Source organism: Microtus oregoni, unplaced genomic scaffold (genome assembly GCF_018167655.1).
Source record: "Microtus oregoni isolate MIOR12 unplaced genomic scaffold, Mior012 000092F_ref0000046, whole genome shotgun sequence".
Lineage (NCBI taxonomy): Eukaryota > Metazoa > Chordata > Mammalia > Rodentia > Cricetidae > Microtus > Microtus oregoni.
In genome coordinates this window covers 519,571-641,466 of record NW_024544604.1, presented here as the reverse complement: position 1 = coordinate 641,466, position 121,896 = coordinate 519,571, and the positions used below count along the sequence as shown (strand labels likewise).

The window sequence follows — 121,896 nt, the reverse complement described above, 5'->3', positions numbered from 1 at the left end:
GCTCTTAAACGCTAAAAGTGTATTCTTGCACCATCTACTTCACTCTAGCCTGTTCTGTATTTCTGAATGTCTAGAACATTACATTAGAACAAAAGCTAGTGTGACCAAACTAAATGCTTGCCTAGCTCCCTTATCACTTTGTAAAGAAAGCATTTTTTCTTGGTCATTAAGAAAAAGATAATTGTTGCACAAGTTCTAATTGGTCTTAATAAAGACCTTGAGCCAGATATCAGGGCAGATGTTGAAACATCTGAAAGAGAAAGGAGCAAGCTACAGACAGTTCTTACCTTGCCAACGCCATCAGAAAACAGGCCTGAACCCTGTCTCCTCCTGCCTGGTATTCCTCTCTCTGACAAGTCATGTCACTTCCTGTCTGTCTGTACTGACCTCCAGACCTCTATGGTTACCTCGTGGCTAGCTCTGCCCTCTGATAATCAGGCAAGCTTTGTTAGAGCACAAACAAAATAACACCACAGGTCATTTTCTTCCTTTTTAATTTTTGTATTTTAAAGTCTTTGTAAACTGTGTTTGATACTATTGTGACACTTAATTTTAGGTTCACAACAAAATTAATTCACAATTGCAGAAATGTCTGATATAGTCCCTGCCCCTTCACTGACATGAATGCTATATTGGCTATATAATTGATGGGCCTATTGAGGCATCTGTCTTTTGGGGATATATGTTTTGAAGTTGAGAGAAATGTATAATGACAATTTTCTTCCATTAACTTTTTATACATAGTATTTTCATTGCCCCCAGAATTCTCAGAACTACACTGAGAATTCTCTCTGCTTCTTTATCTGTTACAACAGCTGGCACTCAATGACCTTACTATTTATTGTCTCCTAGCTTTTCCTTCTTAGACCTGAGATAGTATGACATACAGTCTTTTCACGTCAGCTTCTTTACCTTGATAGTAAACAGTTAACATTTCTTCTGTGTGTTTTGATGGTTAATAGCTCCTTCCCTTTTCTATGCTAAGCTTACATTGTCTGTAGGACAATTTATCTGTTCATCAACCAGAAACATTATGATTACTTTGAAATAAGGGTAGTTTGTGAATAATACACTCACATATCTGTAATATTTTTATGTTAACTCCTTTGGATAATTGCAGAAGTGTGTGGTTGTTGTATCATGTATGCCATGTTTACTTTTGTAAGAAACTGTCAAAATGTCTTCAAAGGAGGTTTGTTATTTTTGTTTGCAGTGCAATGGAGCATTCCTCCTTCCGATGCATTGCATCCGCAGCACATCATGTTGTGGTTTGTCTTTCCAACAGCCATGGGATGCTTTCTCCTTGTCTTCAGTTGCATGTTCTTTGTGACATGTGATGTGAAGCTTAAATGCGATCTTTCTTATTGTCAGTGATACCTTCTAAGGCTTTTACTTTCTGAATAGAATTTTATTCTTATTCAGTTCTAATAGTTTTGTGTTTGGAATTAGAATTCTTTTTTAGCTATCTCACTTAAATATTTTCTCCCAATCTATGCATTTGTTCTCAACTCTCAGATATTTCTTTATTCTTTAGGGCTGCATAACAATTTTAAGTTCATTGCAGCCACCTCATTGGCTCTTTTTCTCATGGACCTCTCCTTTGGGTTATTGCTGAAAAGGATCATCCTTTTTTTTTTTTCCTTTTACCCTTTGATATTTTTCTTAGTTTTGTATATTACATTTAGTTATAAGCCATTTTGGATAATTTTGTGGCATGCATATATGCTGCTCATTTTTAACAATTTTTATAATTTATCTAATCTTCATATATTAAATATATTTTTAAGTTCATGGATTTGTATTATAATTTTTTTTTGTTTTTATATGCCAACTGCAGTTTCCCCTTCATCCTCTCCTCCCAGCCTTCCCTCCCCCATACACTTTTCCTCCCCTGTTTCTCTTCAGAAAAGGGTAGCCCTCCCATGGATATCTTCCAGCCATGGTTTATCAAGTGTTGGGACACTAGGTTTCTCTTCTACTCAGCCCAGACAAGGCAACCCAGGAGGTGTAAAGGTTGCCCAAAGCAGATAGCAGACTCAGAAGCAGCACCATTTCCCCAGAGGGCTAGATCACAGGGGGTAGCTGTTCTTCAACAGCACTCCAAATCAGCAGCAGCACAAAGGCCTTACAACAATAAGTTGAAATGTACTTGCCAAGAAAGCCACCGACCTACAAAGAAAACCTTATCGCTGATCTTGCAGTGCACACCAGCCTCCCCTTTGCAAGAGCTGAGATCAAAAGATAAAGAAGCTATCAAAAAGCCATCTGCCCACTTAAAATAATATCTCAAGTCACGTTGGGAACCACAAGCATGGGGCCAGCTACCAAAACAATTGTCTAAATGAACTACTTCAATTTCTCCTTAAAACCACCCATGTATTTTAAAAGAAAAACACCCTCTCCACCCACCTTGGCCTAGCAAGGTTTTGATTTGTCTGTTCCCTTCCTTTCACACTCTTGAAAATGACCAAACTTCAATACCCCAACTGTCGTATCTTACAGACAGGGCTCCCATAACTGCCAACTGGGATGAGAAGTGATTGAAATGAGGGCAATTCTGGGGGCACTGGAACTGCTCAGTCTCTCAATCTGGGCGGTGGTGATAGAAGTGCGAACATACGCGTAAATCTTCTGAGCCATGCACTCAAGACCAGTACCATCCATGTGGGTATACCTCAATAAAACATCAAGCACACAAAACAGGTACAGGGGAAAAGATGAAGACCTAAGAACACCACCCATGAAATCCAGAATTTGCTTTTAAACTAACGGCCTCAACATTTCCTCCCTGCGCTCACCATTTACTAGCAGAGTGGCTTTAAGGAAGCTGGATCATCTCCCTGAGCTCCCCAGCTCCCTGTCAACTAGGACTCAGTATAGCACCTACAACAAACAGCACATTCAGCTGGCCTTCAGAGGACAATGTACCTACCACTTACCAGCGACCAGTAAATGCTGACCACCATTCCTTTCACAGCTACAGTTATGCCTCAGTTACCTTGCCCATCCAAGTTCAACCACACAGTGTCAATACCATCCCTCTCTGAGAAGTGAAGAACTGAGAAGAGACTATACAACAATGCTGAGTTCAGGAAGGGAATCCATAGAATGTGAGTATCTAAATATCAATGCTAATTAACACCGCTCTGGCACGACTTGGAACTAGGCTAGACCCTGAATGCTTTTACTCACCCTGTGCAGTACGTGCCGTAATTACATATTTTACAAATGAGGACATACTTAGTTACCTCCACACAATGCAGTTAAGAATTGGCTAAGGTCACAACACTAGAAAGGGGCAGGCCTAGGTTTTGAACCCAGGTAACCTTATGGCAGAATTCAAGTTCTCAACCCTTCAAGGTCCATCAGCTAAGAGCTAAACCTTTCAGAACCATTCACAACAAGCCCCTGACCACAACCAGTCGATCCCACAACACATCATGCAGTTTCCAGTGGCCAAAAGAGCAACTTCCCATTCCCATATCCATTTTCGGTCCTCAGAGAAGGAAAACGCATACATTTCTCGGAGAACTAACTGACCCAAGGAGTCACCTCACCTACATGACCACAGAGAATCAGGCCTAGCTGCTGTCCTTGAAAAACTTAGAGCCCTGGTTAAGAAGACCTAGAGAAGCATTTTATCAGTCTCCTGGGTTAGAAATGGTCCTTTCTCCCAGCCCCTGAAGCTTATGGGAGGTATGCAAAAAAAAGACATGAGCTTCAAGTCCACTTCTCATTAGCTTCTGTCTCTGCCAAAGCTAATGCTTCCATTTGAGATTATGGCCTCAGCCCCTCACCTCCACAGGAGGCCTCAGACTACCAGAGGAACAGTTTAAAAAAAAAAGAAGCTTGCATAGACTTCAAGGCCAGAAATGGTTGAAACTAAAAAGCCAAGTACCACCACTTCCTCAACCAGTTTCCCCACCTCTGTAACTGACTTCCTGCCATGTCAGATAGGAATCAGATTCCACACCCCACACTGGGAGACCCTTAGTCCGCACCATCAAACCGCATGCTCTCTCCACTCCAGCACACCGGCTGTCATTCATACCAAACTCATAACCACCTCAGGACGGTTGAACTTGCTGTTCCCACTGCCTACGTCTTCCTTCCATGTATGTCACTGCTCCATGCCACTCAGGGCTCCATGCCACCTCCTCGGTAAAGTCCTACCTGTTCCACTCTCTATGAATTCTCTCTTCCATAACTCTTCTTTATCACCGTCTGGGACTGAGCACAAGAACTCACTCAACGCGTCTACAGCAGCCACTCCCTCTCCAGAGCCTTAACTCTACTTTTTTCTTCTCAGCACTAACCTTAGCCCTATTTATCTTATCTACTTGTTTGCTTTTTCATACTGTTTCCCACAGGAGCCTAGCACGATGGTTGAGGGCAGGGAAGGTGTCTGTCTTGTTCAGGGCTTTACAGTGGAACTCAATAAGGGATGATACCCCGGTACTTAAAACAGTGCCTAGCACATGTTTGGCCTCCCCTACTCTTTGATCAAATGCACCCTCCTCCCTGTCCTGAAGAGCAGGCCTGGGGGGGACCTCCTGGAATGGGATGCTTGTCCTCCATTCTACATCCAGCCCTGTGTTGGCGGAGGTGGCGCTGGCAGACATTACCTGAGCCTCACCGGCTTCATGCAGCTCTTCAGCTGCCTGGCCTCAGCCTCCACAGGACCCTGGGACTCAGGCTGTGGCTCCAGCTGCTGCAGCTGCTGCTGCTGGGGCAGCCCTTCGGCATCAGTGGGTGTGGGAGCGGGTGCAATCCGAAGCAGGACAGTGTAGTTGCGGCCATGGTTGTTGGCCCAGAAAGTGCCCTCGGGGGTCTCATAGCGCACCACGAAGTCGAGGCGCGCCCCATCACCCGCGCCCTCAGCAAAGGGCAGCTGGAAGGCAAAACGGTCAGTGCGGCCACCGTCGTCGGGCGAGGAGGCAGACATCTGGCCAGGGCCCAGGCCTAGACCCGGATCCAGGAGGGGATCTCCTGCTCCTGTTCCTCCCACTCCTGCCCCAGGCGGGCTGCGTGGGACATAGCGTGCTGGGTGGTCGCAGAAGTTAGCCCAGCCGTCGTGCGAAGCCCGCACGTGCACCGCCTTCTCGAAGGAGCGGTTCAGCACGCGCACCAACCCGCGCACCACCGGCGGGCGCCCCCCAGGCACCCACACCCCGGAACCCCCGGGAACCGCTCCAGGAGGCGGCAGTAGCGCCTCCAGCTCCACCATCACACGCCCCAACCGCTCCAGACGGCCCAGCGCGGGCGGCAACGAAAATGTGGGCACCAGGTAAAACCCCCCGCCAGCGGGAACGGGGCACAGCGGCGAGGGATCGGGGCAAGCCTCCTCTTCCTCCTCCCCTTCATCCCCATCCTCGCCATCATCGTCCTCATCAGCCCCGCCGCTGCCGCCATCTTGCCCGCCCCGGGCCCGCCCCACGGCCGGTAGCGGCGTAGCTGCGCCAGAGGCAGCCCCAGGGCCTCGTCAGCGAACAGCACCCTCCGCGGGGCCACCACCGCCTCAACCGAGGCGCGGGGCTCTCCCGCAGCCGGCGACGGGGGCGCGGGATGCCGCAGCGGTGGCTCCAAAGGGGCCGTGAGCGCCATATCGGTGGTGGGACCGGCGGGGGCAGGGCCTGAAAAGGCGGGCAGCCAATGGGAAGGCCAGGGCGAGGGGGTGGGGCTCCAGCGGAGCATAGGCGGTGAGATGAAGACAGGTACAGCCAACAGCCAATGGACAGCCATGAAGGGGTGACGTAGGCAGTGACTGCTGAGCAGGAGAAGCTAGCGGCCAATGAGGACGCCCGAGCGTGGGCGGTGTGGGAGGCGGGATGTCGCCGAATCAATGGAAAGGCCGGAGTCGGGTTAATGCGGGACCGAAACGTAGCTGGCAGAAGTGTGGCACTTAGTGGGGAAAGCCTAAGCACGAGCGGCGTGGTGGGCAGCGGAAAGATGGAATGGATACAGGCGATGGGGGCAGTGGAAAGCGAACCCACAGGTCCAAAAAGTGGGAGATCTGCAGGTTGCGTAGGCGGTAAAACGTAAGAAAGATAAAAAGAACAGCCAATGGAGAACTGCACGCGAATGATGTAGAGGCAGGATGACGATAATGATAGCATTGAGCCAATGGAGAGTCTTGTGAGAGTGCACTGTGGCTTCAAGGGGCGGTAACAGGGTGAATCTAGCCAATACAGAGATCAAAAGGAGGCTGGAAGATATTGTGTGTCTTATTCTTTAAAAAAATATCCCTTGGGGTCCCCCTGCCCCGCAGCAAACTCCGGCGGGTGCGCAAGCGACTACAGTCGGTGGCGGTGGGTCAGACATATAAACACAGGAAATAGCCATAAATGTTTATTAAAAAGGGGAAGGGAGAGAGAGAGAGAAGGAGAGAGGGAGAGAGAGAGAGAGGAGAAGAGAGAGAGAAAAGAAAGGAGAGAGAGGAGAGAGAGAGGCAAAAGCCCCGTGTGAGAGGAAAAGCAGGAAGAGAGCGGGCAAGGCGGAGGTCAGGAGTTAAAAGGAGTGGGCGTGGCTAGGGCAGGGACCAAAAGAACAACAGTGTGGGCAAACACGGAGGCGGGACTGTAAAGGGGAAGAGCCCTTGGGCATGTAAAGAGTGAAGGTGGGAGCAAGAAAGAGATGGAGAGCCAGGGTGGAGGCTGTGAGTCTCCCGGCAGTGCCTGTATGGGATTAACCAATGCCTAAACGGGAGAATGTAGCCGGATGGAGACTCTAGAGGCAAAATGGGAAAACAAAGCCAAGGAAGGTAGTGTTGGTGATGTAAAGGAAAGTGTAAGTGGCCAAATACGTAGGTTAGAGTGAAAGAAGGTGCATGGACAGCCTGAGCTACTGAGGGGTTGAGCATAGAATCAGAATTCAGGCAGCCAATAAAATGACTAGGCCTCTGGGAATGGATTTCCTTTCTCCCTATCCTTCCACGACTCCCTAAGACCCCGCGAATTTCCAGAGCCCCTAAAAGCCTACATTGCACGGTAGTGTGAGACCAAAGCAAAACAGTTCTGCCATCAGTCCCTGGATGTGTCCCGCACCCCCCCCCCACACACACACACAAAACAGCTCTGCCATCAGTCCCTGGATGTGTCCTTCACCCCCCCCCCACACACACACACACAAAACAGCTCTGCCATCAGTCCCTGGATGTGTCCTTCACCCCCCCCACACACACACACACACAAAACAGCTCTGCCATCAGTCCCTGGATGTGTCCTTCACCCCCCCACACACACACAAAACAGCTCTGCCATCAGTCCCTGGATGTGTCCCGCACTCCCCACCCCACACACACACACAAATACCTCCCAGCCTTTTTGTGAGCAGGGCAACTAGCCCAAACTGCTCTTGATTGTTCCTTAAAGTTCCCAACTTGGAACCATTGGAAAAAAATCAATCACAACATAGGAAATAGAAGTCTTTGAAGGATTAGCGTTTTCTAACTTGCACTCAGTAGACATTGGCCCTGACAGTATGCGACCAGTGGATAGAGTCAGGCTAATGCTGCCCTTCTTGCTCATTTTGACACTTTACACCCCACAGTGGCTTCCTCTCCCCACTTTTTACCCCATCTCTGCGGAGACCATCTCCTCTGCCCAGAGTGCTGTCTCATCTAGTTCTTTCATTCTCCCTTTGACATCTCATTCCTATGGGGATGGAATAGATTCTGCTAGCATGTTCATTCACACGTCATCCTTTCCATCTTGCTTATTAGGACTTACTGTCTGCCTTGTGCCGGCTTCAGGGAATGCTTTTCTCTAGCCTTCACAATAACCGTAACAGGAAGGCCATCCCTCGGCCCCTTGTAGTCTCTCTGCTCCTCCAGTCTGTGTCCAGAGTCATGAAAGGAATATGTTCAGCTACAAGTAGCAGAAGGATAATGAAATGATGAAGGTTTAAACAAGGTAGAGCTTTTTTTTCCCACCTGAAAGTTGAAGGTGACAAATAATCTGAGGACTCCATCCTAGCTGCCCATTTTTTAGGCATCAGCTGTGTGTGCCCTGGTCTTGCTTTTGAGTCTCATTATTTAGCAAATCCTTTTGGTTATCTATCCAAAGCATTTCCCAAGCAGTATATGGTGATGCATACTTGTAATTTCAACACTCAGGAGGCTGAGGCAGGAGGATCTCTGAATTCAAGGCCAGCCTAGGCTACAAGTGTGACCTTGTCTTTTAAAGAATGGTTAGGTGCAGCTCAGTGATAAATCACTTCCTGGCAAATGTATGGGCCCCCATCTCTAGCACCATTTTTTAAAATGCCAAATCTGTCTTTTCACTACCAGTCTACCAATAGAACCAACACCAGTGCCAGTCACCTGGGCTACTGTAGTAGCCTCCTCCTTCTTGCTCTATGCCCCATGTGCCTACACCCTTATTCCACACTCGGAAATCTAAGGTATCCTCTTAAATACTGACAGTGATGTCCCTCCTCTGCTCCCAACACTCCCACGGCTTCCTCCCGACTTAGAGAAAAAGCTAAACCTTCACCATGTTGTAAAAGGCATAACCTTTGACCTTACCTCCTGCTCCTCTTGCTTTCGCTCACTTCAACCACACCAGACTCCTTCCTGACGCTGCCCAAATCCAGTACACTCACCTCAGGTCGTGCAATCCACATTGGCCCTTCCCTCCATTTCTGCGGGTCTCTCCATGGCTCTCTTCCTCACCTGTGCGGGGTCTGTATCAAAGATCCCTTTCCCTGGGGACTTTCCCTGACCTGTTCAGTTCTACTCATTCATCTTCAACCCTCAGCCCTCCAGATTCTCTTCCCCAGCATCCTACATGGGCAGATACAGTTAAGGTGGAGAGGAGATTCTGCCCTCTGATAACCTGACCCCCAACCCTTTTTCTGCAAAGATCCTGGCTTTCAGCTTCAATAACCTCAACCCTCCCGCAGCCAAGGCCCACTCATGTAGCCTCCTGGGAATCTGTGTCACTACTAATCCTCATTCACTTCTCCTGCAACCTCTCTGTCCAGTCTTTCTCACGGAGTAGCAGTAAGGGGGAGATGGTCACAGGGATATAAAGGAGGATGCAGACCACACCATGAACCCTGAGAAAGCAAGCACCTGTTCCAGAAAGAGACAGGTGCTAGGGTGGGGAACTGGAACTGTCTCAGTCATATAGAAGATACAGGGACTATTCGGGTTCAAGTACACAAGGAGTAGGGATCATTAACCTTGGGGTACACCTACAGTCAGCTGCCTAGGACTCCCTGTTAGGTATGTGCTTCACCCCTCCCCTGCCCCCTCCCCCACACAGCCACATCTGTTAAGCTCCTAGGATCTCTGCAGACCTCCAAAGTAAGAAAGAGGACCTCATCCCACCTCCGTACCTCCCTCTCACCTTGGTACCTCCCTCGGCTTCCAACCACCACACAGGCCATGTTTGGTCTTAGATATGTCCCACCAACCTAGAAGCCCCAACCAGTGAAAGTTTTGCTTTGAGATAATGGTAGGGAGGGTTGAGGGTTTTTTTTTTCAATAGTTGTTGTTGTTGTTGGCTGATATTTTTAGGTCTTCTTTTTTTTCTATTCGCTTTTTTCCCCTTTTGTCTTTACAAAGCCAGGCCATCAGTTCCACGCTTGTCTTTTCTAAAAAGGTGAGGTAGGTTGAGAAAAGTCACTCTCTTTGTGTGTGTGGGGGGGTGGACCTTAGAAGATAGGGGATAAGGAAAAAGGGGGCAAAGAAAGAAACCGGTAAAGGGAGTGGGTATTGGCCACTAGATTAAGTATGTGAATAAAAAACATATTTCTACTTTCTCTTCCTCAGGCCTGAAGTCAGTCTTGCAAAGAGGTCGCGGTGGGCATGCAGCTGGACAGCTGGAACTCTGAGCTCTGCAGGGTGCCGGGCATCAAAAGCTGGAATTCTTGACCTTGACTGTGCCTTGTCAGGAGAAATCTGTAGAGACTGATCTGTGTCAAGCGGTGGTTGGAAGGAGCAGATCTGTGCCAAAGTGAGGAAATGCAGCTGCCAAAACCTTGTAGAAAAACCTTAAGTGCTCCCAAGCATCGAGCTCCAGAAATCTCCAAATCCCAGAACTTCCCTGCCACCGAATCCTAGAAATTAAACCCGACACTGTTGGCTTCAGGAAAACTGGGCACTTCAGAATTCAGTGATAAGGATCCCTATTTTCCATCTTTGTGATCCTGGGCAAGTTGCACCTCCATTTTCCTTCTCGGTATAATAGCAATACAGTAATGATGAAATGGACCCCAAAGGGAGCGTATTGTTTAGGGAAATGTTCAGCTCTGTGGCTGGAATGTGGAAAATTCTACATAAATGTTGGCTACCAAAAGTATGACAGTTACTTAGAATCCTTAAATCTTTGCAAACTGTAGCTTTGCTTTCCTTTTGTTGTTTAGGTTTTGAGACAGAATATGGCTTTATAGCCCCAGGCAGCCTTAAACTCTTGATCCTTCTGCCTCAGCCTCCTGGATACTGGGATTACTGGCGTGTGTTACTAAACTGGGTGAAACTGGAGCTTTTCAAAGTAGAATGTCACCGAGGCTTGGGGGCGGGGGGTTCAGAATCATCAGGCTATGGCTATATTGTTCCTGACAGGACGGGAACCTTGGGCTACCTGTGTATTGTTCTTAATTGTTCTTAATCTCGTTTTTGTGATACTGAGGATGGAACCAGATGCCTTGTTCAAGTTAAGCAAAGTGACTTTCTTCCCCTAGCCCTTTGTTGTGAAGTTGGATGCATTAGTATGGGGCCTTTGGGGCTGTTTCCAGGTGGGTGGCTGGTGGGTCAGAGCGCTCACACATAAACATCAATGTGGAGATCCTTTCCTCCTCACGGGGAGACTCTCAGCAGATTCTAGGAGCCAGTGATTCTGAGACTTGTTGATTCTGTGAATTTGTGGTAGTACACCCCACTTTCTTTCTCCATGAACTGCATTGCACACCTCTTGTCTTCTATGGAAAGAAAGGCTACAAAAGTGTCCAGATCTCCCAACCTTTGGTGACATGAATGATGGGGACCATTCTACCTGAGGAAAAACGGAGGCCTGAGGCAGGACAAAGCCTGTGGAAACCAAGCACTGGGTCCATCTCTTTCTTTGGTGTTTCCCATCCAAATGCTGGGCTTCAGATCCCGTCTTCTTTTCAACCCAGTGGTCCTCAAGCATCCTCCCGTGCACAGAATGGTGTCTCTACCTATCTCGGGATGCCTTTGGGTTTTGAGTTATTTTCCTTTTTTTTCTGACTCTACACACTTTTGTTTAAGAAATTGTGGTTTCTCATGAGCCCTGTTATCTCATTGATACCTTTTACCTCTGTCGTGAGGGGAAGAAATCATATTTTCAGATGACTTGTAAAGGGCAAAGAAAAAACCCAAAATTTCAAAATTTCCGTTTAAGTCTCATAAGAAAAGAATAAACAAAGCGAGAGAGAGAGAAAAAAAAACTATGAGAACCCCCCCCTGTGATTATCAGCACACACACTCATCAAAAAAAATTGGATTATTAGAAGAGAGAGGTCTGCGGCTTCCACGCCGTGGTTTTTCTTCTCGGTATAAAAGCAAAGTTGTTTTTGATAATGTGGCAGTTTCCCACAAGCCAGGCTGATCCTTCTCTGTCAGTCCATTGCACCAAGGTGAGTGTCCCTGCTCTCCCCCACCAGACACAGCTCTGCTGGAGAAAGTAGCAGGGAGAGAGCAGCTGCGGGTCAGGAGCCCTCGAGTCCAGCTGGGAACACCCAGCCACTGTGAACTCCAGGTAAGGACTTTTGAAACTAATGCTATTTATCGGAAGTGCCAGAGAGGTGGCGCAGTCAGTCCTTAGCTGGGGGCATAAAGAAGAAAACTGATTGTTTGATACACAGATGGACAGGATTTTTTTAAAGATGCTAATCAACCGCCGGTCTCTATGAATGCCAAAGCTTCGGGAACTTGAAGTGTTGTCCAGCTGGAACTAGAAACTTGAACTGCATCTCGTTTCTTTGCTCTTAATGCCCCACTTCTTTTCCTGTCTCACTCTGTTTCCTTGTCTGTCCCTTTCTTTCTCCCTTGAATGCCCACTCTCTGTCCATGTCTTTCCAAGGCTCTGCCTATATTCCCTGTCCCTTCCATCCTGAGTAGCTGTATCCCACCTCTCTCTCTCTCTCTCTCTCTCTCTCTCTCTCTCTCTCTCTCTCCTCACCTACTTCACCTGCTTTTCCACCCAGCACAGAGGTGTGCACCACTGGCACTTACTAATAATTGCTCGAGGGCTCCATTTCCCAAAAGGAGGATTTTGAGCAGGCAGGTCGGTCTTAGCATGTGATTGCTCTTTTGCTTGTGTCACACAAGAGGACATCCTCGACAAAGGCACTTCACAGCACGGTCAACCATGGTTTAGCAAAGGACTGTGTGACTGTGACCAGAATGCATGTCCGTGGAGGACAGACAGTTCAGGACTAGGGTGAGCTCGTGTCTCCAGGCTTAGTCGTGTGGCCCTGTGAGTGACTGGTATATGGTAAGTTCTCACTGTGAACTGTTCGTATTTTTAAACAAATTAGAATCATGCTGTATGTGGGGTTTGTTCCTGCTTTATTCAATCAATACCATTTTTGTAGCATACTTTAAAAAATGAACACGTGATCTTTTATGTCTGCCCTGACTGTCCTCACACCACACTCTGAATTGCCTGAACTGAGTGCTGATGGTTGGACATTCAGGTTTCATCTAATTACGAAGACGCACAACAGACCCCTTGGACCCTGAAGATGGAGTAGCTGGGGAAGAAGGCTGTGCATTTTTAAGACTTTTTGTTGTTGTTCTCTCCGCAAATTGCATTTCCAAAGTGCTGCCTTGTTTTCTATTGTTTCTATGCAAGCTAACCTTAGGTGGCTGTTACCATTTCTAATCCCTTACCATCATAAGTAAAAATTGCTATATTGTCAAATTTTACATTCTTTGGTGACTTTTAATGATGATTGGCCATTTGTGCTTTGTAGAGCATGTTCCCACTCCTAATAGAGTAACAAGATTTTTTTCCTACAGATCTTAATTTGGAAAGGACAATAACTTTCTATTGGCTATACGTCATAGCAAACATTTGCTCCAAATTCATCATTTGTGGATATATGTATTTTCATTTTATTTATTTTATGGGTATGCCTGTATTGCCTGCATGTGCACCATATGCATGCCTGGTGCCCACAGAGGCCAGAATAGGGTGTGGGACCCCATGGGACTAGAGTTAACAGATAGTTGTGAGTTGCCACATGGATGCTGGGGATTGAAGCCACCTCTGGAAGAACATTCAGTGCTCTTAACCACTGGGCCATCTCTCCAGCTCCATTTGTGTACTTTTGTGTTTTTGTTTTGAAAGAGGGTCCCACTCTATAGCCCTGGCTGGCCTAGAACTCACTGTGTAGACCAGGCTGACCTCACTCAGAGATCATCCATCTGCCTCTGCCTCCCGAGTGCTGCGATTAAAGGCACAGGCCACCATACCCTATCATTTGCTTTTTTCTATTTATTGTGCTTTGTAATGCACGTGCTTTATGTATTCAGATTACTCTTTTCTCATGTGGCTTCTATGGCTTTGTGTTTAAAAGTCTTTTGTCACTTGAAAATGAAATAACTGTTCACCCCATACTGGCTTCCAGTCTCCTTTATGGCTTCATTTTTTCCATTTTCACAAGTGTGGGTACTGGAGCCAGACTGTCTGGAACAATGTAGCCTCACCTCAAGTCATCTGTGTGAATGTGAACCAGCACTTAACCTCTCTGTCCCTCCATTTCCTTGTATGCACTGTGGGGGGTATAATAATACCTACCTCAGAGGAGCTTTCTGAGGATTGCGGAATACACAATGACAGACATTAAAACAGTTGTCTTCAGTGGGTCTGGAAATTATTCTAGAGCAGGTGATAATGGTGGCATTTCAAGTGGGCAGAGGTACTGGTGGGAAAGTAGTCTGATCATTCAACCCAGTCACTTGATCTTCTCCTGATTGTCTCAGAAGCATTTAGTAATCTCGCCTGCACTATTCCTCATGTTGAAATGTTACATTCATTGCAAATCCCATCGTCTCTATGCAGACCTATGCCAACGCTTTTAACTCTGCTCTGATCCTTACTATCTGTTGTACAAGGGCAATATTTTTCTGATGTTGCTTTGCAAAACAATTCAATACCAGCCATGGATGTCTCTGGCACCTAGGGGCATTAGTCCTCCAGCCAGAGGCCAGTGATCAGTCTGGCCAAGTCGGGGTTGTGACAACAGGGCCCAGATGTAGACCCCGATAGGAAAACATATTCTATGTCCCAGAAACAACCTCCATGCAGCTTCTGAGAAACAGTCAAAAAGGGACGCCCCAACAGACAGTGCAGGAAGCTGGCTGGCCAGCCCAGCCCTCCAGGTCCCTACTACCACTAGACAGACCATATCCAATTTAAGTGCCCTTTCTGAGAATGTGCTGATGCTCCCCAGAGTCATACCAGTTCCAGAAATGTTTAGGGAGGAAATTTCTTATAAGTTCTGGCCAAATATCCATACTGCTTCGAAAGTGACCATGGTCCACCCATGAGGGCTAAGCCACTATGGTGGAAAATTCTACTCACGGAACTTAATACACATTTGCTTGGACTGCTGTGAAGAAGTATCACAAACTGGGTGACTTATACAGCATAGTTTATCATGGCAGTTTTGAGGCTAGAAGGCCAAAGTCAAGATGTCAGCAGGGTTGACTCCTTCTGTCATCTCTTCCTGCCCTTCTCCCAGTTTCTGGTTGTTTTCTTTGCTGCTCTTTTTCTTGGAGAAGCATCACCTCATGGCTGCCTTCCTTCGGTCTTTCAGCTCCTCTTCTCCTCACTGTTCTATGAAGCCTGTGTTCTCAGCCTCCACAGACTCCTGGTTCTTATACTACTATTTTAATCCATGAGACACTACAATTTTAATACCTCCATACTAAACTCAAACCAATCTCTTCCAGGACCACAGTTCTGACGATCCCCATAACATGATAGCAAAGAAGCAATTGCCTTCCAGAACACTTCTGTGCTCCCCTGGCTGTTTTCAGAAGCTGTATACCCATGTAGTACAGTAGACAAGAGGATGGCATACACACATGCGCAGATAGATAGAGCTGGGAGTCTATGAACTGTAGACATGGATACATACTTTCTAGAGAAAGATGTGGAGACATCAGCCTGGATGGTGACTTGTAATTCCAGTAATTAGAAAACAAAGGCAAACAGTTCAAGGACAATCTGGCTATATAGTGAGTTCCAGGTCAGTCCAGTCTACATGAGACCCTGTCCAGAAAGAAAAAGAGGTCCAAAGCTATGGAGAGACTAAGAATTATGAACCTCGGGATCCCTTTAATTAAAAGGGGGTAGAATTATATAGTCATTTGAAGATCCGGTTGCCTCTCTGACTAGAACTGTAAGATCCCGAAAAACAAAAGCCAGGCCCCTCAGGGGCTGTAAGTTACTGGAGCTCACCAGCGGGGCCTGGGTCACCATGTAGGGTTTGAAGAGAACACAGAAGACTGAGGTATGGCTAAGGGAAAAAGCGATGGTGTATGAATTCCAAGCTTGAAGAGCAGAGATTGGGGCACGTAGGGATGTGGCTAATTTGGGGAGCTCCCAAGGGCCCTGGATCAAGAAATCCTGTCCCTTCTTTTTTTTTTTTGGCACCTGCCATGCTAACTCCATGCAGGACAAAAGCCCAGAGAAGACTAACTAAGCCCCGCTGTGGCCCTGAGCTCTGCAGTCTTGAATTCAGTTACCTACCTGCATGTTTGCCCATGCATCAAATGCTTACCTTTGCGTCTAGCCACATCTGACTAACATCACTGCAAGCCCTGCTCCTCCATCCTCCATCTCTCGTAATGCCAAACCCTAGACGTCATCTTGATGCTTTCTCTCATCTCCGACATCCAAGCTTCCAGCAACTTTTCCTGGCTGTCTTCAAAAGAGACTGAGTATCCAGCCACTTCCTACCAGCTCCTCTGCTACTATCCAGGCTGACAGCAGCAGTAGACTTCTCACTAGTACCGCTAGCTCCCTGGAACCTTCCCTCTCGTGGCATCCAGCTGAATCTTTTGAGCTCATGCCCAAGTCACTGGAATAAAATAATGAGAATCTAAGATGAGCCCCAGCAGAATCGGCAGAGACTGTGGCCTGTGCAGACACAAACCGACTCCCCATAGCCCCACATTCACAACAGGGTTGTGTGGTGTATGCTGGACATGTACATGTGGGGGCTATATACATATATCTATGTTTTATACACATACATATATCAGGGTAGACTGTATGTGTGTAATGGCTTGGGGTATAGTTATGGGGCCCTTTGTGACATACCCTGGCCAACACCTGCTCAGATCAGAGGCTACCTGTATGGTTCAAGTGGATGAATATCTTACACCGTCCCTGGAATGCACGTGACTCCATTCCACTGTTGTCCCTGCAGCCTGCCTCTGAAAAGAACCCAATGCCCAACCCCAGGCCAGCCAAGCCCGTGGCCCCTTCCTTGGCCCTTGGTCCATCCCCAGGAGTCTTGCCAAGCTGGAAGACTGCACCCAAGGGCTCAGAACTCCTAGGGACCAGGGGTCCTGGGGGAACCTTCCAAGGCCGGGACCTGAGAGGTGGGGCCCACGCTTCTTCCTTGAACCCTCTGCCACCATCACAGCTGCAGGTGAGGCCCGGGGCCCAGAATGGGGCAAGCAGGGTGGGGTACCTGGGCCTATAGGTGCCGACCTTTACTGTGGCATGTGGCAGGAGGGGCGCTGGCTGGGGCACAGGAAGTGGTTTATGGGTCCCAGGCAAGTCTGACTTATGCAGATGTTATAGGGCCAAGAAAAATCCCCATTCCCCAGGCCTCAGAGATCTAGGCTTCCCCCACCCTCCCAATCCTTGTCCCAAAAGGAGACCTTGTTATGATCCCATGGGCATAGCCCTGTGTCCTCATTTTGCTGTGACAAGAGGAGATGGCTGAAGCCCAGAAAGGTAAGATAAGGTGACAGTGTTGGGGCCAGCTCTATCACTTTAAACTGTTTGACATTGGTGAATAATGTCTCCATGAGCCTCCGATCCCACATTATGAACTGGATATGTTAACAGTCCCTACCACGTGGAACTTCAGTGAAGAGCTGATGAATGGGACACAGAACTGTGAAAATGGGCGGGGCTAGCATCTTACGGCATCTGTCTTCTCCTTCCAGCTGCCTACAGTACCCCTCGTCATGGTGGCGCCCTCTGGGGCCCGACTGGGCCCCTCACCCCACTTGCAGGCACTTCTCCAGGACAGACCACACTTCATGCATCAGGTATGGAACCTGAGCAGGCTGGGAAGAGGGAATAAACAGGAAAACTGTGAAGCAAAGCCCAAGCCAGGCTGAGCCATGGTCCATATGTTCGTCAGCTCTCCACTGTGGATGCGCATGCTCAGACCCCTGTACTACAAGTGCGCCCACTGGACAACCCAGCCATGATCAGCCTCCCACCACCTTCTGCTGCCACTGGAGTCTTTTCCCTCAAGGCCCGGCCTGGCCTGCCACCTGGTAAACATCTCAGCTTTCTCCCTATGGCTTCACAGAATCTTTGAACATACATAACATAAACTTTTCTGAATTACAGTCCTATGGAGGTCTAGGGGGTGGTCTTTTTTTTCTTTTGGTTTCTTGAGACAGGGTATCTTTTTGTTTGGTTGGTTTTTTGTTTTTCGGGACAGGGTTTCATCTGTAGCTTTGGAGCCTGTCCTGGAACTAGCTCTTGTAGACCAGGCTGGCCTCAAACTCACAGAGATCTGCCTGCCTCTGCCTCCCGAGTGCTGGAATTAAAGGTGCACCACCACTGCCCGGTGAGACAGGGTATCTTTATATAACAGTCCTGGCTGTTCTGGAACTCACTTTGTAGACCAGGCTGGCCTTAAACTCACTGAGATCCACCTGCCTTTGCCTCCCAAGTGCTAGGATTAAAGGCATGCACCAACACTGCCTGGCCATTATTTTTTTTTATTTTATTGGTGTTTTGCCTGTATGTCTCTGTGAGTGTGTTGGATCCTGGAGTTACAGACAGTTGTGAGCTGTCATTTGGATGCTGGGAATTGAACCTGGTTTCCCCAGAAGAGCAGTCAGTGCTCTTAACCACTGAGCCATCTCTCCAGCCTAGAGGGGTCTTAAGAGTCATGAAAACTTCAACCTCCAAAAACTGTCAGGCTTAGAACCTTGAAGACGTAGAATGCTAACAACCACAAATGGCTGCCATTAGTAAATATGTCATTACTTACCAATGGCCATCTTTAGGCTGCTCTGTCAGAAGTTCTGCTCTGTGGGAACAGCAGAGTCCTGTGAGTCAGTGTTCAAAGGTCCAGGAAGGTAGAGGCCTTCTGGGACCAGCTACAGAACCTAGCCTGCTGCCCCAAAAGTACCCCATCTCTACCCACAGGGATCAATGTAGCCAGTCTGGAATGGGTGTCCAGGGAGCCAGCTCTACTCTGCACCTTCCCACGCTCGGGTACACCCAGGAAAGATAAGTAAGTTGCCAGTGCTGGGAAGAACCCCGCTCTCTCTGCCCACCCCTCTGCTGATATCCTGTACTCCCCCATCCCCAGCAACCCCTTGGCTGCACCGCAAGGATCCTATCCACTGCTGGCCAACGGAGTCTGCAAGTGGCCTGGTTGTGAGAAGGTCTTTGAGGAGCCAGAAGAGTTTCTCAAGTGAGTAGGCTGACTAACCATGGGCTTCTGGTATCTGAACCGAGGTCTTCCGTGCATGTCAACTCAGAATCCTCCTGATGGATGCAAAGTAGTAAAGGTTGAGACTTTATCCCTCCGGTTCTGTGATCTTGGGCTTCTCTAGGCCCAGGTTACCTCACTTGAATGAGACATAATACTAAAGGTATATGCTGAAAGTTATCTCCATTTCATACACCAAGGTACTAAGGCCAACCAGAATTGTCAATTAAGCTAACAAAGGTCCTGTGTGATGAATGTTGGATATGAACCCAGGCGGCCAGGCTCCAGAACCCGCACACCAAACTGCTTTGTCTTGTTTTCCCTCATGCAACACACATGACTGAGTCTCAAATTTCTGCTCTTCCCGACAGCTGTAGCTGTTTCCCCTCAGCTTTCTATCTGTCCTCTTCTCCTTCTGTCTTTCACTAATCATACCTAGCTCTTGGCAATGATGTACTTCCTGTACGGCCAGGCCTTTGCGTAGGCTGTGCCCACCACCTGAAATGCCATCCTACTTCTCGGTGCCTTTCTGAGCTCAGGCTGGAAAGCCAGTAGTTGCCGAAGAGTGGATGTTTAAAGTAGTCTGTGTGGTAGAAAGAGATGAACAGGGGTGTGGTTGAGTGCAGGGAAACTGAGACTCTAAAGAGAAATCTCCCAAAGGGTCTAGTTGGTACAGCAAGCCAGGAGGCCTCCCCCATGGTCATGGAACCTTCTCCTTGCTCAGGCACTGCCAAGCAGATCACCTCCTGGATGAGAAGGGCAAGGCGCAGTGCCTCCTCCAGAGGGAAGTGGTGCAGTCCCTGGAGCAGCAGGTAAAGCCTGCAGGGTGTGGTTAAGGGGAAGGAAGGCTTGAGGGAGGGAGGGGGTGACAAGGGGGTGACTAAGAAAGACCAGGTAGAGGCCTCACTTTGGTGTACATCCCCACAGCTGGAGCTGGAAAAGGAGAAGCTGGGTGCTATGCAGGCCCACCTGGCTGGGAAGATGGCACTGTCAAAGGCTCCAGCTATGGTGAGTACCCCAAGTCCAGAGGCAGAAGACCTCAACTGTTGGGGGCCCTTAAGGACCAAATGACCTCTTCTCATATGCAAGCCCCGGCCTGTACAGGCCATTGCCACCTCCTCAATATGCTTACAAACCCTCTGACCTTGTGACCCCAAAACATCATGTTCTGCCTTTTCCCAGCAATGATAAATAGGCACACAGAGAAGGCAGACAGTAACCCCAATGCACCAGTGGCAAAACTCAGAGGGAGCACTGCGAAAAGAAAACGGAGGGCCCTACACTCCAATTTAAAGATAATAACCTCAGAACACTGGATACTGTAGGTCCCGTGTGAGCACACACATCACACGCCCAGTCCCAGGCACTTGGCCGATGTGAACTTTTTCCATTCCCATACTACAATGCAGGGAGCCACCACAGTCATCCTAACGAAATAAAGACACTGAGGTCAAGAAGACATAGTGGACTTTTCCAAATTCACAGTTGGATACTAGGGGATCCCAATTCAGACCCTGCTCACCCCCAGCCCCAGAATCTATGGCTTCATAGCATGCACACTACTATACTCTAAACAAAATGCCCACTGCCCCTTTATGGAGGTCCACCACAGCCTGCAAGTGACAAGAGGGTGGTGGCCTTCTTGAAAACACTGACCTCACTAGACACACCGTATGCATCTGTAGTTCTAGCTACTTGAAGGAGAATCACTTGAAGCCTTGAACTCAAAACCAGCCTGACTAACATAGAGACCTCATCTCTAAAAGATGCTGGGTTGCCACATTTATGATATGAGGGCTTTGTGCCCAGTCTTACTGTATCAGAAACAGAGGAGGAGTTGATCTGGGGGAGAGGGGATGTGGAGGAAGGGACTGGGAGGAGTGGAGGGGGGCGAAACTGAGGGCATGATATATGAGAGAAGAATAAAAGTTTTTTTTTAAAAAAAAAATACAAATAGCCAGATGGTGGTGATGCACACCTTTAATCCCAGCACTAGGGGGGTGGCAGGTGGATCTTTGTGAGTTCAAGGCCAGCCTGGTCTACAGAGTGAGTTCCAGGACAGCCAGGGCTACACAAAGAAACCTTGTCTTGAAAAACAAAACAAAACAAAACAAAAAACCCCAAATAAACAGAGTTGGGGAGAATGTTCAATGGGAAAAGTGCTTGCCGTATAAGTAAAAGGCTCTGAGGTTGAACCCTAGCACCCACACCGGATGCAGAGTAGTTCAAGTCTGCAATCCCCTTGCACTTAGGTGGAAACAGAATTACCTAAAATGCTGTGCATGGTAGCACAGGCCTTTAAATCCAGCACCCGGCACCGAGGAGACAGAGGCAGTCAGAGCTCTATAAATTCAGGTCAGACCCGTCTACATAGTGAAACCCTGTCTAAAAAACAAGAGAATCCTGCAATTCAAAGCTCACAGGCTGGCTAGCCTGGCATAAGTAGAGGCATACAAAAGACCCTATCTCAAACAAGGACTAACACCTTAGGACTAAACCTTAGGACTAACACCCAAGCTTGCTCTGTGATCTCTACACATGCACCAGCACTTACACACATCCAAACATGTAGATGTACATACATCATACATAGAGACAAGCAAGATATAAATAGAACCAAATGAGTAAATGCAAATTTTAAAATAAAGTGGGGTTGGAGGACTGGAGAGATGGATCAGGGATTAAGAGAACTTGCTGCTCTTCCAGGAGCAGTTCACAACTCTCTCTAACTCCAGTTCCACTGGGATCCAGTGCACATTTCTGGCTTCCACAGGCACCAGGCACACATGTGGTGCAGACATGCATGCAGACAAAATGCCCATACACATAAAGTATTTTTGTTCATTTAAAATAAAAGTAGAATGGAAGCAGGATATAATGACTCACACCGATAGTCCCAGCACTCCAGAGGTGGAGGCAAAGGATCAGAAGTTCAAGTTCTGTATCCTATGATACAGAATAAGCTAGAGGTCAGCATGGGTGACATGAGGCCCTGCCTCAGAAAAACAATTTTTTAAATAAAAATAAAATGGAAACTAAGTAGTGGCTTAGGTAGTAATCTCAGCACTTGGGAGGTTGATATGGCAAGTGTGTCCCAAGTTTGAGGTCATCCTGTGCAACATAGTAAATTGCAGACTAGCCTGCACTATACAACATGAGACCCTGCATAGGTAGAGAGATTAGATAGATATGTAGATAAATACATAGATAGATAGATACAGAGATAGATAGATACAGAGATAGGTAGGTACATAGGTAAGTAGAAAAATAGATACAGAGACAGATGGATGGATGGATGGATGGATGGATGGATGGATGGACGGACAGATGGATGGACAGGTGGGCAGGCAGACAAACAGATGGGTGGACAAACAAACACAACCAAGCAAACATTTTTAAAAGTAAAATGGAAAGCCAGTGTGGTAGCACATGTCTTCAAGCCCAGAACTTGGGAAGCAAAGGCAAGTGGATTTTTGTGAATTTGAGGGCAGCCTGGTCTACATAGTGAGCTCCAGGACAGCCAGGACTACACAGAGAGACCCTGTTTCAAAAAACCAAAATATAAAATAAAATAGCAGCCACTTTGTAGTGACACCCACTTATAATCCCAGAACACCAGAGGTAGAGAGAAGAGGATGGAAGGTACAAGGCCAGCCAGAAATATATAGTGAGACTATCTCAGAAAAAATAATTTAGTAAGACACAAATAAAATGAATAGACAAGGCATGGGGGTACACTCAGGAGGCAGAGGCAAGTAAGTTTCTGTAAGTTCTGGGCCAACTAGGGCTACATAGTAAGACCCCCATCTCTAAGAATTAATAATAATCATTTCTGAACAAAATAAATAGACATGAATAGGGGCAAGATTTGTGGGGAGGAAACGGGAAGCAACAGGGGGAGGAAGCAGGGTGAAAGTGCTCTGTATGTATTACAGACATGTGCAAAATTGTCCAAAAATAAGTTTAATAATAAAAATACAAAAGAATTTTGAAAAGGAGAAAATGAAATTTAAAGCTTAAGCCTCTCAATCACTATTCTCTCCCAAATCCACCCAGGCCTCAATGGACAAGAGTTCTTGCTGCATTGTAGCCACCAGTGCGCAGGGCAGTGTTCTCCCAGCCTGGTCCGGACCCCGGGAGGCTTCTGACAGCCTGTTTGCAGTGCGGAGGCACCTCTGGGGAAGCCATGGAAACAGCACCTTTCCAGGTCAGTGTACTCTGCACCCTGTCCGATGACCCCATTGGTGTCAGGGGAGCACAAAGGAGCTCCCCATTCCCCTCACACCCCCACCAGCATCTGGGAGGAAAATGCACCTGATAAATTAGGCCGAGAATCCTCCAATGGTTACAAATGCATAGCTCCAGCCCTGTGTCTTTTGGGGACTGGAGCCATGCCTCACCTTGGCATTTAGTCATCATGAGGGAGGGATCTAGTTAATTCCAAAGAACCCTCCCTTCTTCCTCGCCTCAAGGGGAAGCAAGTAGATTCATCCAACCAATCCATTCCCACCTGCCAGGCCTGGGCTGTGGACTTACCAGGGACAATAACTCTTTGGTGTCATGTTGGCTGTGCCACTTGAACTGATGCGCAAGCTACCTGACTTCTTTTTAATCTGGGGAGAGCTGTTTGGGCAAGAGTGGTGCCAAGAGTCAGCTCCGGGCAGGCACTCCGCAAACAGTACCTGTGTGTGATCACAGACACCCCGTCCACCCTTGGTGCTAATGGCAGGGTTTCAGGCCTTGGACTCAGTGTGGAGACAAAGGTAGGGCAAGGTGTGAGGAGCTCACGGGGCCTGATCTATTCCAAACCCTCGACAGAGTTCTTCCACAACATGGACTATTTCAAGTTCCATAACATGAGGCCCCCTTTCACCTACGCCACCCTCATCCGATGGGTAAGCAGGGCAGCCTAGACCTCACAGCTGGGGGTGGGGGTACTTGTCTCCTATGCTGCTGCATCTCTCTGCACCGAGAGTGGAATCCTGCATTAACAAACTTCAGCTCTGAGAAGCCCAAAGATGTGATCCTTCTTGATAGCTTCACCCCAGATCTATCCCTGAACCAAAAAACTACCACAATCCAGGCCAGTACAAGCCAAATTGTGACACTAGAGACTATTCTTTCCTTTGTCCACCCCATTACTAACTTCACCCTTGCCCCCACGCCTCATCCCATTCCCTCTCCCTCCCCTCCCTTGACCCACAACTACACACCTATCCCAGGCAGAGAGCTTAGAGTAGGCTCCCCCCCACCTCAGGCACAGTTCTGAGGAAACCTGCTCATTCCACCTGACTCCAACTTCCAGGCCATCCTGGAAGCTCCAGAGAAGCAGAGAACACTCAATGAAATCTACCACTGGTTCACACGCATGTTTGCCTACTTCCGAAACCACCCGGCCACCTGGAAGGTGAGCACCTCCCTACAGTGGGGGCTGGGACAGCTCCAAGGGTGGGTGACCTTGGGCGACACACGCGGAAAGGGACAGGTCAGTGCTGAGGTCTGCTGAACTCACTGCCTGACTGTCCACCCCATCCCTGCCCGGGGTTCTGACCCCCCTTTCCACAGAACGCCATCCGCCACAACCTGAGCTTGCACAAGTGCTTTGTGCGCGTGGAAAGTGAGAAGGGAGCGGTGTGGACCGTAGATGAGTTTGAGTTTCGCAAGAAGAGGAGCCAATGCCCAGCAAGTGCTCCAATCCTTGTCCTTGACCTCAAAACCAAGAAAAGGAAGATGGACAGGGGCCAAAACATAAACCGGAGGCTGTGGAGGCAAGGAGGCAAGTCCTGGACATATCTACAGAGACCAGGCAATGATGTTTCTGCCGTCTTGCCTGCCAGGGCCTCTGCTCCCTATCTAGCTACCCTCCTGGATTATATCTTCCGCCTTAAGGCTGAGGGACACCAATCCCAGCCCAGCCCCTACCCCAACCTAGCCCCAAGACAGGCTTTCCAGCCAAAAAGCCCTCAGACCCAGCTATACATACAGCCTGCCTTGTCCACTCCCAAGTGGAAAAATGACAGACACATAGTCATAAGCCTGGACTCAACCCAACCCTAAAACACAAAGAGCCTGCCTTGGTACATTCGCCTGCCCTCAAAGTTGCATAGTCCTGCAGTCTCACGTGACTGCAGCCCTACTGACTCATACAGCCACATCGGGAACCATGGGCACTAACTGTCACACATATGCAGACCCTTGCACAACAGCAGCACCGGAACCTTCAGGATTGTATCCCAGAAAACCACACAGGCATAACTAGTAATACACAGTCTCATGCCATGCCCCAAAATATCAAGTCACAGCTTGTCAGAACTCACACATGTACACACATGCAGCCCCCTCCACTGTATCTCCTGAGTTCCATGAATACACACTGACTCATCAAAATCTACCCCATGTCTCACTTGCCACTGACCCCAGTCCTCTACCCCAAGCCCCAATCCATGCCTCAGCGTGGACCACAGAAGAACTTCTCTTTTATTTGGGATAGAAGGCCCCTCTAATAAACTGTGGTCAAGCTAGACAATCACCCTGATCAAAGATGGGACCCGATAAGCAGGCATCTGGGTTTAAAATCCCAGCAGGAGAACGCGAAGGCCGAACGGAAGGAAGTGCTAGAACCAGTGCTTGGGCACTGCCTCCAGCACCCCCAAATTCCTGCCTGTGGCGAGGAGACCTCCATCAGGCCTCTAGGCCTCCCGGACCCGGGCCAAGAGGCCAGCATTCTCCTGGCGAAGGGCTCGGTAGTCCTCACAGATCTTCTCCAGGTTGCTCAGAGTCTTCTTGCCCATCTCTGTCTCGATCTAAGACAACACAATGCACACATCTTCAGTATGCAGGGCCCATTTCCCAGCCCCTGCTGGCTACCCCTCTACTGCATTACTCTCTGCTCCCCCCATCCCTGTAACAGTAGCCAGTCCCTTCCCATCATCAGACCTCTGTGGATGTCCTTCCCATCACCTAAAGTCACAGTTTCTACCATGGGTTCTAGGAGCTAGGCATGAGGAACCTCAAGTTAGAAGCCAGGGCTCAGAGTAGACGACTGGCTAGCTCCAGGTCCCAGACACAACAGGCCCCATGGCTGAGCCTCTAGTTCTCAGTTGTCTGGTTTCGCAGACTCTCAGTGTAAAGCAAGGAACTATCATCGCCTGGTCTGCCTCCATTCCCCTTCCTACTCCCAGATCTCACCTGCTCCTCAAGGTCTCGAACTTCCCTCATGATGGTGCCTGTGTCCTCAATGGTCTGGATGAGCTGGCTGCAATTCTAGAGACAATAAGAATGCAAGGCTTGCTTGTGCCTGTGCTAGCCCTCCACAGCCAGTCCACCAGGCACATGGCTCCCCTCACCTCATGCAGGGCAGCTAGATATTTGTAAGCCTTCCGGACAGCGTCATCCTTCTTAGCGTCCTGAAAAGACAGAAGGGACCGCAAACGTGTCAGCAAACTGTTCCCACTTGTCCATGACGCCAGCCCCATCTAGACCCACTCTTTCCTACCACTTTGCCTTCACCCCTCCTGAGAGAAAAGCTAGGCCCAAGCAATAGGCAACAGCCCAGTCCCGCCCTCCCCCTCCCCACCCGCTCCATACCTTGAACACAAGCTCATCAGTCACTGCAAATGTCCGGTCCAGCTTCCCAGAGAGAGAGTTGATTTCCTTCTGAAGTTCCTTTGTGTCCGACAAGATCTGGCAGAAATCAGGGCAGCCATCAGTCCATGTCTGGGGCACGGTGGCTGGCTAGCGATGGTACTCATGCACCTGCACTTACATCCAGTAGGGCCTGCGTCACTGTGTTGGGGTGTCTGGGGTATACTGTATGTGCCTCTTATGTACTGGAGTGTACCTGAGCAGCTCTGCCTACCAGAGACCATAAAGTCCCTGTGTAACTACCCTACACCTGTCTGCCCACGTGATCTGTGATCCACCCATCAGAGCCATAGTGGCACACCTTAGTGATTTCTTCTTTCTGCTTCCGGATGTTGCCCACAATCTCCAGGATGCGCTGGGTATAGGCCAGCCGGGACACATCTTTTGGTAAAGTCTCCAGCTCTGACACCTAGACAGGAACATGGCAGGCATGAGCCCAAGCCCCACACTCCACCCCCAGTTACAGCCCAGGGCCCTAAAATCGGCCGGCCTTACCAGCTGCTTATAGACCTCCTCCTTCCTGCGAGCCTCTTCTGCAGCTGCGCGAACACTCTGGTGTAGCTCCTGAATTTCTGCCAACCTTCGAGATGATTCCAGCTACCAGGAACCCATAGACAGAAGGCAGTGAGCAGAGCTCAGAAACAGCCCCCAGTGGAGGCAGTACATCTCCGTCCAGAGCCCAGGACTCCACCACCTACCTCCCTACAATCCTGGAGTTTTCGGAGGTGCCGGTACTCAGCAAGAAGCGGGACCCTATGTTTTTCCCACTGACTCGCTAGATGAATGACCCGCTGGGCACTACTCTCCACCACAAGCTGGCAGGAGTCAGGGAAATATGTCAAAACAGGCTAGATCCATCCACCCCACCGCTCTCGGCCCAACCCCAATCCCAGCCCACCTGCAGCTTGGCAAGGTTGGCAGCCCCATCAGGCAGCAATTCCACCGCCCGACTCTTCAAGCGTAGGGCCTGCTCCTGTTCAGCCACGCTGAGTTCGCTTTGTCGACACTCGGTCTCCACCTGGTATACTCACAGCCAAGCTCCCAGTCATATATACAGATCATAATCCTAGTGAGCCCATTATGGCCCTGGCCCAGCTCAAGGCCTCAAAGATCACTCCATGGCCTCTATCTACTACAGGCCTCAGGATCTTCAGCTCCATACTGACAGCCAGAAGCCCTGAGAAGCCCTGCAAGCCCCTGCTCATAAAGACCCATCTTACTCCACTGATGCCCATAGCTGCTATGCCCCCCTGCAAAGCCTGACTGGTGCCCAAATGTGCCTCTAACCCCTATAGGTCCACCAAGCCATTAATTAAACATATTTCTTGGCCCCACAAATTCTCCTAGACCTTCAAGAATATTAGAGATTCTTAATATCCTCCATTAATAAGCCTGGCATCTACAGACCTTTTCAGATCAGCTCTCAAGGCCCTAGTTCTGACCTGATCCAGCCCAGGTCACTCTCCCAGCCCCTTACCTGCATAAGGTTGATTCCCAGGGTCTTCATGTCAGCTTCGACCTCCTCAATGTTGTGGTTCACACTCGCCAGCTGCTCCCGAAGGGACTCTAACTCCTGCTCTTGAGCTGCCCGTGTGTCCTGGGAAGCATAGGCCAGTCTAGGTAGAGCTACCAAGTCCAGAAGACAGGCAATAGCCTGGCTGACCCCTCTCTCTCTCTTTTTCTCTCTCTCTCCCCTTACCTGTTCAGGCCTCTGGGAGGTAGCTGGTACATCTGGTACCTGGGGGGCCTGGACCTGGGGCTCCTATGGGTAGAAGTAGCAGCCTGGTTATTAGTCACACAAGGTCCCAGCCTTCACAGCTCCGCCTCAAACCCCAAAGCACCCCCAAACACTGTACCCATGTCTGCTCAACCAGTGACAGTTTTCAGACTGTGACTACAGGAGAATAAAACACCATTTTTAACTGCAGATTAGAGTGGCTGACCACAAGGAAACCTTCCTGAGGCTAACCCTGACCACCCCAACCCTGTAACCAGCCCAACCTGTAACCACCCCGACCCTGTAACCACCCCGACCCTGTAACCACCCGACCCTGTAACCACCCCAACCCTATAACCACCCCAACCCTATAATCACCCCGACCCTATAACTACCCCCAACTCCGTAACCACCCCGACCCTGTAACCACCCTGACCGAAATGTCCATGAGAAAAGCAGGCATTCCTCTGAGTGGGTGTCCAAGGAAAAAGAGATGTTCCCAAAGGAAATACGTTTACCAAAGGAAAGATGAGATCTGTGCTGGGAGCACTGCACACCCCCTTACAAGTCCCACCACCTATCTGCCCTTTCTCCACTCAAGTCCCAAGAAGCTAGGGGAGCCCTCTGGGCACTGTCTCCCAGTTGGAAGGCCTACTCAGTGGGCACGGGGAAGCTGTATGGAATACAGTGGTGTTAATACGGAAAGCAATACTCAAGGCAGCCATCAGCACACTCCCTGTCCACTCTGGCCTACCTACCAGATGAAAGGTAAACTTCTCGGAATGGGTGAAGCGGGAGCCTTTGGGGGTGCTAGTCGTAGTCCTAGCATCCCAGGCCTGTAGCATCTCTCCTAGGTCTCGGACTTGTGTCGAGGCTCCAACTGGGCCCCAGCTCTGACGCAGATGTTCAGCCAGCTGTTTGTGCAGTCGCTGCTGTGCAGCCCGGGAATCCTCCTGGAAAGAACAGACAGGGGAAGAGGAAGGCATAGGGGCCTGCTGCTCCCTAGGACCCTGCCTTCTCACCAAGGCAGCTCCCTGCCCTACTGGCCTAGGAGCTCCCCAAGAACAGAGGGGTGCCTTTCTCCACAGTGGGTAGCATTTCTCTACCCACTCACTCCTCACACTGCAGAATGTGAGAAGAGAGAAAAGTGAACCTGGGGCTTTCAGATCAGAAGGAGACGGAAAGGATGGTGGGCAGCAAAGACACAGAATGTAGAGTACCAGGTCAAAAAGGGTCAGAGTTCAAGACAGAGAGAGATAAGCAACGGAGAGAAGAACAGAAACCATTTCAGTGCTGAAGGGCATGAAGAAATCATTAATTTCATTCAGCATAAAAATGGCACAAGGGTTACATAAAAATGTTCTTGTGAGTAATGACTCATCATCTTGAGTACTTAGGAGTGGAAATTGTGTGGCAGTTTGGGTTAGCTAGGATTTGATCCTGAACATGGAACCCAGGGCCCTGTGAATGTCTGGAGAGTGTTCTACCATGGAGCTACATTCCAAGCTCTGAGATTTGCTTTAAAATACAGGGGGAAAGTTAAAAGGAAATAGAAGAAAGACTAGAAGACAAGAATCATTAGAACAATCTGTCTATATTTATGCTTCAAAATTCCTGTGAATTTAAAGAAGAAACAGTATGGTGGTACATGCTTGTAGTCCTAACACTCAGGAGACAGACAAGGAGACTGTAAATTGTGATGCCAGCTTAGGTTATATCGTGACACCCTGTCTCAAATCTCCCCTAAAAAACCAGAAGATGGGGCAGGGAGAGAGAAAGTACAAGCAAACATGGTAACCAGGGTGGCAGGGATAGATAGATAGATAGATAGATAGATAGATAGATAGATAGACAGACAGACAGATACAAAAGCAAAAATGGACAGGGAGGGTGGGGAGAGGAGACAGGTGGAGAGCAGATATGGGGGAAGAGGGGACAGATTAAGTAGACAGAGGTGGCGAGAGAAGATGAATTGGTAGGAGGGCAAGAGGGGACAGACAAAAGTGAACAGAGAGAAAGATGCAGTACACAGCCCGGCGGTGGTGGTGCACGCCTTTAATCCCAGCACTCAGGAGGCAGAGGCAGGCGGATCTCTGTGAGTTCAAGGCCAACCTGGTCTACAGAGCTAGTTCCAAGACAGGCAGACAGGCACCAAAGCTACAGAGAAACCCTGTCTCGAAGAACAAAAAAAAAAAAAAAAAAAAAAACCAATGCAGCATACAAATGGGTACAGAAAAGATGAGAGAGGGGCAGGAAAACCACAGAACAAGAAAGACAGTAAGAGGAGATGGTGCAGACAACCAGAGCCAGAAACCATGAGGATCAGGGACAAATGCAGAGGCAGAGACAGCCCAGGGACACGCCCCAGTACCCACAGTACCCACAGGGGATACTTCCAACAGTCCCAGGTAAAACTCATGCGAGCTCACTACCCCACTAGCCCATTTTTTTTTCAGAACAGGAAAGCAAGCAAAGGGGAAGGCCTTGCTGCAGGTTCCGTCCTTATTCATTCTTTCAGGCAGGTGCACACAGAGGAGAAGCAAAGAAGAGAGGGCCAGAATGGGGACAATGAGATGTGGAGAACTAAGAGGAGCCACGGGAAGCAGAAGCTTTGGGAGGAGAGCTGAACAATGATGGTACCTGGGATGGGAGGCGGTGTGTCCGGCACACTCGGTCTTCATCCCCTGGGCAATCCCTGCTCACATGCTGGCAAAGCTGGATGGCGTGATGCTCTAGGAGGGAGGCTGCCCTCCCCACAAGTGGGGGCACCTGTGTGGGGGCTGGTAGCAGCAGGGGACTCGCCTGGAACTCCCGTGGCTCTGAAGGCAGAAACAGTGCCAGTCAGCTTCCCCCTTCACCGCCCTACACCAATGCTCACACACTCCTCTCCCTTCCTCACTTAGATCCATACAGCTGCAGCCTCACCTCCTCTGGAACTCAGCTCAGGCAGAACCAACGTGCTGGAGTGGAATGACTGCCGGAGGGCTGAGCCCTGTAGAGAGAGCAGAGTCGGCCTCTAGGTTGAGGTACTAGTGAAGGGGGGGGGGCAACAACCTGAGCAAGCGCATGAGGGCAAAGAAGGCAAGGAGGGAGCAAGTCCAGATGGACAGGAGGTGGGGATCCCACCTGGAGGCTTGGGAGTTCGAAGGAGAGGTGGGACCCAGGGCAGGGCCAGCTGGTCCCGGATTTGGCTCCCAATGGCCCGAAGGAAAATAGCCGAGTCACCTATGGGGTGAGGGGTGGAGGTCGGGGGGGGGGGGATAGGGAAGGAGTGACATGCCATAAATCTGAAAGTACTGGGAAGCCAGCCTGGGAAGCCAGCTGCAGCACCTGATCCCTCGCCTCCTAGTGCAGGTAGAGTCAATTAACATTCTCGCTCATCCAACAGTTACTGAGCTTAAAGTAGGTAGCTACCAGTTACGTCAAACACTGCTTCAGGAGACAAAAGTGATAAGGTCCCCATCTTCATAGCGTCAGCAGGATAACAGAAAAGAAACTTCATGAATAGGACCATTAGGACCATCTATTCTAAGCAGGAGAGAGAAGGATTGCTAAAAGGGGCTGGAATGTTCTAAAGAGCAGCCAGAGAAAGGCCTCGCTGAAGTAACAGAGCAGAAGGCACAAGAGTTGAGGGCGTATTTAATCTTTTGACATCCTGACATCATATTATCATCTACAAAGATAAAGCACGCTCAAGAACAGAGCGGTTCAGTCACACCAAACAATCTCCTAACGTTTGAAGCGGGTTTAGTTTTGTGGTGCCTGACGTTCACAGCTATTTTCAGCAGCGCATGCCCCGTGGGTGGGACTCACTTAGTAGGGAGTTGACCATGAAGAGATCTGAGGGAAGAATAATCCAGGGACCCAACACCCTGAGGCTAGACCTGGCCTGGCACATTTGGGAACACTAAGAACACCCATATGATGAGAACGGAGTGAGGAGCAGAGGTACAGGAGGGAAGCTGGGCAACTCATTTCCTACCTCATGCTACCTGCCTTGAATCCATCCGCTCTCTGACCTTGGATCTACCCATTCTCCCGAGAATACATCCACCCCCTACCCTTCCTGTCACTTCTCTTAGCCCCTATCACCCTGGGAACACAGTCCATTCAGGACCCCATACCTGCAGGCTGGTCTGCATCCTCAGAGGCATCGGTGGGGAGCCGCTCAGCCAAGAAGAGAAGCAGGTCTCGAAGGTCAGGCTCGCTGGGATAGAGGAAGTTCTGATAGCCAAGCTCCAAGGGATAGCCCAGGTCCTGGGGGTTAGCAAGTATAGCCAGATGATGATACTGAGGGTAAAAAGCCAGGCCCTCATTTGCCAATCAAAGAGGAGCCTCCTGATCTGGGGGCCCTGGGACTACCACACCTGCTCTGACTCTTTCACTTGCCATCACCCTCCCACTCCCCCCCCCACCCACATCACCAAGGCATTCTGGCCACAAAGTCATCATACTCAGTATTATAAGATCAATAAAAGAGATTAAAGCTCAGCAGGCTTGCTGACAGTGGCAGCGCACGCCTTTAATCCCAGCACTTAGAAGGCAGAGGCAACAGGATCTGTGAGCTGGAGGCTAGCGTGGTCTACAGAGCAAGTTCCAGGACAGCCAGGGCTACACAGAGAAACCCTGTCTCCAAAAACAAAAACAAAGTTCAGCCTTGTTAACTATGACTCAAAATCCAAAGGCCATAAAAGAACACAGGATTTCTGCCCATGTGGAAAAAAAAAGAAATGACTTTAAAAAAATATAACTAACAAAGTCAAAAGAGCAATGACAGCTTAGGAAAACAATATCCATCGCCTTTGAGAAGAAGTCATGAACCTATCTCTTATATAAGTAGTGCCTAAAAATAAACAGAACTGGGGATGTGGCTCAGAGTGCTTGCCTATGTGAGCAAGGCCCTAGGTTCCACCCCCAGTACCAACAAAATAATTCCCACAACCATCATGATCAATGACAACAGGCAAAAGATCAGCAAACACACAGCTCAGGAAGAAAGGACTCTCAAGAGTTCCAGAGAGGCTGGGCGGTGGTGGTGAACGCCTTTAATCCCAGCACTCTAGAGGCAGAAGCAGGCGGATCAAGGCCAGCCTGGTCTACAAAGCAAGTTCCAGGACAAGCTCCAAAGCTACAGAGAAACCCTGTCTCGGAGGGAAAAAAAAAGAGTTCCAGAAAGGTTCAAAGACAAAGCAAACTTCCTGGGCTCAAACCCAAGTTCTGCTTCTTACCAACTGTGTGATCATGAGTCAATACTTCTCTGTACTTCACTTTTGTTAAAAGAAAAAAATTATACCAAGGGCTAAAGAGATGGCTCAGTGGTTAGGAACACTAGCTGCTCTTCTGAAGGACCTGGGTTCTAGTCCCAGCATCCACATGGTGGCTCATGACCCTCTGTAACTCCAGTTCCAGGGGGAGGCTGGAGAACTGGCTCAGTGGTTAAGAACACTGGCTGCTCATCCAGAGGCCCTGGGTTAGATTCCCAGCACCCACATGGCAGCTCACAGCTGTCCTTAACCCCAGTTCAAGATGTTCTAAGGCCCTTTCTGTCCTCCATGGCAAGTACATGATGTACAGACACATGCAGGCAAAACACCCATGCACATAAAAATAGATGAGTGCATTTTAGCCAGGCAGAGGTGGTGGTGCACGCCTTTATTCCCAGCAGTTGGGAGGCAGAGGCAGGTGGATCTCTGTGAGTTCGAGGCCAACCTGGTCTACAAGAGCTAGTTCAAGGACTGGCTCCAAAGCTACAGAGAAACCCTGTCTCGAAAAAAAAAAAAAAACCTCCAGTTCCAGTGGAAGGCAATAACTCCTTCTGACATCCACCAGTACCAGGCACACAAATGATGCATATATACACACATACATGTAGGCAAAGCACTCATATGCACAGAATGAAAAATCTAAAATCTAAATAAATAAAAAAATTTCAATATCTTTTTTTAAATGTATTTATTATGTATGTAGTATTCTGTCTGCATATATGCCTGCTGGCCAGAAGAGGGCACCAGATCTCATTAAAGATAGTTGTGAGTCTTCATGTGATTGCTGGGAATTGAACTCAGGACCTCTAGAAGAGCAGCCAGTGAGTGCTCTTAACCACTGAGCCATCTCTCAAATCCTAAACATTCTTTAAAAAAATATTAAAAGGCCGGGCGGCGGTGGCGCACACCTTTAATCCCAGCACTCGGGAGGCAGAGGCAGGCGGATCTCTGGGAGTTCGAGGCCAGCCTGGTCTACAAGAGCTAGTTCTGGGACAGGCTCAAAGCTACAGAGAAACACTGTCTTGAAAAACAAAAAAAAATATTAAAAGTACTCATCTGGGACAACTGTCAGGAGGCTTAAATGAGTTCTCATCATGCTATCATAGTGCCTGGTGCAGAATATTGACTCAAAAACCACCATTATGCCGGGCGGTGGTGGCGCACGCCTTTAATCCCAGCACTCGGGAGGCAGAGGCAGGCAGATCTCTGTGAGTTCGAGGCCAGCCTGGTCTACAAGTGCTAGTTCCAGGACAGGCTCCAAAACCACAGAGAAACCCTGTCTCGAAAAACCAAAAAACAAACAAACAAACAAACCACCATTATGATATGTATTCATGTATTCTGTCACAACAGAAGCTGTATTAGAGGATCATGGTCACACAAGAATAAAAAAAAAAAAAACTGGGGTCTATGCTACATAATTTAAAGCTTATAAAATCTGACATCTATGATCTAAGAGTTGTGACGGATAAGGAAACTCATTCCAGGAGTGAGGTGCTGTGGTGGTTTGAAAGAGAATAGCCCCATAGGCTCACAGATTTGAATGCTTGGTCTCCAGGGAGCAGTGCTATTTAAAGGATTAGGTGTGGCCTTGTTAGAGGAAGTGTGTCACTAGAGGCGGGCTTTGAGGTTCCAGAAGCCTGTGCCAATCAAGCCCAGAGTTCTCTTCCTGCTGCCTTGGGATCCAGATGTAGAACTCTCAGCTACATCTGTCTGTGTGCCTCCATGCTCCCCACCATGAGAATAATGGACTAAACCTCTGAAACTGTAAGCCAGCCCCAATTAAATGCTTTTTTAATAAGAGTTGCCATGGTCATGGTGTCTCTTCACAGCAATAGAGCGCTGACGAAGTAGCCTTATACAGTGACAAATGCCCAAAACACAGAGGTGTTTCAGGTATAGAAATGGATACCAAAAGCAAGGGACACAGAGAGGAAGACACCAAACACACAATGCTGAATTGGAGACCCTTTTTGATTGCTGCTGGCAAGCCATGGCTGCTGAACCAGACAATCACAGGTATCCCTTGACCAGCAGGTTCCCCATACTGAAATTAACATGAGCCACAACATCCAGAGGCAGACAGCACTGAGAAGGGAACATCAGAGAAAGTCTCATACCATCCACCACCTTGGTACTTCCCACTGAGCATACTATGTGCCCAGCAGAAGACATAGCTTCTCTCTTAAAAGGCCATCTTCCAGAGGCTGAGAGATGGCTCAGGGGTTAAGAGCACTGGCTGCTCTTCCAGAGGTCCTGAGTCTAATTCCCAGCAACCACATGGTGGCTCACAACCATCTGTAGTGAGATCTGGTACCCTCTTCTGGCATGCAGGGATACATGTAGACAGATGCTGTATATATAATTAATAAATAAACCTTTTAAAAAAAAAGCCATCTTCCAGAATGTGGCCCTGAACAGGGGCAAACTGATCACTTCATGAGGCAAAGAGCCCTAGACAGAAGAATATGGGAACAGTTTGGCAAATCTGAGAGTGCTGACCTAGCCAGGAAGAGCCAACAGGGGTACTGCTCAGACCAAAACTGCATAAGCACTTTATTTGATCTAACAGAGCAGTGGTTTTGTAACTACAAGAGGCACAATACAATGTAACAGATGATGTTTTCCTAAAACAGAACACCTCTCTATGGGTAACCATCCCTTCCCCAGTTCTATGCCATGAAACAGCAGCTAATCAGCCCTATAGGAGGTTCATGTGATCTGGGCACAACTAATCAGAGCTTGGTTTGGAAGTATATAACGCAATCAAAGTCTTTCTTCAGCCCTGATATATAGGTAAATGGATACAATGTAACACTGGGGTGAAATCTTGACGGCAAGCTTAAAAGGTGGGGGCTACAGCTAGTCCAGGGGTAAACTGGATCAGCTCATTTACCCCACACAACCTTTTAGCACCTCCATTTCAGAGATAAGGAAATAAGCCACGGCAGGGTTAGGGTCATACAGCCAGGATGCGTAGAGCTATGTAGAGTCAGAACTAATTGCACGGTTTGGCTACACATGTGGCAGCTTTAAACCATTAATGAATGGCAAGCCACAAAGAGGGACAGAGAGGAAGGCAAGAGTGTCAAAGAACTTGGTGACTGTGAAAAGGGAATGAAGGTGGTGTGCATACTGGGAGGAGGGCACTCACCATGCAGGCCTGAGCCAGGCTCATGGCCAGGCGAAACCGGGCAGACATCGCTGGTGGCAGCAAGTGACTGAGGCCAGAGCCCACGTCAGGACTGATCACTCGAAGGCATCGGACCACGGCCTCTACTACCAGCTCAGTGGTGAAAGCTAGCAGAGTCTGCACTTCTGGAGGAACTGCCCTAAAGAGGAAAGCAGCAGGCTTGAGGAGGGGTTAGGGGGGAAAAACAGCCTTCTAGAGAAGGAAGCGCTAGTACCCAGGGGCAGGGAAGAGCCTAGGTTTCAACAGACACTGGGTGTCTGTGACTAGGACTTCTACTTGGTCCAGTCTCAGGGACTCTAGAGACGCTGAGTGCCAGTCCTGGATTGTAAGTTTCCTGGATCTCAGAGTGCAGGTGTCTTACACCCTCTACATATCAGGGTCCCAGCATATTAGTGTCCAAATCACACATTTCAGGTCTCAGTTCCCACGGTTCGAGTCTTATAAGGTGCCTGAGTCCTCTGGGCTTACCAAATGTCCAGGTCAAACGTTTGGGAGATCCGTGATGTTAAGGTGTAGGTGGGCTTAGGATCCTGTAAGTTGGGGCCCTTGGTTGCCAAGGTCTCGATTTTAAGGTTCCCGGGTAATGGGGGTACTAGGTTTTGGAGTCCCGGATGTGAGCAATTGGAGGCAGTGGGGCTGCGTACTTACGTGCCCGCCTGGCGCAAAGAATGGATGAGGATTCGATCGGCCTCTTCCATGCTGGAGTCAGTTCTAACTCTGCTGGGGCTGGGTCCGGGACCGGATCAGAGAAAGTGGAGCAACGCTGTAGCAACTGCTCTCCGCACCCACGGAGGACAGAGCATCACGTGCCGCGCAAGGAACATTGGGAAGTGTAGTTCTGCGAGTGAGCGCTGCGCAAGCGGGATGCCTGGAGGCGTGATATATTGCACACACTCAGAGCTGAGTACGCAATGGCTGCTGGAAGCTGTAGTTCTCCCATCTGAAGTTCTGCAGCCTCGTCCAAAGGAAAAAGGAATTGTGCTAGCAGCTGAGGGACAGGACAGAGAAATGCTTCATTTAAGGAAGCTTCATCTTCCAAATTATAAAAGCCTACAAGTGTACAAAATGACTGTTCCCCTCTGTGCTGCTTTCCTCATCTGTAAAATGAGAATTTTGATAATACCTACGTTCTACGGTCAAGATATAATTACTACTCCTAGGAAGGCAGCTCAAGATAAGGGCTCCTGCTACCAAATCTAACAGGCTGAATTCTGTCCCCGAGATCCACATGGTAGAAGGCGAGAAATGACTCCATAGAGTCTGAACTCCACACGTACGCTGTGACACATGTATGCTTGAGCGTGCACACAAACATGTAATAAATACATTTTAAATAAATAAACAAACCTAATTACTGGGCCATTAAGATGGTTCATCACGTAAAGCCTCTTGCCACCAACCCTGGCAAACTGAGTGAGATACCTAGGACCCACATGGCAGAGAAAGAATAGACGCCTACAAATTGTCCTCTGACATCCACACATGTGCAGTGGTACCACTGTCAGGCACGCACAATAGATGAAAGAAAAAACAAAGTTACTAAACCAGGTGCAGTGGAAAACACCTGTAATCCCAGGACCTGATTGAAGCAAAGGTTGGGCTACGCCGGGAGACTCCCTCAAAAAAGGAAGAGAGTGGTGGGGAGGGAGAGAAAAAGCTGTCAGTCATGCAATCAATAAATGAATCGTTTTAATATACTAATACACACACGTTCAATCAAAAGAGTATTAACACAACAATATCTATGCAACCATTACTTATTGAACAGCCTATTTTGTCTCCCCTGCTCAATAGTCCTAATTTTTGTTATAAATCACACACATATACACACACATCACGTACATGACTCAGTTTCTGAACAATACTTTGTTTTTTATTGTTGTGCTGTTTTGTCTTGGTTTGGTTGACAAAGTCTTGCAATGTAGTCCAGGCTGACCTCAAAACTGTAATGGTAGTACTCCTCTTTCTCCCAAGTTCTTGCATTAAAAGCTTGTACCACCACACATGACTGTATTCTATTTTTAATTACTGTAGATTTATAATGAATCTTGATAACAGATATGGCAAGCCTTCCCATCTTGTTCTTTTAAAAAAAAAAGTGTTGGCATTTCTTGGTTCTTTGTATCTCAAAAATGTCAATTCCAAAGAAAATTATGCTGGGATTTTGTTTGGTATAGCCAAAGCAAAATGCCAAACGGATCACTTTGGGAAAAATTTACATCACCACTAAATGTTATATATTTCTCCATTTTACATCCCTTTGATATTTACTATTTGACTCTTTTTTTCATAGAGATAATAATGCTCATGTTAATTTTGTCCAATGTACTTAAAATTTTGTTATTGGAAAATTGCATCATTTTTTTCTTATTTCAGCTTCTGTCTACTTAGTGCAGGTATCTATTTGGTAAATAGTTAACCGGAGCCTTTTCACTTGCCAGTCTCTGGCTTACAAATATCTCCCCTGTTCACCCTCCCAACTGACACTATCCCCATTTGCTCCCCTGTTCACCCTCCCAACTGACACTATCATTCCCCGCCCTGTGACCTTAATCTCTCTAAGGCTGGAGGAGAAGAGGGGGATGGTGTCCAGATGGCCCTTACATCTCCAGAGGAGGATGTCAGAATCTGAAGGCGGGAAAGGTGAGAGCAGCCATCCACCCCTGAACACCCTTGGAGTCACCCCGGGCTCTGGTCCACCCTCACCCTCTCACCTCCCCACTGCTCACCTGGATCCTTCTCCTGGAGAGTCTCTGAGGAAATAGAGTATCATCACTCTTTTCCTGTCCTAGCTACCCCTTAGAGCTTCTTTGTCACCTGCCATATAGGCACCACAACCTAGCCCATGTCCCCAGTACCCTCCCCAACCTCATTCATAGCCTCGGTTCCCAAATGAAAGCCTGACTCCATCCTGACACTAGTACTCAGTCCACTTCTAACTCCAATCCAGTAGCACTCGAAACCTTCATCTAAACCATCCTAACCAGAAGACAATGCCCTACCTCCAGCACAGGGGACCTTAGACTGCAAACCTCACAATGGGTACAGACTTTATCATGAACTTGAAGGTCATCTAACCTCTAGATACCGGTACTGCTACTGACCGATTTTCCCTGGCTGCCCAGAAACAGCACAGATCCTTTTTCAAATTGTTATTAATTTATTTTTATAAGTGTATGTATGTCCCTGAGTTTATGTATGAGTGCCATGTGTGTGCAGTGCCAACCGAGGTGAGAAAGGGGCAACAGATCCCCTGCAACTGGGGTGACAGGAGACTGTGAGCTGCCAGGTGGGTGCTGGGAGCCAAACTTCCATCCGCTGGAAGAGCAATGCTGTGCTCCTAACCACAGAGCCACCTCTTCAGGTTAAACAGACACAAAACCAATACAGAGCAAGAGCATGCAGTTGCTGCTATTGTAAACTGGGAAGGTCAGATTGTCAGAATGCTTGATTTGACCACTTCAGCAAATTACTAACGCTTGCATCTCAGGTTCCTCATTTTCAAAATAGTGATAATACTACATACTAGGCATTCTTATGAACAGGGAGCTCAATTTACTCCTCACAGCGCCCTTATAATGTAGTCAACCGTTATTATCTTCCTCAGTATACAGATAAGAAAACTGAGGTTCAAGGGTAATTCCATAATTTACTCAAGGCAATACACAACTTCTAAATAGGAGTCAGAATTTGAAACTAGACAGCTGGGGATCTTAACCAGGCCTCCTACCCCTTTCAGAAACCGAAACAAAGCCACAGAATCTTGAAACTGAGTGATGAAAACCCTAATGAAAAACGCAAATCCTACTCAAAATTTATTCCTCACTTTGATCCGAACGAAGTCCAAGCCCAACTCATTTGAATACCCAGCTTCAACCCTAAATAAAATCTCAACCAAACTCCATCCTTGCCTTTATCAGTAAGGTTAAGCCCACTTTGACCCAAAATCCAGCACTCCAGTTTGACCTTAAGTTGAAATGCACAGCACAGTGACCATCCAGCCAAGTCCTGCCCCGCTTGAAAACAGTCTTAGCTTCATCCCTCAACAAAACTCTCTCCATCCTAAACTTAACTCCAACACTGATTCTTAACCCTCAACCCATAACCCAAGCAGGCTCCACTCATCCATAGTTTTGCATATTCTTCTCCCTTCAAACAGAGGGATAGAATTGAACAAGAAGTTGCTATGATTGTGGTATGCCATCCCTTCCCTGACTCTGTTTCTCCTCACAGACACCACTACAGAGCCCAGTCCAGCCAATGGGACAGGCCCTGGTCCTGAATGGGGGCTGAGTCCTGGGCCTCCAGTTGTGGGGCCTGATACCAATGGGGCATCAGGCCTGGGGACCCCAAGAAGAAGGACCCAGCACAACAAACACAAGACTGTAGCAGTTGCCAGTGCCCAGCGGTCACCTCGAGCACTCTTCTGCCTCACCTTAACCAATCCCCTTCGTCGGTCCTGCATCAGCATTGTGGAATGGAAGTATCCTAGGCGACTCAGGGGTAAGAATGACCAGGTTATAAAGAGTCAAGGATTAGATCAGGCCTAGAATGAAGGAGGACTGCAATTACCGGAGACCACGGATCAAATGTTGGGGCAGGGTAGACTGATTCCTGGGGTGGGCACAGAGCTCAGTGGTAGAGTATTTATTTAGTGTATTAGATACCCTGAGGGCAATCCCAACGCAGAGAAAAAGAGAGAGGGGTCAAGAACTGGAATAGAAAGGGTGTCCAGAGAAATGGCAGTCACCGGGATCAAGATCACTAAGCTGGCTATGCTTGCATATGCCTATAACTCCATAACTCGGGGAGCTGAGGCAGAACTAAAAATCCAAAGGCAGACTAGGCTACATAGCATGATCCTGCCCAGAGTCAGCACTGGGTGGAGAAGGCACCAAAGGAATATACGGGTTTCAACGTCACTCTTCCTGGGTCCTTAACTGTGTTCACCTGAGACCTTTTGACATTCTCATCCTCCTGACCATCTTTGCCAACTGCGTGGCCCTGGGTGTGTACATCCCCTTCCCTGAGGACGATTCCAACACTGCTAACCACAACTTGGTGAGGCCTACCCCATCCCCAACCTGACTGAAGTTTCCTTTAGAACCACAGCTTAAGCCACCCAGCCAGGCCCCACCCTCCTGGACCCACCTCACTCCACTCTTGGTTCTGGCAAAAGCAACCTTGTTAACCTTAACCTGCGCCCACACCCACCGGATCTGACTCTGGCCCCAAATAAGTCCTGACCTTCACGTCCCGTCCCCGGCTCCGCCCTCAGGAACAGGTAGAATACGTGTTCCTGGTGATTTTCACCGTGGAGACAGTGCTCAAGATCGTGGCCTATGGGCTGGTGCTCCATCCCAGCGCCTACATTCGCAATGGTTGGAACCTACTCGACTTCATCATCGTCGTGGTCGGGTGCGCGTCTGCAGGGGGAGGAGCACCCCACCCTAGTTCGCAATCCACTGAATTCTGGGGCTCAGGGAAGCGACTGCTTCGGACAGTCCCTGTTGTGCAGCTAAAATCAGGCATATTAACATATGTAAAACCATTTGCGTTTCCAGTTACAGGGACTTGTATTTTTCTAAACGGAAAGGAGGGAAGGGGCGGGAGCTAAAGGCTTGACTCTCCCCCTCCCGGTTTCATGCTCCGCCATCAGGCTGTTCAGCGTGTTGCTGGAGCAAGGACCCGGACGGCCAGGTGATGCCCCACATACTGGAGGAAAGCCGGGAGGCTTCGATGTAAAGGCACTGCGGGCATTTAGGGTGCTGCGGCCACTGAGGCTGGTGTCTGGGGTACCGAGTAAGTGTATACGCCCCCTGAGCTGGAGGTGGGGCTCCCAGCTGAAGGTGAAAGCGCTAAGCCCGCCCCTCCCCATCACAGGCCTGCACATAGTGCTCAATTCCATCATGAAGGCGCTTGTGCCGCTGCTGCATATTGCCCTGCTGGTGCTATTCGTCATTATTATTTACGCCATCATCGGACTCGAGCTGTTCCTCGGACGCATGCACAAGACGTGCTACTTCCTAGGATCCGGTCAGCCACCCCCCCCCCTTTCACAGGACAGGACATGCCCCCTGCCCTCTCTTGCTTTTAGAAAGCCCACTCTGTTTCGCAAGGCTTGGTCTCTAAGCTCAGGTATAGCCAAACACCACCCTTGTATTGAAAACTCCTCCGTAAACCCCAGAATACAGCCCCTCTCTCCATAATGGCTGTGCAGGTATCACAAGACCCCACCCACAGGACCAGTCTGCCTAGCGGCAGGCATTTAAGACTTCAAACCCCACAACCTGCCTTTAGGCATTTGTGGAGACCCCTGTCCAAGCATTTTCTCTGCCTTCTTTTCAAGACTCTCACAGTCACAAGACTCTGCCCCCTGTTATTTAAAATTCTTTTTTTTTCTTTTTTCACCACTATACTAACGAGGATATTTAAGATTCTATACAGGATTTACACTTCACAATTCCCAGATCCATATTGGAAGGGTTCAGCATCCCAGTGGTTCAAATTGATACCTCCAGGGCTTTGATTCTAGCACAGGAGCCAAGAGTTACTTTTGCCTTAAAAACCCCTCAAGCAGCCAAACAAACTTCCTGTGAAGACGGGGCTGCAGAGTGGCAGGAACTAGTGTGTGACTTTGCCTCATAGCTCCGGCTTCAATTTTCCTACAGATATGGAGGCAGAGGAGGACCCATCACCTTGTGTGTCTTCTGGCTCTGGGCGTTCATGCACACTGAACCAGACTGAGTGCCGCGGGCCCTGGCCAGGGCCCAATGGTGGCATCACGAACTTTGACAATTTTTTCTTTGCCATGCTAACTGTATTCCAGTGTATTACCATGGAAGGATGGACAGACGTCCTCTACTGGGTGAGGCGAACAAGCCCTCAACACAGCTTAGAGGCTGCACCTGCCCTTCTTTGCCAGCTCAGGTTGTCGTGTCTGCATGCTAAGAGGGGAATGTGCTCTCTCTCCAGATGCAGGATGCCATGGGGTATGAGCTACCCTGGGTGTACTTTGTGAGCCTCGTCATCTTCGGATCCTTCTTTGTTCTCAACCTCGTGCTTGGCGTCCTAAGTGGGTGAGAAGCCTGGATGTTCTCCCCTACAAACCCCCTGACGTTTTGTGCTGTCAAATTCCTAAGCATCTTTCAAAAACTCACATCTAAGCTGAGCTTGGTAGCACAAGCCTGTAATCGCTGCTATTTGGAAGGCTAAGACAGAAGTATCTCAAATTTCAGACCAGCCTGGACAATTTAGTGAGACCCTGCCTCAAATTTTTGAAGTTAAAAAAATTAAAGTCTGAGCATTTGTCCGGCATGTCCATGGCTCAGGCCTCAATCCCTAGCACTACCAAAGAGAATCTGATGTGTTCCTTCAGTCTTTCCATCTTAAACACCTACTGTGTGCCAGGTACTACTAGAGAAATGGAACAGGAAACGTGAAACCCCCTGGTTTCTTGGATATTGCATTTTTTGTAGGAAGATACAGATAATAGAAGTGTATGATAAGTAAATGTCTGTAAATTACGCACAATGTGTACCATGGAAAGAAACAAAAGATAAAGAGGAACAGGGAGATGTTACAATTAGAAATAGCAACATCAGGGAATGGAAAGATGACTCGGTAAAGAATCCTTGCCTGAGCTGGGTGTGGTGGCACACACCTTTAATCCTAGCACTTGGGAGGAAGAAGCTGGTGGATCTCTGTGAGTTCGAGGCCAGCCTGATCTTATGTAGTGAGTTTCAGGACAGCCATGGCTATGTGAAGAGATCTTGTCTCCAAAAAGGGGGATTGCTAGCAGACGATCTAAGTTCAGTTTCCAGCACCCACATGACAGGTTACAACCTCCTGTAACTTGTAGTGCTGGGGTAGCTGATTCCCTCTTTTGGCCTCCAAGGGCTCCTGAATGCAAATGGGGCACATATAGTCAGGCAGGCTCGCACGCATGCGCAAAAATACTAAATACTTTTAAAAAGGAAATAAATGGGAACCTCAGAGCTAAGCATATCAGTGCACACCTGTACCCAACACCCAGAGGCAGGAAACGTTGCAAGTTTGGGGAGGACCTGAGCTAGTAACAAGACACTATCTCAAAAATATAATCAAACCAGGCATGGGATATGCATCTGTCATTTCCGAATTTAGGAGGCAGAAGCAGGAGAATCACACACACACACACACACACACACACACACACACACATATAATCCGAGTCCAACAACATGGCTATGTGGGTAAAGACGTTTGTTGCCAAGTCTGTTGACCTAAGTGCAATACCCAAGACCCACATGGTAGGAGAGAACCATCTCTCTTGGATTGTTCTCTGGTCCACAGGTCATGATATCTACTTGCCACCCACACCCACCCAGCCCCCCCACACACAATAATTAAATAAATGTACTACTATTAAAAATCAGGAAAGACCTCTTGAGAAGGCGTTGATATTTTAAACCACAGGAACAGCCAACGCAAATGCTTGGCGGCTAGAATGCCTTTGGCATATCCAAAGAACAATGAGAAAGCTACTGTGGGTGGGGTGGTACAGACAAGATTACTGGTGTGCCTGCCCCATGTAGTAATCTTCTCCCCTCCTCCTCCAGGGAGTTCTCTAAAGAAAGAGAAAAGGCAAAAGCACGAGGAGACTTCCAGAAGCTTCGGGAGAAGCAGCAGATGGAGGAGGACCTTCGGGGCTACCTGGACTGGATCACACAGGCTGAAGAGTTAGACCTCCATGACTCCTCTATAGATGGCAACTTGGCTTCTCTTGCTGAAGAGGGACGGGCCAGCCATAGTAGGCAGTTCATTTCTGACCCAGCTTCATTCCTACCCCAGATGTGATTTGTCCTCCCGAGACCCAGACCAAGCCTGCAGCCACCCTAGGCTTTGTCCCAGATCTGACTCAGGACACAGAATCTCATCCCAGACTCAGACCCAGACCCCAACTAGTCCCTTGTCCCCCTAGATTTGACTCTAATTCTGCCTTGGGGTCATCCTTCCCAGTCTTATCTATCCCCACAGGGCCACAGCTGTCAGAACTGACCAATAGGAGGCGTGGACGACTACGATGGTTCAGCCACTCTACCCGCTCCACACACTCCACCAGCAGCCATGGTGAGAACCAACCAGGCAAGGGGCAGGGTAGAGCTGGGATGAGTAGACAGAAGGAAAAGCCGGACGTGGGACCTAGGCCTTTGGGTCCTGACTTCTGTCCTCACTTTGCCCATAGCCAGCCTCCCAGCCAGTGATACTGGCTCCATGGCAGACACCCCAGGAGATGAGGATGAAGAAGAGGGGTCTCTGGCCAGCTGTACACACTGCCTGTAAGGGATCTCAGCTTTTGGACCCTAAGTAGCCCAGATCTCCATCCTTACTTTAGCTTCAAATCATGTCCTCAGCCCTGACCTCTACCCACAATGCTGATTCCCTCTCAGCCCCTTATAACACCCCATCCCTTTCCCATCCTTTCTAGAAACAAGATCATGAAAACCAAACTCTGGTAAGTTGTGAAAGTGTGCAACCTTTTGACCCCATGACTTTAAGACTAGTCCACCTCCAAGGATCCGAGCTCCCCGACCTGAACCCCGGGTTGACCTAAGCCATCTCAGTGATATAATGATGGGCTCTCCTCTGCCCAGTCGCCACTTCCGCCGAGCCAATCGGAGCCTCCGTGCACACTGCCGCCGGGCTGTCAAGTCCAATGCCTGCTACTGGGCTGTTCTGCTACTCGTCTTCCTCAACACGTTGACCATCGCCTCGGAGCACCATGGGCAGCCTGTGTGGCTCACCCAGACCCAGGGTGTGCCTCAGCCTGCCAGCTCTCTTCTTCACCCCTTGCTTCCTCCACTCCAGGCGTTCAAATGCAGGCTCTCTAGGGAATCTTAGACCCCCAGATCTTCCAATCCAGATGAGTACAGAAATCTTAACCTGTCCTATTTCACCCTGCAAACCACACTTATGTGGTACTTGCTGTGTGCATAAAGCTCCAATCTCAGTGTTTCACATGTCCAAACTCAAACTGTGTTCTGCTAGAACCTTACTTAGTACTTATGTACTAAGGATGGCCAAGGGTCCTGCTCACCATGGCACTGAAGTTAAGTAACTAACCCCAGGACTCAGCCCCCAAGGGACAGACTAGGATTCTAACCTGGCCTCTTAACACCAGGCTAAATGGACAACTCCTCTGTATCTCAGCTTTCCCACGCACAAGATGGAGCTACTTTGAACTACCCACGGCCCAGAGTGGTTGGGGCGACTAACGGAACTCAGCTTAGCTATTGCTTGGCCCAAATTGTGTCACCTGTTGTCATTATTCTGTACAATCTCAACCCCAGTTTCACCACTGATCCTGCTCCTAACCCCACCCCAAACCCGTTCAGTCCTAAAGAAACCCCAGGCTTGGAGCTGGTAGAGTAACTGTGTGAGCCCCTGGGTACGGAACCCAGAACCAAAACCATAAGACATAAATAGAAAAAACAATTTAAAAATAATAACTCCTACATACTGACTGTACCATTGAATTTGGAGTTGTCTTGGACTCACAAAGGCTGACTCTGGTACCCATCTCAACTCTATCCTCTACCCCAGCTCCAAACCTACAAATTCACCTCAGTCCCTAACCCCAATTAAACGCTAGCCCATACCTGGCCTGTTCCCTGCTACCCTAAGATCACGCCAAAGCTCCTGGCATCCTACATGTTACCATAGCCAGCTCAGTCACCCTCCCCGCTCTCCCTGCAGAGTATGCCAACAAAGTGCTGCTCTGTCTCTTCACGGTGGAGATGCTTCTCAAACTGTATGGTCTGGGCCCCTCTGTCTATGTGGCCTCCTTTTTCAACCGCTTTGACTGCTTCGTGGTCTGTGGAGGCATCCTAGAAACCACGTTGGTGGAGGTGGGAGCCATGCAGCCTCTTGGGATCTCAGTGCTCCGATGTGTGCGCCTCCTCAGGATTTTCAAGGTCACCAGGTATGTATGCATGGGGCCCCAAAATGCAGACCCAATTCCACACCCCAGCTCCGAAGACAATCTCATCAGTCTCGTCATTCATTTAGCAAACACTCATCGAGTACCTACTGTTGTGTGCTGACCTTCTAGGTCCTAGGGAAACACCAGAAAGCAAAGCATGCACAAGTTCCCATCCCTGTGGAGAGGAGAGCCACCTGGGAATAGTGCCTCCTCCATCTCCATCCCATTGGCCAACACGAGTTTACCCCCAAGCCCATCTCCATGTTCATCACCAGTCCCAGCCATACTGTCCTCTCTAAGTCCAACCCCAACTACATGCCCTGCACAGGTCCACTATCTAATCCCAAACCCAACCCAACCTCCACCTCAGCCCTACTTCCCAGCCCCAGTCCTCTCACTGAGCACCAACCACAGTGCCATTCTTAGTTCGCTGATGCATCCCTACTCCTGGCCAGCAGCCTTTCTCCAATTGTAATCCCATGTTCTGCTCTCCCCAGCCTCAGGCTCCTCTTTATTCCCTCCCTTATACCAACCTTCAACCACAACCTTATTCCAACTCCTCCAACCCCAAATCACCCTAACCCCATGCCCAATTCATCCCAGTCCTGACATGAAACCCAGCTGTATCTATACCTCGTCCCTAGTTTTACCTCCCGCCACACCCTGGATGCCAACTCTAACTCCAAACTTAAAGGTTCCCTCCTTTCTTACTCTTATCATGCTTTAATTCCAAAAGTCACCTCCAACCTTGGCACCACAACCTATTTTAACCCCATGTGCGCCAGTGTATCCCAAGTTGGAGGCCTGCCTGGACTCTGAAGGGGACGAAACGTCAACCTTGCCCTTTTCGGTCTCTGCTGCAGACACTGGGCGTCTCTGAGAAATCTGGTGGCATCCCTGCTCAATTCCATGAAGTCCATCGCATCCTTGTTGCTTCTCCTCTTTCTCTTTATCATCATCTTCTCCCTGCTTGGCATGCAGCTATTTGGGGGCAAGTTCAACTTCGATCAAACCCACACCAAGAGAAGCACCTTTGACACCTTCCCCCAAGCCCTCCTCACTGTCTTTCAGGTATGGCTTGGAGACTCTGAGCCCCCCCCCCTCTCTCTCTCTCTCTCTCTCTCTCTCTCTCTCTCTCTGTGTGTGTGTGTGTATGTGTGTGTGTGTGTGTGTGTGTTGGTATTGGCCTGGAGTTATAGGTGGGTCCCCAAAACTTTTTGATGACTTCCTTCCCCAGATTCTGACAGGTGAAGATTGGAACGTCGTCATGTATGATGGCATCATGGCCTACGGTGGCCCCTTCTTCCCAGGGATGCTGGTGTGTGTTTATTTCATCATCCTCTTCATCTGTGGCAACTGTATCCTCAGAACTTTGGGAGACAGGATAGAGCAGGGTGAGAGGTGGAGGGGTTGCTGGGCAGTCCACAGGCAGGCTGCTTCTCCATCTTTGCAGCCTGAACTCACTCCAGACATCCTGTTGAATGTATTTCTTGCCATTGCTGTGGATAACCTCGCCAGTGGAGATGCAGGCACTGCCAAAGACAAGGGCAGGTAAGCTATTGGCTCCATCTCCAAGACATCCTTTCCCTAAGATTTCTGACTTGGATCTCTCTCTCTCTCTCTCTCTCTCTCTCTCTCTCTCTCTCTCTCTCACACACACACACACACACACACACACACACACACACAGAGAGAGAGAGAGAGAGAGAGAGAGAGAGAGAGAGAGAGAGAGACACAGACACACACATTCCACAGGACTTCAATTGTGCTGGAAGCACCCACCTCCAGCTACAGGCCTCATTCATTCATTCTTTCAACATGAATTTATGGAGCATACACACAATAATTTTGTGTTAGGCTCTGATGCAAATGCTAGGGAGACAGCATGGGTTGAGGCACACAGAGTCCTTGCTGTTTGTAGTTGAGGAAGGCAAGCAAACTACAAGAATATAGGTATACAATCTTAAGAATATGTTAGTAAGCCGGGTATGGTAGCACATCCCTTTAATTCCAGCTCTCAGAGGCAGAAGGTATCTCTCCATATCAGAGACCATTCTGGTATACATAGTGAGTTCCAGTCCAGTTGTGAGTTGTCTTTAAAAAAAAGGAAGTTAATTATAAATAGTAGTGAAGGAACAGAAAACAAAGCAAAGCAATAGTAAAAAATTAAACCAAGCCTAGAAAGCCATACCTATATTACCTGCACTTGAACAGCTGAGTCAGGAGGATAAGAAGTTCAAGGCCAACCTGGGCTCCACATTGAGACTGCAGAGGATATAAGGTTCAATAAGATTGCTTTTTTGCCTAGTGGTGGTGGTGCACACCTTTAATCTACCACTCAGGAGGCAGAGACAGGCGAATCTCCATGAGTTTGAGGTCAACCTGGTCTACAGAGTGAATTCCAGGACAGCCAGAACTGTTACACAGAGAAACTCTGACTCAAAAAAAAAAAGATTGCTCCTTTGAAGTTGTGGTGTTGTTAGCGCATTGACAACAGAACACTAGAGCTCAGGACCTAGCTCAGAGGAAGAAAATGTAGCTGCTTGAAGTTCTGGTTTCCATCCCAGTGCCATCCACAAGCAGATATAAACCTCCAGTGATGTAGGAATGCAGCACAGGGGGCGGGGAGAGACAGCAATAGGAGATGTGGCTAGATGTGGGGAGGAATAACAAGACCAGCCTGGGGATATCCAAGGGCGAGATGAGAGTTTTGACTTTTGCTCTTGGTAGAACTAGGCATGGGAGCATAAAGATTTCACAGGTTCCTTCTGCGCGCTGTGAGAATAGACTCTAGGCACTGGGAACAAAAGCGGGCAGTCCCAAGAATAAATATCCTGATAGCAGTGTCCACCCCAGCCTTAGCCATCTTTTACCACCTGCTGCCATCAGTTCTTATTTTCTTTGACAGAGAGAAGAGCAGTGAAGGACACACCCCACAGGAGAGCAGAGTGTTGGTGAGTTAGAAGCCTGGCTCTGGTGATGCATGCCTTTGATCCCAGCACTAGGGAAGCAGAAGCAGGGAGTCTCTATGATTTTTAAATTAGTCTGGTCAACATAGCGAGATCCAGGCCACCAGGGCTACATAGTGAGACCCTTTTTAAAAAAAAAAAAGGATGGGAGAGCTTCAGAGATGGATCCACAGTTAAGAGTGCTTGCTGATCCTCTAAAGGACCTGAGTTTGGTTCCCAGATCCATGCCAAGCAGACCACAACTACCTGTAACTCCAGGTCCAGGAGTTCTAAGGCCTCTGGCCTCCAAGGTCACCTGAATTCGCATGCACACACCCACACACAGACACACATCATCAAAAAACAACAATAAAAAAAATCTTAAAGCTGGGCAGTGGTAATACACACCTTTAATCCCAACACTAAGGAGGCAAAGGCAGGTGGATCTCTGTGAGTTCGAGGCCGGCCTGGTCTACAGAGTGAGTTCCAGGACAACCAGGGCTACACAGAGGAACCCTGTCTCAAAAAAAAAGCAAAATAAACAAATCAATCTTAAGGAAAAGAAGCCTGGGTGTTAGATATACCTCCTCCTAACACCCATACCTATCGCCGTGTACATGGTTTTAACCCCATCCTTTGCGGATGCATTTCCATATTATCCTGTCTCTTCCATAATCGATGACTCCAGTCTTCCTGTCTCCAGGTGCCTGGCGGAGAGAATGAGGAAGGAGAGGGTGCAAAGAGTGCAGGAGCAGGCAAGTAGTCAGGTCTGCTTCCGGTGGAAGAGGTGTGGAGTCTTGGAAAGAGGACTCAGGCAGAGAACTCCTGGCCATCAGACTCTTCCAAGGTCATCCTGAAGGCAGTAGGCATAGTAGCACATATCTGCAGTCCCAAATCTTGCAAAAGGTGACAAATTCAAGAACACCTTGTGCTAAACAGTGAGTTCCAGGTCAGCCTGGACTATATTAGAGACACTAGACACTATCTCAGAAAAAATAATAAACACACCAATAAGGACTAGGGATATACCTCAATGGTAGAGTGCCAGGCCCTAAGTACAATCTTGATGACTGTAAAAGTAATTACTCTGTGATGAATGAATAAGCTTGGTCCCTAGCCGGCAACATTTGGGAAAACGAGGTAAAACAAGAGGAATGGACATTTAATTTTACCATGGGCCTTCTCAGAGCCTTTGTTATCAAATTGTGTGTATATAGCACACTCACTAAACACACTCACCAGGCTCTCAGTGCGTCCCAGAAACTGTTGGAAAAGCTAGGCATGGATTTAAGACCTCTTCCCTGAGAAGCTGAGATTCTGGGCAGGAAATGAGAAGAATTCATCCTGTGTCAAGCACAGTTCCAGGAGCTTTCCATAGATTCTCTCAGCCAATTTCCCTTTTTGCTCTTTTTAAGAACCATGCATAGAGGAAGAGGAGGAAGAGGAGGAGGAGGAGGAAGGTGGTGAAGGGCATGTGGAACTCTTGCAGGAAGTTGTACCCAAGGAGAAGGTGGTACCCATTCCTGAAGGCAGTGCCTTCTTCTGCCTCAGCCAAACCAACCCGTGAGTGCTAGAAGGGGCAGTAGGGTAGAACCACAGGGACTGACCAGGAGGAGAGCCCCAGAACTACCCAGGAGGCAATGGGCACAGATGTATCCCTTGGGGTCTCCCAGTAAACACTGATCCTGGTTTCTAATCCTTGACTTACCCCACTCCCCAGACTTCGGAAGGCCTGCCACACTCTCATACATCACCACGTCTTCACCAGTCTCATCCTGGTGTTCATCATCCTCAGCAGTGTGTCCCTGGCCGCTGAGGACCCCATCCGAGCCCACTCCTTCCGCAACCATGTAAGCCCATGGCTGAAGGCTAGGAGGAACTCACAGGGGCATTCTCCTTGGCACAAGTTCAAGCCAGAGTAGAAACAAGGAGACGACTCCTCACTGGGCTAGAGGACAGGGCCTGTAATGGTGGAGAATACCGTGCCAGCACTCATTTCCATACTCCAAGAAGTGTGGGCAGGGTAGCAGGATTTGACTGGGGATGGGGGAGAGAGAACTCAGAGAGGTTAAACAGGCCAAGGGCACTCAGTGTAGCTGGGTAGAGACAAAGGAATCTAAATCTGAGTCCTCATCTCAAATAGACAAACTTTGGTACGTATAAAAGTCTTTCCTAATGCTAAGAGGGAAGGATGAGGGCGAGCAAGGCTTATACAGAGTGGTGCACACACAAGCTGGCACGGTGGTACCTGACTGGATTTCTAGCACTTAGGAGACTGAATCAGGACTATTACTGCAACTCAGAGGCCACCCTGGGCTGCAGAGTAAGGCTTGTCTCGGATAGGTGGATAGATAGATAGATAGATAGATAGATAGATAGATAGATAGATAGATAGATAGATAGATAAGAAAAGGAGGCACACACATACCTATCAATCTCCTTTAGTAATGACACTGTACCTCATCTTTCTCATTTCCTCAGATTCTGGGATACTTTGATTATGCCTTTACCTCCATTTTCACTGTGGAGATTCTACTAAAGGTGATTATTGAACCCCCAATACATTCTCTGCCACCCTCTCCCATCCTATCCACCAGTTCTCCTCAGGTCTGAGGCCTAATCCAGTGTCATCTAATCCCCAGATGACAGTGTTTGGGGCCTTCCTGCACCGTGGCTCTTTCTGCCGTAGTTGGTTCAATATGTTGGATCTGCTTGTGGTCAGCGTGTCCCTCATCTCCTTTGGCATCCAGTGAGTAGCACATTCCCCTGCCCACCCCACTCCTCCCAGAACCAGGACCAAGACCTAATTAGGACCTGAAAACCTCCCACCCCCAGCTCCAGTGCCATCTCAGTTGTGAAGATTCTCCGAGTACTCCGAGTCCTGCGACCCCTCAGAGCCATCAACAGGGCCAAGGGACTCAAGGTAAGCCCAACTCACCCAAAGCCACAGGACCCAAGCCCTGGGTCAGGATCACAGACCCAACCGACCATTTGCACAAAGACGTTACTGTGCAGCCTGAATCCAACACGTGACCATGGATTCTTCACTACTGGCCATGTGGTCTGCTCCGTGTTCCTTACAAGTGACTATACTAGTGACTCATGTCCTTGACATGTGACTACTTGTCCTTACCTAGAAAACACTTATTCTTTGTTAATAGCCATACATGCTAGCCCACAATACTAATGTTCCTCACTTGCAACCACCTACCCCTGGCCCAAGTCCTTAAGCGATATTCATCACCCAAGCTCCCACTGCATGCTATGGCCTGCAGTGCCCACTAGTCACGTGTGTGCGTGTCTGCAGCACGTGGTGCAGTGCGTATTCGTGGCCATCCGGACCATCGGAAACATCATGATCGTCACCACCCTCCTGCAGTTCATGTTCGCCTGCATTGGTGTGCAGCTCTTCAAGGTGGGGCGAATCCAGAGAGAGGCCCCTGTCAAGGTAGGGGTGAAAGGTGAACCTGTCTAACAGATGTCTTCCATACAGGGGAAATTCTACAGCTGCACGGATGAGGCCAAACACACCCTGAAGGAATGCAAGTGAGTGAGATGCCACCCTCTATGGAATGCAGAACCCCTTCCAAATCACATAGAGAACTACAGACCGCTCTGTCTCTAAGGTTCCTAGAGCCACTGACAGCCTCTTACCAAGGACTCTAGACATGTCTGGTTTCCTAAAATTCCCTAAGACCCTCGAAATTCCCTAAAGGCCCTAAGACATACCCCCAAAACTCTCCCAATAATTATAACGGCCTTCATATTACAGCAAGCGCTCAAAGCCCCCCAGAACCCTGTTCCACATTCTTCATCATTCCGTACATTCCACGCCAGAAGCCTTTGCAATTCCTGCCCCTCCTCTGAATTCCAGCTTCCCTCTAGAGATGTTTGTAGAGGGAGGTGGTTTCAAGCAAAAGCCATGAGGCCAGGAATCCCTGGCTCAAACCCACTTCACAAGGCTTGAAGGCGTCTATTCACTTTGCTGAGTCCCAGCTAGCTCAACTGACAAAAGGGGATAAAAAGAGTTCCTGTTTCACAGGGCTTATGAGGAGTAGAGAGGCGTGGAGTAGACATACACGGTAAATACCTGCATGGCAAGCCAGCACCATCCCTGGCATAGAGTCAGTGCTAAGAAACTTTGGCTGTTTGAAGAACTACTTTCCCCTGGATGGCAAAAATGTTCATGACAGTGGTGATGATAAACCAACTGTGTTCCAGAAATTAGTCTTGTTTGTTGGTGGTTTTTTTTACAATCTTGTATTTATTCATATGGTGAGTACACCTGCTACTGCACATGTGGGGATCAGAGGCCAACTTGAGGGAGTTGGTTCTTTCCTTCCATCATGCTGGCTCTGAGGACCAAACTCAGATCATCAAGTTGGCAGCAAGTACCTTTACCCACTTAGCCATATTGCTGGCCCTTGCTTGTTTTTTTTTTTTTTGGTTGTTGTTGTTGGTTTTGATTTTTTTATGGTTTTGGTGGGTTATTTTTTTTTAATTTTTTAAAAGGTTTATTTATTTATTATGCATACAATGTTCTGTTAACATATATACACCAGAAGACGGCACCAGATCTCATTACAGATGGTTGTAAGCCACCATGTGGTTGCTGGGAATTGAACTCAGGACCTCTGGAAGAGCAGCCAGTGCTCTTAACCTCTGAGCCCTCTCTCCAGTCCCTTGGTGGGTTTTTTAAACCTTAAGTTCTCAAGCTAGCCTTAAATGCACAAGTTTCCTGTCTTCTGCCACCTGAATTGCGGGGATTATAAGCATATGCCACTATGCCTGACTTTATTTATTTGTTCGTCTGTTTATTGTGAGACAGTCTCAGTATGTAGCCCTGGCAGACCTGGAAATCATGTAGACCAGGCTGGCCTCAAGCTTGCTAAAAATCTTCTTGCCTCTGCCTCACAGGTAATGAATGGAATTATAAATGTGCACCACCATGATTAACTGTCATTTATTTAATTTATTAATCTTGGTAAGATATGAGAAATGGATTCTGTTAGTACCCTCATTTTTCAGATAGCTCGTGAAAACAAAAAGTGCATAGACGAGTCAGGCAGTGGTGGCGCACGCCTTTGATCCCAGCACTTGAGAGGTGGAGGCAGGCAGAGCTCTGTGAGTTCAAGGCCAGCCTGGTCTACAACAGCTGGTTTCAGGACAGCTAAGACTGTTACACAAAGAAACCCTGTCTTGGAAAAAACAAAAAAGAAGTGCATAGACAGAGATTGAATGTCTACAATAACCCAGCCAGGAAACCAAAGGACAGGATGTGACCCCGAACTATCTAGGTACACCACGATGCCCTGTTACATCCATAATAAAGACCCTAGAGCCTTTGCCATGGCTCCCCACTCCTCCTCACTCACCTAGCCTGTCTACAACATCCACAGGGGCTCCTTCCTCATCTACCCTGATGGAGATGTGTCACGGCCCTTGGTCCGAGGGCGGCTCTGGGTCAACAGCGATTTCAACTTTGACAACGTCCTTTCAGCCATGATGGCCCTGTTCACTGTCTCTACTTTCGAAGTCTGGCCTGCGTGAGGGGCAGGGCCTTGGGGACCCAGGGGACGGGACAGATTATTCTAGATAGTTGCCTGGGATCAACTGGGAATGGGTGGGAGTGTATCTTAAGGGTGTACAGAGAGTCTCGTAAGCCTGGATAAGGTTTCCTTTCTTTCCTTTTTACTCTTCTATGCTTGAGAATGGAACCCAGGTTTTGTATATACTAGAAAAATAGTATAACATTAAGCTGCATCCCTACCCCTTATTTTCTTGAGTCGGGGTCCTACCATTTAGCCCACTTTGACCTCAAACTGGTGATCCTCCTTCCTGATCCTCCTGAGTGCTGGGATTCAGGTTTGTGCTACCACATCCATTTGGGGGTAGCTTTCTAGAGACTCGTATATTGAAAGACTGGGTGGGGATTGCCCGGAACCCCACTGAGGACTATTGGGACTTCAGAAAAGGGTCTCTAGAAATTGGGAAAAGGTCTCCAGGGGTAATAGGTGAAAAGAAAGGACTGGATGAGTGTTACTAGGGGTAAGTAAGATGTGGAAGGATTCGAAAGGGGTTCACTGAGAAAATAGGATTCAGAAATTTGCAGAACTCTGCAAAAGTCTTTGGGCATATTGGCTAGAAATTTCTGGGGAAATTGAGCAGAGTATTCAAGACTGTGGGATGGGGGTCCAAGATCTTTAGAAGCCTGTGGAGGAGTTCTGGAGAACCACGTGGAGGAGGTGCTCAAGAGGCTATTATGGGGATGAGAGGTTTGTAGACACATAGGGGATGTTGAAATGTCATGGAAGGTCTGGATAGTATTCTCTGGGGGAACTGTATAGGTGTCTCTGAGACTTTGAAGTGTTTGGAACAAAAGATTTGGGATCCTGGCCTACATAGTTGAGTTCTAGCACAGCCAAGGCTACATAGTGAGACCCTGTCTCCAAAAAAGAAAAAAAATACAAATACTTAGGACCCTTTAAAAGCCTTGGGGGTTACTTTGTAGATGTATAGGAGTCCCAAATGATTAGGTTGTAAATTTAGTGGGGTCGGTATACCAGGAGATTTGGGAGGCGAATATGATAAGCAACCTGGGAAGAAGTCTGAGCAGGGCTAGGATTCTCCTACCCATGCCCTCATCTCTCCCTCCCCCCATCTCCCTCAGGCTGCTATACAAAGCCATAGATGCACACGCAGAAGATGAGGGCCCTATCTACAATTACCATGTGGAGATCTCAGTATTCTTCATCGTCTACATCATCATCATTGCCTTCTTCATGATGAACATCTTCGTTGGCTTTGTTATCATCATGTTTCGTGCCCAGGGAGAGCAGGAATACCAAAACTGTGAGCTGGACAAGAACCAGGTGACTCTCTCTCCTCACCAGTAGCCAACCAACCTGTCTCTCCTTGCCTTGTGAACCTCCTCTGCTCATTCATGCCCCCTATACCATTATGTAGCGCCAGTGTGTGGAATATGCCCTCAAAGCCCAGCCACTCCGCCGATACATCCCCAAGAATCCCCATCAGTACCGTGTGTGGGCCGCTGTGAACTCTGCCGCCTTTGAGTACCTCATGTTTCTGCTCATCCTGCTGAACACAGTTGCCCTAGCCATGCAGGTCTGTCTGAGCCCCCACCCCCAACTTGATCATTGCCAGACATTTGTTCTTTTTACACATCCCTTGAGAACTATTAGGAATACATTAGGCCACAAGTAACATTCTCCTCCCACCTCACTGACAGATCCTTAAATTAAGATACATTTCTAAGTTGGGCAGTGGTAGCACACACCTTTAAACCCAGCACTCGAGAGGCAGAGGCAGGTGGATCTCTGTGAGTTTGAGGCCAAGCTGGTCTACAAGAGCTAGTTCCAGGGCAGGCTGCAAAGCTACAGAAAAACTCTGTTTCAAAAAACAAAAACAACAAACAAACAAACAAAGTTACATCTGTAACCTTTCTTCAAATCTAAGGCCAAAAACCACATTCTGCTTTTAAAGATGCTGGAATGTGAATCCAATGGTCCATGACCATTGCAAGATGTCACAGATTATAAAATGCATTCCAAACTCAGATTCTAAGATGAAACCGGTTGTGCACACTAGAGTCAGTGCAGTTCGCTTATTTACTGCAAACACTAAAGTAGGTTGTCTTCTCTGCTGATCAGTGACCCTGGTTCCGTCCAACTTTCTGCTGTGCCATTCATTCCGCTGTATTTGGTTGTTGCTTTATAGTCACAACGCAATTATTACAGCCTTAAAGTAGGAAAAAAGAGAGAAAGTTGAACCAAGCAGTAATTCTTGCATATTTTAATGAAATAACAATTTTTTTTTTCAAAGAAGCTGTCAACCATGGCACCCTGGGAATCAAGAACCGGGCTTTGCAGTGTCCATAAGGACAGACAAGCAATGCAAACACAGTGTTAGACACAGTGTTTCCATGTCCCCAGATGTCTGAACTCAGTTCAGGGACTATGTGTCTGCGTGTAGGGGTGTCTCTGTCTTAGGCTCTGTCCCCATCTGGTTTCCCTATAGCACTATGAGCAGACTGCTCCCTTTAACTATGCCATGGACATCCTCAACATGGTCTTCACTGGCCTCTTCACCATTGAGATGGTGCTCAAAATCATCGCCTTCAAACCCAAGGTACACCCTAGACCCACACCCTATTAATAAACTCCTTTGGGAGGAAGCTCATTCCACAGTCCTGGGAGGGGGTAACAACCGACTAAGGAATGAGAGGAACCCAGGTACAGACCATTTGTGGTCCTAACTAGGCCCTGCCCCCTCAATATCACTTATTCTCTACTGGCCCCCTACCCTGGTCTGCTGGTTAAGAGAACACAGTACAATGCTTTCCTCCCATCTACAGCATTATTTTGCCGATGCCTGGAATACATTTGATGCTCTTATTGTTGTGGGCAGTGTAGTGGACATTGCCGTCACAGAAGTCAATGTGAGAACTGGGCTTTGTGCTAACCCTTCTACCCTCTCCCTAGAGCCTTCCTTCACCTGGGTAGACAGCTCCCACTCAGATCCTCCCCAGTTCTGGAGACTGAGCATTCCTCATGCTAGGTCTGTCTTTTTTGAGTCCTTGCTGGGCTCTAGCACAGTACTCCTCCCTCTAACCAGCCCTGTATTCATTTTTGCAGTCTACCCAGTGGCTTTGCTGCCTCCTAGAATGCCTCCCTTATTATTTCTGTTATCTCTTTCATTGTCTCTACCCCACTCCAATGGCTCCATCGTCTCTCTGACTACTTCGTTGACTCCATCTGCTCCACCAACTCGGTCATCTCCTACACTGGCTCTTTCCTGGCTCTGTTACCACAACTGATTGCATCATTGGCTCCATCATTTCATCCAATTGGTACCATGTGATAATAACCTTGACTGACATCGCTGCCAATTGCATTTCTGCATCACTGGCTTCTCCGATGTCCATCCATGTATTCTCATTTCCATGAAATTTTGGCCCCTTTGTTTCTTTCAATGTCTTTGCTGTACCATCTCCTTTACCTGATCCTTTTACTTCCACCCCATTACAACTCTGTCTACAACCACCTTGATCTACTGCCATATAACCTTTCCCACCATTCCCTGAGTGTGCACCATGTTATGCCCTTATCCATTTGGGCATACAATTACATCATCTCCTTTATCACTTCTGTTTTGGCCACATATCCCATCAGAATGGAGGCCATCTTGGCGAGGTAGCTTCTCACACCTAACAGAAATAATTTTTTTCAACCTTCCCTCCCAGCCCACTCCCTGATACACACACTCCCTGACAGCTGGGCATGGTGGCACACACTCAGGCAGATCTCTGAGTTCAAGGCCAGTCTGGTCCAGGACAGGGCTACACCAAGAAACACTGTCTTGAAAACAAACAAACAAATAAACAAAACATGCCTCCTGACCACCTTGGGCCTGGGTTCTGAGAAATTTGGGAGCTGGGAGGGCCAAGGCATGAGGGAAAGAAGTTGCTAGACCTGACGCAAACTGATCACCACCACTACACCCCTAATTCCAGAGTTCAGAGGACAGCTCCCGAATATCCATCACATTCTTCCGCCTCTTCCGGGTCATGAGGCTGGTCAAGCTTCTCAGTAAGGGTGAGGGAATCCGCACACTGCTTTGGACGTTCATCAAGTCTTTCCAGGTAAGTCCCTACTCAGAACTACAGTTCCCAGTCTGCCATGGCATTTCCAACTTTCTTTCTCTGGGCTCTCAATCCTTAACGTGCCTCTAGTTCGCTGACTTTACCCTACTCTGTGTAATAGTGTGCCTACATTTGGGAAGCACATGAAATCCAGGAAAGTTTGAGGCTAGACTACATCCCCAGCAGGCCCAGGCTGGTAGAGAGGAGTGCATTCTGGGATTTATAGTTCTCTGACTGCACCTGAAATACCTGTCCCCTTCACATTCTCCCAGGCCTTGCCCTATGTGGCTCTTCTCATAGCAATGATATTCTTCATCTATGCAGTCATTGGCATGCAGGTAAGTGGAGACCCTCGAGAAGATCCCTCCAGAACCCTTCTGTCCCAGATACTTAGTAGGAATAGCCCTAGTGTGGGGATGGAGGAGCATAAAGATAAATTAGATGACCCTGGGTAAGTCTGCATGTGTGGAATGAGCTCATTAGTAACAGCTTTTAAGATTATGAAGATCCCTTAGGTATTAGGAGATGTGAAGTGGATGGGAACACGTGGCAGCATGGGTTCACTTCCAGCCCACGGCCTTTGTATGTCTATAGATGTTTGGCAAGGTGGCACTTCAGGATGGCACACAGATAAATCGAAACAACAATTTCCAGACCTTTCCACAGGCTGTGCTTCTTCTGTTCAGGTGATACACTCCCACGTCCCTGCTACCTTGCTCCCCAGAATACCTAGTGTATCTACATACCCTCTCTGGACCCCAAGATGCCTAAACTAGGGAAATATCAGAGTCTTTCAAAATATTCCATTTTGGGCCATTCTTTCTCAGGCTGTAAGATGTGCCTCCTTTTTCATCCACGGTACCCTCATGTGTAAAAGACATTCTATAACTGTCATTACCATGGTCCTTCTAGTTGTTAGAGTGTTCAAATGGAAGCTGATGAGACAGTTCAGCCTGGCAACCTGAATTCCATCCCCAGAAGCCACATGGTGAAACGAAAGAAAAGAGTCCCACAGATTGTTTTCATACATACAGAGAGAGAGAAAGAGAGAGAGAGAGAGAGAGAGAGAGAGAGAGAGAGAATAAATGTAAAGTATAGCCCCTGGTGAGAAGCCACACCCTCACTCCCCTAGACCCCCACAACTGTACTTGACTTCAGAGCCTCTCCAGAATGCCACACTGTTTGACCATCCCCAGGTGTGCCACTGGTGAGGCATGGCAAGAGATAATGCTTGCCAGCCTTCCTGGAAATCGATGCGACCCTGAGTCTGACTTTGGCCCAGGCGAGGAATTTACCTGTGGTAGCAATTTTGCCATTGCCTATTTTATCAGCTTCTTCATGCTCTGTGCCTTCCTGGTAAGGAAACATTTCCCCACTGCCACCATCATTGCCATGGGGGCTGGCCTTGAGTAGTTCAGAGACGTCCAGATCTTGAGAGGGCTGCCCCAACAATAAGATCAACCAAGCAACTTATGACCCAATGACCATAAAAGATCATCCCAGCTCCTACCCACCTCCTAAAACCCAGCTCTGGCCCTTTATTTACCTCTGCTTGCTCCTCATCCCACAGATTATAAATCTCTTTGTGGCTGTGATTATGGACAACTTTGACTATCTAACCAGAGATTGGTCTATCTTGGGCCCCCATCACCTTGATGAATTCAAGAGGATTTGGTCTGAATATGACCCTGGAGCCAAGTATAGCCTCTACCTTAGTGCCTAGAATCCTAGGGATAATGTGTTGCCCTCCATAGCCTCCTAGTCCTAGAACTTCAGATCCACACATTCCATTACCCAGAAATAAAGTTTCCACTGCCCCACCCTCTGTCCTCTCCATCCGTGTTCTTCCCTGGAAAGCCTTGAGGTGTTGGTTTGGGAGGTAATGATTTGCTTGGGGCGGGGCTTAAGAAAAGCCTAAAGGAGTACTGGTGATCCAGTGGCACCTCCCTGACTGCCCCAGGGGCCGCATCAAGCACCTGGATGTCGTCGCCCTGCTGAGACGCATCCAGCCCCCACTGGGATTTGGAAAGTTGTGCCCACACCGAGTGGCCTGCAAGGTCTGTGCACCTGCCCCACACCTGTTGATCTCCAAGAAGGTGCTATACTTTATGGGAAGGGATAGGGACTTGCCTTTGGTAGGGATAGGTATATGGCTGCATCTACAAAGGTTTCTACCCTGGGCACATAGAGTGTGCCTAGCATTTCCCCAGAGTGGGTTCTATGTCTCTGGTGTTTACAGAGACTTGTGGCAATGAATGTGCCCCTCAACTCAGATGGAACAGTGACATTCAACGCTACACTATTCGCCCTGGTGCGGACATCCCTGAAGATCAAGACAGAAGGTGTGGGGGAGAGGAGGAGCAGGAGTGAAAGGGTCCCTGGGGAGGGTTCAGGGAGCAAATGCAAAGAATGACAGATATGTGTCTCCTAACTTGGAATCTCAAAACGGGTGACTTTGGCTTCACCAGCCTGCTGCCACACCCTACGTGAGAGCAGAAATGTGAAACTTCAAAGCCCCGCCCCCTTCACCAGCAAGGAGGGGCAACTCCAGCACTTCCATTCCCCCTACTTCACACTCTCCTGCATTGCAGGGAACCTGGATCAAGCCAACCAGGAGCTTCGGATGGTCATCAAAAAGATCTGGAAGCGGATAAAGCAGAAATTGTTGGATGAGGTCATCCCCCCTCCAGATGGTGAGCTGCCCACTGCCAATTCCTTAATGGCCTGCCCCGACTATTGCTGGTAGGTAGGAACTGGGGAGGCAGTAGCAGTGGAACCCTATGTAACTGCCCTCTTTTCTTGTCCCAGAGGAGGAAGTCACCGTGGGCAAATTTTATGCCACATTTCTGATCCAAGATTATTTCCGAAAATTCCGGAGAAGGAAAGAAAAGGGGCTCCTAGGAACAGAGGCCCCAGAGAGCACATCTTCCGTCCTTCAGGTCTTAAAGACAGGGCCTGGGGTGAAACCCATGTCATAGAGGAAGAAACTGAGAACTAGGCTGCACAGAGGGTTAAGGGAACCTCAGAGCCCAGACACACACACACTTCTACATGGGAAGCAAGCTTACAGAGGGGCAACTTAGACCATGAGTTACCAAAGTTCCTTCTTTTTCCATCCATCCCTACAGGCTGGTCTAAGAAGCCTTCAGGACTTGGGTCCTGAGATGCGACAGGCCCTCACCTATGACACTGAGGAGGAGGAAGGAGAAGAGGCAGTGAAGCAGGAGGCTGAGAAGGAGGAAGCTGAGAGCAACCCAGAAACGTACAAAGTGAGGACAAGTTTCTACTTCCCTCAAAACTCTTGACTGTAAAATGCTCCTTCAGACTCCTAAGTGAATTCAGTACTGTGTCTGGGGAGAAGTCTTCTCTACAATGGAAAACTATTCAATACCGATCACTAACTGTTGGAAAACAAGAGCCAGATTCAGCCCTTAGGGAGTGATGGTCTCCCCATGGCCCAGTGAGGGATCAAGTAACTTAGGCATTGCATTGATAAAGCACTCAGTCAAGTAATGTCCCCTCAGGACTCCACAGACTCCCAGGCCCAATCTCGATGGAGCTCCAGGATTTCAAGGTCTCTACCTGTGAGGGAGAAACTCCCAGACTCTCTCTCACCTGGGCCTAGTGATGATGATGGAGTGGTTGCCAACTCCAAGCAGCCCAGTGTGCTCCAGGCTGGGTCCCAGCCCCACAGGTATGGTCAAGCTTCTGGGGAAGGTTGTGAGAATGAAGAAAGACTAGACACAGTGTTGGATGAGATGGGACAAGGGCTAAAGGCCTTCAAGAAGAAATTCGGAAAGGACAGATGTGTTTCCGGGGCTCAAGTGAGAGTCAAATGCGGTGGGCCACAGCAGTAATCTTAGCACTTGGGAGCAGAAGGCAGGGGGAGCCAGAGTTCAAGGCCATCCTTGGCTATATAGTGAGTTTGAGATGCTGTTTAAAAAAGGACAAAGATAAATGAAGGGCTCAAATGGCAATAGAGGGTGAAAAGAGACTAGCAAGAAAACATGAGAACGTGGGAAGAGACTAGCAAGAAAACGTGAGAACGTGGGAAGAGACTAGCAAGAAAACGTGAGAACGTGGGAAGAGAATAGCAAGAAAACATGAGAACGTGGGAAGAGAATAGCAAGAAAACGTGAGAACGTGGGAAGAGAATAGCAAGAAAACGTGAGAACGTGGGAAGAGAATAGCAAGAAAACGTGAGAACGTGGGAAAGAGAATAGCAAGAAAACGTGAGAACGTGGGAAAGAGAATAGCCAGAAAGCGTGAGAAATGCGGTGCAAAAGATCAATGCAAATCAAGTGTCGTGGCACACGCCTTTAATCCCAGCAGTCAGTAGGCAGGCAGAAACAGCTCTCTGTGAGTTCAAGGCCAACCTGGTCTACAGAGTGAGCTCCAGATCAGCCAGGATTACATAGTAAGACCCTGTTTTAAATTAACTGTAAATTCTAGTGTTTGCATAGAGAAGGGGACATGCATGAGATGAGAGGAACAGGGAGCCTTGGGTCACATATGGGGGGGGGTTGGGACCCGATCTAATTAATATGCATCACTTCCCCAGGAGAAGCTCTGGGGTTTTCATGTTCCCTATCCCAGAGGAAGGAAGTTCTCAGCTCAAGGGAGTTCAAGAGCAGGACAATCAGAATGAGGAACAGGAAGTCTCTGACTGGTACCCTGGCCACACCACATGGGTCATGCCGGGGAGGGCAGGAGTGCTGATACCCCAACTCTGAGGAGTTCACTGCTAGCTCTGCCTTCCCCCACAGGACCCCCTACCTAGATGAGCAGGGAGAGACTCCCCCGAACCCAGTCCCTTTGCCACCTCACCAGCCCCAGAGACACGTAAACGGGCACCACATACCACGTCGGCGTCTGCTGCCCCCAACACCTGCAGGTAAGCAGACAAATGGACCTTATGAAACCCGAAGGGCTAGCAGAACGGAGCAAGGGAGGAATTGCAATGGTTCTTTGCCCACCAGGTCGGAAGCCCTCCTTCACCATCCAGTGTCTGCAACAGCAGCGCAGTTGTGAAGATTTACCCATCCCAGGCACCTACCATCGCGGACAGACCTCAGGACCAGGCAGGGCTCAGGTGAGGAGAAGGGACACTGTGGCCTTCAGGGAGACCACCTCTTGGGCTGAACATTACAAGTATACTACATTTCAGGGACTTCTGAGGAATAGCACACTTAAAGGACCACACATAATCCCCACTGTACTTAGGAAATGGGTTTACGATCTCCAGTTTACAGGTGAGGAAACTGAGGCTCAGAGAAATCTATCCTCCTGTGATCACATAGCTAGTAAGCAGCAAAGCTGACGTTTTAAAAAGACTTAGTACTTGCTTATTCATTTATTAATTTTCGTATGTGTATACATGTCTTCTTGTGTCTATGTGCATGTGAGCATGTGGATACACTCAGCCATGGGGGTGTGCAGAGTTCACAAGAGGGTGTCGGTGTCCTCCTCTATTTGACTCCACCTATTACTTTGAAGTAGGCTTTCACTGAACCGAGGGCTCACATTTTCTTGCCTAGGCTGGAAACCAGCAATCTCCAGTGATTCTCCTGTCTCTGCTCCCCTTGGAGTTAGGGTTAACACCCCCTCCAACACACACACATACACAACTGACATTTAAATCCAGGTTTTTGAGTTGGATATGATGACCATACCTATAATTCTATCACTTCGGAGGTAGGCACAGGAGGATCAGGAATTGGAAGTTCTCCTCGGCTACACACAGAATCAAGGCTAGCCTGGGTCACATGAGACTGTGTTTCAAAAGAATCAAAACAGCTAGATGGGGTAGTTCATGCCTATAATCCCAGCTCTTGGGAGGCTGGTACAGAAGAATTGCTACAAATTTGAGATCAACCTGGGCTACATAGTAAATTATAGGCCTTGATGGTGAAGGGAGGCCACTTGTTCATCCCAGCTGCCCAGAACCAAAATAACCACACAGAAACTGTATTATTTAAATCACTGCTTGGCCCATTAGCTCTAGCTTCTTATTGGCTAACTCTTACATCATAATTTATCCCATTTCTAGTAATCTGTGTATCTCCACGAGGCTGTGGCTTACTGGGTAAAGTTCCCAGCATCTGTCTCCGGTGGCTCCATCACTTCTCTCTGACTCCGCCTTCCTTCTCCCATGCTATAGGCCAAGACAGTTTTCTTTATTAATTAATCAATAAAACCAACACGTAGACAAAAGGACCTCCCACACCACCTTGATAATAAAGTCTCAGATAGATAGATAGATAGATAGATAGATAGATAGATAGATCACACATAATGTGCACAAAGGCTTTCTGTATTATGACATAAACTCAAGTCTGGAGCTGGGGATGGAGCTCAGTGGTGAAGCATTTGTTTGGCATGTTTATGACTCAGTTTGATCCCCACAAATAAAGAAGTCATTTATTTCTCCTCTGAATTACATCCATTCAGTGTAACTGCAGTTGTGTTTATTAGAGAAAAGGGACAGAACTAGACTCTCATACTCACCAATCCTTGCCCCCTCTGGTCTTTGTTCTGATCCAGGGTTCCTGGGCAGCCCCTCCTCAGAAGGGACGGCTGCTATATGCCCCCCTGTTGCTGGTGGAGGATGCCACAGTGGGCGAGGGGTACCTCAACAAATTCAGTGGGCCACTGCGTACCTTCACCTGTCTGCAAGTGCCTGGAGCACATTCAGATCCCAGCCACCCTAAGAGAGGCAGTGCCGACAGTTTGGTGGAGGCTGTGAGTCCCGATGGTTATGGGGGAAGAGGTTGGAGTAGAAGGGTAGAGGTGAGAGCTGGGGAAAGGCAACAAGGAGTGGCCAGATTCTGTGCCAAGCATGTTAAAGCCCCTCTTCTCAGCACACTGTACTTGACCCTGTTCCCCTGAACGCTTCCATTAGCACATCACTTCACAGTGACCACTCTGTTCATTGTGCCATTGGTCAACACTCTTCCTACTTAATCCCCTCCCCAGGTGCTCATCTCTGAAGGCCTAGGTCTCTTTGCCCAAGACCCACGATTTGTGGCCCTAGCCAAGCAGGAGATTGCAGACGCATGTCACCTAACACTGGATGAGATGGACAGTGCTGCCAGTGACCTGCTGGCACAGAGAACCGCCTCCCTTTATAGTGATGAAGAGTCTATTCTTTCCCGCTTTGATGAAGAGGACCTAGGAGATGAGATGGCCTGCGTTCATGCCCTCTAAAGTCTTACCCCTCATCCACTGCTCAATAAACCCCCTGCCCTTCCTTCGCCCAGAAGGAGGCAAGCATTGAGCACACACTGCTGGATTTTGGTGTCTTTGTTCTGGCAGTCTGGGGCAGCCCAGCCGTTTCCATCCATCCCTTATTGCATCCCTGAGCCACTGCCCACACATGAGTATTTCCAGAAACCAGGACAGCTAGGCCTGATTATTCAGCGTCGGGGAAGGAGGGAGGAGGAGGAGAAAGAGACAGAAGCCAAAAAAAAGCTGAAGACAGAGTGGAGGTGGAGGAGAAGGAGGGCACCGGGCAGATAGGGGGAGGGAAGAGAAGAGACACTGGGTATCCGGATAGTAGGAAAGGTCAGCCTGAAGAAGGACAGACTGTACAAGAGTCTTGACAGGGAGAAGGCCTAGAGCTTACAGTTAACCTGGTAACTTAAGCAGAAATGTCCTCATCAATAATTTTGGGGATGTTAAATTGGTATTGTAAGTGTCTCCCATTTCCCATCTTCTGCCTGAGAAAAAGAACAAAAGCCTAAATCCGTTAGTAGAAATTGTAGGTGACAGCAAACAGTGGTGCTTCTAGCTTCAGGGAACCAATGCTGAGCCCCCTTGATCTTCCTGAAACAGCTGAGAGTAACTCTCCTCCCACACAGATGCCTGAGCTCCTCTTTCTGCTTCTGGCTCTGCCTTTGGGGGTCTCATTCATTCAGGGAAAGCTTATCAGGCATTTGGTGTGTGCCAGGTGCCTAGCTGGTTTCCCTCAGGGCACACTAAGGTGGCTTAGACATATGACAAGGTTTATCAAAAGTGGGAGTCAGCTCCCCTCCAAAGGAAGTGCAGGTAGTGTAGTGAATGAGGTCAGATGCGACCGCCCTAAAATGGATCCCGCCCGACTCTTGAAGCAGGAGGGTTCTTATTTGTATCTTTTAGATCAACCAAGCCAGGAAATTTGGGAGGAGCCGCAATCAAAGACTGGATCTCTAAACACACAATTATACTTGCATTGAAACAAAGGTTTAAAGTAATTGGGTTGGTGTATGATAAAAGAGCAAGTTAGGCTGGGCAGTGGTGGCACACGAGGCGCACGCCTTTAATCCCAGCACTCGGGAGGCGGAGGCAGGTGGATCTCTATGAGCTTGAGGCCAGCCTGATCTACAGAGCTAGTTCCAGGACAGGCTCCAAAGCTACAGAGAAACCCTGTCTCGAAAGACCAGAAGGAAAAAAAATCAAGCAGTCTTGAATGCCAGGTTCTAAGATGTCTGCTTTTTATATCAAAAGCATGGGAACTATAGGAAAGAGTTGAGTAAGGTAGTGACATAGTTAACTGTGCATTTGAAATAGATGCTCTGGTGGTATGCTGCGAACAGGCTGGAGGGAAAAGAGTAGAGATGCTAAAATTGGCAGAAGCGATGGTTCCCCTAGCCAGGGAAGTTAACAAGGGGCTTGGTGAGAAGTCAGTGAATTCCAGGACTGTAAAGGAAGTAAAATGAACCATGTCTTGATCCCTGGACTAAGTGCATTATAGTTGACTATCTTTTTTAATATGTATGAAAAGCCTAAATATAATATTTTAAAACATTTTACATGTATAAGGTCAAACAGGAGTAAATATTAGAAAAGAGATTCAAGCAACTGAGAGCCAAAACTCAAACAACTAGGAAGTATCTATTACATACTTGTGCTTTTAGAAATAAATATAGGGGTCAGGCATGGTGGTGCAAGCCTTATTCCTAGCATTCAGGAGGCAGAGTTCAAGGTCAGCCTGGTCTACACAGTGAGTTCCAGAACAGCCGGGGCTATACAGAGAGACGCTGTCTCAAAAAAGTAAAATAAAACAAAATAAATATGAGGGCTAGGGAGATGACTCAGCAGGTAAAAGTGATCGGCATCAAGCCTGAAGACCTGAGTTGGATCCTCAGGACCCAAGAACTGACACTCACAAGGTGTCTGATGATCTCCCCTTGTGCATACACACATACATACAGTAAATAATTCAATGTAAAAAAAGTATAAAAGCCATAGCTAGCTTAGCTATGGTGACACGTGCCTTTAATACCAGCACTTGTGAGGTACAGGCAGGAGAATCTCTGAGTTCAAGGCCAGTCTGGTCTGATCTATAGATTGACAGCCAGGATTGTTATACAGAGAAACCTTGTCTAGAAAAAAAAACAAGAATAAAAAACAAAACAAACAAACAAACAAAAAAGTCAGAGTTAGCATGATAGTACATGCCTATAATTCCAGCATCTGGGAAGTAGAAGAAGGAGAATAAGAAATTTAATGGCTAGCTGTGCCGGGGTGGCGCATGACTTTAATCCCAGCACTCGGGAGGCAGAGGCAGGCAGATGTCTGTGAGTTCGAGACCAGCCTGGTCTACAGAGCTAGTTCCAGGACAGGCTCCAAAGCTACAGAGAAACCCTGTCTTGAAAAATCCAAAAAAAAAAGAAAGAAAGAAAGAAAATAAAAAGGAAAGAAAGAAAGAAAGAAATTTAACGTCATCCTCGAAGTTCAAGGCCAACCTGGACTATGTGAAATTCTACCTCAAAAATAAATAAATAAATAAATAAATAAATAAATAGATGGCATCCATCCAAATGTTTAGACTTTCAAAGATACAGAGAGGTATGGAACGGTGTTCTTTTCCGCTGCTGACAGTGTTATCCATTTTCTTTTATTACCTGTGTAAGCTGATGCACTCATAATTTAGCACTTAGTATCTTAGTGCTTTTTACACACATTTCTTAATGGGAGGTTGGCCATCTTAACCTCAACTATATTTTATCCCTCAGATTTTGTAACATGGCAATCATCACTGACCTTGATGGGCCTAGTTTTAGTATCACAAAAGAGGGTAGTCCATTAAGAGATGGAGGCCCCACACAGTGCCGAGAGAGAGACTACTCTGACAAGCTGTCCTTTCATCTCCAGGCCTGTACTCTAGTGCCCCCCTTCCTTCCCTCCATCTCTCTACCCATACTAAATCAATGCAGTTTTACAAGAAAGAGGGCTTACACACAATCAATGTATTAAAAGAGAGGCCAAGGAAAAAACAAAAGGTGAAGTTCAGAGTTAGAGTAGGCAATAATTTGACCAAGAAAAAGAAAAATTGAGGTGGTTAGAGATTGGGGATGTGCTTAAAAATGCAGATTTTCCAAAAGGAACCCTCTGGACCTTGAACTGTCTTTTAACCTGCAGAGACTCTGAGCATCGCTGATTATTAACTGTGTGACCTTGTGCAAGTCACAATCTCTCCGGAGACTCATTTTCCTCACCCGTAAAAACAGGACTAATAGTCACTGCTATATAGGGATTAAAGGAGTGAACACAGTGTAACAAACACGGCGCTCGGCTTGGCAAAATATTATGGAACTGAGTCGTCCTCCTATCCCCAGACCGCTACCTATGCTTTCTGAAAGGACCCTACACTTTAAGATTTACGGATTCCAGCCTCCAAGATGGAATGGCTGCAGGCGAGCTGGGGGGGGGGGGATGAGGGGGTACCGTGGTGCGCAGGCGCTTGCCCGAAAGAGAGACAGAGTGAGAGGGGCGGGGCTGCCGCCGACTGGGCTGTTCCGACGATCGCGCGCCGCCCCCGCCGCGCCCCGCGCCCGCCCTTGCTAGCAGGCACCTTCCGCCCCCTGCATTGCTGATGCTGCTTCTGGCAGACATGGACGTGGTGAATCAGGTATGCGCTTCAGCACCATGGATAGAGCCCAGCGCAGGCTGGAGCCCTGGTGGCTATGGCCCTTCCAACCCTAAGAGGTGTTGGCCAGGGTAGCGGGATGCGGTCACTGGGGACTAGGATGGAATTGGGGGGTCTGCAGCAGGCTAGGGGAGGGAGGGAGGTGGAGAAAAGGAGTGCGCTTTTTTGCCGCATCGAGGACTATCCTCACTGCCGCAGAGGGGGCCGCCAGAGCCCCATAAGAACTGTCGGTGGGGAGAAAGAGGGGAGCCCGGGTCTAGGAAGAGGGCAAAGGGGTAGGGAGGGGGAAATGAAAATAAGACTTGGGGGGCTGCAGATGAGCTAGGAAATAGAGCGACAGAAGGTGTGGGGGCGGGGTGGGGAAGGGCTGGCATCCGCCCCTCCCAGAGATTTCACCCCGTAGATGACCACCCTTCTGTCCCCCAGCAGATCTAGGGGGACGAACCGATTTTGCCTCTCCAAAGCCCCCAGGCTCCTCATTCCCAGCGCATATCCAGTGAATCCATGCCCCAGCTCTCCCCCACCTTAATCATTCCAGACCATCTCCGCCATCTCCTTCTTCTTCATCGCCTCAGAACTGGCTTCCTCCCTAACCAGTAGCGACCCCTCCCCACCCGCATCGCCTCAGACACAAGCACCATCCTCTGACTCACGTTTACCACTGCAGACCCCTCCCCTATGCTGTTGTGACTCACCTTCATCCCTCGGCGCCCCCTCCCCCACTCGAATGAACCCCATCTTCTTCCACTCAACCTTTTCCCCTTTTCCCTTTCTGAGTCACCTTTAAGCAGCTCAGACTCGCCTTCCCTAACTAGTCTGGACCCCATCTATTTTCTACCCCCGACCTCTGCCGTGTGACTCATCAGCTCACACTTCACCACCCCTGAACCCTGGGGTTTTTTTTCTGAGACCCTGGTGTTTACTCCTTCCCCAAAGTGTCATTTTCTCCTCCTCACTCCCTCTCCATATGTCACCTACTTCTAGGGGTCACATGCCCTATCTCCAGGGATCAATGCTTGGCAGCCTGGCCCCTCACCTCTGTATTCCCCACCACCTCCCTCCCCCACTGTTTTTCTCCTCAGCTGGTGGCTGGGGGTCAATTCCGGGTGGTCAAGGAGCCCCTTGGCTTCGTGAAGGTGCTGCAGTGGGTAAGTGTGGTCTGGGTTGTGGGGTGGGTGGAGTGCAAGGAGAAAGGGTGGTAATGGGGTCCTGAAGAGCAGGGGTGCTGGAGGATCAGGGAGCCAGACAAGAACTGGAGTGGAAGAAGATGAGGGAATTGAACTCTAGAGTAAGGTACCAGGGGTTTAAGGGACAGGGAACAGATAGGCTATGATGTCACATAAGGCCGAGGGTACCCCTGTTGTGGAGTGACAGATTGTGACGTCCTACCTCCTCTCTTGAACTAAAGGAGGGAGGGATGGGAGGTGGAGCCTGAAGCCGACTGCTGAGAGAGAGAGAGAGAGAGAGAGAGAGAGAGAGAGATGCAAAATCAGAAAAATCCAGAGACAGTGAAGGAGACAGAGAATGAGAGGCAGGGAATGGTAGAGACAGTGATGTAAATGCCAAGAAAAAAAGAGATGAGAGCCAGAGAACTGGACATGAGGCAGAAAAATGTGGTAGGGGAAAGAAAGGCACATACAGATAGATGGACACCCAAAAGAGAAAACAGAGAGCAACATACAGAAATGGGCACAAGGGAGACGGGGAACCATAGAGACTTTGTGGCAGGCAGAGCAGAACAGACAGGCAGACCAAGAAACAAGTGTGTAGAGACATACAGTCATACACAATGAAGAGAGAGAGAGAGAGAGAGAGAGAGAGAGAGAGAGAGAGAGAGGATGGGGAAGAATATGCATAGAAACACAGATATTGAGAGAAAGAGATGCAAAAGACAAAGATGCAATGAGTGACAGAAGAGAAGAGAAAAGGAAAGGGGAGAAGGGACAGGGGGAAGGGAAGGAAGGGGAGGGGGAGAAGCCAGAGCACCCAGAGGTAAAAGCAGTGACACAAGGAGAGAGAAACAGTCACACCCTTGTAATCAGCTTGTGCTAGGACCCGGTGAACCCTGATTAGGGGGGTAGGGGTGGGGACCTCTCCATCTGCTGCTGCCTCTGCTGCCCCCCTCAATCTGTCCAGAGGAGGGCACTCCCTCCCACATGCATACAGGCTCACTACAGCCATCCCCTTCCCTGCTACCCAAGGTCTTTGCCATCTTCGCCTTTGCTACATGTGGCAGCTACAACGGAGAGCTTTGGCTGAGCGTGGAGTGTGCCAACAAGACGGAGAGTGCCCTCAACATCGAAGTTGAATTTGAGTACCCCTTCAGGTGTGCCCCTGCCCTGGTATCCTGAGACCTGGGAGAGGCAGGGCCGGGGTGAGGGTGGGTCTGAACAATCCTTCCCCATGACCTTTGCACAGCACACACAGGTCACGGCCACTGGGATCACTGCCCGTGTGCTGAACACCTACTGTGTAACTGGCACTGCCCCTGATCTCTAGGACAATGTGATGTGCAAGACAGACACAGGGTGTCACCCTCTCTAGCTATATTCTGGGGGGGGGGAATACAAGACAGGAAATAAGTACGATTCATAAGCAAATGGCAAAGTTGGGGCTGTAGTGCAGTGGTAGGGAGCTTGCACAGCCTTGGCACGGCACTGGGATACAGAGAGAAAGAGAGCTACATGTGTATAAACACATATGTGTACACTTGAATGCGGTAAATGCTCAATTAATGTTCATTGCTGGGTGTGGTGGCAAATGCTTGTAATCCCAGCACCTAGGAGGCTACGCCAGAAAGATTGTGGTGAGTTCCGGGCTACCCTCAGATCCAAAGTGAGGTCTTGTCTCAAAATAAGGGGAGTGCAATGGCTCAGCAGGTAGAGGCCCTTGCCACTAAGCCTGACAACTTGACTTTGATCGCTAAGTCACATGTGGTAGAAAGAAAGAATAGACTCCCTGCAAATCATTCTCTGACCTCCACACATGAGCTGTGACAAACATACACTTACATACATGTGGGCATGTACACGCTAAATACAATTTTTAAAAGACATATTTTAAAATAAGGCTAGTTAACATTATTTACTTCTCAACGTGCTGGAGTTTAACCGGGACTAAAGCAGATCAAATTCCCAGTCCTCGTGACTCTCCATTAGAACAAACAAAAGGGGATAACTATTGATGCAGATAAATACTAGAGGCATATTTTCATGCAGGGGTTTGGCTAGAAAATAATGGGGATGCTGTATAGATATGGAAAATCATGGGACCAAATTAGAGGTTCCCGATGTTTACTGAGGCCCGAACATGTGGCAGGCATTGTGCTAGGTGTCAGGTGTACATGTGTACGGACAAGCTGGAGGAACTGCTACATCTTAAGGATGGGGACACAGACCCACAGTTTCGCTTGACTTTCCTTGATGACTGAAGCAAATCATGTCACAGTTTGAGTCTCAAGTTCCTTGTTTGTAAACAGAGATAATAATATTGATGCTCCACAAGGGGATGGGACATCTTCACTAATTCAATACTTGTAAAGCACTCAGTGCAGTGTCTGAGACCAAGAAGTGCTCTGCATGTGCTTGTTAAGTGTAAGAAATCAGATTTAGGAACTTGGCGAAGAATTGGGAGTTGGGCAACACCAAGGGTAAATGGAGGCCTAAAAGATCACACAGTTGGGAGAGGGAAGCCAGCTCGGGTCCTGACCAGTGATAGAAACAGGAGATGGCAGCAGAGCATGACCGAGAGAGACAGAGAGCAGTCAGAGCTATTCAGATTCACGTAAGCCACGGAGAAAAGAGTTTGGGGACTGAGGGTGTAGCTCAATAGCAAAGCACTTGTCTAGCATGCCTTGGGTCCCATCTCAAGTACCTTGGAGAAGGGGGAAGCACACACATGATGTTTGGGGGGTGGGGGTGAGGGGTAGTTGGCAGCATAAGAACCAGCCTTTTGGGAATTCCCTAAAGGCCACAGAAGCCCTCTATGAATCCCCCACCCCCACCCCAGCATCTTCCATGCTTGGGATCTCTGCTATAGGAGACACCAGTTCTATTTGTTCAGTCCTAGGAGCCAGTCTCCAACCTGAGGCCAGAGCTGTGGGCTCCCAGGCCAGTTCTATTCTGCCCACACATGAGGCTTTCCCCATCACAGCACAGGGAAGGCCTTTGACTCAGAACACCTTCCCAGTCTGCCCTTCACACAGCCTGTTCCAATATCCCTCTACTCTTCGGTCTTTTCCTATTTCACAGCTGTTGGGCATCTCTGCCACGCATACATTTTTTTTTTATCTCAGGGACCTAAAAAGAGTCTCTAAAAAGAGAAAAGCGTCAACATGATTTAGGAGGAGATGGGATTCATACAGCAGCTCTGTCCTTCCTCTACTAGCTGAGTGACTATACAATCAAATGCACTTCTCTAAGCCTGTTCCCATCTCTGTGCTTCACCCTAAAAACACTGCTCAAGAACCTAATTGGTGCCATCTCTGTTCCAGACCCTTGGGATCTGTCAATAAATGAAAAAGGAATAAGCCCGGCCCCCTCATAGTTACAGGGGAAAAAAATCAAGGGAAAATAGTAAATCCCAAGCTGGGGAGCTAGCTCTGTCAGTAGAGTGCTTGTCTTACAGGTGTGAGGACTTGAGCTTGACCCCCAGAACCCACATTAAACAAACCCAGCATAATGGCTTGTGTCAGAATCCCTGGCACACCGTGGACAGCCAACTTAGGGTAATTGGTGAGTTCCAAGACAGAAAGAGACCCTGTTTCAAAAAGAGGGGTGATGGTACCTGAGGAACAACACGTGAGGTTAAAATTTGTCTGTCACAAATCTGTGCAATTGCATACACACCAACAAATGTGCACCTGCACACACACGCACATCCAAACACAAACACACACATGCATAAGGTCCTATGTTCAATCATCAGCACCAAAAAGGTTTTAAAAGTGTGATGGGGGAAGTCTTTAATGAGAAGGTGATTCTTAAGCAAAGTCTGAAGGAGCTGGAAGAATAAGACATGAGGCCAGGCCTTGGTGGCACACACCTTTAATCTGAGCACTAGGGAGGCAGAGGCACGTAAATCCCTGTGAGTTCAAGGCCAGCCTGGTCTACAAGAGCTAGTTCCAGGACAGCTAGGACTGTTACACAGGGAAATCCTGTCTCGAAAAACAAACATACAAACAAAAAAAGAATAAGACATGAAGCTATGTTAAGGAAGGGCATGCTTACATGCTCTTCCAAAGGGCTGAGAAACAACAAGGGGAGAGCATGCCTGTTAAAGAGAGCACGTAGCCAATGCAAAGACCCTAGAGTAAAAAGATATGATACCTGGTATGTTCTAGGACAAACTCAGAAGCAGAAGTGCCTGGGTTGCAGTGGGGGAGGGATACCACATATCTTACCAGGATGCTTTCAGCAACTAATGGTACATTGTCAATGCTCAGTACATGGTCATTTCCTCCTCTTCCTGGGACCTCGAAACAATCTGGGAGACCCATGGTTGGGAAGGTGAGAAAGGGATTCTTAGAGTCTCGGCCCCATCTACACACCTCTCTCTTCAGGCTGCACCAGGTGTACTTTGATGCACCCACCTGCAAAGGAGGCACCACCAAGGTCTTCCTAGTTGGAGACTACTCCTCGTCAGCTGAATTCTTTGTCACCGTGGCTGTGTTTGCCTTCCTCTATTCCATGGGGGCCCTGGCTACCTACATCTTCCTGCAGAACAAGTACCGAGAAAACAACAAAGGACCCATGATGGTGAGTCCCCACAGCTGATGGCATGCATTGACCAAGGACATGAGGCTGCATGAGGCTCACAAGCCAAACCGACTCCAAGACAGGCCCATTGCCAAGCAGCCCAACACTGCTGTTGTCTCCATGACTCGACAGTGGGCATCTGGTTTGTGAAGCCATAAAGTCATAGAGAAATACACACAGCCCACACGGAATGCCAGGCCGGCCCACAACCTGACCCTACTATCTTTCACACAGTCACAGAGACTAGATCAAAGGAAGTTCACTGTGACAGAAATACATGTCACCCTGCCACACAGACACTGATTCCTACACAGAGATATTCTCACACCCTCATCCCAGACATAAAATGACACATATTCCCACATGCAAATAAAAGCGGTAAGACACACTTCTCAGAGATTCAGAAGCATCCCACAGACTTAGTTCCTCCCTCAACATCCGCACCCACACAGCACACTCCCACAGTTTCTGTATCATACACACTCACAGGAACTCAAGCTGAACACACTGGGAGCTTCTGGGCTGCAAAGGCAGAAGAGAGGCAGGCCTCTTCTAGAGGACCCCTCCCACAAAAGCGTGTCACCTCAAAAGGGCTGGGGGCTCAACTTGAAGCAGTCCATTCACAGTGACATCTTCCTCACCCCTGCCTAGGACTTTCTGGCCACGGCCGTGTTTGCCTTCATGTGGCTAGTTAGCTCATCTGCTTGGGCCAAAGGCCTGTCCGATGTGAAGATGGCCACGGACCCAGAGGACATTATCAAGGGGATGGCTGTGTGCCGCCAGGCAGGGAACACGTGCAAGGACCAGAGGGACCCTGTGACTTCAGGACTCAACACCTCAGTGGTAAGCCCTGGGAAGCTGGCTGGGTGGGAAGAGAAAAGCTGAAGGACACAGTCTGGGATGGACAGTGGTGGAGACCGAAGATGAGAGGAGAGTCAGGAGATCCATGGGGGCTCCCAGGAGGAGGCATGCCAACAAAAACAGGCTGAACAATGATAATCATTAGGATAGCACACGCTGTCTGTCCCCCATTGGGGGGGGGGGAATGAGGCCCTTCAGATTAGGCCGGGACACCTGGACCCAGCCCAGTATGGTTAAATCTCCTGAAACTCAGTATCCTCCCAGGACTTGTTTCGGAAACTGCAAAAGAAAAAACGGTCTTGAAATGGTTCCCGTCTTGGACGCCCCCTACTGGCTAGAATCAGTCTGAACATAAATCCTGTCACTTGCAAGCTCTGTGACCTACAGCTAGCGACAAACCTTTGGGGGATCATTTTGAGCATGTAATTGAAGGCTAATAATGATAGGTCCTGCTCCAAAGCTGAGTTCTCACTGAATTCACAAGACACAAAGTGCTTAGGAAACAACCTGACACAATATCGCATCCTATATCACTATTGCAGATGCTAAAATTTGAACCATTCTTTCCTGCCTCTTGTTGTGTTATCTTGGGTAACTTAGTCTCTGAGGACTTGACTTTAAAATAAACATAACAAGGCTGGAGAGGAGGCTCAGTGGTTAAGATCACCGGCTGCTCTTCCAGAGGACGCAGATTCGAGCCACATGGCAGCTCACGCCTGTCTGTAACTCCCGTTCCAGGGGATCCGACACCCTCACGCAGACATACATGCAGGCAAAACACCAATACACATAATTTTTTTAAAATTTAATTAATTAAAATAAATAAATAAAGTGGACATATCAAGGGTTGAAGAGATGGCTCAGTGATAAAGAGTACTTGCTGCTCAGCTGGGCAGCAGTGGTGCACGCCTTTAATCCCAGCACTCGGGAGGCAGAGGCAGGCGGATCTCTGTGAGTTCGAGGCCAGCCTGGTCTACATACAGATCGCGTTCCAGGACAGCCAAGGCTACACAGGGAAACCCTGTCTCAGGGGAGGGTTGCAGGAGGATGAGGAACACTCGCTGCTTTTGCAGAGCACCGAGATTCAATTCCTAGCACCCACACTTTGGCTCTGACCCCTCCATAATCCTAGTTCCAAGGAACTTGTACCCTCTCTGATCTTCTCAAGGGCCAGGCATGCAGGTGGTATGCATGCTTATGTGTGGCCAAAACGCTATATCCCTAAATGAAATTTGAAATCTGGGGCAGGAAGACTGGTGAAAGTTTGAGACTCTGGGTTATATAATGAGTTCCAGGATAGCCTAGGATGCAGAGTAAGATCTTGTCTCAAAAAAAAAAAAGAAAAGAAAAGAAACTAAAAATACTAAAAATAAAATGGGATATCCACTGGGTGTAGTGATGCATGTGTGTAGTCTCAGCTACCAGACAAGTAGAGACAGAAGATCAAGCACTTGAGCTCAGGAGTTCTGGGCCAACCTGGGCAACATTTCAAGGCTATTTCAGAAAAAGAATAAAATAAAATGTAGGTTTTACTTCCTGTCCAAACATGGAACTTTAAGTGAACTAATATTGTTTAAGGTACTCAGAAGAGGGTTTGACATATAGTAAATGGCATATAGCATTTTGTTTTTTAAAGTATTTTATGTGTTTGATATATATATTTTTTTTAATGTTTGTTTATTTATTTATTTATTATGTATACAATATTCTGTTTTGAGTGTATGCCTGCAGGCCAGAAGAGGGCACCAGATCTCATTACAGATGGTTGTGAGCCACCATGTGGTTGCTGGGAATTGAACTCAGGACCTTTGGAAGAGCAGGCAGTGCTCTTAACCTCTGAGCCAACTCTCCAGCCCCCTGTGTTTGATATATTTATTTATAATTTTAAATTGTTTTTCTTTAAGAGCATATACTTTGCTAGGCATGGTAGCATATATCTTTAGTCTCAGCATTTGGGAGCAGAGGCATATGGATCTCTGTGAGCTTGAGGCCAACCTGGTCTACATAATGAGTTCCAGGTCAGCTAGAACTACACAGAGAAACCCTGTCTAAAAACAACCAAAACAAAACAAAAAAAACATTTATTTAGAGTCAGAAATGTTAATACATACCTGTAAACTGAGCACTTAAAACACTAATTTTTTAAAAAGATTTATTTTTTTCGTATGAGTATTTTGCTTACACGTGTGTATGTGTACCACTTTTATTCTTGGTGCCTGTGGAGGTTAAAAAGAGGGTGTCAGAAGCCAGACATAATGGTGCAGGTCTTTACTCCCAGCACTCAGGAGGCAGAGGCAAGTAGATCTCTGTGAGTTCGAGGCCAGCCTGGTCTACAGAGGGAGTTCAGATAGCCAGGGCTACACAGAGAAGCCTTGACTCGAAAAAGCTTAAAAAAGAAGAGAGTGCAGATACCCTAAAACTGGAGTTATGCGTGTTTGTGAGCCATCATGTGGGTGCTGGAAATTGAACTGAGCCTAAATCCTCTTAACACTGAGCTATTATTCCACCCCCAGGGCTAATTTAAAGCCAGACTAGCCTACATAGTGAGCTCCAAGCCATCCTGGGGTAAATGGACAAGTTCCTATATTAAAAACAAAAATCAAATGAGCACACCATGTCTCTTGCACTTTCAAACACAGACACACACACACAAACACTATAAATAAATGAATTTAATAAAAAGTAAAGCCACCAGGCAGTGGTGGCACATGCCTTTAATCTCAGCACTCGGGAGACAGAGGCAGGTGGATCTCTGTGAGCTCGAGGCCAGCCTGGTCTATTGAGTGAGTTCCAGGACACGCTCCAAAGCTACACAGAGAAACCCTGTCTTGATAAATAAATATGAGAGAGAGAGAGAGAGAGAGAGAGAGAGGAGAGAGAGAGGAATGAAACCAAGGATATTTGTTTAGTAAAAGGTGAAAGATTTATACGATCTGAAGAGAAACCAGAGTATAAGGATATTTGTTTAAAAAGTAAAAGAAAACAGGGGACTGGAGAGATGGCTCAGTGGTTAAGAACACTTACTGCTTTTCTTAAAAATAGCAGTTCAATTCCTATCGCTCGGGAGGCAGAGGCCAGCTCAGCCTGCATAGTGAGTTCCAGGACTGCCAGTAAAACCCTGTCTCAACAACCACAAGAAGCATTTGGGAGGCAGAGGCAGATATGAGTTCAAGGCCAGCCTAGTCTACATAACAAATTCCAGGACGGCCAGAACTACATAGAGAGAACCTGTCTCAGAAAAAAAAATTATATATATATATATATATATATATATATATATATATATATAAAATATGAGGAAGAGGAGGGCTGCTTGTTCGGCCCGGCTGCCCAGAACCAAAATAATCACACAGAAACTGTATTAATTAAAACACTTCTTGGCCCATTAGCTCTAGCTTTTTATTGTCTAACTTTTTTTTTTTGATTTTTCGAGACAGGGTTTCTCCGTAGCTTTTGGTTCCTGTCCTAGAACTAGCTCTTATAGACCAGGCTGGCCTCGAACTCACAGAGATCCTCCTGCCTCTGCCTCCCAAGTCCTGGGATTAAAGGCCTGTGCCACCACCGCCCGGCTTATTGGCTAACTCTTAACACTAATTTAACCCATTTCTATTGATCTGTGTATCACCATGTGACAGTGGCTTACCAGCAAAGATTTGGCATATTTGACTCTGGAGGCTCCATGGTGTCTCCCTGACTCTACCTTCTTTCTCCCAGAATTCATTCTAGTTTTCCCCTCCTACCTAAGTTCTGCCCTATCAACAGGTTGAGGCAGTTTCTTTATTCACTAATGGTAATCACACCACATAGAGGGGACTCCCGCATCATATTTTATACATGTACATTTCTATGTTTTATACATAAGCATCTGTGCTAATTTGTACATACATGTGTTTACAAACATCAATTAGTGTTTATTTAAAATGTATACTTATATATTTTGCAAATTTAAGTTTATTATATTTTGTATATGTATAAACATGTATACTTAATAAGTGTGTACCTAAATACATTTTTTAAATTATGTTTTTCTTCTTTTGAGGCAGGGTCTGTCTACATGGCCCTGGTTGTCCTGGAACTCACTGTGTAGACCAGACTGGCTTCAAGCTCACAGAGATCCATCTGCCTCTGCCTCCTCAGTACTGGGATTAAGTCTTGCACCACCCCTGCCCTAAAAATTAGTTGTTTGAGGCTCTCATGTAGCCCAGGAAGGCCTCAAACTATGTAAGGAGCTAAAGCTAGCCTTGAATTGATTATCCCGTCTCCAGCTCCCTAGAATTACAGTTGTGGGCCACCAGGCCCAATAAATACTTGTACATCTAAATTCTAACTAATGTCCCAGTCCCAAATTTTTCTGTACACTGATAGTCACAGAGACTCAGGAATTTAAGCCCTCAAAATGCCCATTCCTGTTCGCTCAGCCTTAAAATCCCCGGGGCTGCCAAGGTAATGAATGGGTGAGGGACAACAGCTTGGCCTTGTCTCCCTGCAGGTGTTTGGCTTCCTGAACCTGGTCCTCTGGGTTGGCAACCTATGGTTCGTGTTCAAAGAGACAGGCTGGGCCGCCCCATTCATGCGCGCACCTCCAGGCGCTCCGGAAAAGCAGCCAGCCCCTGGGGATGCCTATGGCGATGCCGGCTACGGACAGGGCCCCGGAGGATATGGGCCCCACGACTCCTACGGGCCTCAGGGTGGTTACCAACCCGACTACGGGCAGCCAGCGGGTGGCGGTGGCGGTGGCTACGGGCCTCAGGGCGACTATGGGCAACAAGGCTATGGCCCACAGGGAGCGCCCACCTCCTTCTCCAATCAGATGTAATCTGGTGAGTGATGGATGGACGGATGCGGCAGGAAGGGACAAGAAATGAAACTTGAAGGAACCAATAGACAGGCAAAACTACAAAAAAAGGGGGAGGGGGAACGAACGCGGAAAATCTAGCCAATGGGCAGAGAGCAAGAGAAGGAAGGGGCAGGAGCAGCGTTCAGAGTAACCAATGAATGGAGTGTAGGAGCACTTGCGCAGTGGAGAGTCAAGGAAGTAGTGCAGTTTCCAGGTAGGGAAGGGGAGGTGGGTCTTCGAAATGATTGATAAACTAATAGAAGATAAAGCGGATAGATGGAGGAAGGTAAGCACGGTGGGGTTTGAGGGTTACCAGCACACGAGCAGGATGTAGATCTGCTGCTCCCTCTCCTTAACTCTTGTAGTGAAAGAAACGCTGTGGAATTTCAAATGAAGAAAAAGGGAAGAGCAGGGGCCTTGGAAACATACATATGCCTTCTTGTTGGGCCATAAAAGAAATGAATGCCTGGCGTGATGGAGCACATATACAATCCCCGCACTTGAGAGGCTGAGGCACGGGGATTGCAAGTTCTTGAGTCCTGTTTGGTCTCTATAACCAGATCCTGTCTCAGAGAGAAAGGTGACATCACCTAGATGGGAATAGATTTGCTAGTGGGTGAGCCAGGTTGGAGAGTCTTCTAAAGCAGCTCACATTTAATCAAAAAGTCCTTGGCCGGGTGTGGTGGGCCCAGTGCCTTTAATCCCAGTACTGGAGAGACAGAGAGAGGCGGGGCTCTGTAAATTCAAGACCAACCTGATTTACAAGGCAACAACTTCCAGGTCACTCAGGACCAGACTTTCCATTTTTCACATTCATCTTCCCTCTTCGCAAGAGCCTAGTCTATCTCATTTACAACCTGTTCCACCCGCAGCGTCCGTGAGGATTCGGCTAGGCCACTGTCCTCCTAAATTCAGAAATCGCTGTCCTGTTTTCAGAAGCCGGTTGTAACATCTCACTAAAAGGCAACCATTTTCCAGAGTGGTCACAAGACCCACACATGCTGCACAGATGGCTTTGTCTTTTCTGTATGGTCTATGTTATTTTTGAGACCAGGTCTCCTGGAGCTCATGCTGGCCTGGAGCTCATTGTGTTAGCTAAGGATGACCTTGAATTCCTGATTGTGCCTCCACCTCCCTGTTTTGCTAGGGTCCCACTAATGTAGCCCAGGCTGGCCTCAAACTTGTTTTCCTCATGCCTCTGCCTCCTGAATTCTGGGGTCACAGGCATATACCTCCAACTCCATAATCAGTGATTATTTGTCTAAAACAAATCCTCCTATTATCTCTCATCACACCCTGTGTTTTTCCATATCACAATTTTATTTTTTTAAAAAAAATATTTATTTACTTATTATGTATACAATACTCTGTCTGCAGGCCAGAAGAGAGCACCAGACCTCTTTACAGATGGTTGTGAGCCACCATGTGGTTGCTGGGATTTGAACTCAGGATCTTTGGAAGAACAAGCAATGCTCTTAACCACTGAGCCATCTCTCCAGCCCCCATATTGCAATTTTAATTGCTAATTTATGGTTCATGACTGTATTCCACTAGATTGGAGGTATAATCAAGGCTCATTCATGCTATACACACATCACTTAGAGCACTTCTTAAAAATGATTTTATTTTTGTTTGATTATGTATATGTGTGTGAGTATGTGCGTGTGAGTTCAAGGAGCCCAGGAGAAAGGTCAGATTCCTTGGAGCTGAAGTTACAGATGGTTGTGACCCATCCAATGTGTGTGCTGGGAGTCAAATGTGGGTCCTCTGAAAGAGCGGCAAGCTCTCTTAGCTTCTGAGCCATCTCTACAGCCTCACTTAGAGAATTTTTTGTTCTTGGGTGACAGGTCAGTACATAGCATTGGCTATCTTGGGACTTACTCTGTAGACCAGGCTAGCCTTGAGCTCACAATGATCCACCTGCCTCTGTCTTCTGAGTGCTGAGATTAAAGGTGTGCGCCACCATGCCTGGCCTCTTATTTTATATTAGGTGATTCCCTAATACGTCCTGTTCATCTTGTGAGGCTTGTCTCCCCTAATAATGATGTAAGCCTCACCAAGATAGGGTTACTTACTTTGATTTTCAACAGTGACTACAATAGTGCTGAAAAATGGGCTTTTTTGATTAGGAGAGAGGACCTCAACTGTTCCTTTGGTGCCCAGTTTGAGCAAGGTTGGTAATATCTTTGTCGTGAGAACAGCTAGAATGAGGCTGATTCCAGAGCTGTTAGAGAAGAAAACATGCCAGGCAGAAGAAAAAGTGTTGTGGCCCAATCCCTCCCTGGGGATGTCACCCTCACGTGTAGGGCACCACCCTCATCTGGACTTCTCCTTTCTGTGGCTTTTGTCTCTACAGGTCAGTGAAGCCCACGAAGACCCCATGGGTGGGCAAGAGCTCAAGAGAAGACCTGCCCCCCTTCCTATTCCCATACCCTAGGTCTCCACCCCTCAACCCAGGAGACCCTAACTGTCTTTGCTGTTTATATATATATATTATATTATATATAAATATCTATTTATCTGTCTGAGCCCTACCCTCACCCACTTCTCCATGCACTAGGGGCCCAGTCCTGAATGGGCTCCTCCCTTATCCTGACCTTGCATTCCTCAGCCCCTCTCTGTTCCCTAGCCCTGTCCCTTGAGGTAAGAGGACTCTAGAAAGGGGACAGGAAGGGGACCAGACCTTGGCTGCATGGGGAGGGTCAATGTGACTTTTCCTTTACTTGTCTCCCTCTGCTCCTCTTGACTCTCTAGCCTTGGTTCCTCCAGCATTGCCTGAACAGAAGCTTGAATGGAAATCCAACCCCAAGAGTAGGACAGCAGATTGGGTGGGGATACAGGATATGGGTGAACCAGGTGGAGAGATGGGAGGAGCTCTGGAGAGTCAGCAGAGAGCTGGGTTCCAGACATACTAGACACTAGACATGGAGCCTTTTAGGGAAATGGTGTCCTACAGCATTCTGGAATGGGGTTAGAAGGGACCCAAGGGAGCGGTTTTAGGAGGGGCGTGGCTTTAACATCCAGTGGGCTCCAGAACGAGCCAGCTTGGGTTGGAACCAGCATCTCTAGGAGTGTATATTGAAACATGCAGGAGTCTGTGTTTGATTCAAAAGAGCTTGAGCAAGGCTAGAACTGGGGTTCAGGAGTGATGTAGGCTTGAGAGGAGGTCCTGTCAGGGTTATGAAGGGTATGAGGAGTGTGTGATGGTCTCGAAGGGAAGCCCTTCCTGTCGTGGGGCAGCAAAGAAAATATGTTTTCAACGGAGTAGGGTTCAAGCAGTGGGGGTGGGGGGCCATAGTTAGGAGCCATGAGACGAGTTTTGTTAAACGCAGGAGAGAGAACACACCTGGCACCCTGGGAATTGAGGTAACCTGGGAAGAGCCAAGTTATCGTGGTTTGGAGGGTGAAGGGTGGGATCTAGAGAGAAATGTCCCTTGCTCACCTCCTCAAGAGACAGCTAGATAATCAGAGGACAGAGTCTACAGGTCTGTGGGGCTGACCCACCCTCTTCCCCTTTCTCTACCCTCTCCCTCCACACTCCCCTCTGCCCCGGAATACTTGGAGGCTGGGTCTGGAGCCCCCATCCTGTACCCTCTGCTGTGTCTGTGATGTTGGTAGTGCCTGTGATCGTGTGTTGCCATTTTGTCTGACTGTGGCCCTTTCCTCTTCCCTCCAGACCCCCCACTTTCCTGTGCCCTTCGGTATTGTTTGAAGACACCCTCCCCGAGGAAAAACAAATATGAGAAATTCCCTTCTCCCAAATAAACTCCTCAACCACCCAGTTCATCTGGCTCTGATTTCTCAGTGCGTCGTTTCCTTTGGGTGCAGACAAAGGAAGAGGAGCAAGAGGAGAGGAAATCAGAGGAAGCTCAGCCCCCAGTAGCATCCTGCTGAAGCCTTGCCTACAAAGTATTCCGAGTCTCTGAGTTAGCACTGCTTGCTATACCATTGCTGGCCATCTAATCTAGGGTGTGGTCCTCATGCTGATCCCTTAGCCACCCTTCCTGGTCCCAGTGAAGTCTTGTCCTCAAATTCTCAAGGCCTCCGTAACTAGGGAGACTCCACAAGACTTCATCCTACCCAAGCTCTTGTTTGTGAACACTTCAGGTCCCGTGGTAGCTATCTTCTTTCTCTTGCCTCAGCCTAAGGAGGGGAACCAAAGACCTACCAGGTGGGGAGGCTGATTAACTGATGAAGATCCTCCCCTCCCAACCCCAGTTTCTCCCGGACAAGGGTCAGGAAGTGACAGGGTTGTGTGTAATGGGGTTTGGGGAGAGTGGAAGGGAGAGTTCCTGGGCGCCCAAGATGAAAGGCCTGTCTGACCCGTTGGTGCCTCACGCCTAATTAAAGACTTCACTGGGGCGCCTGAGTTCTGAGTTGTGGCTGCCAGTACTTGACCCCTTCCTAGCCCCAAGGCCCAGAGATGCCAAGAGCAGGAAAGAGAGACCCAGCTCTGGAAGTGAGCTCAGGAAAGGCAAGATCTACCTGGCTACAGAAAAATAAGGGAGCGAGAAGGAAAGCTCTAAGACCTACTTGTTTGGGCTGGGATCGGTAGGCACAGTGGCTGGAGTGGATACCTTGGAAGGATGTGGAACAGGCCTCGGAACCTGGCCAGTGATTTCACTCTCTTCCACATAAATCTCAGGTCTGTCTCTGAAAATGGAGTAAGTCCAGCAGGACCACGAGCGCCACAGAGCACCAGTTAGGACTGAAGATGAGGTTGGGACCATTCTTGTAACATCCATCCTGAAAAAAGGACTCTGGGAAGGGACCAAGAGGTGGCTTTGACCCTGTCCCCCAAAGCTTCCAATGATACTATTCATCCATGCAAACACTCCAGTGTACCACTGTAATCATGTCGCTACGTCCAACAGCTTTCAAACTCTAAAGACTGTGACACCGAGGGACACTGGAGGGTCAGCCTCCTGACAGACACCCTGCTCTGGCTCTAGCCCTGGGATGAACTCCAATGGTAGGCTTTCCAGCAAGGCACTCACTCACCTTTCGACTGGGGACAGCGCAGCAGTGCCTTAGCTACTACAGGCCAGGGGGGCGGGCCCTACTTGGCGTGCTCCTCCCACCCGGGAGTCAAGTTTACGGAACAGAGCTGCCTGGCCGGACGCGCCTGTGGCCTGGCGGCCTGGAGGACTCCATTCGCCTGACCCGGCTGGGCTTGACTCTGTCTAGGCACGCCATGTTCGCCCGTGGGTCCCGGAGGCGCCGCTCCGGGCGTGCGGTGAGCAGGGCTCAAGGGCAGTGGTGGGGGTCAGAGGAAAACTGAGGCCTGGGAGAGGGGGCAAGGCACTGGGACAGAGGGGAGGCGCCCCAGGGACGGCCTGGAAATTCCCTTCCCCAGCTTTCCTAAGACTTGGGCGCTGGGACCAAAGCACACTCGAGGATGCAAAAACGTGTAGAAATGGTGGCTCAACTCTCTAACACGTCTCACACCCTTTATCACCCGCTGCAATCTGGGGACACCCCCTTTCCTGTGAATTAATCCTAAAGTTGAAAATAGGGTCTTGGGATTTGAAGTTGAGCAGGGACGTCCTGAGCTCTTGAGTAAAGGACCTCATACATTGGGGGACTGTAAAATGAGAAGCAGGGGATCCTTCACTCGCGAGTACCAAGACTCAGTGAACCAAGATTTGTATAATAAGATTTCCAGGCTTCCTTCGGTGTCTGGACGCTTTTGACTTCCTAGATAGGAGGATTTCCCCTCTTTTCTTTGGAAGATCTCTAACCAAGAAAGGTGGAGTCTGGACCAAAGAAGAGAATAGTCCTAAAGTATGAAGGGTAAAGGCAAAGATGTATTGGGATGGGACTTTCAGAATGGAACAGGGACGTACTGTGGTCCTAAAAGTAGTTAGTTACTCCTCAGTTCCTCAGGTAGGAGAGGTGAAACCAGGGTTTGGGGGAGGGGCAGCAGAACTCCTTAGGGAAGAGCATTGTCCAGAGTTCCTGGGGATCTCCGGGAAGGGTGGGTTCGCAGCCGCCTACTCTGTGGAACTGGTTGTTGAAGGGATCAGAATAAGACTTGAGAGGAAATACCAAGATTAGGGACCCTCCTCTGGTAAGGAGAGGACACTCTGACGGACCTGTCTGAGAACTAGAGAGAGACAGACCAGCCCAGACTGGAGAATTCCCTGAAGGAACATACAGGAAAGTGGTCCCAGCTGCCCTGCCTCTGGTTTGGTTGTTTCCTCCTCCCCGGCGCTCCAGGCGCGGTCTCAGCCTGCCCAGCGCTGCCCCCAGTGAGACAGGCCCCAGCCTGCGGTTGCAATCCTGGGAGTGGAGGAACGGGCGTTGACGTCTCCCTCCCTACTCCCGCATCTTATTTCGCTTTGCATCTGCCCCCCACCCACTACAGCCTCCCGAGGCAGAGGACCCCGCTCATGGCCAGCCCTGCAATTCCTGCAGGGAACAGTGCCCAGGCTTCCTGCTGCACGGCTGGAGGTAAGTGACCTCTAGCCTTTGTCAGAGCCCTGCCCCAAGGTTTGAGCTCCGCCCACAGAGCAGAGTTGGGAAAGAAACCTAAAAGTCCATTCCAGAGCCCCGCCCCCTGACTCATTCCCGAGAGACCTGTTCCCAGGAGGGTTTCACAGCCCTATTATCTCCCAAAATCATCTTCTCCAAGTCTGGATTCCATCTCTAGAGAGATCTAGCCCCTTCCACATACTCCCTCAGCTCCCTTCTTAGGTTCAGAACTTTTCTCCTAGGCCCAGTGTTCTCTCCTCCTGGAGCCTTACACCCAAAGTCTAGGAGCCCATAGTCCCACAGACTCACTGTTGTGTCCCCACTCCCTGTACACAAGTTCAGGGCCTCAACACAAGACCTGCCTCCAGGGGTCCCCCCGCACAGAGTGCAGAATCTTCCCCTAGGAAATTCTTTGATTTGTGGCACCAGTCTGAAACCCGGAGTCCCGCCCCTGTTGCCCAGAGACTCTGACCCACGCACCAGAGCTGGTTGGGTGATGTCCTTCAGACCCTGAAGCCCCACCCCTTAGTATCCTGCACCAGAATCACAGCCCAACCCCCAGTCCTCTAGGCCCCTGTGTTCCTGACCTGTCATCGTCCAGAGCCTGGCACAGCCAGTGTCCCATGGCCTGGTCACAAGCAAAGTCAGATCTTGGCTTTAGCCCCAACTCCTGTCAGCCCTGGCCCCAGGCACATAGCTCTGCCCCAACTCTGAACCCTCTAGTGTTAAGCTACATGCCTTGCCCTTCTTCTGCCGTGCCTGGGCTGCCTAGGGAGCAGGGTGGGCAACTCCTTAGTAACTGACTCCTATCCTGGCTCTCACAGGAAGATCTGCCAGCACTGCAAATGCCCACGGGAGGAGCATGCAGTGCACACTGTGCCTGTGGACCTAGAGCGCATCATGTGTCGGCTCATCTCGGACTTCCAACGCCACTCCATTTCTGATGACGACTCAGGCTGTGCCTCAGAGGAGTATGCCTGGGTACCCCCTGGCCTTAAGCCGGAGCAGGTGACCAAAGGCTGGCCACCCACTCTCCTTCTCTAGTGGGTGCACACAGATGCGTTTGAGCGCAAATTTATTTCTGGAGGAATGCAGGAGTGTGGTCCAACTGTCAGCGTCTCTGTTCTGAGTGATCGCTGGACCAGTTCCCCTGGGTCCTGCTCACCTGTTATCCCATGTCTTTTTTCTTTTTTAAAGGTGTGCGTGCGTGCGTGTGTGTAGGTACGCGCGTGCATGCGTGCATCAGGTGTGTATGGGTACCTAAAGAAGCCAGAAAGGGTATCAGATCCCTTGGGAGTGGACTTACGGCAGGGGGGGGGCAGCTGTTATGAGTGTGCTGAGAACTGCGTTCCAGTTCTCTGGGTGAGCGCGAGAGCAGTTTCAACCGCTAATCATCTCTCCAGCCTCATCTCTAGCCTGTCCAGTACTCCAGACTTGATCTCAGCCCCTTATCACATCACCGCAGATGCATCCATTCAGTTATTACTGCGCATTGATTGTATGTCAGACCTGTCTAGGCCCTGAGGGCAGTAAAGAAACCATAAAACAAAGACTGGGGATATGGCTCAAGACTAGAGCATTTGTCCTAGCATGCACACAGCCCTGAGTTCCATCCAGCACTAAAACACACACAGAGGCACATGTATGTGGACTCTTATTTTCCTACATGGGCATACCAAAATCCAAAGATGCTCTTCTCTTACATAAACCTATGCCTTATGCAAAATGGCATACATTTGTATAGAACCTACAAGCATCTCCCCATACACTTTAAATCTTCCTAGATTATCTAACACTTGGTACGCTGTAAATGCTTTAAGTAGTTGTGTTATTTCTGGCCTGGGGTTGTAGCTCTGGTGTGAAGAACTTGCCTAGCATGTGCAAAGCCTTGGACTCCTCCAAAACCAGAAAAAATGATGGTATTCAGGAAAAAATAGCTGGATGTGGTGATACATGCCTGTAATCCCAGCACTAGGGAGGTGGAAGCAGGATTGCCACAAGTTCAAGGCTGTATAAAATACAGATATAGCCAATCAGGGCTATATCTTTATAAGATATATAAGACCCTATCTTTAAAAAAAATAGAAACAATGGCAAGAAAAAATCTGCGTGTAGGTGTTCTGTTCATATGGATCTTTTAAAAATATCTTCGTTTAGTTAAACCCTCAAATATGGAACTCTTAGATGGAAAGGGATGGCTTGCGTCAGGTGCTTGAAGGGCTATGGAATAAAAAAAGAAAATTGAGGAGCAGATAATGAGGGTGGCCAGGACTATAAATAGACTGTCCAGGCAAACCCTAGCTGAGCCGCCCTGAAGAACAGGAGGCTGTGAGCTTTGCAGAAGTCTGAGGTTGGCACAGGCCAGGCAAAGTGAGCAGGGAGCACAGCGGCAGGATGTGCTTGGCACATCTGTGTGAGAACATGTGAGGAGACCAGTGTGGCAGGAGCAGGCTGCGGGAAAGGTCAGAGGGACCGCAGGTCATGGGGAGAACTCTGTTCTGAATGAGGGGGAAGGCTCCGGAGGGTTGTGAAAAGAAGAGGGACATGATTTGTCCTATTGTGTAACAGTATAGCTGGCTGCTCTAACAGTCTGTAGCACCGAGGGTGGAAACAAGACAGTGAGAGGAAGCTGTCAACAGTGTGGGTGACTGCGGAGAGAGGCTTGTTTTTGGAAATACATGGAGTGCTAGGAATAGCACACTGGGCCTTTGCACATGCTAGGCAACTGCACTACCACCGAGTGTGGGATCCCTCCTAGCCTCATTCTGAATACATTAGCTGTTGTTGTCTTGGGAGAATTTTCTGAGACGGGGCTTTGTAGCCCTTGATTGGTGTAGGACACACTATGTGACCCAGCCCAGGCTAGACTACTTAACAAGACCCCAGTTACAAGGTCTTTGAGAAAAGAAACTGAGCAAGGCAGACACGGGCAGATCTTTGAGTTCATTCAGTCTGGTCTACAGAGCAAGTTCCAGGACTATGCAGAGAAACCCTGTCTAGGAAGGAAGGAAGGAAGAAAGGAAGGAAGGAAGGAAGGAAGGAAAAGAAAGAAATTGAAAGGGCTGGAGAGATGGCTCAGAGGTTAAGAGCGTTGCCTGCTCTTCCAAAGGTCCTGAGTTCAATTCCTGGCAACCACATGGTGGCTCACAACCATCTGTAATGGGGTCTGGTGCCCTCTTCTGGCCTGCAGACATATACACAGACAGAATATTCTATAGATAATAAATATAAATAAATAAAAAGAAAGAAAGAAATTGAAAGCCAGATACAATTTCACAGGCCTTCAGTCCCAGCACTCAGGATGCTGAGGCAGGTAGATCTCTATGAGTTCAAGGCCAACCTGGTCTACAGATCAAGTTCCAGGCTAGTTAGGACTATATAGTGGGACCATGTCTCATTATTTACCTATTTACATATGTGTGTGTGTATCCATACATACAGTAATGGTTGGAGTAAGAGTGAGTAAAAAGTGAAAGATGAGCTTAAAGATGAGTAGATGAGTTGAGTAGTATAAAAAAAGCCAAGGCAAACCAAGCATGGTAGTACATGCCTCTATTCTCAGCACTCAGGAAACAGAGGATAGCTTGATCTAAATAACAAGATCCAAAGCAGCAAGAGCTACATACTGAGACCCCTGCCTCAAATAGGAAAAGGAAGAGAAGGGGAGGGGAGGGAAGGAAGAGAAAAAGAAAGACAATCAAGAGCATGTTTTTTTGTTTTGGTTTTTTTTTTTTTTTTTGATTTTTCGAGACAGGGTTTCTCCGTAGCTTTTGGTTCCTGTCCTAGAACTAGCTCTTGTATACCAGGCTGGCCTCGAACTCACAGAGATCCACCTGCCTCTGCCTCCTGAGTGCTGGGATTAAAGGCGTGCACCACCACCGCCCGGCAAGAGCATGTTTGAGTAGCAGTTGGTGGTGCTAGTTAGATAGCCAAATTACCTAGGACTTGTGGAAAGGTCACAGGGCTGCATGTGGACACCTTAGCCAGCAAATGATAGTCACAGCCATGAAGACACATGCAGTTTCTAAGAAGGTGCATATAGGCACAGGTAAAAGGTCCAAGTACTAAGCCCATAACCATTCCATATTCAGGGGTCCACTAGTTGAGCAATTTAAAGGATCCGAAGAACAGCCAGTGAGGAAGGAAGGAAACCGGGGCTATGTGCTATTCTGGAGGCCAAAGGAAGAAACTGTTGCCAGGAAGAGAGAGTAATCACCTAGACCCAGAACTACTGATGGTCTGACCAATGAGGACTAAGACTTGAACAATGATTTTTACAAAGCAGACATCCCCAGGGACCTTAACAGTTTTGCAGGTGGTCAGGGCCAGAAGCCGAACTGGAGTGGGCTCGAGATACAATGGGAGCAGAGGAAGTAGATAGCTGGGATGCACACAACTCGCTTGAGAAGTTTTGCTATATAAAGGGAAGAAGGAAGCAGGTTTGCTCTGTGGGTCACTTCAACCGTTCAGGAGCTTTGGGAAAGAGGATGGCATCGGGAGAAGCGCTCTTCAGGTGGTTTTAATTTTCCTATAGAACTAGGGAGCCATGACCACTCTGTCTCCTGATTCACCCTAACTGTAATTGTTTTCTTCTCTCACACTTTCATGTCCTCCCAGGTTTACCAGTTTTTCAGCTGCCTCCCAGAGGATAAGGTCCCCTATGTCAACAGTCCTGGGGAGAAATACAGAATAAAGCAGTTGCTGCACCAGCTGCCCCCACATGACAGCGAGGTGAGGAGTGGAGAAGACAGGATGGACATACCAGGAGTGGGGTACAGCCTGGACAGATTTGGGGCAACTGGAAAGAAATGGGCGGGTTCAGCTAAGAAAAGGTGAGCTGAGCTGAAATGAAAGGCCTCAGAAAGCAGGAGTCAGAAGGGCCATTCCTTGACTAAATGTAGCTGAGCCTTGAGAGACAGGTAAGGAATGGGTATTTCCAGTAGGTGGCACCATATATATGTGTATATGTACATACATACATACATACATGCCTAGAAGTAAACTCCGTGAGCATGGACGAAGTCTAGTAAACTCCTCCTCTCCCCAGGCACAGTATTGTACGGCCCTGGAAGAGGAGGAGAAGAAAGAGTTGCGAGCCTTCAGCCAGCAGTGAAAGCGGGAGAATCTGGGACGGGGCACCGTTCGAATCTTCCCAGTGACCATTAATGGGGCTATCTGCGAGGAGGTGAGCTACAGAGGACCTCAGCAAGTGGAGGCCCTGAGGCCTACTACTTAACACCCAGTGGGGGTGTCTCTGGAGCCCTCTGATGAATAGAGCTTATCCCTTAGACACCACTGTTGGGTCCAAGTTGTCTCTAAGAAGGCCTTGATATATATTTCTGTGGCTTCCTCTCCTCCATGCAGAAAGCATGGAGGAGGGACTGTCGTTTTGGTCTTCTTGTGATCGGGACTTCTTAATTAAGATCTGACCCACATAGCTGAGCATGGGGGCTCACATCTGTAATCTCGACATTTGGGAAGCTGTGGCAGGATTGTTGTAAATTCAAGGGCAGCCAGGGTACGTAGTAAGACCCCTGTCTCAAAGCAAAGAACTGACTTACAAGTCCATCCCCAGCAACACAAATTAATAACAGCAATAAATAATAAACTGATGTGTAGGGTGGAGCCCGAGTGTAGAGGGCTCTACAGTAGGTGGGGTTTGTCTCCAAGGCCATTCCTGGTAGGAGGAAACCTGTCCTTGAAACTATTTGGTGAAGTCCATTGCATTGATTGAGACCTCTGGGTGGAGATTGTGTCTATAACACCTCCTCTGGACCCAGTTTAAGATTTCCCCCAACCCGCCGGGCGGTGGTGGCGCACGCCTTTAATCCCAGCACTCGGGAGGCAGAGGCAGGCGGATCTCTGTGAGTTCCAGACCAGCCTGGTCTACAGAGCTACTTCCAGGACAGGCTCCAAAGCCACAGAGAAACCCTGTCTTGAAAAACCAAAAAATAAAAAAAATAAAAGATTTCCCCCAACCCCTAGAGGACAGCTTGTCTGCCTGTAAGACCACCCATGATAGCTAAGGTCCTCTCCTTATGGCTTTCCCACGAGCAAAGTCAGTCTCTTATGTGTCCTTCTCCTCCCTGCCAGTGAGAACTATCTCAAATTTATCCCATAGGTGGTGCTAGTTACTGGAAAATCAGGAGTTCAAGGCCAGCCACAGCTGTGTATTAAATTGAGAGCCAACCTGGGCTACATGAGATCTTGTCATTAAAAAAAAATTATGCAAAGGTTCAAGTTGTCACACGTTTGGCTGACCCCATCCGTCTGACTATCTTGGTGACTGTGATGGTGTCTGTTATTTGGCAGTGTGGAAAGCAGATCGGAGGTGGCGACATTGCAGTATTTGCCAGTCGAGCAGGCCTTGGTGCCTGTTGGCACCCTCAGTGCTTCGTGTGCACCACCTGCCAGGAGCTGCTGGTTGATCTCATCTACTTCTATCATGCTGGCAAGGTCTACTGTGGGCGCCACCATGCCGAATGCCTGCGCCCTCGCTGCCAAGCATGTGATGAGGTTCGTGCCTCCATGGGCCAGAGGTGGGAATGGAGGGTGGACGGAGGCAAAAGCCGCTCTTCTAACAGCCCCAGGTGCCCTATGCACCTCTGCAGATCATCTTCTCCCCTGAATGTACGGAGGCCGAGGGCCGGCACTGGCACATGGGTCACTTCTGCTGCTTCGAGTGCGAAGCTTCGTTAGGAGGGCAGCGCTATGTCATGCGTCAGAGCCGCCCCCACTGCTGCGCCTGCTATGAGGCCCGCCACGCGGAGTACTGTGATGGCTGCGGGGAGCACATCGGTGGGTGAACATGATGGGACAGCACAGGGGAGTGTATGAACAGCAAGGCCATGGCCCAGGTCACCGTTCCTATCTCCCTCCTTCTCTTCCCTCCTACCCTCCTGCCCTCCCTCCCTTCTTTTGGTGCTGGAGATGGAACTCAGACATACTCAACAGATTTCTCTGCCACTGAGCTATGTTCCCCCAACCATGCCTTCTAAATCCCACCTACACATCAGTCCCCCACTGCACACCTAAATACACCTGCAGAGAATCCTGAGTGTACTGCTCAGAGCTCCGCTTCATTCTTTCCCACTCTCTACCCTCACCCAACCTGAAGTCCTATGTTCTACAACTGGCTTTCTTGGCAAATCCCTGTCTCGCCCAAGTCCTGCCTCCACCAAGCAGGCCTCTTTTCAGGTCCTGCCTTCCATTTGCCTTCTACCTGAAGCTGCCTGGCACCTGTAATGCCCGCATATTAGAGCTCAGTGCCCATCTGTGCTCTTTAAATGAGCTTCCTAGGAAAGAAAGAGGAGACGACAGTACCATTGCCAGCCCCTGTCCAAGAGATAAGGAAGATGAGGGCCAAATCTCACATTATCTGCCTTCTCCAGTGAAAGGGCCCCTTCCAGGTGTGGGAAGGAAAATCAGGGTACCCTACCTCAAATCCCCCACCTCTTCCTAAAGAGGGGTAGCCTACGGGTGCTGTCTCAGTTTTCTCACTCATGTTGGGTCCCACAGGCCTGGACCAGGGTCAGATGGCTTATGAGGGCCAACACTGGCACGCTTCAGATCGTTGCTTCTGCTGTAGCTGGTGCGGTCGAGCCCTGCTGGGACGCCCTTTCCTGCCACGCCGTGGCCTAATCTTCTGTTCACGAGCCTGCAGCCTCGGGGCTGAGACCACCGCTCCCGGGCCCAGCCGCCGCAGCTGGAGCGCCAGCACAGTCACCGCACCGCTCACAGCTTCTGCAGCTTCTTTCCCGGCTGCGGAGGGGACAGCAGAGACGACAAGCAAGGGCACCTGTACCAAGGCCGAGCCTGGTGAGCCCCGATTCTGCCCCGCCTTACCTAGGCTGCCCAGCCTTGCCCTGAAGCATTCTTGCTCCCATATAGTTGGGTCCACCCTCTTTCTCCATGCCTTTTCAGGCCTAATCTCTAGTTCTAACTCTACCTATCTGTTGACTAGCCTGGGTCCACCCAGCACCTGCCCATAGGACACCTCAACTGGTCCCATCTTGAGCCCAAGTACTTCCCTCACTTCCTCCAAATGGTCACCCTCCATCCTCTGCACCCAGGCTTCCCCCCATTCCATCCCAAACCAAACCTACTCCAGCCTTTGATATGTCCCCTTCTGGCCAATCCACCTATTCGAGGACCACAACCCAAACACCAAACCTTACGACTCATGCTAATTTACTTCCTACCCTTCTCTCCACCTAAAGCCTGCACCAACAGTCAGACTTTGGAGTATCCCATCCCTGACCCCTGTTCCACTTCCCAGTCCGGGTAGCAGATACCAGAAGAAGTCTTCCATCTTTCTTTTTATAACTGCAAGCCCCAATGAACCCTCCCGCTTTCTGAGAGGGGCCCCGCACCGCCACTCTATGCCTGAGCTGGGACTCCGCAGTGCTCCTGAGCCACCTACTGAAACCCCTGGACATCCTGCCTTGCACCCAGATGATAATGCGTTTGGCCGTCAAAGTACCCCGCGTGTCAGCTTTCGAGACCCTTTGGTGTCTGAGGGAGGGCCCCGACGGACCCTGAGTGCACCTCCAGCCCAACGCCGAAGGCCTCGAAGTCCCCCACCCAGGGCCCCCAGCTGCCGCCACCGCCGACGTAGGCGCCGACGCCGCGGGAGCCACCATCACCACCACCATCCTGGCAGACATGGCCACCATGGATGTAACGTGGGATCGGGTTCGGATTCAGGATCCTGTTCCAGCTCACCCTCTAGCCCCAGTTCAGAGTCCTCTGAAGATGATGGCTTCTTCCTAGGGGAACGTATCCCCCTGCCCCCTCACCTGTGCAGGTCCAGGACCACTCAGGACACTGCAACTGAAACCTTTAACTCCCCAGCCCCGCCACTCGTCCAGGTGTCTCACCCAGTGACGCCTCACCAGACCCGAGACAAGAACTGCATCGTGGCTTGAAGGCAGACAGCTTAAGGGACTCTACTATCCAGTCAGTATACACCATGAGTCCCCTGAACTAAGTCTTGGCTCGGTTTCCACCCTGTTTGTATTAGTGAAACAATGTAATAGTTGTTTGTTTTAAAAACAACAGGCCTGACTTCTTTGCTCCAATGGCTTCACTGCAGTTTCCCTCTTCCTGATGCTACCATACATTTGAGGAAAAAATTAACTTATTCATTATAGATTTTAACAATCTTTATTATTTATTTAGCCCTTCACAGCTCACCCCACACAGAGAAAAGGTTATTTGTAGTGGGTCACTCATTTTGTGGCTTATGTGGGGGAATGGTTCAGCTTCTTGAACTGCAGAGCAAAGGGGGACCTAGGCATACCCGAAGAGGTGACCACACCCAGGAGGGTTGATTGGCAGGCTGGAAGACAACACTCTCCCAACAAAGGCACTTTTCCAGGGGATATACCTCAGCGGAGAATGCTTGCCTAGTATGCAGTTGGCTCTAGGTTCAATCTCCTGTACCATAAGCACTTCAGTGGGGTCAGAGAATTGGCTGGGAGTGTTGTGGAAACAGGAGGAGGTATTTTTTTTTGAAACAAGGTCTCACTGCGTAGCCCTGGCTGACCTCAATCTCACAGAGATCCATGCATCTCTGCCTCCTGAGTGTTTGGATTAAAGGCATGCGCCACCGGACCGGGCAAGAGGAAGCTTTCGGTGGAGGAGCTATTTGCAGGTAGCAGAAACAGATAGATGAGGGTCACGGGCCATCTGTGGGGTCTGCAAAATGAAGAAAGCACTGGTAGATCCATGTGCCCATTTTTAGCAAGAGCAATGCTGACACATTTATGGTGCCGACAGGCACAAAAGTCCTAAGTATAAATACAGGACAGATTTGGCATTCATACCCTTCACTAGAAGGTCCTTTCCCTTTTGTCTTTTCCCTTTTTCTTCTTTTTTCCCTTTTAAATTTTTGAGACAGGGTCTCACTATGTAGCTCTGGCTGTTCTGGAACTCACTATGTAAACCAGGCTGGCCTGGACCTCACAGAGATCCACTTGCCTCTGCCTCCAGAGTGCTGGGATTAAAGGTATTTGTCACCCAGCCCTCCCCCTCCAATGTCTCCCCTATTCAGCATGCACACACATGCAAGCATGCACATACACACATATATATTCTCTCTCCCTCTCTCTCTCTCTCTTACCAGTAGGGGCTGCTGTATGTCTTTGCTGCTTGAGAGGGAAGGTGAAGTAGGCATCACAGCCAAAGAGCAATGTAGCGAATATGCCCAGCACCTGAGAAGACGGGAGTGAGGGGACTGGATTAGAGGATGTACCTACTCAATCTCTGCATCCTGTATCCACCTCCAGGGATTAGCCCACATAGTACAGTGACTCCAGCCCTACGCTAGGAATCAGGGAAAGGCCCCCAAGAGTCTGAATACTTATTACCCCACCGTCTCCCCAGTTACCTCAGCACAGGACAGCCACCCCCATTGCTTCATATGAAGAAGGCCTGCGTCATACTACATTTGAGACAAAGTTCTAGTAGATGGTAGCCTAACATATTGACAAAGGGGCTGCCATTTTGTGCTTCTCACAAAGGTCTGTGTCAGACAAGGGTCAGTGTTTTATGGCAAATGATCTTAGTAGATAAAAATCACTGCTGGGGCCAGACTTTGCCACAAGTCCTGAGAGCAACTTTGGCCTGGTGTGGCAGAAGCCCCTAGATCCTCAAACGCTTCTTCCTGTGCTTTGGATCTGCTTCTTGGACCCTTACCCCAGCGGCGATTCTTGAGCCTCCCTTTCCATCTACAAGGACAACAATGGAGGTGATCAGGTAGAGGATAGCTGCGATAAGGGATCATAAAAAGTCCTGTGGAGTGGATGGAGGGAAAAAAAGTCATTTCGGCACCCAGCGGTCTTCAGACCATTCCAACTTCCCAACCCCCAGCCACCCTCTGCAATGCCGGCCCCTTCCTCACAGTCCATGGCCAGTTGATGAATGATATCTTGGAGTGCAGGTCACACATGTAGAAGACAAATAAGACAGCAGCAAAGATCATCTCCTCCACCGACAGGGAGGAGTATGCGGATGTAGAAGCGCTGAAGCAAATCAAAATCACCAGGCACAGTACCTGAGAGGGGGCCAGGGGACCTCAGTCAGTCGGGGGTTAAAAGCCACGGTTTAAATTACAAAAGAGGGATCTCAAACTCAATAGTTTATCAGAAAAAAGAAAAAAAAGGAAATTCACTTCCCAAGACTGGCAAAGTAGCTCTGTGGCCCAGCTTTTGCCTAACGTGTGGGAGGCCCTAGGTTCTGCACACTCAGCAGAGAGAGTTGGGGGTGGGAAGGAAAGAAAAAATTCAGTTTCTCAAAGAAGTACCAGGAGTGAGAAAATGACGGCTAGACACCTCTTGCACGTGCTCTCTGTTCTCCAAGCATCGTCCAAGAGTTTTACATGTCTTATTTCATCACAACCATCAAATGAGCTAGGTTCTATTCTATTTTACACATGAGAAATTTGAGTCATAGAGAGGTTAAGTGGCTTGCCCAGGGTCACCAAGTAAGAAAGGAGCAGAATTATGTGCTTCGGTTCCCCTTTCCCTGAGGGGAGTGGCTCTGCCAGGTGTTTTGTGAGCGCTGGTGGCGCCAGCGTCCATGCCTTTAGGGGAGGGACGTGCGGTTCCCCAGGCAACCCCTTTGGGAAGGGGTGAGACTGACACTAGAAGGGCAGGGCTCCGTTAAAGGCGCCGCACCAATTTTATAAGTGACCCAAAGGCAGTGTCCTCTGGGAGAGGGATGGAAAACCAAAGTTCCCTATAACCATCCAAAGAGCTAAGGATCTCCCATCCAGTCCCAAACTGGCAAGGGAGAACTGGCGAAGGGTGGAGCGCCCTACCCTAGGGGACTAGTTCTACCCCACCCCAACAGGCCCCGCCTTTGGGCACGTTGCCAGCCCGCCAGCTAGTGCCCAGGCCGGCCACGCCCTGCCACGAGAGGCTCCCACTCCCCAGGACCCCTTCTCCGCGTCCTCTATGAGTCTACGCCCCCGACACCGAGTCCCCAACATAAGTTATAGACTCTTCGCTTCACCAGCGCACCACCAGCTCTCTACTACGCCCATGCCCCACCGATCCCCTCACCCTGGCTTCGATCCTCCTCCACGAACTCACCCACCTGCACCCCACTGCCAACCAGCCTAGCCACGTGCCTGCCTCAACCCGAGCAGTCCAGTACCAAGCGGTCCTGCCTGCACACCCGGCCTCTGCCCACCCTCCGGCCCCGGAGCACTCACAATCTCAGCAAACAGGAAAAGTCCCTTTTTGGTACGCGAGAAGCTGGTGCAGGCTAACCAGCAGCCAGGGGCTGAGAGGCGCTCAGAGTCCGCCATGGTGTGTGCTGGAGTCGCTGGGACACAGAAGCTGTTTTCTGGCTCACGAGTTCGAAGTCGCTGTACGCCCAGCCGTTTGTCCCGCCGTCTGGCCGGGAAGGGGGCCCCGGGCAAAGGAGGGAATGAATCACCGCGCCTAGCTGAAGCGGGCGGGGCCGGAGGAGGCCGGGCCAGGTGGCTGCCGCCCCGGAAGCCCCCTTTGCCCTGCGGCCAAAGACGTTAGGGTACGGGTCCTGCGCATACCCGCATCTTCAAGTTGTCAGGCAGCTCCATGTACCAGGTGCAAGAATACAGAGACCCTTAACTTTAAATTTAAAAAAAAATTGCAAAAGCGCTACGTTCCACTCCGAACCGAGCGAAACCTGACTTCCTACATTCGATCTTAGCCAAAAAGCCAAGAAGCGAGTGACTCCGTTTCCTTAGCTCAAAAAAAAAAAAAAAAGGCCAAGGCCCTGTTTAAACCAAAAATTCCTAAGACCAGGTATGTTTCCTGAATTTGGAGTGCTTTGAATTTTAGAAGGGTTTCCCTTTGCATATATAGCAATGGTTCTCAACCTGTGGGTCACGACCCCTTGGGTCTCAGAATCCTTTCATTGGAGTCGCCTAAGACCATCGGATAACACAGATATTCACATTACGATTCCTAAGACTAGCAAAATTACAGTTAGGAAGTAGCGACGAAAATAATTTTATGGTTGGGGGGGTCACCACAACATGAGGGGTATTAAGGGGTCGCAGCATCAGGAAGGTTGAGAATCACTGATAGATCGTATATCTCCTAACACCCTCGGTTTGATGTGGGTATTAAAACTTAATTACTTCAAGAAACGGTGTAAATGTTCACAATAAGTGAGATGAAGAAAGATTGAAAATTATTCCTGATTAGGTCAGGTCAGGTCAGGTTCTGTAGTCAAATGGGGTGGAGGGTATGAGCCGGGTTTCCGGAGTGGGAGGCTCTGGTTAGAAAGGACAGTTCAGTGTGAAATAGAGGCCATGGGTGCTGCAAAGTCTGAGTGAGAAGAGGGCCTGCTGATCACCCGGTAAAGAGTAGTGATATCAATAATCTGCTTAGAGCCCAGGGAGCCTTACAGGCTTACTCTGTGCCCTGCAATTCCAGGGAAGTCTTCAGCCTTGTGCTGGCTCTCTGCTTTCTGGTTCTGAGAAGAGAGGCCGAGTCAGCTTCAAGTAAAGAACGGGGAAAGCATACATTTTTGCTGAGAGCTGGACAAGGTAAGGGGATGGTTCTTGGAGTACAATTTTGGGTAAGAAAGTTGACATTTTCCACTGTGTTCCTGAGCAATTAATTTCTCCTGGCTACCTTAGTATCTAACACATGTGCCTGGTTACCTAAAAATCAGGACATGCCCCCACACAATGTGTTCTGGACATTTGTTTTTTGGGTTTTTGTTTTTTGTTGTTTTTGCTTTGTTTTGTTTTCCTAGACAGGGTTTCTCTATAGCTTTTGAGCCTTTCCTGGAACTAGCTCTTGTAGACCAGGCTGGCCTTGAACTCACAGAAATCCCCTGCCTCTGCCTCTGAGTGCTGGGATTAAAGGCGTGCACCACTGTTATACTCATCTCAAGTATAAAGAAACCATTGGAAGGCCTGAATTCAACCTAAGGCCCTGCTTGCTCCCCCAAACATAGGTTCCCTTCCAAATTAAGGGGATCCCTTTACAATTGCCATTGTTGAAGGAGTAATGGAAAGGTTGAAACTTTTTTTCTCAGTGTTGAATGCATGCATTCAAGGGGTGATAAATACCTGAACTTGTAGAACATGGCAAATTTAGCTGCCTCTGGCCTTTCTACTTGCCATTCCCATTACTAGAGTTGCCCTTCCCCCAGCTTTTCATTCTTTTGGCTTCTGGTTTTTCAGGTTCCACTTCAAAGGTTATGTCTTCAGCAGCCCATGCCAGCAGCCCACCACCATCTCCCACAATATAACCCCTCCTTTTCTTTATCTTTCCTTTTGTTTGTTCTTTGAAGCAGTCTCACTGTGAAGCCCAAGATGGCTTAGAACTTTTTCCACTCAGTGGGATCCTCTTGTGCCACTCAGCTGCTCACAAGGAGGAATTACAGGTGTACACAATCTCCAGCCATAACCCCCTTTTTATTAGCACTTCTCTTAGAAGCTATCTTTTTATGTATTTTTTTTGCATTTTCGAGACAGGATTTCTCTGTGGCTTTTTATTTTAATTTTATGTGCATCGGTGTTTTTCAACAGGAAGCGGGAGGTCACAGGCAGTTCTGAGCTGCCATGTGAGTGCTGGGAATTAAACCTGGGTCCTCTGGAAGAACTGTCAGTGCTCTTAACCACTGAGCCATATCTCCAGCCCTTCTCTGTGGCTTTTTTTTAGCCTTTCCTGAAACTAGCTCTTGTAGACCAGGCTGGCCTCGAACTCAGAAAGATCCGCCTGCCTCTGCCTCCCGAGTGCTGGCTCGGCTTTCTTTCATGTATTCTTGTCATTCTTGACTGACATCAGTCTATTTTCGCGGTGCTAACAAAACGATGGAGTTCCCTGGTATCATCATAGAACTCTCTAGAGCAGGTATACAGTTGAGGTTCAGCTGGTATTTGTCAAATATGGGTGAGATTAAGATGAAAGGTTTCCAGACCAAGCTTTGACTAATCTTGCTTTGAGCTCTCCCCTTCAATCTGTTTGCACTCTCTGGGCCTCATGTTCCCCCTTTGTGAAAAGATCTATCAGTGTTGTTGGGTAGGTGTGTAACTAGATGAAAATAAATACTCCATTAAAGCTAGGAGCAGGGATGAAACTAAACTAAGGAAATTGTGGCTGGGGTTACTATATTAGTTCCCTGGGTGTGACTGTTTAGGAATTGTATACTAGAACCTTTATCCTGACTTCTGGGGAGCCATACTCCCTCTGAACTCTGAGTTATAAGTAGCTGGAAATCACCCCCACACATACACCCCCACAATGTTCACAGCACTACCACTTCCAAGTTCTTTATACCCCAGCTGCCAGCTGTCCCTGTTGGGTTTTGCAGTCTGCCTCACCCCAGCCCCAGTGCTACCTGAGACTCCGGTTCTGGTATTTTGCTCCCCTCCCTGCATCCTCGTTATAGGAGCGAAAGTTGCCTGTTTGGACCACAACTTCCCTCTTTGGGGGATGGGACTGGGTGTTCAGGATGTGGTTAACAGCAAAGGTGACTGGACATTTGTAGCATTGGCTAGAGCCTTCTTTGTGGCTACCCGGGGTTGTCTATATAAGCCTTTTGACAGTAGGACTCAACTCCCAGGGTGGAGGAAACTCTAGTCTCTTCCCCAGACCAGGATCACCCGCCCAGTGCAGTTTACCACCTTCTAAGGAAAAGGGGAGGCGTGACCCAAAGACTTCTAACAGCCCTTTTTAGCCTGGTGCACCCCGGGCACTGACTCACACCTTCCCCATTCTGTTCCTAAGTGGGGCCCGGGGACCCCAGCCCGCGCCCCTAGGGTAGCAGTCTGCATGCCAGTTAAAGCTAGTTTTTTCAAGCCGGAAGTAGGAGACCGCAGTCTCTGGGTGGAGGAAGGTGCCAGGTTTCTAGATTTGCTCTCTTGGTGACGGCTGAGGGTCTGAAGGATTCCCCCTGAGCCTCCTGGGGCACTCCCACAACTGGCCCACTTTCTGCATTCCCCACGACACATGCAATAATGTGTGAACTCCAAGCGTGAAATAAATGAATAGGAAGAACTGCGGGGGCTAACAAAGCAAAGCAAACTGGGGAGCAAGCAGAAATAATGATCCATCTGGAGGCTTGAAGGAAGACACAGCTTTCGGGTGGTTTCAAACGGCCTTCATCGAAACCAGATCAACCCACCCCTCCCTTCCAGGGTGGACTGGGAATCCTCACCCCGCCTAGAGCACCTGGCAAGTCAGGACTGGATCCAGATATTTTATTACCTCCCGACTGGGAAGGAACTAGGAGAATCCTAGGCGCGCGGGGGTGGGGGTGGGGGTGTGCGAGCGTTCTGGGCTCCGGGAGGGAGGGCTGTGTCACTGACACCATGAAGGGGTGGGGACCAGTCCCCTGAGCAGTGAGCAATGGGAGGGTACTAGACCAGGTTAAAGCTTAAGGGAAAAGCTAGTGCCTGGCCGTCAGGCATGCTAAAACCAGGTAGAACTTCACTAAGTGAACACAAAGCTGTCTGTTGGCGCTCAGTGCCTCCGCCTTCCAGCTGCCATCTCTTGAACGAGCTGCGCGCCCCCGCCCCGAACCCCTAGAGCCTGTGAGAGACGGTCCTCACTCGGCACTAGCCAGGGCCCAGGGGTACCAGGGATACGGTCGTCCAAGTCTTCTGTGGGGTGCTCCACTGAGGGAACCACGTGGCCAAAAGCCACTGCCTCTGGACTAGGTTCCAAACTGGGCCGAGTCTTGGACGGGTGATGAATTGGGGAAATGGTGCTGCGAGACTTCGTCATCCTGCTTCCCCTAGGATCTGGGCTGCAATCTGGAGAGAGCAATCCTGAGGGTTAGACAGGGTGGTGCAGTGAGGGAATGGAAATTGGGGCCTTGACTAAGAGTGGCCAGAAAAGCCTCAGAGAAAGTTCTCTTCAAGGCCTAGGAAGTGCCACTCCCTCACAAACCTCCAGCCTTACCCCTTCCAGATATACTTCTTCAGTCCAGGACAGAAATCATTGCTCAAAGGAAGCTTTCCTACGTGAGACTTCTGAATCTTCCCCTCTCACTCCTTCTCCCTTGGTTCCCTACCCTTTCACCTACTGATCAGTGCTTAAGCATTTTTGGGCGGTGGGGAGGGGAGTTCACGTATGGAGGTCAGAAGCCAACTTGAGTGGATCAGGTCTCTCCTCCGGCTATGTGGGTCCCAAGAATCGAACTCATGTCGTCAGACTTGGTGGGGAAAGCACGTTTATCTGGGAGCTGGCTTGCCAGCCCCCTTTCCTCTCTAAAAGGGAGTGTCTAGGAGATGGAATCCACGTGGCTTCTCAGATGGCTAGGCAAACACTGCACCACTGAACCGCATCTCAGACATCAGAGTCCTCCGTCTCTATAGCCTTACTCCATCTTCCTAAGACTTTCCTTCTTAAAAAAAATAAAAGCCTTTACTCCAGACCCTCCTCTCCTAACACCTCAAAAGCATTCTCTCTGAAGTTCCTACCCTGGGGTGATTTGGGGTCTCAGATTTTGTGAATTCCCCCACCCCACCTTGGCACTGGATCTCTAAATCCCCACTGAGACCACCAAACCCTTTCTACGCAGGATTCAGCCTTTCCCCTCTCTGAGCTTCTCCTTCCCCTCTCTGATCCCCGCCTCTCTCCCCTGGGAATATCAGCACCTCACCTCTCTTTTGATGGCCTGCAACCTCCTCAATCCTACTGACGTCCATCTCTTGAGGCCGGCGGAGTACCAGGCAAAGTCGGGGGCCTCCAGTGCGTATCCACTCCACCACCTGGGCATGAGTTAGGCCCTGTGTTGACTCTCCATTAATATTGAGCACGAGATCACCAACCTGCAAGAACACAATGGCATATGAAGGGCAGACGAAGAACACTTGGTAAGGACAGGGACCATATCTCTGAATGTACTGCTAACCTGCAAACGACCACATCGCTGTGCTGGCCCATCCTTCAGCAGTCCATGCACGGCCAGTGGAGCATCCCCAGATACACCTCGTCCCCCTTTTAAAGTGAAACCAAAGCCTGCAGGGCCTCGGAGCAGCTCCACGGAAAATCGACCAGTGGCTTGTGGTAATTTCAAAGCATAGCTTGCTTTATTCTGGGTTACTGGAGGTTGCTCCATACATGTCACCAGAGTCTCAGACCTTCGATGCTGGAATAAGGGCAAGAGTATACATGAATTAGCAGGGTGAATATCTTTGTTAGGGTTATTATTGCTATGATGAAACACCATGACCAAAGCAAGCTGGGGAGGAAAGGGTTTATTAGGCTTACACTTCCACATTACAGCTCATCATCAAAAGAAGTCAGGACAGGAACTCAAACAGGGAAGGAACCTGGAGGCCAGCGCTGATGCAGAGGCCATTGGGGAATGTTGCTTACTGGTTTGCTTCCTGTGGGCTTGCTCAACTTGCTTTCTTATAGGACCCAGGACTGACAGCCCAGGGATGCCACCACCTATGATGGGCTGGGCCCTCCCCTATTAATCACTAATTAAGAAAATGCCTTACAGCCAGATCTTTTGGAGGCTTTTTCCTCAAATGAAGTTCCCTCCTTTCAGATAACTCTAGTTTGTGCCAAGTTGACATAAGACTAGTCAGCACAGTGTAAAAAGTGAATGCCTATAATCCTAGCACTAGAGAGTCTGAGGCCGAGGGATCACCTTGAATTTGAGGACAGCCTAGTCTACCTATCAAGCTCCAAGCCATACTGAACTACAGAGGATGCCCTGTCTGAAGGCCAGCCAAAGCAAAGGGTTAGCACTGAACATAGCATTGAGGAGGAGGAGTACCTGGGATCGACGTCCCACAAGAGTGGCATGAGGCAAACGGCTGTCAGTGACTTCTATATCTGCAGAATCCAGGCTGCTAACAGCTGAGATACAAAAGCGACAAAGAGGGATATCAAAAGATGTTGACATGGAAACAACCTAGGACCCCTAGGTTAACTTTATATAAAATTATTTTTACTAGGGACTGGAAAAATGGTTCAATGGTTAAGAGCACTGGTTGTCCTTTCAGAGAACCCAGATTCAATTTGCAGAACTCACGAGGTGGCTCACAACCGCCTGCTGACTCCAGTTTAAGAGGGTCTAATGCCCTCTTCTGGCCTCCATAGGCACCAGGCATGCATTTGGTACACAGACATACATGGAGGCAAAATACTTGCACACATAAAATTAAAACATTAAAAATTGTTTTTACTTTATTTTGTGTGTATGGGTGTTTTGCTTGCATGTATGTTTGTGCACCGCATGTGTACCTGGTATCAAATCCTCTGGAACTGGAATTACATCATAAGCCACCATGTGTGTGTGATGGCAATAAAACCTGGTTCATCTGTAAGAGCAACCAGTACCCTTTTTTTTTCCCTCTATATAACAGTCCTGGCTGTCCTGGAACTTGCTTTGTAGACCAGGCTAGCCTCAAACTCACATAAATCTGCCTGCCTTGGCCTCCCAAGGGCTGGGATTAAAGGTGTGCACCACCTGTCTTAAAAAGTAATCCTGTGCCATCCATTTGAATACTCCATACCTTCTTCCCAGATGTTAATAACACATGGGCTACAAGCATTAAATAGCACCCTAAGTGGCTGGGGTGGTAACAGGACTTCCTAACATGTGGCACAATCCTGAGTTTGGCCCTAGCACCTAAAGAGTTAAATAGATAAACTATTTTAAAAAACAACCTACTCAGGCCTTTGGGAAGGTTGCCATTCCAGGATTAGGTTCCCAAAAATCTAGACAACCTCTAATTAGCCTACAAAATTTATTTCAATTCTCACATTTTTTCTTTTTGTTTCTTTTTTTTTTTTTCGAGACAAGGTAGCTTTGGTGCTTGTCCTGGAACTAGCTCTTGTAGACCAGGTTGGCCTCAAACTCACAGAGATCCACCTACCTCTGCCTGGGATTAAAGGCGTGCGCCACCACCGCAGGGTTCAATTCTCACATTTCAAGATCTGCCTGCAGCAGACTACAATGCCAGCATTCTAGAAGCAGAGGGAGAGGCAGGAGTGTCGGATTGGAGGCCGATGTGGCCCCTAGCATGAGACCTTGTCTCATGAAACAAAACAGGGACTGGAGAGATGGTTCAGCAGTTAAGAGTGCCCACTACTCCTGCAGAAGACCAGAGTTCAATTCCCAGCACACACATAGCAGCTCACACCTGCCTGTAACTGCAGCTCCAGGTAGATCTGATACAGTCACATGTATATACCTGCACACACACAATTAAACATAAATAAACCAGGAATGGTGGTGCACGCCTTTAATCCCAACACTCAGGAGACAGAGGCCAGCAAATCTCTGAGCTCTAGGCCAGCCTGGTCTATGTAGTGAATTCTGGGACAGCCAGGGCTACATAGAGAGATGCTGTCTATAAAATAAAATGAAATAAAACTTAAATCATTAAACACACACAAGAAACCAAGCAAACAAAAATCTCCCTCTAATATGTCCAGCGCTTCCTTCCACTGATTTCTGGAATTTAGGCTCACCCCTTTGTAGAACTCATCTCCTCTCCCTAAGTGCCACCTCCTTGGAAATGACATTTTGGACAATTTCACACATGTATAAAATGTATTAAAATCACCCTTATGTCCATTATGCACTCTTAACCCTCTCCCACTCCTGCTAACTCCCTTCTTCCCAATCGCCCCCTCCCCCACCCCGGTTTTTGTTTGTGTTGGAGGTAGCTAAAAAGATTGCGAATGCCAAGTCGAAGTCTCGCTGACCTTATTACCCAGCCCAGAACTTTCCACAAATGTTCTGAAACTCATCTATCGCAATAACCCCGAAGGAATACACTCCAGTTCCACGAGGTTTCATTCCCTCCTAACCCCTCCCTGAGGAATCACACTCTTTGACAGTTCTCGGCCTTCCGGCAGGAAAGCCAACCCCTTCGGCCCCGCCCTACGGAGTCCTTGCACCTACCCTCCTTGTGGCGCAGGCGCAATGTGGTACCCGCCTTTCGTACCAACGCTGACAAGTCCGCTGCAGCTCTGGCCGCCAGGGGGCGCGCGTCCAGACGCTCCAGGAGCTGCCGAGCACGGGGGGGGCCCCCGGACCCAGGTAGGCCACCTCCTGACCGGAGAAGTAGACAAATCGTCATGGTCCCAGAGCCGTGGAGCCTCGACCTGAGTAATTCCTAAGTCCAAAGACCTAGAAATGTCCCTCCAGATATATGGAAATCCCCATCCACTCCTGTAGTTCCAGAGATCGCCGCCAGTCCCCTCCTCTCCTATGACCCCTGACTGCTACAACTGTATACGCTGCCGGCTGTCTTGCCCCATAAAGTCCCTGGAGATAACCATTTGATAGCGATAGACCTGGATACCTTGGAGCAATCAACACATTTCTTTGGAGCTCACCATACTGTCCCTTAGTAACACTAGATACCAAACTTCTCTGGCCGTGACTCTGGGGACCCTGATTCTCCCACATAAGCCCCTCCCTGAGAGCAACTCTGAACGCCCCAATTTCACCTCCAGTATACTAGGCAATCCCTCCTACACCCAGGAGTTCCCCTAAAACAGTGTCCTACACCCAGTGTCCCCTCAGGGCGCAAGCATCTCCAGATAGCCCCTCCACAGATCCGCAGCCCACCCTCCAAATCCCCTACAGACTGCCTGCCCTGGCTCAGCAGGTGCCTCCAGGTTCATGTTGCCAGACTCCTGAACTAGGTCTCTGCAGTCTGATGTGTCCCTCCACCATACACGCACACCCCTGAGTCTGTAGGGTAGGAGATCTGAAACACAGTTCCCATCGCTGGGCCCCTTTTTTGCTGCCAGGACAGCCTGGGCAGCAAGGCTGATTTTTACCACTTGTGGGGTGAAATGGTTAGGAGCCGACAGGCAAGGAGAGGGTGTCCGGGGACGGCTCCTTCCCTTTCTCTCTACTCCGCCCACGCCAGTACCTCCTCTGCTCCCTCTAGGGTCTGCGGTGTTTCCAGCACGGGAGTCCATGGCCTGTGGTGAGCCTGCTGGACTCGGGGCAGCCGGGTGATTAGTTTTTAGCACAGGGGCGAGCTCAGTTGGCTCCTAGCCCAGGCCTGGACGTCGCTGTTGTCTGGCCAGTCCCAGGCCTGGCGCCCGGACTGCGAGGTGACCTACCTGGCCGCAGGCAAGGAGGCCTGGTTGAGGGAGCCTGTAAAGTCAGAGTTTAGCCTTTCTCTGCCCCAGGCGCTGCTGCTTTTCTTAACTGGAGACTGGGTAAAACTGAAAAGCCTGAGTGTACCAATTGTTAAACAAGATATGCAGGAAATGGAACTTAAATAAACTGTTGGTATAAAAAGTATAAAAAGGTACACTAACTTTAGAAAACAGTGTGTAAACATTTTCAAAATTAACAATAAACCATCAAAAAGAAAACTAATTAAACATACACATACGAGCCATGTATTCCATTCCGGAGTACTTATCTAAAGGGATACACACTTTCCATAAAGACGTGAGGATGAGTATTTAAGAAACCTTTATTTCGATGATTGGGAGAAAGGAAGGTTGGATAGAGGAGCAGGGAATCACATAACTTAATTAAGGGAGCCATCTTAGGGTTGTTAAGAGACTTGAACCTAGAGGGGCTCCCAGGTGCCTAGGGCGATGTCCCCAGTTAGTTCCTTGGGCAGCTGAGGATAGGGAACCTGAAATGACCCTATCCTATAGCCATACTGATGAATATCTTGCATATCACCATAGAACCTTCATCTGGCGATGGATGGAGATAGAGACAGAGACCCACACTGGAGCATTGGACTGAGTTCCCAAGGTCCCAACGAAGAGCAGAAGGAGGGAGAACATGAGCAAGGAAGTCAGGACCACAAGGGGTGCACCCACCCACTGAGACAGTGGGGCTGATCTATTGGGAGCTCACCAAGGCCAGCTGGACTGTGACTGAAAAAGCATGGGATAAAACCGGACTCTTTGAACATGGCGGACAATGAGGGCTGATGAGAAGCCAAAGACAATGGCACTGGGTTTTGATCCTACATAATGTTCTGGCTTGTGGGAGCCTAGCCAGTATGGATGTTCACCTTCCTAGACCTGGATGAAGGGGGGAGGACCTTGGACTTTCCACAGGGCAGGGAACCCTGACTGCTCTTCGGACTGGAGAGGGAGGGGGATAGGAGTGGGGGGAGGAGGAGAAGAGTGGGAGGTGGGTGAGGGAAATGGGAGGCTGGGAGGAGGCGGGAATTTCTTTTTTTTCTTTCAATAAAAAAAAAGAAACCTTTGTTTCTTGTCACCTTCTCCTCGGGCAACCATAACAAAATATTGCAGAGTGGGTGACTGAAACAACACTTTATTTCCTCTTATTCTGGAAACTGGAAAATGAAATATCAGGGATCTGACCAATTTGATCCTGGATGTATGGCTTGTTATTTTCTTCGTTTGAAAGTAACTGCTTGCCAGGAAGCAATGGTGCACACCTTTAATCTCAGCACTCAGGAGGCAAAGGCAGGCAGCTCTCTGAGTTCGAGGCCAGCCTGGTCTACAAATCAAGTTCTAGGACAGCCAGCGCTATACATAAAGAAACCCATCTCGAAAACAAAACAAAAAAAATAACAAAAAAAATGTCATAGGGATGTAGCGAAACATGCCCTTAAGCCCAGCACTAGGGGAGCAGAAGCAGGCAGATCTCTGTGAGTTCAAGGCCAGCCTGGTGTACTAAGGAGCTCCTGGCCAGCCAAAAGTACATGGTGAGACCCTGTCTCAAACAACAACAAAGATTTAATTTTTGCCGGTTGTGGTGGCACATGCCAGATTTGCTGAAGGAGGCAGAGGCAGGAGGATCATGAGTTTGAGGCCAGCCTGAGCTACACATTTATTAAAAGAAAAAAAAAAGAAAGATTTAATTATCAGGTGGGATGTTGTAGTCCTGAATCACATGTATTTGGGAAGCAAAAGCAGGAGCATCAGGAGTCCAAGGTTATTTGTCTACACAGCTTGTTGGCAGAGAGTCAGGGATATAGAAGACTTTATCAAAAGATGTGGTTGAAGCTAGGGGATGGAGCAGAGAGCAGAGTGCTTGTCTAGCGTAAATATTGCACTGAATACTGCCATCCCCAGTTCTCTCTCTCTCTCTCTCTCTCTCTCTCTCACACACACACACACACAGAAATAGAGAGATAGATAGATAGATAACAGTGGAAAGCAACTCAACTCAGCAACATAAAAGAATTAATAATCTGAACTCAAATGATTATGGTATGGACTGGAGGTATAACTCAGTAGTAGGGTACATGCTTAGCTTGAGGTCCCGGGTTAAGAAATTCACCAAAATAACTATAGTATGCAAAAAGACACAAACATATAAAGAGTACGTGGTATATGACCCCAGTTATATAAAAGTCTAGTAAAAGGCAAACTGATGTACAGTGACAAAAAGTGGGCCAGAGACTGCCAAGAGAAGGGACCAGGGTCGGGAAGGAGGCATTAGAGAGGTAAGAGATGACTGTGTTTGGTATTATGATCACAATAATAGATTCATGGTTATTAGCATACTGTATTCAAAACCTATCAAGCCTATGAAACCAGACATGGTGGTAGTGGTGATTGCCTATAATCTATAGCACTTGGGAGGCTGAAGCAGGAAAATCATGAGTTCAAGACCAGCCTGTGTTACATAGAGAGAGACTCTGTTTCAGAAAAAATAGTGTTTAGGACTAGAAAGATGGTTCAGTAGTTAAGAGTACTTGTTGCTCTTCCAGAGGACCAGGTTCAATCCCCAGCACCCACATGGTGGCTTACAACTGTTTAACTCCAGTTCCAGGGTATTCAGCACCCCATCTGGCCTCTCCAGCATCAGGTACGCATGTGGTACACATACATACTACAAGCAAAATACCCATACACATAACAATTATTAATTTTTTATGATTTATTTATTCTATGTGCATTTGTATTCTGACTGTCTATATGTCTGTGTGCAGGTATCAGATCCCCTGGAACTGGAGTTACAGGCAGTTATGTGCTGCCATGTAGATGCTAGAAATTCAACCCGGGTCCTCTGAAAGAGTAGTTAGTGCTCTTAACCACTGAGCCATCTCCCCGGCTCCCTCAATTTTTAACTTTTAAATTAAAAAATAAATGGGGCCAGGCATGGTGGCGCACACCTTTAATATCAGCACTCAGGAGGCAGAAGCAGGTGAACCTCCATCTGGGGCCAGTCTGGTGTACAAAGGGGATTTCAGGACAACCAGGGCCTAAAAAACAAAGAAATGGTGAGAAGATGGTTCAGTGTGTAAAGACATTTGCTGTCACCAAGCGTGATGACCTGGTTTCAGTCCCCAGGCCCCACATGGTAGAAGGAGAGAATGAGAAGGTCTCTTGCAGATTAGACTCTGCCCTCTGTCTGTGTGCCCTAGCATGGTCATGCCCTTCCCTCAAATACTTTTTAAGTTTTCATTAAAAAAAAGAAGTAAAGTGAAACACCTTGCAGGGGGGCAGTGAAATGACCAAAAGGACAAGTCTCTGGGACCCAGGTCAATGTGGAAGGAGAGAAGCGCCACATGTATGCCACGCAGGCAACTTAAAGCTGGATTTTCTTGGCAGGTTTACCACATACGTCACCATCCCCACCTTCCACACATACGTCACCATCCCCACCTTCCACACATACGTCACCATCCCCACCTTCCACACATACGTCACCATCCCCACCTTCCACACATACGTCACCATCCCCATCTTCCACACATACGTCACCATCCCCACCTTCCAAAGGCTACGCTGACACTCAAGATGTTGCAGTGGCTGGAGTTCTACTGTCTGTACCCCACTGAACCCTGTAGCATGAAATTTTTCTATTCACCCCACTAATGACAAACCAAAGAAACTATTCCACCAAACCTAGTTTAGGGAAATAATGAGTTTAATCGGGATTCCTTTCAAGATGAAATTAATGTAATGTGCGTGGGTGTCTTGTTTGCATGTTCGCCTGTGCCCTACGTACATGCCTAGTGCTTACAGAGGCCAGCAAAGGGGGCTGGCTCCTCAGGAACTGGAGTTGCAGCTGATTGGGAGCCTCCATGTGGGCGATGGGACTTGAACCCCGGGCTTCTGAAAAAGCAGCAAGTGCTCTTAACCACCACTGAGTTGTCTTCAATTCCTGACAAGGATTCCTTACAGGAGCGTGGGGAAAAAAGAGTTAGCTTAGTGGTTAAGAGCACTTGCTGCTCTTGCAGGGAACCTGAATTCAGTTCTCATCATCCGTGTCAGGCAGCTCACGACATCTGTAACTCCAACTCCAGGGACCTGGTACATACGCATGTGCATGTACCTATACGTAGACACATACATAGCCATGCAAATAATTAAAAATAAAATAAAATCTTAAAGAATTGGGATTTTGCCGGGCGGTGGTGGCGCACGCCTTTAATCCTAGCACTTGGGAGGCAGAGGCAGGCAGATCTCTGTGAGTTCGAGACCAGCCTGGTCTACAAGAGCTAGTTCCAGGACAGGCTCCAAAACCACAGAGAAACCCTGTCTCGAAAAACCCAAAAACAAAAAGAATTGGGATTTTAAAAAAATAAAATAAAAAATAAAATAAAAAGAATTGGGATTTTTAAGGAATCATCAAGGTGGTTCTTAATAAAGGCAATTGCCCCCAAGGCACAGGACCTGAGTTGTGTTCCTGTGACCTACATGATGTAAGGAAAGAATCGATTCCTTTCCATTGTCCTCTAACCTCCACACACATATAAACTCGAATGAAATGGAGTAAAAAAAATTAACCCCTCTCTCTACTAACAGTTGTACAATTTTAAATTCACAGAGGGGGCACGTGTATACAAGACATAGCAAGCGTAAGTTCAGAAGAAAACTGTGAGAATCGGCTTTTTCCCACCAAACTTAGGTTGTCAGGCTGATCACCGAAAGCCATTATCTGCTGAGGCTGCTCACTAGTCCAGCCGTTGCTATTCCTTGGGAGAGCATGGTCTCACAGGCCCCTCTCTCTAGCAACTAGCAACCATAAATCCTAGAGAACTGGCATGGCCTCATAAACCCTCTTCAGCAGTAATTGTTTTTTGGTTTGGTTTTTTGTTTTGTTTTGTTTTTTGTTTTTTTGTTTGTTTTTTGTTTTTCGAGACAGGGTTTCTCTGTGGTTTTGGAGCCTGTCCTGGAACTAGCTCTTGTAGACCAGGCTGGTCTCGAACTCACAGAGATCCGCCTGCCTCTGCCTCCCGAGTGCTGGGATTAAAGGCGTATGCCACCATCACCCGGCTTCAGCAGTAATTGTTTTTTTTTTGTTTTTTTTTTATTTTTCGAGACAGGGTTTCTCTGTAGCTTTTTTGGTTCCTGTCCTGGAACTAGCTCTTGTAGACCAGGCTGGCCTCGAACTCACAGAGATCCGCCTGCCTCTGCCTCCCGAGTGCTGGGATTAAAGGCGTGCGCCACCACCGCCCGGCCAGCAGTAATTGTTAAAGTCAACTGGTTCATAGTTTATCAGGGCAACGAGACCGCCGAGATGGCTTAGATGGTAAAGGTAATTTCTGCCGAGGCTAAGGTTTGACTTCTGGGACCCACATAATGGAAGGAGAAAAGCAGCTTCCTAGGGTATCTTCTGAAGTCCACGCAGTCCAGTGGCACGTGTGTGCAAAACAATAAATGTAATAAGGTTTGTTTGGTTTTTTTTTTTTTGAGACAGGGTTTCTCTGTGTGGCCCTGGCTGTCCTGGAACTAGCTCTGTAGACCAGGCTGGCCTCGAACTCAGAGATCTGGTAAAGGTTGGCGCCACCACCGTCTAACTTTGAAATAAGTTTTTAAAGAGGGCGACAGGCTTGTCATACCCAAGGACAGGGTTCCACAGCAACCTCCTCCCTTGCTGATAGATTCAAGTGATACAATCTTCACTCCTTGGTCATTCCTTGACCTTGTCTCCTGAATCTCAGGGTTTTTGGCATCATCTTGCCCAGGGAGTCCTCATCTAGCATCCTGGGCCCCTTGTGTAGTAATTCATCTCTGAGGATGGCCTTGGAACTGCCCGTTCCTTCTCAAGTACCCGTGCCTGAACATCTCCTAGTCTGGACGTAGTTCTCCATTCCCAAACCCTTGAACCGCGCATCTAATTGGCATGCCCCTACGGTGCTCACCACTCCCTTCACTGCCCAGCCCTTGGACAATTCCCTAACCTGCAAGGCTCTCACATCCTTGGAGCTAAAAGGATTCAAGCCTCCGTTCCTTCAATTACAAGCACCCTGCTACCCATCCACACTTCTTAATGCTCAAGCCCCCTGGCGGGAAGCTCTGTACATCATCTAGAGGTGAACATCAAAGCCAAAGCTGAGCATAGGGACTGGAGAGATGGCTCAGAGGTTAAGAGCACTTGCTGCTCTTGCAGAGGACACATATTGGCCTGTAACTCCAGTTCCAAAGGATCTGACACTCTCTTCTGGACTCTGCAAACACAAACAAGTGATATATATATACATAAATAAAAGTAAAGATTTTTTTACAATATAGGCAAAGCCAGGTATAGTGGCATGCACCTGTAATCCCGGCATGCACCTGTAATCCCAGCATACGGAGGCTGTCAGAGGATTGCTGCCAGCTCAAGGCAAGCCTGAGCTACAGAGGAAAGCCTTGTAAAAGAAAAAGAAAAAAAATAAAAATACCGAGAAGAGTAGCAGTTCCAATGTGTGTTCCTTCACACAAGGTCAGGCCAAAAATGCAGGGCAGGGGATTACAAGAGTGAAAGCAGGGACTGTCCAAGCCCTTGTCACCTGTCAACACCTGGACTCTGACAGCTCAACCAGAGAGGTTGTTTGGCCAGCTAGTATACATGGTAGGCAGGTAGGCACAACGTGTTCATGCCACATAATAAAATAGTCACCGACCTGTGGGTATAAGCTTATGGAGACCGGCATGGTCCATTGGCACTGGTGCCCTGAGCAGGTCTATAAGCCTCTGAGATTCCCAGTATCTTCTGTAAAGTGCTGGCCCCTGAGTGCTGGCTTACTGCGGTTCCGTTATTCCTTCTCCAACAGTCTCGCTGTGCCCAAGTACACCTTCCAAGTTCCCAAATATGTGTTTGACAAAATAAGAGGGGACCTCGTTCCTCCACTGGTGTTGTCTCATCCCACTTCTATGTTCTCAGAGCTTCCAGGTCAACCCCATCACTTTATTCTTCGGGGGACCTGCCCTACTTCCTTCTTTCTATATTTTTATAATTCATTTATAATTATTTTATGTCCATTGGTGTTTTGCCTGCAGGTATGTCCATGTGAGGAGACCAGATCCCATAGGGTGGAGTTCCAGACAGTTGTGAGCTGCCTTGTGGGTGCTGGGCATAGAACCCAGGTCCTTTGGAAGAGCAGCCAGTGCTCTTAATCTCCATCCCCCTACTTACTTTTTAATTCTCTAGCCCCACGATGTTCAGGACCCCCAAACATCCTGTGGCCTCTAAAACTCCAAGGGTACTCCTCACCCCAACTCTACCATATTATTCCAATTCCTGAGTAGAGACCATGTTAAGCAAACTTTTACTGAGTGCCTACTATATGCAAAAATCTGATGGAATGTTGCAGAATGTCCTGATAAAATGTGGCCTCCAATTTTGCATGCCAATTTTTGGTTCTCAAAGATCAGAAAGTGCTCTGACTTCTCTGTATCTCAGTTTTTTCCTCCTGTGCCTGGAATAACAGCATCTCAAGAGGGGAAAGAGGAGTCTGATCAAGGCTTCTCAGTTAGTGGGGGTTAGCACCTGAGGCCAAATGAGTCCCAGTGTTCTTACTGGCTCCCACATAGGTCTCCTTGTTGGCAGCCAAGTAGGACGTGGGACATCCCAGCCTCAGTGTCTAGACCTGAGCAGGTTACCAGATAACTACATCTTTTCTCAAAACATGTCACGGGTGACCATATGTCCACTGGGGAGACTACTGTCACATATTCCCATGTATCCCCATGCAGGAGGTGCCAGTGCCTACCTACAATGAGCAGAGGAGGTAACTGTGTGGACCTATTGGACCCTGGAGTCCAATTACCAAGGATGAGTAGCCCCAAGAAAACACTCTCACACCGCAGTTGATGTAAAAGCAAGAGGATTTAATTAATTCTGTCATGACAGGGTCTTTCAGCATTCAAAAAGCCAGAAAGACCCCGAATAGCTGGCAAGGCTACTTTTAAAGTAAAAAGCCACAGAAACAAGGAGGGAGTTTGGGGGTTGTTTTTCCAACTATTAGGATTGACTGGTTCAAAGCAATGATTGTTCTAAGCCACGGTGTGGTTGCTAGATCAGGTGGGGTAAGGGGGAAACATCTGTGAGTCATCCTAACCGTATCTGAGGAACTGAGTCAATATCCCCTGACCAAGGCCGAGGAACTGAGTTGACATCTAAGGGTTATCTTGCCCCAATTTCAATAACTGAGTTCTATCTGGAGAATATCCACAAGGACACAGAGAGATGGAAAATCCCCAACATTCCAGTACGTGCATGTGAAGTTGTTAGGTCCTTGGTTCCCAGGGGAGGGGAGAGCACCACTGCTGAGAGTTCTCAGAAATGGCCTCAGAGTTGTCAGAAATGGCTTCAGAGTTATCCTAGAGTTTTACAGACCAGGGAAAGAAGAGGGTCTGTCCCCTACCATCCTTGCCCTGACTGACCTGTGTGCTATCACCTTTTCTGTTCTACAGGTGGCAATAGAATTCTGTTGGCCAAGCAGCAAAGGCAAGGGCAGGTGTCTAGCCCCAGTTGCTGAGCTCCAGGCCTCTTAACCACACCAGAACCCACACCCAAGCAGAAGAATGTTGCACAAAACAAGACAAAGAGGATAGGGAAGAAGCTCTAGTCCCCTGGAAGATAGATGTTCAGAGAGAGAGACCTGCCCCAGGTCACTTTGGATATCAGGACATGAAGGGTCTGTAGTGAATTGGTGGAAGAATTGAAGGCTTCTATACTCCTGTGGATGGGGAAATTTGGAAGTACTTGTGTTTTGTGGGGGAATTGAGGCCTCTTAGGGAACTTCTGGGGGTAAGCAGGGGTTATTAAAAATATCTGAAGGAGAGTTGGAGGTTAAAAGGTCATTAGTTCAATTCCCATCTATCAAGAGATCTGGCACCCTCTTCTGGCCTGAAGGCATACAGTCAGGCAGAACACTGTATACATAATAATAAAAAAAAAGAATATCGGAAGCACTAAGAAGACAGAGCCAGGCAGATCTCTAAGTTTAGGGCCAGCCTGGACTATAGAAATAGTTCCAGGATGACCAGGGCTGTTACACAGAGAAATTCCGTCTCAGGGAAAAGAAGAGAAAAGAAGGAAGGAAGGCAGGTCTGGAGGCCCAAAAATGTGAGCCATTTCCACCTTGTCCAAAGGCCAGAAAGTTGGAGCTTGAAGTCTGTTCCTTCAAGGTTATTGTCTGTTTTTACCTCAAACAAAGATCTCACCTAGATTTAGACCAGAGAGTTCTGCTCTCAAGGTTATTATCAACAAGTGTTGACAATAATATCCAGACCTTGTATTTCAGGAATAGAAAAGTAAATATGTTTCTACTCCAAACAAAAGTCTAAGGATCCAACTAAGTTCTCACTCCCTTAAGGAGATAACAATGGATTCCACCCAGGGAGTGGTTTGTCTACAGAATGTTTTAGTCTAGGGTGTGAATGTGACTTGTTTTATTCTAGGAACAGAATGTTTAACTATGAATGTAGCCTGTGACGTTTAACTGGTCTGCTCATTTCCTTGTATCATGTTAATGCAGCTTTTTATCTTGCTCCTACCTTTTGGCATCAGGGATATTTTAAGCAATTGGAAATTAAACATGGGCGATTTCAGTGTTCCCTGGAACTCCCTCCTGGTATGATTCTTGTTTCTGTTTTATTATTTTCACATGCATCTTCATATTCTTTACTTATTTTTCTGATCCCCATGCCCCTACCTTGGCAAGAGGTAATTTTGTTAAGGCTGGTCTCTGACAGGAAGGAAGGAAGGAAGGAAGGAAGGAAGGAAGGAAGGAAGGACCCAAATCAAAACAAAACAAAACCATCTGAAGGGTAAATCAGGGATTTCCCAGACCTGGAGAGGGTGGAGGTGGGTAAGCCCTATTTTCTGGGACTATCTGGGCGAAGCAGGTTTCCCCAGGCAGAAGCAGGTCCCCCCTAGGTGGAAATCTAACATCTTCTAGCTATTCAGGAACAGAGAGGGAGCTCCAGAAATAATTAATTGAATGTTAAAGTTGCCCAAATTTGTTTTTTTCTTTTTTGAGACGTCTCATATAGCCCAGGTTGGCTTAAAACTTACTATAGAGCTGAGGAAGGCCTAAACTTTTGAATCCTCTGCCTCCCAAGTGCCAGCATTACAAGATGGTACTGGTACACACAGTTTTATCTGGTCCTGGGGACCAAACCCCTCTTACTCTGCATACTAAGCAAGCACTCTCTAGAGCAGGTGACCATTCCAACCCACGGGCTTCCAGATTTGCTGGGTGTATGCAGTCAGGCAGTCAGATGATGTGGGAGGTCTTTCTGTGTATGTGTTGCTTTTATTTGTTAATGAATAAAGAAGTTGCTTGGGCCTATGGTGGGGCAGAATAGAGCTAGGCAGGGAAAACTAAACTGAATGCTGAGGGAAAGTAAGTGGAGTCAGAAGATGCCAGGTAGCAGCTGAAGGACACAGATGCCAGGGAACCTAACTGGTAAACCACAAGCCTCATGATAAATTATAGAATAATAGAAGTGGGTTAATTTAAGATATAAGAGCTAGCAATCAATACGCCTAAGTGATTGGCCAAGAATTGTTTTAATTAATACAGTTTCTGTGTGATTATTTTGGGCCTGTGTGGCTGGGAACAAACAAGCAGTCTCCATTTACAGTGGAAGGTTTAGAAACTGGTAGCTGTTAGATGTCATATTGCACCCAAACCTCAAATAAGTATTGTGACAGGGATAGGAGCCTCTCCTGGGTCTGGGTCAGAGTAGAAGGGCATTTTGTAAATGAAGACCCATGATTGTTACGTCAATTGTTACCCATGATTGTTACGTCAAGATGAGTCAAGGGGATGTGATTTGGGAGATAAAGCTTAGGAGGGGTTTTGAAGGGGAGAGACCTTGGCGT

General features: G+C 48.5%; 5 protein-coding genes and 1 pseudogene across 5 annotated transcripts; 4 read left to right on the top strand and 2 right to left on the bottom strand.

Annotated features, from left to right (window-relative positions):
• Positions 1-11,544: 11,544 nt before the first annotated feature.
• LOC121442670 lies at positions 11,545-24,383 on the top strand (annotated as a pseudogene).
• A 751-nt stretch (positions 24,384-25,134) lies between these two features.
• On the bottom strand, positions 25,135-37,276 carry LOC121442617 (coiled-coil domain-containing protein 22-like). The gene is made up of 17 exons (XM_041644224.1): positions 37,142-37,276; positions 36,455-36,632; positions 32,161-32,293; positions 31,171-31,261; positions 30,962-31,050; positions 30,677-30,855; positions 28,795-28,989; positions 28,019-28,081; positions 27,797-27,916; positions 27,218-27,337; positions 27,018-27,134; positions 26,815-26,916; positions 26,621-26,728; positions 26,263-26,358; positions 26,022-26,081; positions 25,864-25,938; positions 25,135-25,478 (listed from the first exon to the last, which is right to left on the bottom strand). The coding sequence occupies exons 1-17, from the start codon at positions 37,189-37,191 to the stop codon at positions 25,365-25,367; spliced, it is 1,890 nt and encodes a 629-aa protein (XP_041500158.1). The 5' UTR covers positions 37,192-37,276; the 3' UTR covers positions 25,135-25,364.
• Positions 37,277-39,111: 1,835 nt separating this feature from the next.
• Positions 39,112-67,297, top strand: LOC121442677 (voltage-dependent L-type calcium channel subunit alpha-1F-like). Its single transcript, XM_041644288.1, is given in 48 exon segments — positions 39,112-39,136; positions 40,727-40,976; positions 41,449-41,554; positions 41,772-41,911; positions 42,153-42,295; positions 42,377-42,529; positions 43,165-43,361; positions 43,469-43,572; positions 45,094-45,284; positions 45,512-45,604; positions 45,720-45,813; positions 45,963-45,989; positions 46,129-46,289; positions 47,231-47,456; positions 48,320-48,527; positions 48,694-48,814; positions 48,926-49,007; positions 50,365-50,410; positions 51,108-51,171; positions 51,820-51,967; positions 52,125-52,254; positions 52,886-52,945; positions 53,047-53,153; positions 53,240-53,327; positions 53,712-53,819; positions 53,898-53,950; positions 55,804-55,950; positions 57,075-57,276; positions 57,371-57,529; positions 58,442-58,552; positions 58,779-58,862; positions 59,596-59,616; positions 59,937-60,065; positions 60,338-60,403; positions 60,660-60,751; positions 61,262-61,421; positions 61,636-61,763; positions 62,026-62,122; positions 62,305-62,407; positions 62,657-62,758; positions 62,874-63,004; positions 63,194-63,334; positions 63,590-63,759; positions 64,627-64,734; positions 64,832-64,959; positions 65,045-65,157; positions 66,609-66,806; positions 67,041-67,297. Coding segments are annotated over 48 exon segments (5,946 nt in total). The 3' UTR covers positions 67,272-67,297.
• A 3,534-nt stretch (positions 67,298-70,831) lies between these two features.
• Positions 70,832-84,896, top strand: LOC121442685 (synaptophysin-like). Its single transcript, XM_041644297.1, has 7 exons — positions 70,832-70,956; positions 72,057-72,122; positions 73,176-73,300; positions 76,535-76,730; positions 77,382-77,573; positions 82,081-82,411; positions 84,785-84,896. The coding sequence occupies exons 1-6, from the start codon at positions 70,921-70,923 to the stop codon at positions 82,405-82,407; spliced, it is 942 nt and encodes a 313-aa protein (XP_041500231.1). The 5' UTR covers positions 70,832-70,920; the 3' UTR covers positions 82,408-82,411; positions 84,785-84,896.
• Positions 84,897-88,816: 3,920 nt separating this feature from the next.
• Positions 88,817-98,044, top strand: LOC121442647 (prickle planar cell polarity protein 3-like). Its single transcript, XM_041644246.1, is given in 8 exon segments — positions 88,817-88,881; positions 89,727-89,910; positions 93,520-93,633; positions 93,950-94,087; positions 95,215-95,418; positions 95,514-95,700; positions 96,421-96,720; positions 97,228-98,044. Coding segments are annotated over 7 exon segments (1,653 nt in total). The 5' UTR covers positions 88,817-88,881; positions 89,727-89,802; the 3' UTR covers positions 97,830-98,044.
• Positions 98,045-105,234: 7,190 nt separating this feature from the next.
• LOC121442621 (PDZ domain-containing protein MAGIX-like) lies at positions 105,235-109,963 on the bottom strand. Its single transcript, XM_041644226.1, has 5 exons — positions 109,786-109,963; positions 107,647-107,729; positions 106,771-107,007; positions 106,519-106,687; positions 105,235-105,682 (listed from the first exon to the last, which is right to left on the bottom strand). Exons 1-5 carry the CDS (start codon positions 109,961-109,963, stop codon positions 105,375-105,377), a joined length of 975 nt encoding a protein of 324 aa, XP_041500160.1. The 3' UTR covers positions 105,235-105,374.
• Between the last annotated feature and the right edge of the window lie 11,933 nt (positions 109,964-121,896).

What these genes read in the sequence shown, in the direction of transcription:
- LOC121442617 (XM_041644224.1), bottom strand. Translation starts at nt 37,191, where the DNA reads ATGGAAGAGGCCGATCGAATCCTCATCCATTCTTTGCGCCAGGCGGGC. An exon ending in AGAAGTTTACCTTTCATCTG is followed by an intron (nt 28,082 to 28,794) that starts GTAGGTAGGCCA and finishes TTCTACCCATAG; the next exon opens with GAGCCCCAGGTCCAGGCCCC. An exon ending in AGAAAGAAGAAATCACTAAG is followed by an intron (nt 26,359 to 26,620) that starts GTGTGCCACTAT and finishes GATTTCTGCCAG; the next exon opens with ATCTTGTCGGACACAAAGGA.
- LOC121442685 (XM_041644297.1), top strand. Translation starts at nt 70,921, where the DNA reads ATGCTGCTTCTGGCAGACATGGACGTGGTGAATCAG. An exon ending in TCGTGAAGGTGCTGCAGTGG is followed by an intron (nt 72,123 to 73,175) that starts GTAAGTGTGGTC and finishes CTGCTACCCAAG; the next exon opens with GTCTTTGCCATCTTCGCCTT. An exon ending in ACAACAAAGGACCCATGATG is followed by an intron (nt 76,731 to 77,381) that starts GTGAGTCCCCAC and finishes ACCCCTGCCTAG; the next exon opens with GACTTTCTGGCCACGGCCGT.
- LOC121442621 (XM_041644226.1), bottom strand. Translation starts at nt 109,963, where the DNA reads ATGACGATTTGTCTACTTCTCCGGTCAGGAGGTGGCCTACCTGGGTCC. An exon ending in GCGCCTGCGCCACAAGGAGG is followed by an intron (nt 107,730 to 109,785) that starts GTAGGTGCAAGG and finishes TTTGTATCTCAG; the next exon opens with CTGTTAGCAGCCTGGATTCT. An exon ending in AGCGATGTGGTCGTTTGCAG is followed by an intron (nt 106,688 to 106,770) that starts GTTAGCAGTACA and finishes GTGTTCTTGCAG; the next exon opens with GTTGGTGATCTCGTGCTCAA.